This window comes from Ochlerotatus camptorhynchus, unplaced genomic scaffold (genome assembly GCF_037179485.1).
Source record: "Ochlerotatus camptorhynchus isolate MF236.1 unplaced genomic scaffold, CSIRO-AGI_Acam_v1.1 ptg000461l, whole genome shotgun sequence".
NCBI lineage: Eukaryota > Metazoa > Arthropoda > Insecta > Diptera > Culicidae > Ochlerotatus > Ochlerotatus camptorhynchus.
The window spans coordinates 237,863-373,950 of NW_027040947.1; the positions used below are offsets into that span (position 1 = coordinate 237,863).

General features: G+C 39.8%; 1 protein-coding gene across 2 annotated transcripts; it reads left to right on the forward strand.

The window, feature by feature from the left end:
* Window positions 1–26,869: 26,869 nt before the first annotated feature.
* Window positions 26,870–80,633, forward strand: LOC135712171 (probable serine/threonine-protein kinase kinX). Of its 2 annotated transcripts, XM_065235136.1 has the most exons (5): window positions 26,870–27,223; window positions 77,274–77,425; window positions 77,484–77,848; window positions 77,999–80,001; window positions 80,068–80,633. In XM_065235136.1, exons 2-5 carry the CDS (start codon window positions 77,297–77,299, stop codon window positions 80,349–80,351), a joined length of 2,781 nt encoding a protein of 926 aa, XP_065091208.1. In that variant the 5' UTR covers window positions 26,870–27,223; window positions 77,274–77,296; the 3' UTR covers window positions 80,352–80,633. The 2 variants fall into 2 exon arrangements, with proteins under 2 accessions (XP_065091208.1, XP_065091207.1); XM_065235135.1 differs by having other exon boundaries at window positions 77,999–80,633.
* Window positions 80,634–136,088: the final 55,455 nt, after the last annotated feature.

Sequence of the window (136,088 nt, forward strand, 5' to 3'; positions counted from 1 at the left end):
ATTTCAGGCTCTAAAATATTAGTGTTCAAATTGACTTTACGAGATTCAGAAGAGTAGTTAGTGACTAACACTCGGACATGTTCGTTTTCTGCCGAATACAATCCAGCATTAATCATAACATTCGTGTCAATGGTTACATCGCTCTCCAACAAAAAATCACCATTTACCTTTGTATGGAGGCTAACTGTTTTACTTTCATGTGCGTTCAAATATACTGACTTAACGTCGGGATATTTTCGTTTCATTTTAATTACTCCGTCAGGGAATTTTAACTCGTTGCTAGAAGTAATAATGTCTGCCTTGGAATTTTTTAAAGTTTCGTAGCCTATGAGGCCATCGAAAAATGGATGGAAGTCAAAGATGAGAAATATTTGTTTTTGTGTGTTGGGAATAGTGTGAAAAGGATTTAGTTCTACAAATTGGTTTATCGTATGTGAACCCTTTACATTTCGGACTGTTTTTGGTGTGGTATATCTGCAATTTTTCAAATTTACATGTTTTTCAGAGAGATAACTACGGTTGCTTCCTGAATCAACTAAGAATTTTAATTCCCCTTTGGTGGTATTTACAGTGATATAGGGAATGAAATTGTTTACGTCATCCCCGTGGCTTGTAAATGCGCCAGCTGAAAATTTAAGTCTTCTATGGTTTGCTGCTCAGTTTGGTTTGTTGCATTTTCACTGTTATCTGTCGTCAGCTCATGTGTCTCGATGGCATGAGTGTTTACGTCAGACTCTGTTGATTCAGCATATGGTGGCTGTTGTTCGTCATAGTATTGGTCATATTCTGGATAGTAATAATTATAATCATAGCCGTAAACTTCTTCTACATGAAAGTTCGGCTTATTCATATAATTGATTTTATGAGTTCGGATAGAAGGTGATGCTGTACGTGGATGTTGGTTAGTTGAGGGAATAGTTTTGTGTGTGAATGAATTTTGAGTCGTTGGGAAAGGTCCAGGTCTGAATGGAATCGGGTTTGGATTCATTCTTTGGCTGGGGAAGTATGGTGGTCTGTTTGGTTGGGAAGATGGTTGGTTTTGGGGAAATCTGAATGGTTGTTGTGGAAAGGGTGCATTTGGAGGATGATACCTAGGAAATTGTCTAGGTTGTGGATGAGGTTGTGGGAATCTGTGGGTTTGAATTTGAGTTGGATGTTGCTTGGGTGCATTTTTAGTTGTAGGAGTGTGTGTTTTAAAAGGATTTCTGACGTACGTGTAATTTGTTTCCTCTAAACAGAGTCTCAATGCTTCTTTAATACTTTTTGGATCTTGAGCCCTAATTATGGGTCCTACAGGCTCTTTCAACCCTGCCACGAAAACTTTCAAACCAATTTCTTGGTAATATTTTTGCTTAGCGGTTCTAACATCCGCATTTTCTTCATTTAAATTGAGTTGATTGACCAAAAGTGTTACTATGTGTGACACTTTGCTGTAAAATTTCTCAAAGGTACCGATCTGGTAAAGCTTGAACAGGTCTCTAGTTAAAGAGACTTCGTCTTGCTTGTCGTTATAATGAGTTATTCAGCTAGCCTTAATTTCCTTCCATGAGAGGTCAGTACCGTACAGTTCCAAGACGGTATCTGCGTCTCCGATTATTTTAGACCGGATGATTTGCATCCAGACTTTAAAAATTGGTGTATTTTTAGCGGTTTCCAGCACTGGTAATATGCTTTCCACGCTTTTTAAAAATTGATGAAGTTTGATGGGATTTCCATCAAAAGTTTGAAGATCTCTCAACACCGACGGTGTTTGGCGACTTTTTAACACAGTTTCAACCGGTGTCATTGAATTGCTTGAATTTTACATTGGGGGCGTGCCCCTGATTGAAGATCGACGCAACTGGGTTGCGTCGTCCTGAATTTCGTTGTGGAGGGCATCGATCTGCGCCTGCCACTGATAGTTCTCAGCGAAACCACTCACTTGCTCTGGATAATCATCGTTATCCCCGAGTTGTTCACTTTCACTTATTTCACGCTCTGTTTGAGCCACTCTTTCCTGCTGCAAACCAGAAAGGCGTTGTTGCCTTGTTTCTGGCATATTTTTAGAATAAAATCTGAGAATCACTAATCACTATTATTAAAACTAACTTTAAAAATTAACTCGTTTAGAGATTTCACTTTTTCAAATATTTATGAATCTTGATAAAATTGCTTGCTTAAAATTTCACTTGTTGATAATATTTTCTTCACTAAAGGATTTCACACTTAAGATTACTTAAAATTAGAAAGTTTTCCTACTCACCCTTGTGAAGTCTCCAATGATTGCTCTCAAATCGACAATATCCGTTCGTCGATGGGATGATTCCGGAACAATCGCTGGAAGCACTGTAGGTTACTGCGGAATTTCGACACTTCGGACACTAATCTCACGATGTACGTTCGCGTATGCTATCAAAGCGGTACACAAAGTTATCAAAAAATCCGCGCCGACTGCGCCACTTAAGAACTTGACCGGAATTTTCGGGTTTTAAAAAAAATAAAACTAATACGACCTACACCGTTCACGATACAAACTGTAATGAATTTATTCTCAACAATTAGTTCCTAGCTGCCCTAGCTTGGTCCCTGAAAACTGCTGGCCTTGCACCTAGTAACGATGGTCTGACTGTTGCTCTGCCCGTCGCGATATCCGATCCTCCGCATGTGTCCAACGTTGGCGACGTTGGTGCTGACTCGGCTGCTCCGGTGTTGGTGTTTCCATGCGTTGATAGGCTAAGTGCTGCTGCTGTGTTTTCAATTCCTGTTGCTGAGTTGGAACTGCGTTTAACTGATATTCCCGTAGGGACCCATGGATATTCCAACGGGAAGTAGTTCATGTTTGATAATTTCGGTGCTCTGTTCCTCAGATCGTTTACGTCGACACCTAACTCAAACATTTTTTTTTGAATCTACGTACGAGTAAATTGATTCATTTTCTGAGAGAACTGGAATGAATGGTATCCTCCAATCTTCTCTTGTCAGATTTAATAATTCCAATGTGTTCTCGTGTTTCAGTACCGCTCCTCGATAATTTTTATATTTGAATGAGATATTAATACTGTTGACGTTTGAATACTCATTCCTGGCGTTAATCTGACTTCTCCAGAACCACTTAGTGGCAAATGTGACTTGTTTTTGCCATGGAAGATTGTTACATCCATTGCTGTTGGGGTTATATATTGCAAAATATTCAGATCCTCTGTGGTAAACCAAGTGTCTTCGATTGCCTTGATTGTTTTTATTGTGAAGTTTTAAGTTGAATTCTAAAAAAACAAATTTGTTAAACAACCTCCTGTTGTTGTCAAATTCCTTTTAATAGGTCCTAAATCGCAAATTCGGTTGCTATAAAAAAATCACATTTTTGAAAAGTGTTATGGAAAATAGTGCAACCCTAATTGCTTTCGTCTTCCCTTATTAATACATCGTTTTTTAGACCAATAACAGATACCAATGAACCATTTATCTCTGGGGATGTAAAGGCTCTATATCCAAATAATCTTTTCCTGGTAACCAAAGGTACCTTAATAAAAAGATATATTTCTCCTTCTGTAGTTGCATTGTGTGAGATTTCCATAATGTGAAACAATTCTGGGTAAAATTCCCTATTTAATTTCCTAGGAAAAGATACATCCTGTGATAATAAGACCTCTTCACGTTCTAATGCTGTTAGAAGCTGACTTGGCTCTAGGATTTGTAAAATATTTGAAATATCCTGGTTTTTGTTTAATAATATGCTAGAAAAATATTTTGCTTTTGTCTTAACTCCTCAGAGACGTAAATGCTCTCTATTTCGATAAGATCAGATTCTAGAGCTAAAATTTCTCTTACCGAAATGGTTATATTTGAAACTTTATCCATTATTTCCCCCAGTAGTTTATATTTGAGAGAAAGGTTTCTCATTGTGTCGTTCATACTGAAAATCGTGTCGTTCATGAAATTATACATAGAGTCAATTAACGCCGTTTGATGAAGTATATTTTCCCTTAGCGTTTCTTCATTTTTTCTCAATGAATCGACATTTTTGTCCATTCGGATTCGATCATCCGAATCTATGGCTCTAATGCTCGTGAGGTAACCCCTAGTTTTTCTCTTCGGATAAAAGCTTGGTATAAAATCATCTCTGCTTTCCAGCTTCTTCCATGTAGCCTCCAAATTATAAACTACAATATTACACTTTGTGTTTGGCATTTTTTCTTTTAAACGCATACATGTCGTATTGTTATTCTCAATTGTTAAAGATGTACCCGTTATATTGTGATCAAATGAGCGCTTACGAGCGAAAACAATTAATGAGCATTTGTCATTGCATACTGATTTGTTACGCATCATTTGGAAAAAATTATCAAGTTCCTGATCAAGGTAATGTGCATCTTCTGTGTAGTTTATTACATAGTAAAGTTTGAAGTCATCATCATATGAAAGCAAGTTCAAGTAATAGGTTTACGTCAGTCAAGTACAGCAAGAATAAGAAAGGTCCGATATGCTACACGATAAACCTACAAAAGGGAAGTTTTGGATACAAATTAACCACTGACTAGTAATGAAGCAGCCCACGGCTAAAAATCACTTTAATAAATCTCAAAAACTAAAGGACTTGCATAGTTATTACACTGCGAAGAGTTGTTTAAAATTATATTTTATAAAAACATGCCAAAGACACCATCTTTTATAAAACTTTGAAAAAAAAAAGATAACAAAGCGCTGCCCCAATGGCAGAATTCTGAACTAAAATGATGAAGGCCTATGTACTAAAGATCAGCATTGCTGAACACACAAGCCTTCCATAATGCAACCCTGAAGAGCTATTAGTTTATGCCTCGATTTGGTACTCATCCGACCACCGATTTGTTAAAATTTTCTAATATATGATGAAATAATCGATAATCGGAAGATCACAATCGCAAGACATCGCAAATAAAATGTCATGAAATTATGACACATAAATAATCTGTTCTTCAGTAGCTCATGTAAAATAATTCAATTCGGTATCACTGAATTTTTGTATTAAAATTAAAAGTCAACTTAATCGATTGGAGCACACCTGAGTACTGAGCGGTTAATTCTGAAACCTTCTACGAGAATCAAATTTTCCTTAAACAATCACCCCTTATCGAACAAGAGAATCCCTAAATATATGTAACCCAGAGTAGCTTGTCAGTACTAGCACCAGAATCATATCCGTAACATGATTTGATACGCCACCATCCCCGTTATCCAACTTCAAGCCAATTTCCCCTTGCCTATCAATTGGGCCTCAATCCGTCCTATCTATCGTAATCGCTCGCGTGTCTTGTCGGATGCAGTGTATTTTTCGTGTCATTTTATAATTGACCTAATATTTGCAGATTACGATAATTGCATCCGACACCCGGTTACAACAGCGCACGAGCATGACATAATCGCGGCCTTATCAATCAAAACAACATCAACCCCTAGAGGAGACTTGCGCTGACAGATTAGGCGACGAACCTGTTCCGACCAACCAGACCCAGACAAGACCCTCACTGTCTTATACATATACCGAGCGAGCGTTTATCTTTGCAGGCGATGGACGATGGCCGCCGGCCGCATGGGCTCCCCTTTTACCGAATCGGCCCAAACACAGAGAGTGGCCGCCTCTGCTGCGTGTTTCGAGAGCAGAAATTACATAAAGCACTTCCTAATTCGATCGACCAAAACAACAAGGAGTAATAACATGAGAGCCATAAAAAAAAAAAACTTTGGGCCCCCCCTGGGCTAGGGGCATTTAAATGACGACGTCTGCCAGAGTCATCGCACTGAAGCCATACCTTGCCGGCTGCGATGGGTTACAGGTATTTTTTTTTATCTCCGTGCAATTTGGCCATTGTTAGTCTGATTCGGACATGGTAGGAGGTTACCTTGCGGTTCAAAGTTTGTTAGATCGTCAAAGCCTCAACGCAGATCATCAATCATTGAGTACTAAAACAATCGATGATTGCGTAAGTGCAGCTCGGTTATTTTTTTTATGTTTACTGAAGGGAGAGTAAAAGTTTTTGGGGTGTGCTCCATTTCACCTTCGTCAAGGCTCTTTGAACAGGTCGTTGTCTGTCGGTGATGGTGCTGTGAATCAATGGCTTTTTTTGTGGTTTGTAAATCAGGCACTGCAAGAAAATCGTTTATGGAGACTTAAAGAACTAGAGTACCACCTTCATATTTTGTTTTACATACATTAAACTGAACATATGAGGTCGATCCCTTCGTCGCTTCAACCGGTGGTCTTTAATTATGCAAATTTGAATTTTACTCCTTCGAGTAGGTCGTAAAAGACTCCGGTCCAAAACAATCCACTGGACATTTATTACTGTTGACGTCTTTGTTGTTTTTGTTGATATCGCCGCAGCCATAATTGCCGTCGTTTATTAGGGTGTGGGACAAAACTGTAGGTATGGAAACATATATCAACAACTCCATCGCAACAGACACAGGTGGCGATGAGGAAGTGGAAGAAAGTTTTATGTGAGCGTTTTTCGGAAAGGGAACAGAAAATACCGGTCACACTTTGCCAGCCCATATTTTTTTTTCCGTTGTAGACAACTTTGATGACGATGCAGCCGGGGTGGAGCGGTTTTACCTTTCTTATCGGACCTTACTCCGGCCGTGTTACGTATAGTTGACAACCTGATCATATTTCTGGTTTCAGAAAATTGCACAATCAGTTTGGCATTGTGTTAGTCGATCAATTGGGGCAGATCAGGATCTGCGGGGCATGGCAAGTAATGTAAGGCTTCATTTCTAAGCTGAACCGATCGAATTTCACAAAAAAAGGTTAAGGATGTGGTTGTCGATGAAAATTGTATCGAATGTCTTTTAGCATGAATCCTGGAGCCCGAATAGCTATGAACCTGAATTATTCAAAGGCTTCTTAATAATTGTTTGATTAACATTTTGTCAAGTTATATTCATGTGTAAACGATAAATCTCCAATCATAAGGCAGATTTACATACTTCAACCTTTAACTAAGCCCGAAAAATTACGGAAAAATATTGATTTACTTTAATACGTTGACTCCTTTGAGCCAATAGTCGCAGTTATGTTTGTTTCTTATAACAGAGGAACTCATTACAACCCAATCTCAAACCTTATAGGAACGAAACTTTGTAATATCACATCTGTTGGAACTGGATTCCTTTTATGAAAGGACGAGTTTTCCAATAAACTAAACATTTTTTTTCCCTCTGTTCGGGACATAACACCACCAGGGCCCAACAAAGTCACTTTCAATTTAAAATCGTCAAGCGACAACGAAGGTGTCAACAATCACTTTCAATTGAAAGTCATTCTGTCTTCTCTTCGAGCAGATTCCCTTCAACATCAACAGAACCGCTTTCGATCAGTTTTCGTGCAGTCTGTTTTGGCTGGATTCGTGTTCATTTCGTCTTTCATTGTCAAACGAACTTGCTTTCGCATTGAAGCAAAGCTACTCGATCCAAATTCGCGCAGTTTTTCTGACTTTTGTTGATTGTTCACTCGGGTCATTTAAGCGCATGCGTATTGATCTGTGCACGTAGATGTCAAATTCATCGTCATAGCGTGTTTTGTTTACCTATCAATATGGGTATTTTAAGAATCGGAGTTACGTCTAGAGGCCGGAAATCGATGACCGATGCCATTTTGAAATCCAAGATGGTGACATCAAATTTCAGAAAAAGTGGGAAATACTGACAGCGACCCATCAATATGGGTATTTTTGGAATCAGCATGACGTCTAAAGATTGAAAATCGCTATTTTAAAATACAAGATAGTGATGCCGACCCATCAATATGGGTATTTTTGGAATCGGGGTGACGTCTAGAGATTGGAAATGGATATGCGACGCCATTTTGAAGTGCAAGAAGTTCAATTTGAAACGCGATAAAAATTCCTGGCAGCGTAAACTTCGCCGACATCGAACTTCTGAAACGAAACGCAACTTTCATCGCGCTTGCAACGCCTATCGTAAGCTTAATTCAACCCTATACAAGTCATATGTCTTGCGTGTCCAGACCAATTTACGTAGAAATCCCAAGAGCTTCTGGAAGTTTGTGAACTCCAAGCGAAAATCGTCGAATATTCCTTCATCCGTATTTTTTGGCGATTTGGAGTCTACTTCTATGCTCGAATCGTGTGATCTATTTTCCCGCCACTTCAGTTCTGTTTTTTTCGGATTCAGCCGCCAACGCAGATGAAGTAGAAAGAGCGGCTTGCAATGTTCCTGAGGGTCTCATCGATTTGCGTACATTTGTGGTTAGCAATATGTATGTCGTTAAAGCTGTTAGGAAGTTGAAGAAATCTGTTTCACCGGGTCCTGATGGTGTACCTGCAATCATTTTTTGCCGCTGTGTTGCTGTTTTAGCTGATCCCCTAGCTCGCATCTTTACCGCTTCGTTGCACCAAGGAGTTTTCCCCGAAATATGGAGACATTCCTTTATGTTCCCTGTCCATAAGAAGGGCGACAAACGTGACGTGACAAATTATCGTGGCATAACAAGTCTATCTGCAGCTTCAAAATTATTCGAGATCATTGTGAACGATGCTATCTTCTTTCATGTCAAGAGCTACATTTCAGCAACGCAACACGGATTTATGCCAGGACGCTCAGTTACATCAAATTTGCTGGAGTTCACCTCAACATGTATAAATCACTTGGAAAATAGGGCTCAAGTTGATACCGTTTATACCGATCTGAAAGCGGCATTCGATTGCATCGATCATGGTATTTTTCTTCGGAAAATGTCTCGCCTGGGAATTTCGGATGGTTTGGTTGATTGGCTGAAATCATATCTTTCCAACAGAACACTTCGTGTCAAGCTGGGTTCGTGCACTTCATCACCATTTGCTGCAACCTCCGGTGTTCCCCAGGGCAGCAATTTAGGACCATTGCTGTTCACAATCTTCTTCAACGATGTGACGCTCCTCTTGCCGAGTGGTTGTGTGCTCATATACGCCGATGATCTCAAACTATACATTGTTGTCAAGAACGTCGAGGATTGCCGTCAGCTCCAAGCGATGTTAGACCAATTTGTTGATTGGTGCCGCTTAAACAAGCTTTCCGTCAGTATATCAAAATGTGTGGTCATGACATTTAATCGCACAAGAACGCCAATCGTATTCGATTACTCAATTGATGGATTTGTACTAGAAAGAGTAGAACAAGTAAGCGACCTAGGTGTAATGCTGGACCCTAAACTTACGTTTGACTTACACCGTTCAATGGTAATCACTAAGGCTAATCGTCAGCTTGGTTTTATATCAAGAATCTCAATAGATTTTCGGATCCGTACTGTTTAAAAGCACTGTACTGTTCACTCGTTCGTCCGATTATCGAGACTGCATCTGTTGTTTGGACTCCCTACCAAATTTCCTGGAACATCAGAATAGAACGTATCCAAAAAACATTCATTCGTCGAGCATTAAGACAACTTCCTTGGAGAGATCCACTAAACTTACCTCCGTATGCTGAGAGATGTCGCTTGCTAAGCATGGACACGTTACAACGACGGCGACAAATTCAACAGGCAACATTCGTCGCGAACTTATTAAGTGGTGAAATTGACTCTACCCACTTACTCTCTTGCTTGAACTTTCGTGCGCCAAGCAGATTTCTACGCTCAACGTTCCTATTGCGTCAAGACTCACACCGCTCTTCTTTTGGACAACATGAACCTGTTACGAGTATGATTCGCACGTTTTCTACAGTTGAAGAGTTGTTCGAGTTTGGGGAACCTGCTGCTCAATTCCAGAGACGTATTATTAACTCCAGATACATTTAGTATTTGTTATGGCTTCTGGTTCATTAAGACTTATTGTCAGATGGATGTATTAAATAAAAATAAAATAAAAATAAAAATTTCAAAAAAATATATGGAAAAAAAAACCTGTTCCCCTAGTTTGAAGAAGTCAGGACTAGGAATCGGTGGTAGATCTTACATCCCGTAACGTACCACGAAAAGGTGATCTACCCACGTTACGGGGTAACTAAACAATTAAATCACAAAGTAATTTAAATCCAGGCTGAGCTATCATGTGACAATTTCGAACATAAACGTTGTCAGTGTTGTGAACAACCAGTGTTGGCAAAATATAAAAAAAAAAAAATCAAATCTCACAAGATCATGCTTGATTTTCGCAGACAAAAATCAACAAGTAAACAACTACGGTTGATATTGCAAGCCCAGCAATTTATGTCCGTGTGGCAGCGGTTATCATGATATCGAGCATGTTGTTTGGTCATGCACCCTACACCGTGTTTCCATATCTGATTTATCCATATCCCCCAGGGCCCGAGGGAAACAACCCACGATACCCGTTAGATATGTCTTGGCTAGCCGAAATTTCGACTATTTGAATTTAATTTATATGTTATTAAAACAGATAGAATACTAGTGGTAATCCTCGTCCTTCCAAAATCCCACGTCAGAGCTATGGCACAAGTAAGCCTTCAACATCGAAAAGCTCTGTACAGCAAAGAATGGATGCACATAGATCCAGACACTCAGGGCAAAAAAGGACTGAGGGTAAGATCAACCCTTTCTACAAGGAAGTAGTGAGTGGTGTGAAGTTAGGTTTCCTTCCGAAAGGCTATCCTAATATTGAACTTACCACAACACAACTGATTGCTATTCAAAAAGCAACCATTACTAAAGTTGCGGGGCAAAGAAAAGAAGCACTTAAACCAAAATTTGGGCATTGTGCCTTTAAGCCCGGCTGCTTAGTCATCGTTTGAAAAAACCAGGAAACAGCTAACTGGTTAAGAAGCATAATTCCGGAGTTAAACCCATGGACTTGGGCAAAATTTACTGTGGTCGGGTTTTTTCCATGGAGTACTGAAGACAGCAATGAACAAATTCTAGCACTCTTGGATAGCTAAAATGATGGGCTAGTAGTTGACGCATGGAGAATACTCCAGTGTAAAATTATTAACCAGCAGCATGTTGAACTCGTGTTCACTGTAGATAGTCGGAGGCGAACCAGCCTAAGGCTGAAAGCCTCCTAAATAAAGCTAAATTAATTAATTAATTGTTCACTGTAGATGGGGTTTCCATGAACGCTATCAAAGATTATGAGTTTGTGCTGGATTTAAAAATTAGGAAATGCCCAAATAAGGAAGAAGTTCTAAAGAAAAAATCAAGCGGAAAAAACTGAGTCAAACTATCAAAACAAAGATCATTTTGGGCGGCCAGAAATTAGGAGCGACCATGGATCTGATAAAACCCACTAGGAAACTGGATATAATAGAATGATCGTAGATCATTCAGATTCCCAAATCCCAGGATCAAGTGGTGCCGGGAACATGGAACAGAAACTAAATTCTGGTCATACTACAAATGTAGTTAGTGAAGAAAAAAATGATGATCAAACGACAACTAAAGGATTAACTTCGGGATATAGAGACATAAATCCCCAGGCTAATAAAAATCCATCTACTGGTAACCGCAAAACCGATGTAGGGTATAAAACAAGACCCAGCAAGCGCGGCAAATCAAATCAACATTAAACACAAAACAATCAAATTCATTCAAGTGATTCTGCATCACGCAAAGGGAGCAACTGCTGTACTTTGCAAACGATTCACAGAAAGCATACTGAATATAGCTCTGATCCAGGAGCCATGGGTTAATAAAAGTAGGATACTAGGAATTCCTACAAAATCATGTAAGTTAATTTATGATCAAGGGCAGCTATCTCCTAGAGCTAAAAGTCTCCTTAATAAAGATATAAAAAAAAAAAAAATATCTCCTAGAGCTGCCATTCTGGTAAACGAAAAAGCTAAAAATTTTCCGATTACAGAATTTATTAAAAGAGACATTGCAGCTATCATGTTAGAGGTTCCAACGACCCACGGAAAAAAACAGAAGTCTACGTTGCCTCAGCGTACTTCCCTAGTGACGTGGAAGATGTACCTCCACCAGAGGTTGCAAGGTTTGTTTCGTACTGTAAGAAACATAACAAACCATTCATAATTGGATGCGACGCGAATGCCCACCATATGTTGTGCCAGAAGAAACACTTCTTCACTCGTCTAGAGTACAACTTCAATTGTATTTCTCCATCAGTTTTCATTACATTCAAACTTAACTCTACATTGAAAATCTTAACTCTACACAACATTTATTCTATGGGAGGAGCTTGGACTCACTTTTGTAAAGACGATAGCCAATCGTTATTGAATAGTCTATTTGTTCAACATGTGTTGTGGAATCGGACCACCAATACGCGCGACATGTATCTTTTCTGCATGGGTGGCATTTTGCTGGTTTTGCTTTTATTTTGAAGTGGTAAAGTCCATATTATGGTTTGGAAGAAATAACATGTTTATGCAAACATGTGAATGCGATAAATTTGGAATGAGGTCTGTTGTGAAATTTGGCTGAGCATGCACTTGCGAGTGTTGGCCACTCACAAGTGTCTTATTGTAATTTATGAATTGAGATATGAAATGATCTGTAAATGATTATTTTGAAATACTACAGTTGTGGGCCAGTAAAGACATTAACAACAGAGGTGAGTACCTTTTAGACTTTATCTCAAAGCATGAAATAGATATATGTAATAAGGGGTGGATCCAACTTTTATAAATGCAATTAGGCAAGAAGTTCTTGACATAACATTGTGCAGCCTTTCTATTTCTGATAAAATCAAGAATTGGCATGTATCGGGCGAAGAATCTTAGTCCGATCACAAGCAAATCTTATTTGGTTATGAAGTAAATCAACAGCTCATTGAAAAAATAAGAGATCCCAGGAAAACTAACTGGGAGCAGTATAAATCAAAACTTATAGTTGGAGTGAACAGCTTGAGAGGATGTTCAAAACATACATTGAACTTGAGAACAATTCTCAACAGCTCTTTGGTTTAATACAACAGGTTTATTACGATAGCTGTCCTGCAAAGGAACGTTCTACCAATAGAGATGTACCTTGGTGGAATAAAACCTTACAGAAACTTCGAAAGAAAGCCCGGAAACTATTTAGCCGGGCAAAAATAACAAAGCAATGGGATCAATATAGAGAAGCCCTAACAGCTTATAATAGAGAAATTAGAAGATCAAAAAGAAAGGATCGGAGGCATACATGTGAAAACATTGAAAATACTCCAATTGCTGCTAGATTGCAGAAAGTTCTTTCAAAAGATCATTCAAATGGCCTAGGAACTCTTAAAAAAGTGGACGGCACGTTTACTGGATCAGTGGAGGAAACGTTAGAGATAATGATGAAAACACACATTCCATGTTCAACTTCCTACATAAATGAAGACCAGAATATATGTGCAGAAAAAACAGTCTCCGAAAAAACCAGGACGTATGTTCAGGAAACAATGGACGAGTCGACTGGATCAGAGAGAGCCAGGAAAGATGCTCAAAATCTGAACAAAATAATTTTTACAGAGAAGCGAGTTGAATGGGCGTTTGATTCTTTTGAACCTTTCAAATCAACAGGTAGGGACGGAATTTTTCAAGTACTACTCCAGAAAGGGAAAGAAACATTGACACCTATTCTTACAGACATGTTTAGAGCAAGCTTAACATTAAGTTATATTCCAATAAACTGGCGTCAAGTTAACGTTATATTTATTCCGAAGGCTAGCAAAAAGGATAAAACGTCTCCTAAATCCTTCAGGCCGATTAGCCTATCTTCCATTATGCTGAAGATAATGGAGAAAATAATAGATGAGTATATAAAGTCAAAGTACTTGGTTGCAATTCCTTTCAATAAATATCAGTTTGCATATCAAACTGGTAAGTCTAGCGTAACAGCTCTTCATACGCTGGTTACAAAACTAGAAAAATCTCAAAATCTCAATCTCAAAAGAAATTTCCCTAGCAGCGTTCATTGATATTGAAGGAGCATTTGATGATGCATCTTATCACTCAATGAAAAACGCTATGATAAAACATGAGTTCGATAAAAGCATAGTTAATTGGATTAACGAAATGCTTAGCAAAAGAGAAATCTCAGCAAACCTTGGAAGCTCATCCATAACAGTAAGAGCTGTAAAAGGGTGTCCTTAAGGAGGTGTTCTTTCACCTCTACTGTGGTCTTTAATAGTTGATGATCTTCTCAAAAACTAAGAAGCACAGGGCTTCGAGATTACTGGCTTCGCAGATGATATAGTCATATTAAAGCGTGGAAAATATGACTATATCTTTTCAAGTAGAATGCAAATTGCTTTAAATTATGTTTCATCGTGGTGCACTAGCGAAGGATTGAATATTAATCCATCTAAAAAAACTATTGTACCATTTACACGAAGAAATAAAATGTCCATAAATAGTATTAGTATGAATAATTTTCGAACTTTCAAACACAGTCAAGTATCTGGGAGTTACTCTTGACAGCAAACTAAATTGGAATTCGCATCTAGAGCAACAAATGCTCTTTGGATAAGTAAAAAAACTTTTGGTAGGAAATGGGGACTAAAACCTAAAATGATCAACCGGATTTATTTGACGATTGTAAGACCCAGAATAACCTATGCATCATTGGTTTGGTGGCCTAAAACCAACGAAAAATCAGCTCAGAAAAAGCTGGGGATGCTGCAAAGACTAGCTACTCCCTCAATAACTGGTGCATTGAGTAGCACACCAAGTATGGCACTAGATGCTCTACTTTATCTGCTTCCGTTGCATCAATTTATTCAATTAGAAGCCGAAAGGAGTGCATTAAGGATCCGACGGTCACAGCACTTCCTTGAAGGTGATCTTAGAGGACATATGAGCATCCTAAAAATGTTCAATATTCATTCTATTGTCTTACAAAATAAAGATTGGATGAAGAAAAAATATCACTTCGATCATCTTTACAATGTAGCAGATGCGGATCGCGATTTGTGGGAAAATGGGGGACCAAACATTCATCCAGAATCAATTGTCTTTTATACAGACGGCTCTAGATTGGATAATCGTGTAGGAGCATTGGTAACAGGTCCAGCTATAAATATCTCAATATCTATGGGCTACTGGCCTACCGTGTTCCAAGCAGAAGTCCAAGCAATTCTTCAATGTTTGCTTGCGTAGTAATTATAGACATTCGAATATCTGCATTATGTCTGATAGCCAAGCAGCACGAAATGCTTTGAAATTAGCAACATGTAATTCTAAACTTGTATGGGAATGTGCAATGCCACTCCAAAAATTGGCCTGCCAAAACCAAGTGAACTTATTTTGGGTTCCTGGTCACTGTGGAATTCAAAGGAATGAGAAAGCCGACACACTAGTTAGGCTTGGATCATCTCAACAATTTATAGGACCAGAACCGTTCTGTGGAGTTTCTGCTTGCTCTCTAAGAATGCTGTTCAAGAAATGGGAAAATATGAAAGTGGAGACCAATTGGAACAACACTATCATTGCTAGACAGCCGAAACGGTTTATTAATCCGAGCATTTCAATGACTAGCACAATTCTTTTACTATCAAAGAAAGATCTCAGTATGTACACTAGTTTAATAACAGGGCACTGTCCATGTAAATATCACTTGAAGCTAATAGTAAAACTTCAAGATGACATGTGTCGATTATGTGGCATAGAAAATGAAAACTCTGAACACCTGCTAAGCTCTTGTACAGCAATCTTCAATAAGAGGCGTATTTTTCTGGATAAGGGGCTGACAGAACCCTTTGATATTTGGAATTCAGTTCCCAGAAAAGTAGTGCAGTTCATTTGAAATGTAATACCTAACTGGGAAAATGCTTTTGGTCAGTCAATGTCGGTCGCTTCATAAAATGGTGTTACGACATGCTGATAAAGCAATATTAAAACGGGGAATATATCACAATAGATCTAAGTACTGGTCGCAGTGATCAAAATACCCCATACGAAAAAAAAAAAAAAAAAACCGGTATGAGGATTTAGAAGTTAGTGTCATCTTGTGTTCTCCCAAGTTGTTAGCTGGCCATCGGTGTACCCCCATACCCCCATGCGAAGAAAACGAGGAACAATTTAATCATTTTTGCGCCGGTTCAACTCTCAGCTTCAACTTTACACGTCGTGAATAGCCTCGCAATATCAAAGGATCTTGTAAAATCAATATCAAACATGATATTTTGCTCCAATATCACACGTGACATTGAGAGCGTATGAGAGCGGAAAAATATCAATATGATTATGCCATCACTGTGAACAGCCTTGTTCAAAAGTAAGACACTTTCAGTTTCGTCAAGACCATTTCCCTGACATTTTCTTAGTTTCACTAATTTGATTTTGTTGGCCTTCAGATTTTGCTGAACTTTTGGTTTTTAAGCATGAATTCTCAAACATTTCGCTCCAAATGTCACTTAATTGTATTTTTCACAACAGTAACAGAGGTAACCCAAATAAACCTCAATCATTGCGATACTGCACAGCTGTTGTTGCAGTCGACAACGGAAACAAAGTGCGACGTTGAAATCATTGTGGAACCGTATCGAGTCCCTTCCGATAACGGTAACTAGATGGAGGATAGAGCTGGAATGGATGCAATACAAGTTATGGGTAGATACTACATGCAAGAAGAAGGTTTCGTGATCGCCAAACTTAACGGAATCTTCATATGAAGTTGCTACGCACCCCTCAGATGGACGATGGAGCAGTTCCACGAGATCCTGAATGGATTTACAGAAGAGCTGATCGGACGAAGACCGGTAGTCATCGGAGGTGACTGCAATGCTTGGGCAGTGGAGTGTGGAAGCAGATGTTCCAACGCAAAAGGACACATTCTGCTGGATGTTCTGGCAAAGCTGGCTGTCCCATGAAGGCACCACCAGCACTTTTCGCAGGGATGGTTGGGAATCTATTATGACTCCACTTTCTGCAGGTCGTTGCTCGTGGTTGACATAAATTGGAGAGTGTGCGAAGAATCTACCCATAGCGATCATCAGGCAATCCGATATGGCATCGGCAAGCGTGGAAGACGAGTTGACGGAAACGTTAGTGAGAGCATGTGACACGAACATGCCGAGGAAATTGAGTCAAATAACAAAAGGTAAAGAACAGAAGCAGACAGAGAGGAACGTAGAGGAATGTGCTTAGCGGCCACGGCCGCACATAATCCAGATATAAAGCACGGAAAGTCAAACTGTTTCAAGGAGCTGTGTCGAGATGCTGCTGCCAACCGCTGGGACGACGCACACCGTGTCGTGATGGCGAAGATCAGAGGTCAAACGATGCCGCTGTAGTGTGCCCAGAGAACCAGAAAGTCATCGTGATAGGACTTTTCCCGAAACACGATCCAACGACCTCACAGCAAAAACATAATTTTGATATCACATCAAAGTGGATGCACTTCAATCTGTATCCGTTCTAAAGTTTTGTTTTAATGATTTCAAAGACGCCAATTTGAAAATTATACAAGATCCAAAATGGCTGAATTTTAGCAAACCTGTGAATCATTGCCCATAACAAACAGCTATGCAAATATTCATTCAAATTGGAGATGGTTGAATTTTTGCTCTATCAGCAAAATTGCACTACAGGTATACCTCGATTTAACGTAACTGTTACTTTTGACTTCCATCGCAGATTTCTCGCAAACGATCATTCAAAAAAAGCAAAATAATAACACCATCGGACAGATCGGAATTGATAATAATTATTTGTATGATTCAATTGTTATTAGGGAGATATTGATGATGGAAGCCAAAAGTGACAGTTACGTTATATCGAGGTATACCTGTACATTAAAACATCATGAGAAATCTGCGCCCTTAAATATGAATGTGTATATTCAAACTTATCCTCACTGGCTGGCAGTGGTAAATATATTAAAGAAAGTTACGTGAAAATTAGGGAACTTTCGAGAATTTCAAAACAATTTGAGAACTTTCTGGTAGTTCTATTTACTCCAGGAAAATTATTGGAAACAATTAAGAAGTTTTGAGTGATTTATAAAAGATCCAAGAATGTCAAAGAAGATCCGAAAACTTCAGAGTAGTTTCAGGGGAGCTTCAGGGAATTAAAAGACCAAAAAGGGAAAGTTCCAATAGCTTCAGAGCAGGTCTATGGATTTCAGACAAATGTTTAGAACTTATGTGAAGACTACAGTTCCATTAAGTTTGGGGAAAATTGTAAAACTTTACAGAAGTTTCTGGGTACTTTAGTGAACTTTGAGACTAGAAGGGACTTACTCTGGCTCGACCAAGACACCCGGATAACTAACTCAGCAGCACGAGACCCCTGAACTGAGTCACAGGGCCGGCATGCTACTGGGTAATTCAGAGGGGCACGTGAAACAAGTTGTGCGGAAACTGTGGAATTGCTTCGATTCGGGATATAGAAGAATTTAGATAGTGTTTGATGAGAAAGGAAATTTATTCAAATTACTGTGTTGGTGTAAAGTGGGTTTTGTTTGGGTGATTGGTGTGATGGAATAGTCGTTTGTGTTGAACTACTGCGAGCGCTCGCGGATGGTGATCTTGACTATGGCTTGATGTATTGGTTTGAATTTTTGCAATGGCGGATTGCTGGTTGTTGTACTCGATGGTGGGGCATGTGGCATGACGTTTTCAGTGCGATTCAGCGACTTGCTTGATCATTGACTTTGGCTATCGGCGTCTTCCTTCTTTGACGCAATCGACCCGCAACCGACAATGCCCGGGGTAACCCTCTCTAAACGGTCTTTGAATGGTGACTAGAAGGTTCTTGACTATTAGACTTAAACCTGTTTTCCGATTTAGGCCGACTCGTGTGGAAGTGCACAAAGGCACAACATGTACAAAAGTACAGCAGTACATGAATCAGGAGTGTAAGTTGGACTTGTTAATGGAGCATAACTCGAGTTCCGTTTACTCGAATGAAGTGGTATAGCTGAAGTCCAAATTGGTACACTATTCTAGGCACTACAGTGATTTACTTCCAAAATTTACCACTCAATTGTGTTTCACACGAACGTAAAGTGATCATGGCGATCTCCTAATAGCCTTTAATTCCCTCCTATTCCAATACCCACTCTATTCCTAACTCAATTTTCCTCGGAGTCAACTATCACCACCGATCTGTGCTCGATCCTCCTCCTTCCATTTTCCTAACACAGTTGATTTTTTTTTACACCACCCATTCGATACCTTGCCCATTTAAATTTTACAATAATTACACCTACTTCTGACAATCTCTACTTATTAACAACAATTTTGGATTACCAAAATTTAATCCTGCTGACAATAACCTAATTAACCTAATAAACAATGCAGTTTCAAAAACATCATGCACAAATTAAAACCATGGACAACACAACTCAACGGTTACAACTTCAGTGCAGTTCCATCAATTTCAGATTTTTTTTTGGGAACTTCAGATAAGTTCCAAGAACTACAGAAATAATAAAAAGAACTTCAAGCAGATCTATTCACGGAAATTTAAAGAACTTCAATGAAACTCCTAAACAATTAAAGGAAATTCCGAGAATTTCTTTGAAGTTTCTTGAACAGACTGCGGGAACATGTGGAAAGTTCCAAGAACTTCTGGGTAAGTTTGGAGCTCTTCTAGGAAGCTCCGAGAACTTCAAGGCGGTTCCGTTAGACCCCAAATTCAAATTGCCGTATCTTAACGAAATTTCAATGGATTTCTGAAATTTCAAATGTTTTTCAAAGTAAATTTAGTAAACTTACAGTTGAAATTATCAGACTGTTTTTGGAGGGGTGGTTATCTTGGGAGAGGGGTCATTGTTAAAATATATTTTTGAAGTAGCATATTTAGATGTTAGAGATGTGTACATCACGAGATCCCAACCATATAGGATGTTGCTTCTTTCTGCAAAGATGTTCAGGAGTACAAGGTTTTCAAGTGACCAAGCTGCGCCATCTTAAATACACATTATATAACGCTATCTAAAGATCCTGCTCATATGGTTTGCTCTTGTCTTCAGTAAGATAGTTCAGATGGACAAGGTTTATCCTAAGGTAAAGCGTTTAGTTCATAATTCACTCACCAGGTGGCGCTAGTGTGACATTCATTATGAATTGTTGGTCCTAACCTAACATCTTGATCAGATAGAAGGTTCCCACCTTCAGCAAAGTTGTTCTTGCGAACAAGACCTACTTTATGGTAAAGAGTTCAGCTCAGAATTAAGTCACCAGGTGGTGCTAGTGTGACATCATTTTTTTATAGTTTGCCCTAACTTAACATTTTAATTAGATAGAAGGTTTCCGCTTCGGCAAAAATGTTCAGATAGACAAAAACTATTAAAAGGTACAGGGGTTATTGAAACCTTCTATCCAGTCAAGATGTTAAGTTAGGACAAACAAGTCAAAATGAATGTCTCACTAACGACGCCTGGTGAGTTAATTTTAAACTTAACTCTTTTCCTTTACATTGTTCGAGACGGGAACCTTCTATATAGTCCACATGTTAAGTTAGGACAAATCATGACAAATAATGCCACCCTAACGCCACCTGGTGAGTTGATTTTGAGCTGAACTTTTTAACATAAAATAGGTCTTGTCCATCTCAACAACTTTGCTTAAGACGGAAACCTTCTATCTGGTCAAGATGGAAAGTTAGGCCAGACAATTCGCGTATGTCACAATAGTACCGCCTGGTGAGTAAACTATGAACAAAACTCTTTTTTTAAATAGGTCTTGTCCATTTGAACATCTTTGCTCAAGACGGGAACCATCCATATGAGCAAGATCTGTACACCCAACCGGGGGATGTAAGATTCGCTTACAATTATGTGTGATTCATCATCAGAGGATGTTAGTGGAGACCGCATGAACCGAGGATGCGATATACCTAGCTGCGGTCCGATGTAAGAAAATTGGAGACCGAAAAATGTGGAGTGTATTAGTGAGTGAAATTAATTATGTCGAAAAAAAAATAGAAAAAATGTTGCCAGAACTCGAACCACGGACGTTTTGACTATCAGACCTGTGCTTTCTCCACTGCTCTCTCCATGCTCCTGAATATGGATAGCCTAAAAGCAAACATGAAGCGCCCCTTTTCTCGCATGCTCGACTTCGTATGCTTTTTCTGCTGGAGAGATTCGAGACAAGTGTGTGCGTCGTTCTACAATGTTCTACAATGTACGTCGTTCTACAAGCTTACTGGTATAGTCGAAAGCGTAGATGGAACACGAAATAAAAAAAAGACAAAAAACCATTACATCGCCTGCATGGTCAATTTCTAACATTCGTTGCGATGTTCATGAACAGAGGATGATAGGAAACGGAACTAACATTCATTGTAATAGATTTTTGGTTTGCGTGTAGATACCCGAGCAGGAACCGATACCTTATCGATAACAAATGAATATCTTAATGTGGTATGGTACCAGATTTTGGTATGCTTGTGGTATAAAACCTTGTTTTGATATTTTTCAGTTATCGAAATATTTTGTAAAATATCAAAGGAATACCAAAATAACAAAATGTGATCTTTCAGTTTTAAGGCAAAAACACATAAAAGAGTTATTTAATTGGTATTACAAGACCTTCAAAATAACAAACTATGGTATTCTGGCATCTAAAAAAGCGTCTGATATCCGTTTGTTATTGTAATAGCTAAATTATTTATTAGTTCGTTATTCGTAGAATAGTTCTGAGGTATTATTTTTGGTATTTTACCTCTTATGTCAGCCTCACTAGTAGCACATTTAGGTTGCCAGTTATGCTATTTTCATACCTGAATTTGGTATTCATAAGTTATTTAACCTGCTCGGGTAGCGTTACATAATGTATATTTAAGATGGCACAAGTTGATCAGTTTCATTTTTAGCGCCATCTAGTAAATTTTGTCATATACTAACCATAGTGTAAACAATTTTGTACTGCTGAACATCTTTTTCAGGAAGAAGCAACATCCTATATGGGCGGAATCTCGTGATATAAATATCTCTAACATCAAATATGCCACTTATGTCACCATAATATTTTTTACATTGACTCCTCCTCCCGAGAGATCCGCCCTTAAAAAAGTTTGTTAATTTTAGCTGAAATTGAACTAAATTTACTTTTCAAAACCTTTGAAATTTCAGCAATCCATTGAAATGTCGTTAAGATACGGCAATTTGAATTGGCCCCAAGGTACATGGAACCGATTTTTTTTTTAGTACAGACGAAGGACTAAGAAGTTCTGGAAATTTGAGGGAAGTCTAGTTTAAAAAATTGTTGGTCATTCCCATTTATTTCAAAGCGTCAGAAAATTGTGTACTTCAGGAGAATTGCAAGAACTTCAGGAAAGCTCCGAGTACAACTGAGAAGATCAGAGAACCCCAGGGCAGTTCAATTAACATCAATGGTAATGACAAGAACTTTCAAAGAAGTTCTAAGTATCTCAGGAAATTTCCAACAACTTTAGCAAAGTTCCGAGAGTTTAAGGAAAATCTTGTCAGCTTCGATTAATTTTCATGAATACCGGGAAAAAGCGGGAACATTTTAAGGGAAGTTCAAATAGATTTATGGCAGTTTCGAGAACATTAGATAAATTGCGGGTACTTTAGTGAAGACCAAAAAACTTTAAGGCAGTCCCATTAATTCCAGAAAAAAAATCAAGAAAACTCTAAGAATCTCCAAGATCGTCTCCCGTCCAAAAAAACTTAAAAGATTTTCAGTGATATTAGGGTAATCTCTTTATCTTCAAGAAAGTTCCGAGTACTTTGCACAAGATCAAGGAACTTCAGAGCATTTCCATTAATTTCAGAAAAATTACATTTAAGAAATTTCAAGGGATCATGTAAAATTCTGAAAATTTCAAGAAATTTAAAAAAATTTAAAATATTTTACAAAAATTTCAGGAAAATTTCCAGGACATTTAGGAAGATCTGAGATCTTATTGACAAGCTAGGTAGTTTTAAGAAACATCGAAAAGTTTGGCGAAGGTGTTAGAACCAAACAAACAATTCAAGCTGCAGATGTGCCTCATGCAACTAAAAACAGGCTTTTTCAGCGTTTAGCCTACTCAACTGTATGTTAGCAAGTTGAGCAAAGATTAGAGATTAAAAAATATGATCCGTGAAGATCGTGGAAGTTTCGAATTTTTTAAGAAACATTTCGAGAAATTCAGAGAAGATCAAAGAACTTCAAGGCATTTTAATTAATATCAGGAAATAGGCGGGAACTTTTAAAAAGTTCTGAGAAATTCAGGGAAGTATAGAGAACTTTAGGAAAGTTTAGGACAGCTCCAGTAGTTTCAGGGATCATCTCAAACGTCAGGAAATAAGTCTAAATATTCAGAAAAGTTTGAAGATCTTGAGGAATAAGTTCTGATAAATTAAGTGCAGTTTGACGAACTTTGAAAAAAATGAAAATCAAGACCTTCAGTTAAAGATTATCACTGCATGAACTATTTTCTTTTAACTTCAGGAAAATAATGGGAGCTTTAAAGAATTACCGAGCATCTTAAGGAAGTCAATAGTACTCTAGTGAAATTAAAGAAAACTTGTGGACCTTCAAAGTCCATAGAACTCCATTGAAGTTTCAAAGCAAAAAATAAATTTTAATATTACATCCAAGATGATGCATTTCAATCATGTCGAAAATCTCATGTAATTTTTATGGCCACAAACATAAACAAATGCAGGAAAATCGTCTTTCTGTCAGTTCATGCTCTGTATTAATAATAATTTTGTCCTTTTTGGTAAGTAAAATTACACCATATTGATGTGATATCAACATTAATTTTTTGCTGTGTTAGGGAATTCTAGGAAAACTTTGGGATCTTCAGGAAAGTTCCAAAAATATCGGAAAAATTGCAAATGCTCCAGAGAAGTTCAATGATCATCAGGGTTTCGTAGAAATATTTTAATTGAAGATCCGTAATCAGCTGGGCAGTTTCATGTATGGTGGGAACTTGAGAGAATATCATTGCAGTTCTTTTTTTATTCAGAAAGATACAAAATTAGTTTTGAAAAGATGATCCCAGTATTCAAGAAGTCCAGGATACTTCAAAGAAGCTTAGAAAACGTCAGAAAAATTTCAGAAATTTTCCAAAAAGTTCAGGAAACTCCAAATATCAATAGTAATAGTATCAAAAACTACAAGGGACCGCCCTATGGGGTTGTACGCATTGGTGACGTAGGACTACGTGGTCTTATATAGAAAATGTTATTTGTTAAGTGCAGCAGTAGCTTGTGTTATGTGTAGGAATAGAAATTTGAGCGGGGTTTTCTCTGTTTTTTACTCCTTAGTATGACGCGCTTGACATAGATGGCCCACAGCGACTCACGAAGAGCTACTGATTCCGATCAATAGCGGTGCGGCTTCTTCCTCCTTCTATGGATGCTCATGTGGGCTGCAGCTTTCTTCAATTTAACAGATGCATAGAAATATTTCTGATCCATTGGTGATAAAATTATTGAAATTGGTCCAGGGGCAGCTGAGTTATTAACGTTCAAAATCTTGCAAAATTTTGTTACATGTTCCATTTTCTGTTTTCACAAAGTGTACCCCCATATAGAAATCACAGACGTAGTCCTACGTCAAAACTTCAGGAAATTCGTCAGAACTACAGATAAATTCTGAGGAAATTCAAAGAACCTTAAAGCAATTCAGTTCAAAAGTCTTAAGATTAGCTTAGATGTTTTGATATTTTCAGGGATGTTCTGAACATTTCAAGATGTTCCGAAAATTCCACAAAACTTGCGGGAGCTCCATGACTTTTAGGAAAAATGAGGAAACATCCGGGAAGATCAAACAACATCAAGGCAGTTGCATTAACTTTTAGAACACTGTTGGAACTTTTAAGAAATACAGTTATAAATTCTTTACCCTACGCTAGAGAATTTTAAGAAAGTTTAGAGATATTTTTGAAAGTTCCGAGAACTTTAGGAAAATTAAGGGATCTTAAAAGCGGAACATCTAGAAAATTGAGAAAACTTTAGATCTGGTCTGAGAACATATGGACAGTTTCGAGAACTTCAGGACATCTACGAGAATTTTAGGAATTTCTCTTAATACTCCCCAGAATCTCTCTTATTCCTTTGTACTCAATTTGCCCACCAACCATCTTATTTCGGAATCTTCATATGATTTGTTGTGTGACGTGAGCATTTTGGAAGATTGTAGAAAGTGTGTATTTTTATCATCTACCGTCTCCCGCAAGGAGTAGCCCTTAAACCAAATGTAGATACATTGCGTTTGTATTGAAATTGTTCGCTGTCACGTACGAGCGAAATGAACAGTTGAGTTTCTTGTACATCAGAAGCGATCCTCAGAAGCAAAATAATCAAATTCATGTTGGGCAAAATGATTGTTATGAATATTGTCAACCCCAGTGCCTTAATCCTTGATATTATCATCAATTCAGCAAGAGGCAATTATTTTCCATCGATCTGCGTGTTAAACCCAAAATGACACATTCTTCAGCGCTATATTTGTGTAAAATGAAAATATGTAATCATTTTACATTTGATCCTCACAATCATCCCCACCAAGATGAAGACGAATCTTAATATTAACAACAACACAGGCGATAATGAACATCCAGCCACGAATGAAGAAAAACAAATGTTACCTTCGATATTCAGAGGTTGCCTTGATCAAGACAATCTTGATATGCAAAAATTATAAATTCATGCAGGTATTTGTCTATCTTTTAAGGTTGTCATCATTTTCAGCTAAGTTGAGTGTAGAAGAAATGATTTTTATCAGCACTGATTGTAGCCACTTCCTAGGGTGTAGGCCCCTTTGCCATTTCTTATTCAAAGACTACGAGCATGGTGGGATGGATCAATGGTAATGGTTTTGGCTTATCAAGGCAATGCGGTCTGGCCAACTCTATATTGGTGAATGTATTTTACGTCTCAGATATCGATAGCCAACAAAACAAATTGATTGCATTTTATGAATGGCAATGGAAATTTACAACACACATATCTGCTTGTTTTCTATGATTACGAAACCGACTTTCGATCCATATGGAAGAAAATACTAATATTCTCGTCCAAGTGTGCAGAGTCATGCTTTCGAATGTACCTTGTTTGATCAGGAATTAATTGTCAACTGCTCCACCATAACTAAAAATGCTCCAGCAAAACGATAATTACGTTACTCATTTAAAAAGGCATCCATCATCGTGGGACACACCCCTCTCTATTCACATTCCAGCTACCGAAAAGTCCATTTAGGGAAAATTCATGCGATTCACCTGATGAGAAAAGTATCGCCGTTTGCCCCGCAGCTGTGTGTTCATTGAGAGTGAGACCTGGTGGAAGTACTCTCACTCTCGATGAGTACTGTTCAACAACAAGTTGGTACATATCGTAATCGTAAGTGAGAAACGGAGGCGTGAAACTTGTTTGGTCACTTGACGCTGGTGCTGCTACTACACCTACCTTCGCTCGGGCCGGTCGGTCGGTCGGTCGGTGTGACAAAGTCGTTTGTCACATCGGATCGCCATCAGCTTAGGTGGAAAACTCGCGGAATGAAATTTATGAACTAAGTTGGATGCTGCGTGGCTACTTGGGTCCACGGGTAAAGAGGGGCGAAAAGTTTAATATAGAGCAGCAGATCCGGGGGTCCTAAGACCATTTGGCCGTAGTCGCTGGTACCGGATAGCCGCACTGAGTTGGCATTCCACACCGTCGTCGCGAACGTGATCATCAACTGCCGTTCACCGTCAGAAGAAAGGATCAATTTCTCTAAGGCCTCGAAAAAGTCTAGACTGGATCACGTCACGATTGATTGGCGCGCGATCTGCGCTAATGAGGCACGATCTTTGAAAATTCCACCCATATAGACGAAGGCTTGGCGCGGGTGCGCGTGTGAAAAGTGTCCGGATTTTTGGACCCCTGCCGCATTCGGCTGGTTGTGGAAGTGAGTGAAGAAAAACAAAAACAGAAAATAAAAACAGCAGCAGCAGCAGAGTGAGAGTGTCGTGCATCACAGAGGTCTGGGACGCAGCATCTGAGACAGGCCATCTCATATCGATTCGAGATCGCGGACGGTACGGAGGCGAAAACTTTTCCCTCTTCGGTGTGTGACGGATGCGAGAGTGCGCGCGCGCGCGTGTGAATTCAAACTTTGTCGGACGGATAACGGATAACGACCTGGACCTGGGGTACCTGCTGGTGGAGAAGATCGAACGGGAAAGTTCATGGCTTCACTTTGGTTGGCGTGAAAGGGAAATGTGATTTTTTTGGTTTTGAAAAGGTCATAAAGTGAGATTTCAAATCAAGTGCTTGGGAGTGCCGGTTTGAACACGTAGATTAGAAGGTGGTGAGCAAGCATTTTTTTTCCCGAAGAAAAAGATTGTGTCTTAGAGGAGGATAATAATGTGTTGAGCGGAAAACCCTACAGAGAAGACGTGAAGTGCGGATAGTTTGATGAACATCTCCAAAAGGGTAAGATGGTGTTGTTGTTGAGTGAGAGTGATTAGCCAAAAAATGCTATTGTGCAGAGATAATCGATGCTTCAAACGGGAAGCGACGTCTGAAAGGTGGACTGGTGACCGATCGAAGGGAATGTTTTGGACGTTTATTTATGAATGAATCGTTTCTACTCAGTATGTTGACGTTTAGAAATCTACAACCAATGGAAGCGTCGATAAAGGAGGGTTTTAAAAGTGTTTGGATGAGGACATTTTTGGTCGTTAGTTCAATAATAAAATTGTTTAATCGTTTCGTTACGCCTCTTGAATGTGTCTAAGTTATGCGCTATGGAGTGAGATCTGCACAAATTTTTAGTATTGAGCATGCACTGATGGAAAAATATAGATTTGAGAATCAAGACATCTATCCCTAGTGGAAGCATATTCAATTGGCCCAGTATACGTCGTCTGGCCTATAAGTCTTTACTAGCATTCGATACTCATACTGATGGATCATAGTGATGGATCGCTCTTTTTAGGCTTTGTCATTAGTTTTTATCATAGAATGCTTACGTAAAATCTAGTTGAATTTTCAGTTAACCCTTCGTAAAATAGGTAGTGTAATGCTATTAATCTCCCTATAAAGATGCAAGAATTTCGCCCTGTAGAGCCACACTCTGTGTTATCACTGAAAGTGCACTCCAGAGTGCTCTACTGTACTTTCAGTAAAAACACAAAATGTGGCTCTGTGGTGCGGAAATTTTTACTTTTAATAAGGAAATTAATAGCATTACACTACCCTTTTTTAAGATGAGCTAACTGAATTGGATTTAGCGTCCTACAAGAGCGATCCATCATACATATTGAAGATTTGAAAAATATGGGAAATGCGTGGTACATTTGGCTGACATTAGCTTCTTACATGAGAAGTAAGTAATCAGTAAGTAATGATCAAGACTGCAGTTTGAATGATCGACAAGCAATACAAACACAAATATACAGAGGCTAGAACATTTTGTTCATCTTTAAAGTGTCACAGTTCCGTGAATCAGTTGACTTTCATGTATGTGCCTGAAAGTATGCGACAAAGAAATGATTGAGTTTTAGTATATGATCAAAACTTGAAGTGGCTTCTGGACCCCGGAGATAGCCTAAATGTTTAAAGTTCGTGCTATATATTTTATTTTTATGCTGCTAATTTTATTGAAAATAAATCTGAAATGATTATAGATCTCAAAACAAGGCTCTACTGCAAGTCTACTGATAATAAATTGGTCCATTAACATTGAATTTGTTCTGGAAATGACGTCAGTATATGAAACAGCAAAAAAGGTTATCTTCCATTTAATTCCACTTAATTAATTTTGGTATCCATGACAGATACGTATTTCGACTACAATGTGCAGTCTTCATCAGTGTCATTCCCACTAAAGAACTTATCAAAATCTAACCCCCTTAAGTACTCATCCCCTAGGTAAAAAAGTCAAGATCATAGGTATAAAAATGAAACTACAATGTGTTGAATCGGAACCTACCTAACTAATAAAAACCAAAGATTTAAGTAAGCTAAAGGAGAAAAATCTATACAACTCTCTAATAAGGAAAATCCCCAAAGGCTTGGTAGCCATCATAATTTCCTTATTAGAGAGTTGTATAGATTTTTCTCCTTTAGCTTACTTAAATCTTTGGTTTTTATTAGTTAGGTAGGTTCCGATTCAACACATTGTAGTTTCATTTTTATACCTATGATCTTGACTTTTTTACCTAAGGTTTGTTCACCTAAACCAACGGTTCTCAAGGTTTCGTTGACTGCGACCCACTTTAGAACATTCAGTAAGCTCACGACCCACGAATTTTGTAGACAGATATTGATTTAAAAAACACTAAAATGGTAAAAAAACGGGTGCCAAAAAAGCGATTAAAATGCATAATGACTTGTGAAAACACATATATATATATGTTCGAATGTACCACATTAGGCATATATACGTTAGGCGTACGAACTTTAGGCATACATACGTTAGGCATATATACACGATAGGCATTAAAGCTCATGCTGTTAAGAAAGTTTTCTGGTACGTTCTGCAACTTCATATCTGGAAATTCAGATTGCAATATAATTATCAGAGCCTTCTAGAACTTATAGCTTATGATAGGGGAAATGGATCTAATGTCGGCCTAAATGCCCCTAATTTGGGCCCATACATAAATTCAGCAATCGTTTAAATTTTCAATAGCGACCAAAAATATCCATTAGTACCATCCCAATGACGCGTTCATCTAGATAAAATTGATCAGTAGCAGATTTTTAGCGATGGTCAACATTAGAGCCATTTCCCCTATGTGCTGGATTGACTGATGCACAATTCTAAATTTTCACTCCACAGTGCTCAAACGGTTCCAAATTGGGTCCTGACTAGCCTTCCAAAATTTTAACTCAGTTGGTAAGAAACTGACTTGGCACAATCCCTTTGAAGTTTGTATGAAAATTACTATGGAAAAGCAAATTTGTTGTTCATATCTATCTAAAAATGTACCATGCATTGTTTTTTCAGCTCAAAGTGCAGTGCATGAACTGACATTACGCTGCTTTTACTACATTTGTTTATTTTTATGGGCATAAAAATTACATGAGATTTTCAACATAATTGAAGTGCATCCTCTTGGATATAATATTATTTTTTTTGCTGTGTACATTTCAGAATAAAATGTAGAATTTAGAAATCCATTGTTAGCCAAATAAGGTTGTTCACATACTAAGGAGCAGCAGTGTGAAAGATTTTTTTTCAATTGCAGGAACTGTTAACAAATACCAATAATGGATAATTTATTAAGTCTGCTCTCAAAGCTCTTCAAAGCAAAGGAATACTATTTTTAAGATCTAAAGAATAAAAGATCTAACCTTGAATCCTTGAAATTAGTAACTCAGACGTAAACAAAATTTCAACATCTGGATTTAGTAAAAAACATGACTCAGGGCACTAGCTATAAAACATTGGAATTATAAAATCATTAGATGTTATTATAATAATTTGTACTTGTTAATTAAAAGAAGAAGTTGGAAAGTTTGTGTTTGACACAATAAACCTGTCAATATTGCTTTCAGAGTGTCCCAATAAGTGATTTTAAGATTGGTGTCGCAAGTCGTAAAATCATTTATTGTAACTATCTGAAAGCGAATTTGACTGGTTTTATGTGTCAAACACTTGCCTTTCAACCTTTTCTTGTATCTTGCAAGTACAAAATACCACTATAACATCTAATGATTCCAAAAATCCGAAAATCATGTTTTTATAGCAAGTGAGAGGAAGCAAATGATGGCTTACATATTCTAGAACTGGAAATTTATAGCAAGATTTCATGCTTCGACCAATCTTTCTGAACCCAATTTAAAAAAATACATCTTGAGTATGAATCATAGAAAACTAGATAAACATTATTTATCTTAAAAATAATGTGAGATCTCAGAATAAGAAAATTAGTCATACACTTGATACGAAAAAAATGTATTAAAGAACCGCATCTTTTCAAGAATTTAGGTCACACAGCTCACAAACATATTCGACAAACCGGGTTCCCCATTTTTATTATCCCTGTTTTCAAGGCATTTGAGATTTCGAGAGATTTAAGAATTCTGTTAGTATGGAAATATTCAAGATGGATATTGAAAAAAAAAATTAAAATAAATTGCTGGACCTAATGATTCTAGTACATATATTGAAGGACTATTGGCATCGTGAAATAATGTTTTATGTTCACCTGTAACCCGTATAATCTAACCACATTCGGCCTTATGATGTTAAGCATAATGTCATTCGGTTTAATAGCTCAAGACTTAACACCAGGGCCCAACAAAGTCACTTACAACTGAAAATAATCAAGCGACGACGAAGCTGTCAACCATCACTTTCAATTGAAAGTCATTCTGTCTTCTCTTTGAGCAGATCCCCTTCAACATCAACAGAACCTCTTTGGATCAGTTTTCATGCTGTTTGTTTTGGCTTGACTCGTGTTCATTTTGTCTTTCATTGTCAAATGAACTTGCTTTCTCATTGATGCGAAGCTGTTCGATAAAAATTCGCACAGTTTTTCTGACTTTTGTTGATTGTTCACTCGGTTCATTTAAGCGTATGTGCAAATATCTGTGCACGTGGATGTTAAATTTATCATTGTCGGGTGGTTTGTAAAATTTGAGAATTTTCAGAACAGAATGACACGTAGATTGCAAAAATCGTTGTCAGACGCCATCATGAAATCCAATATGGCGACTTTTGGTTTCAGAAAAAGTGGAAAATACTGTCAAATACCCATCAATGTGGGTATTTTTTAAATCCCAGTAACTTTTAGAGCTGAAACTGATGTCTGACTGCCATTTTAAAATCTAAGATGGTGGCTTTGGATCAGAAAAAGTATGAAATACTGTCAAATACCGATCAATGTGGGTATTGTGGGAATCGAGGTGACATCTAGATGCCAGAAATCGATGACCGATGTCAGCTTGAAATTAAAGATGGTGGCTTCCGATTTCAGAAGAAGTGTCAAATAGCGTACAAATGGCGTTGGATATCTATTTTCTAAATTTACGAGTCGTCCCCGTTCGGAAAATACCCATATTGTAGGGTATTTGACACATTTTCGGAAACCAGTTGGGCACCATATTGGATCCCAAAATGGTATCTGATATTGATTTACGCGTTGTCCCCGTTCCGAAAATATCCATATCTTACGGTATTTGACACTTCAGAAAAGCAATGGTCACTATCTTGGATTCCAAAATGGCGTCGAGTATCGATTTTACCCATACCTTAGGTTAATTTAACTCATACCTTAGGGTATTTAACACTTAATTTGAAACCAGAAAACTCCAGAATGGCCTCGTTAGTTTAATTTAAAATAATATTTTATTACTGCATATAATCCGGATGCCATCCCTTAAGGCACCCGATATTGTGCAGATACAATCCGGATACTTTAAAAACTAAGGAAGCAATTTTCTAGTCATTCATAGCGTCAATTGAAACAAGTCTTAGCTTCAAATGAAGTGAACTAATGCGCTTAACGAACGAAACAAGCGATAGTCAAGTCATGTTTAATAGGAGGAATGTTCATTGTGACTCGATAACAAGAAACACAATGACTTACATGAAAATGATATTGCTCGAAATGAAGCGATTCTGCGGAGAGTTCATTTTATTTTCTTTGTTTCGAAAATGCAGAACCCTGCTCAACACAAAAGCAGACTAGGCGACTCAATCACATCTCAAAATATGAGATCATTCGTATAGAAAACCATTAGTCATTAGAAGATTATTTTCAAAAAACAGCTCATCAGAAAAATAATGGTAGATTTTGAGATTCGGTCAAATTGTCCATCATAAAAAAAAAATCCATATCAAAATCCAGCTCTGATCTGAAAATAACATAAATAATAAATAATAAAATAATATTACAAGGCATTTCAAGCTTATTGCTCAACTTAGTTTTCTTTGAAGCACTTCCACATTTTAATTGAGAGCTTTCTATGCCTGTTCATATGCCCAAGGAAGTCGAGAAATTTTCCAACCCGCAAAGTTAATAGACCAGACGGAAGCCGCCTTCAGCATGAACTCGCTTCGTAGCTGCGCCTTTACCGATTGAGCTTGGGGAGTATCTCCTTGAGAAAAAAAAAAAAAAACAATGTATCATTTTCAGTTATTTATTTTCTTGGCAGTATACATTCTAAGTATTTAGTGAAGATAATTAAACACCACACACAAATTTTTTATTATTCAGTGTTTATTGGACATCTTTGCTTCCTTAATCAGTGATGATGTTAACGCTTTATTATTATATGAAGTAACTTTTAAATTAGACACTATTATACATTTATTGAACGATTATTCAACTGCAGTAAAATTAACCCAAAAATATAAAGAACGGTTGGAGACAGACAAAGTTGTCTTTCCTTTAGTGATTGTTTTAATTATTTCTGACGAAGCACGCACCACACAGATGCTAGAAAATTTATTACATACACTGAAAAAGTTTTCACTTAGTTTCTATTAAGAAAGCACATAATATTTTTTTTCCAAAAACAAAGATAATAATTTTTATCTGAATATCACATAAAATCAGAATTTATATGTGAGTAATCACTAATCATATTTATTTCATTTGACACATATCGTTCATGTCGCTCTTTCATCATCACCGTGGGTCCCTTTGCATTGCTCAATTTTGGGCAATGAGAAGGCGGATTCACTTGCGAAGGTGGGCGATATGGAAGGCGACATTTATGATCGACAAATCGCCTATAGTGAATTTTTCTCTATTTATCGTCAGCAGTCGCTCGTTAGCTGGCAACATCAATGGAGTGAAGGGAGCTTGGGACGACGGCTACATTCAATTATCTCTAAGGTGTCGAAGTTTGCATGGTTCAAAGGGTTGGACTTGGGTCGAGACTTCATATGCGTGATGTCTCGTCTCATGTCCAATCACTATTGTCTAAACGCTCACTTGTTCCGTGTAGGGTTGGGATACAGCAATCTCTGTGAATGTGGACAAGGCGACCAGGACGCTGATCACATCCTTTGGTCTTGTGCGCAGTATCGTGGAGTCAGATCACATTTTTATGATTCCCTTCGGGCTCGAGCTAGACAACCTAATGTTCCAGTTCGGGATATTTTGGCTAGACGCGATCTGGAGTTTATGAAACTCATATATGTTTACTTTAAGAATATTAACCTTAGATTGTAAGTTTGATTAGCCTTGTGTTTAGTTTGTATTTTGTACGTGTGGGTTTTTTTTTCAATGTTTGTTTTCAAGATAAATAGAAATAATTTCATGTTTTAGGATTAATTAAATATTTGTATCGTACACCACACTTCAACCCTCCTTCTTCCCTTTTCCCATCCAAAAAATTGTAAATCTCCACTAACCTTGAGACAACCGCGAGTACTCGGTCCAGTTCGTTTAACTTTAAATATAAGACAGTAATAATGTATAACGGAAAGGATAACTCGGCTCTGTAAAGTTTATTCGATTGAGCCTGTACAAATAAAGTAATTATTAAAAAAAATATTTATATATATATATCGTTCATGTGATTTACTGCTGCATGAAAGCTATGTGAAATTCACATGGATATTTTCCACTGGTTATGTGATATATTTTATGAGTTTACATATACATGGTTTCGAACCCATGTACCTTCTGATCACCAACCGTTTTTCTTGCGATCTGAGCTATCCTAGAATACATCATATGGGCTGCTCAATATTCAATAAAAGCTTGCTTGAAGCTGAATACCTATATCAGCACTCCCGATCGTCCCAAGGTCCAGCGGGAATCATTAATTCATTCATCGTTGTGATACATGATACCAATTTTACCTCTTCACCTCTCCAATTTCCAAGGAAAGGATGCTGGGTTATTTAAGGGGTTACGCCTACCTGCAAGACCGAAAAAAAGCGAAAGTTTGGATTTTTTTCTCGAAAACGACGCAACATATTGAAAATCGGTTTCCTGCCGTTTATTGAACACACATTAAATGGTACATTTATCAGTCGATGCTGTAAAAACGAGGTCCTGGTGCCCCGCACCGCTGCTCCCCGTGGACGATGTTCTAAAAAACGCTTTTTGCGGTGCCAACTGCGGTTTGTGATGTAATCATCTGAAATAAAAAAAAAAACCATGCCAAATCGTAAGGCATGTGTTAAACTAGGCCTTGATCGTTCGGTTTTTTTAAAAAAAAAATTTTGACAAAATGGCGGCCTTGCAAAGTTGAAGTGCCGATTTTTGATCCTTAAAATTTGTCTTTGATCGGCTGTAAAAAATCGAAATTAAATGATAGACGAAATCCGAACGATCGTGGACTGCACAAAATAGCACTGAATAGAAATCAAAACGAATCGGACGAATCGAATGTTTTGAGAAATTTTTGGCACCGGTTTTGAAAATATGGTTCCGAGATAATCGCGTTTAAAGTTTCAAGTTGGGTTTAGTCCACTATAAGTGAATATTTTTGTTCGTCGCATAACTTTCACAATTTTCATCGGATCAACTTGATCTTTTGAGGAAATATTCTTGGCTTTATATACTTTCGATTAGGACAATAAAAAAAATCGATTTTTTGAAAGTTTGCAGGTAGGCGTAACCCCTTAATAAACTAAATCAATGCATTTGTTGTCGTGAGTGATGTGTTCGACGATTACGATTTAGAACACAAATTTAAAAAAGGTTGAGCTTGGAATTGAACTCGCGACCTTCTAGTTGGAAAGCGTAAACCAATACTATACTGATCTCGTCTTGTTGATAGGCTGAACCAGTGTTGTGGAATAATGAATCTAATACGTCGTATATAAAGCATTTACAAAGCATGCAATTAAAACATGGACGCATAGTGGTATAAGAGCTGTTTTGCTGACTGTATTCACCTTTATACAGAAATATTCTAAAGCAAGGAAATGAATCTAAAAATGGAGCTAGAAAACATTTATAAGTCGTCTAATAAAGCATTTTTATTAAATCAATTGAACACAGTCGAATGAAAGCGTCAATTATGTGCAAATTACATTTACTCAATTTGTTATTAAATCAAACTTCTGGTTCTGAAACAGGGAGAAAATCAAAGTTTATAAAGCTTTTATTAAGTAAATTAATCATATCAGAGCAAAGAGCTTAATAAAGGCTCATCTATCGATCTCAATGTGCTTTTTTCAGCACATAATTAAACGCCCTGTTTTATTCAGCATTGTACACTGTTATACAGCATTTATTCAATATGTATGCTTATTTATGACTTTGATTTGTTTGTTGGGGTGTATGTATTGAGCTGCTAGGAATACTACGATGTCCACGCTGCAGCGAACAAGTCCAAGGTCAAACCATCCAACGCGCAACATTGAATGATTGTGCGGATCAACTTTCTGATGACTGTGTTAGGGGTAAGCACCTTACGGTGGAAGAAAATGTATGGGAAATTTGATTATTTTCACATTTCTGCATTGTTAACTATTTAAATATGTAACAATTATAATGTGTGACACACCACGCAAATCATATAACACTAGTGAATCTAACGACATATAAATCATCAAAATCCATTCATTACTTACCAAGTTATCAGCATTTAAAGTATGACAAACAAACAAATAGAGAGTAGAAAGCGAGCTAGGACAACTTTGAGGAAGGTACGAATCGGGTGGATCATCTCTCTTTACCAAACTCCCCAGTTGGAGAGGAATGGTTAGGGGTATCCCAGTGTTGGAAGGGGGTGGGAGGTACCGTATACCATATAAGATGACATCTTCAAGCCTGTTATTTGAAACTTAGCATCTTAAACCATATATGAATGATATTTATGAACTGTAATCACATTTACTCACATTCTGCATACATTTGTAAGTCAAAGAGATGTCAGCCACAATTAATGACAATAATGACTAAGAGACGTTTAAAAACCTTTTAACTGTTAACATCGCTTCTCTTGGATTGAGCAGTGAACATGTTCAAATATCTGCAACCATGAGAGAAAAAAACAGCTGATGGTCAATATAACAAGATATGATTCATTTAAATGCGAGATTTAGTTTAAAACATGCAGTGCTCTTGACTGCTCAAGTGAGAACAACACTTTATCAAACCTCCTTTAAGTGTGGAAAATAAATAATATAGATTGTAATTCATCAATTGTCATGATTAAAAAAAAAGCAAGCATGTCAGCCGTTCATTCATCGTTTTGATTTGAAGTCAATGCTCTAAAAAGCCATTCTGAAAAGCTTGCTATTGGCAGTGCTTCAATGAGTAGGTAAACAAACTTCAAAAGCCATTACCGATCGGCAAGGAATGGTGGTGAATGCAAAATTTCTTTATGAATGGATATGATGTTTTATGTGGTGCCAATCCTCCCCACGGAACGGATCCGATTATGATTATGAGGCCTGTTTCACTCGTTCCGTAAATTAAATGCCTCTTCAATCGTTTTGCCATCATTGGATCCAGGGTTGGCATGCTCAATTTTCCGCACAAATTGCTCATTTTTTTTAATAACTATTCACTTGAAGAAAAAATTGAATCAACTGATGGACAATCATCTGTGGTTCGTAAAACACAGTACATTTATATTTTGGCGAAAAGCTGTTTCTCATTTTTGCGTCACAAAAACAAAAAGAGAAACAATTGCTGCTCATTTCGGACTTTCAATGAAAAAACTCTTTGGTGTGAATTCAAATGTTGTGTTTTAACTACTATCTGAGTGTCTACTGTGAACTGTGATCCTACTATATCCATTGCTAAAAGTTTCATCAACTGAGTGAGTGAAAAATTATGAACAAAAGAGCAATTTGTGTAAAATCAGAGCATGCCATCCCTGATTGGATCCCACGTGGTGCTTTTCTTTTACATCGCTTTACTGTTTTTTTTATCATATCGGGTGATATAAACATATCCGACTGGACCGGATGGAGGGAAAAAATGCATAGCCCGTGGCCACCGAAAAGGGGCATTATTACGCAATGGTGAGGTTTACACATGCGGAAAGGGAGGGCTTGCCGTGAACGCCGTCGGACACAGTGTGATAATTGATTTTCCTTCGGTGGTGCATCGTCAAGCCATAGCACTAATATTGGTGATTTGTTTGGAAATGATGCTGCGGATGCGTTCGGCTGCTTCTCACTGTTATGCACGGTATTTAGCGGAACGGCTGGTGGTTGCGAAAAATGGTGCGTTGGATTCGGGGTGCGTTGATGGGTGTACTTTTTCGGTCGAAGTTTTTCACGCTTGTCCATGAAATGGATAATGGTATGTTGAGCTATGTAGGGGCGTGTGTGGAGAAAAAATCGAGAGTCGTCAACTGTTGCTAATAGGGTAAAAGAAATATGATTGCTTAGATGAAACTATTTAATTCAAACGATCATATTTTCATTATGGAAATTTGATGAATAAGATTGAATTAAGGTATACTCTAAGAAAGCCTTAGCGTGAAACTTCAGAAACATAAATGTCAGCATCCTTAAAACATGCAATATTGAAATTTCTACTCTATGTTTGATGAAGTGTAACAAGTACAAAAGACATAAATAATGTATTTGGTATAGGTACTTTTGCCCCGTAACGTGGGTAGATCACCTTTTCGTGGTACGTTACGGAATGTAAGATCTACCACCGATTTCTAGTCCTGACTACTTCAAACTAGGGGAACAGGATTTTTCAGTAATCTTAGTCCTTGTTACTTTTTATGCCTTGTTGATAGTGACAAGACTCGACTTTGTCCACCGAGGATGATCTTGAAACAAGGAAAAAATGAGTTAGTTAATCTTCATCTATGTGATGCCTAATCTTCTAGTCGTTGATCCCTAGTTTGAAGTGATTAAGACTAGGGTTCTGATGCATGGCCATTATCGGTGTCATTCCTTTATTTTGTTAATAAGGAATACAATTTGACTGACAAAGGGGCGCGCCTTTGGAGGGTGTTTCAATACTCCGAAGGGTATAAATAGCGGGACCTTTCAATTAGGGTCGGATCCTTGCGATAAATGCGAAAATGACAACTGTAAAAAAATCGAATACTTCATCATTTCTCAATAGTGATGGAGTAATACGACATGCAGACTGGTCGCAGTTGTGTTAGATCCCGAACAGAGGAAAAAATAGGTACTGTGATTTATATTTGGTAATTGATGGCAGAACATTATCGAAATTCTTAATGAACCTAACCGCAAATCAGTCCTAGCTGTTTATTTATCAATTTTGAATTAGCATCATTATTCAGGTTATCTTTCTATGCTCTGACGTATGCTACGTCTTACGGGAAGCTAAATTTAAAATTGTGGACGTCACAAAAACGTGTTAGTTTCTTAAGGTTTATAACTTTGTCATTGATAGATGAAAATAAAATCCAAATACACCAATCGATAGAAATAACTCTACAAATCTGCTGAAATAAATACTTTTCCAAGTTTTCATAGAAACACTTTTGAAAAATGTATTAATAAAAAAAAATGATAATTTTATTACTGTTTTCATGAAAGAAAAAAACCTTTTATTACGGATTTTTTTAAATCGGGGAATCTGAAGTCACTGGGAGAAACCTGTGAGTTTAGATGAAAAATCGGGAAAAAAAAATACTTACTCTGTATTCCAGAAAAAATTAGATTTTGAAGAATTTTGAGCAGATTTTACATTTAAGAATGAGTGGCGGAGGTAACACCAATGTATTTCAGAGAAAATTTAAGGGAGTTTTATAAAGAACTATTATGGACTATAAACTTTAACGTCAAGTCACTGGTGTGAGTTCAGGTTCAGAGTAGGATTTTTAAGTAGCTCTGTGGAAAAGTACAAGTCGATTGAGAAGAGAATCCCGTGAAAAGGAAGCAAATTTCGAAGAGCTTCATGCTATTTTGCATTGATCTGTAGAAAATTTCAAGGCTGTTATAAATACATGCTTTGGAACTCCCAGAGAGAATCTTAAACTTAGTTTAGAAAAGTTCTGAAATAATCTCTATGAAGGGAAATTATTCCAATTGAAGATCCTGTAAAGGATTTTGAGTTAATTTTCAAGGTAATTAATGTAGGGCTCTCTTCTGAACGCTAAGCGAAAGCACACACAAAAATTAGGTGCACAATTTTGCACCTATTTTATGCGAAATTTCGTAACTGATCACGAATATTTTGCAATCTGAAAATTTTAACTTGAAATCCCTTCAAACAATTCTCGGTGCATCTTTTATACTGGTTGAGTAAAAAATTATCACTAAAAACTCCTTTTTTTAGATTTCGTACGCTTTGTCAATGCAGATCCATGATTTTGCATAAGAAAACGAAGTGTTTCTGTGGTGAGAAGATCCGAGCCTTGCTAGTGCATCAGCTCTTTCATTTCCGTCAATCCCGCAATGACCAGGAACCCAATATGGGGTCGTCCATTAATTATGCCACACATTTAGGGGGAGGGGGGGTTTTGAAAACTGTGACGAGCCATACAAAAAAAAAATTAAGGTCCATACAAAAAATGTGACAAAGAGGGGAGGGGGAATTTGAAAATGGGCCGAATTTGCGTGACATAATTAATGGACCATCCCTATAAGTTGACTTTATTATTACAAGACAATTTTTGAAGTAACTGAACACACTCCCAGACAAGTTTTGATGTACATATCGCCGATATTAAAGCATTTAGAGCAGCTTGACTGTCGGACATTATGCATATATTTGAGATCTTATAGTTTCTACGCAAACATATAATAGAACACTCTAAAATTGCTTGGATTTCAGCTTGGAACACAGTTGGCCATCTGTCCATAGGAACCGATATGTCTATTCCTGGGCCAGTGACTCCTGCTCCCACTTGATTGTTCATGGTCATGGTCTTGCTTTGTAGCTGTGCCTTTACCGGCTGAGCTAAAGGAGGCCCCGTTAAACCCACCATAAGATAAATTAATTCACATTGGAATTCGGAAACAAGATGAATAAGAGTCATGAGGGGCAACAAGAACAATGTTGGCCACACCCGGACATGTTTCGGGTACGCCCAGGAAATGGCAAGGGCTTTTTAAATCAAAATCCGTCATGCGACACATCAAATCACATGAGAATTCAAGGCTATAACCATTCTCGGTCATATTGAGTGTCGTAAGAACTATATTGGCCACATTTGGACATGTTCCGGATACCCTAGGGGAAGTGGATAAAATCTGTCTGAAGACAAACCTCATGATGCAATATGTTGTCTAGTATTCTTAATTCTATAGAAGCAAGCCTAAAAACTTTGCTGGGACTGACTTGTGGCTACTTTTCACTGCGGTACAATTTGACTTGGAATTGTTTTTGTTATTGAACAAATCACCTTTATTCAATAGCACAGATAAAAAAAATTGTGGGGTTGTGTACAAGCAGTGCTGATAAAAATCATTCCTTCTACACTCAACTTATAGCTAATTTGTTTATTATCGGGGTTGGAACCAGTTCCAACCCAGTGCGAAACCGAACTTTTTGTCAGTGCGAACCTCAACCTGAGCTAGGTTATAAAAACAAACGATCAAACTGACGTTTGCAAGAAAACAAGCAGACCCGATCTTGATACCCGATCCAGGTTGGAACTGAATAATAAACAAATTCGCTATTAGCACAAACGAAGTGACAGACGACTTTCTCCGAAGAAATTAATTAAAATAATGTGGTTCTCTGTAATAGAATTTTAGTCCACCTTGCGCCCTTCACCGCCAGGTTCGCTAGTATTTTTGCTTTGAATTAATTCAAGTTGGTTTTGTGTGCAATGATCTGGCAACCCTCGTTCTCGCTCGCATAGACGTGGTGCTGTTTTCTCACTCATCGAAGGAAATTTTGATTAGAGTGAGAAAGTAAGGAACAATCCGTGCGGGAACCGTGTGCGTTACTGTAGGTGCGGCAGAAGGAATGTTGACAACTCTTTCGTTCTCACGGTGTTCTTACGTATGATCCAACGTTACGTCACACTAGATTATGCATAAGAACGTCGTGATAATGAAAGTGCTAACTTGTTTCCTTCTGCCTCACCACAGCACTTGCGATTCTCCGTCGGTTTCAGGTGCATACACCTTTTTGACGTTTCATCATCTTTCTCTATCTAGCACACATGGATGAACGGACGGTTTGTTTTCCCACTAATCTGTGTGGGTAGTGAAATCCGGAACATTTTCTCACTTTTGAGCATCAACGTCAACTCGGTTTCGAATCGCATTCCCACTTGAGGTGGCACCGTTGGCAGTAATCCACAGCGCCGTGGGAAAGACCTGACTAGTACTGGAAAATTCACCGTCTAAGGAAGGTCACCATTAAAATTAAATCAACCTAATTTTCTTCGCTGTAACGTACTCCGGATCAGACTCGCTGGTGGACCGTTTTCGTGGGAAGGTTTTCGACCCGAAAAGCTACAATTTGAACAGATTTTCAAAAGATTTCTGGCAGGCGTCTTGGGACGCACGATCTCCTGTCCCACCGAGGCATCCGTTAGCGTGTCCGTGTCGGAACGGATGAACTCTTTGATCGACTGCAATTCTACCATCGATTTTCGGCACTGCTTTTTTGGTTAAATTCACACGATAGTTGATCGAACACGGTCGACGATCCGGCGGAGGATGCTTCGTCTTCATTGTCCGAAGAAGTCAACGATTTGATACGACCGGTTTGGCTCGAAGCAATTTTTCGACGGAAGTTCCTCGTGGCAGTGGAATATAAATGCCACGCTGCTGCATCTGCTGACTAAAGTCGTCCTTGTTGTTGCACAAAGGGCACTTGAAAAAGTACCCCGCCGATTGGGCAAACTGTGCCATGCAGCTCCGATGGAACCAGACATTCTGACAGCACGAATCGATTCCAGCTTCCTGTACGGTCCCATCTCATCGTAGCAAATCCCACAGGCTTCGGTCCCAGATTATTTCACCTTACCCACCAGCGCTACGTGCTTATCGCACCACGACTGGAACGTATCCACGTAATGCGACAGGCACTCATTCTGCATCCCACAAAGCGTCTGAAATGAACGGAAGCACTTCTTCGTGCAACACAAAACGTTTGCATACCGTTCCTTGGGGCCCATGCATTAATTTTGTCACGCTAAATCGAAGAGAGAAATTTACACCCCCCCCCCTATCGTGACGTTTTTCCTATACCTAATGCATTGCTTGTCACAAAATCTTAGACCCCCCCCCCCCTAGAGCGTGTGACATAATATATGCATCAACCCTTGCAGATGTAACACTTTTGTCCTCGCATACGAGCTTCCTCATTTCTGATGTCCGATGTCCTCCTCCATGAATCCGAAGATTCCCTCCTCGTCTTCAGTATAATGACTAGTTTTGCCACGTATAGTAGACCAGTCCAGAATAGTGCATCGTACCGCAATCATGCTCAAACGCTTGACATACAGCATCTCTAGCCGTAATAAATTAAAAAAAAAATCAGTTTCATCCGATCCTCCTTCATTCTCACCTCCAGCACGTCGATCGCCTCTTTGATTCGATGGATCTCGGCATGATTTTGGAGTAAATTTTCCTCCTTTAGATCGCCCTCGTCGAGAGCTTCCGGTTCCGCTACGGAGTAACGAATGCATACCGAGGATGGACGCAAAAAAAAATATAATAAAATAACGAAATTACAATGAATTTTACGGTTGAATTTTGGGCACATTAAAAATTTATTATTAAATTATTGGAAAGGAGGAATAATAAATTTCGTTTTTAACGATACAATTATCAATGAAAATTAATTTGATGAGATCAAATTTGTTCGACAAAAATCATTTTTTTATTTTTAAGATGCTTAGCTTAACAAGCCCCCTTTTTTATTGTATATTTCTCATATACCATGATTTTCGTTGTGATATAGTGAACAAGTGGGGCATAGTGAGCATCCCATGCCTCAGCTTGGTCTTCCGGCCGTTCGGAACAAATTGGTTGGTGGTAGCCTTATACATTTTATGAATAATCAGCAATGGAAATTTGCCAAAATGTATAAGAGGATTTTTATCAGTGCTGGTATCGGTAGCATTGGTGCTCAGTACGGAAAACCAGATCGACGAAAAACAAATCAAAGGAAAAAAAAAGAAATGAGATTAACAGAACTTTATCTGTACAAGTTCAGAAAAAGTTTCATATTTTTGAATTTCCTGCAGAGTTTTAAACTTTTTTCGAACAGTCCGCAATTCAAAAACCCAGTAAAACATTACTGACTGGATTAATGTGTATATGTTATGTGCAGCTTATCTGCTGTAATATTCAACAACTTTTTTTTACTGTTTCCCTAATAAAAAACTACCATACATGAACGAAAACCCAAATAATAAAACTATTCAACAAATGGTTTGGATGATACCCCGAACACGTCGTTAAGCAAAATAACCATAACAATTTTATTAGGGTTGGTTTTCAATTTCAGATTGAATTCCAATTTCCCATTTGCATCGACGTAAAAACTTGCCACAGCTTGTTAACCGAGCTTGTGCTGCATAGGTGGAAGAGATTACTCCGTTGAAAACTTCATCTGCATGATAGCTGGAAAGTTTGATAACTGGTACTTGTCGATGACGATGATCTCGTCTAATCAACCAATTCGACAGGGACATACACTACCCGCACCCGTACCGGAAAATGTTTTGAATGATGAATAAGTAGAGGCTGAGCAGTCGAGGCAGCAAGAGACAAAAGCGTGACATCAAATCCTATGTCCCGATCGATTCGTACAGAAGTTTCAATGCGCTGCCTGTTCGGAAAGGATTCCCCGTGACATGAGCGAGCGTCACTACGCGAAGCATGCCAGCCATACCTATCGGGTTGATATCGATCCAGTGATCGATCTGTACGACGAAACTACTGCCACGGCGATTGTAATCCGCTCCATGAAAGTGCAGCAGCAAGTGACGATCTACTGCGACAAATGCAACGTGCCTAAGAAATCGGCTTTCAGATTAGTATTCCACCGGTTGGTTTGGCAAACACGACCAGTACTCGCACTGTCTGGTTCTGCAGAATAATAAGAAGAAGCTGGAGCAAACAAAACTGATATCCGGCAGCTTGGGTGGATCCTTCCAGTTCCGCTACGGAGGAGTGAATGTATACCAGCATACCGAGTATGGCCGGGTTCTGTTTGGCGTCCAACAACGATGTCTGTCTTCTCGGTCGCGAATGACTGTGACTTAGGCTTCTAGCACGGACTGAAGAAATCTGTAGCAACAATTGCAACAAGCGCGAGTCATTGACAGCTCAACATCGTTTACTTGTAAGCAAATGTTAACCCGATGTGTTCATCCCTAATCATTTTGGCCTATGGTCTTTCATTATACAAAAGAAGCGATATAATGACATGCTGTTTGACAACAGGCTCTCCCTTTCAATTTTCGTTAGAGAAAAAGAGATAACAGGCGGTACCCCCTAGTTTAATCTAGTACATATGAGTAGATAGTGTTGCCGTGAGGTACACTCGAAAATTGAAATTGTAAGTGCGTCAAATCAAATTTCGAGCCGCTCCGTCTGTCACTTCGTTTGTGCTATTAGTGAAGACAACCTTAACAGAAAGACCAACTACTTGCATGAAACTGAATTTTGACATAACAACATTCTCTTGATCAAGGCAACCTCTGAATTTCGTAGTCAACATTTTGTTTTCTTTATTCGTGGCTGGATGGTCATTAACGCTGCCGTTGGTGTCAATATTAATATTCGTGTTCATCTTGGTGAGGATGTAATACTTAGTAAAACTTGGCTAGTCAGAAAAATGTGCTCATAAAAATGCGAGTACATAGTCTATTGCATTTGGTTTCTAAATTGTAATCAGATATGAATATTAAAATACGAACATATGACGAAATATAAACAAGTTCTCCACCGTAATTTTTGGTATCTGGAGGATTTTTCATGGAAATTGTTTAATAAAAAATGTTTCTCTAAAACAAGTGAACCTCTCCGCCATGAATGTTGTGAGATAAAACAATTCCGAAAAAATATGTTACTTTTTCTAGTAGCTCCATCATTAGTTTTAAATTAGGTCTCTGAAGCAAAGAAGAGAATGAAAGTTGCATTTTATGATAACGCAACCGGCAGTTGTGTTTTCCGAATAAGTTTGTGTTTAGTATAACATCAATTGAAAATTAGGGGTATTCAGTTATTCAACTTCAAAATCAGAGCAAAAGCTCGTATACAGGATCTCACCCTGTAGCATCTTTTGATAGTAAGCATCAAACGTATGCATTTCCAAAGGCTGGTTAAAAATTAATTTGAATGTCCTACCTCGAGCTGAACAACCTTTTTTTTTTCCTTTGGTTTGTTTTTTTCCGTCGATCTTGTTTTCCGTGCTGAGCACCAATGCTATCGACGTGCCAGGAAGGCAGCTCCCATACCTGGACCATACCTATCGACCCATCAACTCATGAACCGGGGACCAACGGCTTTACTTCCCATCCGAAGGAAGGCGTGATCAGAGATGTTATGCCTCAGAACATCCCGGCGGCGCCGCCTGGGATTGAACCCAGGCCCGCTGGGGTGAGAGGTAATCACGCTTACCACAACCTTCTCCAGCGTCCCAACCATGCTTTTAGATAAACATTGTAAGTACCTCCTACAGGAATAATTCTGCTATGAAACGGATTGCTATGCCCCGCTCCCATCAGCTAAAAATCGGAATATTATAATTGAGGCACGGCATAGCAAGCCATTCCATGGCATAATTTTCCAAGTAGGAGGGACTTACACTGCCTAGAATCGCATATCAGTCCCATATGAAAAACTAACAAACCGAGAAAACAGCAATGAAAGGTGAAATCATTTTAATCATTTCACAGCCTGTTTCGCATGTTTGTTGTATTATGTTATTACGTTATACTATCAGAAGTAATGTTTCTTAATACTATTAGGTGAAATAAATTTAAAATTTAATCCATTGTAGAGAAAATATATCGATGGGACTGGCATGCGGTTATTTTGTCTATCATGTCACAAAGTAACTACATATCAGTCGCAGCATGCCTTGACGCTCTAAGTTCGCTGTCGGCGTTCGTTGTTTAATACGGTCGAAAATAAAATCTGTCGCATTCTTCTCTGTGTAAAAGAAATTATTTCTGGGTTCTTACACAATGTCTGCTTTGAAAATGATAAAAACTTACAGGTACGGTGAAAGTTCCGATGAAGAGTATCCAGGATTCGATCTTGAAGTTAGGGACAGTGAGCGGTTTTTGCGTTACGAGCATGAGACTTTGCAACGGTCTTTTTTCGAATCTTCTCCATTGTACGTTCATGTTTTGGACGACAGCTTTTTGAGATGGACGGAGATATCGAGGATGAGGAGGAGGAGCTCCGAGAAAAAGGACCAAAAAAGAAATCCGGAAGCTCGATATGGTGGAGAAACGGAGTCGTGCACATGCTGCAATTTTGGAGAATTCTGGCTGCACCAAGGAATGTGCCAAACTGGTCTTCAAAGATGACAGGATCGACACCAACAATTTTTTTTTTGACACTGAATGCCATCGGATTTAACCAAAACGACCATGCACCAAAATTACCAGGCAACTCACAAGATCGGTGTCAGCTATCAATTTTACGGGCGTATCCTGAAGCATATGAACATATCGATGGTAAAACTTGGACACGATGAATGCGAAACATGTGTTTCGGCACTTCAAAAGCAGAAAACTTCCGGACATGCGACCTAGGCTCCACCATCAAACGACTCTTGTGCTTCATGTAAGCAATACAGTGAACGTCTTCAGCTAACCAAAGCATCCCGTGCTGAGTACCATGAGGAGAGGATAGTGATGTCGTCAAATCTGGGCATGTAATACTGGTGCTTGATTTACAAAAGATATTTCTAACGAACAATTATAGGTGGTTGTGATTGTGAACTTACGCTATCCATTGTTTCCCCTTTAAATAGGTCATTCAGCCATGCTTGGCATACACAGTTGTACACACCAACTGCTCATTTGTTAATATGTTTTCACTTAGTTGGTGAAATTTGTTTTCTTTAAAGTAATTGACAGATTAGGATCAAAAGTTACTATAGATATCCAAACAGTAGATAAATCTTAACATTTGACACAATACGAATGGTTTTTTACTTTTTAAGTCCTAGATGTGCAGCGAGCATTTCTCACTTCATATTACAACGCAAAAAATAAATACAGTTTATTACTAGAATTAAAATCTATTTTTTTATGTATAACAAGCTTAAACTCTATTCTATCTACTGCTTCAAAAAGAACTATGTTTCGTCAACTGCATGCAAAGTTATTAGCAAATGAGCAGTTCGTGACCGTATGCCAAGCATGCATTCAGCTGCCTCGTTTAGATGGATTGAAGACAGTTGTGTTCCCACAAAGGCTAATAGCCTTTAATGAATCCTTCGCTCCTGTCGGGAAGTACACGCAGACAATCCCTGTTCTGGCATATGTGTGGAATGAAGCTGTGAGCGGCCGATCGTCTAACGACCTAGCTGGGTGTTTTCATAGGATTGTCACCAGATTTAGCGGTGTGGAAACGCTTGTTTTGTGGCTGGACAACTGTGCGTCCCAAAACAAAAATTGGAATCTTTTCCTTCACCTCATCCTTCACATAAATTCCAAAAATGTTGAGATGAAAGAGATAGTTCTAAATTTTTTTGAATCAGGGCACACCTTCATGTCAGCAGACAGCTTCCACGCTGCAGTTGAAGGTGCAATGAGACGAAACCCACCGGTGATATACCCAGGCTGTTACAGCTGTGGCTGAAGGCGCGAGAAAAAAAAAAGTTGAGGTACTGGACATGCTTCCACAGCATTTCTTCCCCAACTTTTTCACTGTCTCCCAGTACGTACTAAGCAAGCTGAGGCCTCGACCATACATCGAGAAAATAAGAAGAGTTATCGTCTAGAAAGGCTGCCTAAATCTATATTATAGCAGCTTTGTGAACGGTGACGATTTGAAAAGCTGTAAGATAGCCCATGGAAAACATTACGGCTATTTTCTTTCATCGCTTTAATATGTAATTATTATTTTTTACTTTATTCTTTCATTCAATATTATGTATTAAACAACACGAAAATAAGAATCCACACTAAAAATACTTGCTTAATGCCTCTGGTTGTTGTTTTTTTCTATGCATTTGTCATAATGGGACTGATATGCGATTACTTTTAAGATGGGACAAATAGACCTCATCTTTTTTTTCCTATTATTTCAGAACAAACAATTCGATTTTATACTATGTAGATGAGGAATAATAAAAACTAGGCCCATTAGTGCACGTATCTCAAAATCGTCAAAAAGTCATATGGGACTGATATGCGATTCTAGGCAGTACAATGCTTATCTAAATCTATTCATAGGGTCAGATCCCTTCTGTAGCTTATCGGCTGCATCTTTTAGAATGGAGTTAAAAGCGTGGGAATCTTCAAACGTGGAAGAATACTGGAAGAACACTTCCATTGCTAGGCAGTCGAAACGATTGATTAATCCAAACATTTCTGTGACTCACAAAATCCTGGAACTTTCTAAAAAAGATCTAAGCATATGTACATGTCTTATAACAGGTCATTGTCCGAGCCGTTATCACTTTGAGTTGATTGGAAAACTTTAAGATGATGTATGTCACTTCTGGGGCATAGAAAAGGAAGACTCGGAACATTTGCTATGCCACTGTCCGGCAATTTTCAATAAAAGGCGTAAGTTCTTTGACAAGGAGCTGATATAACCCTTTGACATTTGGAGAACAACTCCCAGTACGGCAGTGCACTATATTCAAAGTGTTATACCTTGCTGGGATAATGCTATAAGTCAATCAATGACGATCACTCCTAATAATAGTGATACGGCAAAAATGGAGAATATACCACAATAGTTCATAAAAATGGTCGCAGTGTTGAAAATACCCGACAAGAATTAAAACAAATTAAAAAATGATTGTACTTGCCACACAACTATACTAATTCAAAAATGGTATAGGCATCGGAAGCTCTGAATCAATAACTATAGATGGGCATAAGGAACACTAAGTTGACAGCACGCAATAAGCTAATATGCGATAAGCAATAAGCTTGAAATGTGAAGAAGAAGACGATGGTGAGTTTGACACGATTTTGAAAATTTCTGGCCTCAAAAACCATACACCAGTATATGTACTAGCCATAGCTCCGGAACAAGCGGAACGATTCCAAAAACATTTAAACATGTTCGATGGGACCATGGTATCATTCTAATGTTCAACAAGATACTAACTAATGTAGAATCGTCATGGCGGAGTGACTGACTTGCGGTTATTTTTCTCATTGACGTTAAATGTCAAATTTTGATCATAAAATAGAACATTCACGATCTTTATCCAATATTTTTTGCTAAACATAGGGTTTTGATCTAATTTCAGTCCTACTAAGCACAATCCACGCTTTACCTCTTTTTATTGAACGGGTTCTAACAATAAATGAAATGTTTCTATCAAAGATGACTTCTTAATTTATTCCCCTTTCCATAAGTACCGTTGAATTTGATAAAAAGCCACACATTGTTGAGATATTGTTAAAAGTCTAACACTGCTCCTTGATTCCAAATTCGTCCTGCGAGTTTCAATTCCGTCCAAACGCATTGAAACGCCATTGGATTTTTCGTCCTACTGATAAGGGTAGAAAAAGCGAGTTTACTAGGAGCGCTTCTTTTGTTTTGAGAACAATGAGTATATATATTCACACAATACACTCTAATAGGCTTCGTGTTGTAGCTTATGAACTAACGCAGCAGTGCAAACGTATTATGGATTTGTAATGTTTTCTGCTCGATAGAACGGAAATGGACGATTACGACGATGTATCGCTCTACCCTAGATGCATTCTATCACATTGCAGGTTTATTTTCAAAATGTTCCCTCCAAAATAAGTGTAAAATGAAACACCTAGTAAAGCCTTTGAACGCCGTTTTCTCATTTCCAGTTCTTTATAGGGGGAACTGACTCGCGGTTATGCATAGTGAAGGAGTCAAGAAAGATCTAACCGTGCCGTTTGAACTTCAATTTACTTTCAAAAATGCTTTTCAGATTTGTTTCTTGAGCCTGAATCCTGTCTAGATCTGTTCTATTGCATGCTAAGGTGAAATATGCAAATTACATCGAGGACCCAGTCAAGTGAGTTTTGAATCCAGCCACGAATTCAGTACACCACCCCATCATCCAATCGACTGTCCTCGTTTGCTTATCAGCCAAGGCAAACAACTCATGCAACCTTCCATTAAACCCGACGCCCACACCATTAGCCCACCCATTACCATTGGGTCAATTACGGTCAGCAAACCCAAACGTTCCATCAGTTGCCGTCCCAAATCGAAAACTGGAGCTCCACCTCTGCTGCATAATCACTTCAGTTGCACTTCGCACGCGTTTTGGAGAAACGAAAATAGATTCATTTCTCAGTACCACGATATATATATAATCAATGTTATCACTTGAAAAGCAAAGAAGCCATCTCAGTAACAGCCGATGAAGACACGCTTTCCGAACAGTTTGCGGCACTCACACTGGAGGCCACCAAACGACGGCAAAATGTTTCTATAATTATTATTATGCAGATTGCCCGAACTGAAACTTATACTCGGCGTGAGAAAGAGCACCCGGGTGGCATCTGCGGCAACCATCAACAAACCGACACCGCACACCACCCCGGAGCCTTTCCTAATTGAAAGCAAAAGAGATCAATTACAGCATTTTTTCTTCGTCTTTCCAATGGGTCACTGCGAGCCACAGGTGAAATTATCCGAAGTCTTTTAATCGGTGCTCGTTTGAGGTTCATCAAGTCGGCGAGACCTTGCACTAGCGCGGCTAGTGTGGCAGGTAGCCAATGTCAGTACGGTTGCGAAAATTACTCTGAACGTTGGGGGAAAAAACACAGAAAATGAGAAAAACCGCCAAGCACGTGAATGAGCGTAATAATATACGGCAGCAACCGCAAGGCAGCACAACGAGGACCGGTAAAGTCATTCATTAAATGTTACAGCTATAATTGATTTGAATCTTCATCTCGTTGAAAACAGATGGAGTCTCGAGCATAATCCTCTTCAATCTCCCAAAACACCCTGCTCGATTGGTCCCCGTTGATTGGGTGAGCTCAATGAGGGGGCTTAAAAATCGCAATTGCAAATTTTCATTACTTCAACCACACTCTGCTACTGCTGTCCGCCTCACCCCACTCGCGGTTGATGTTGTTTCTGGTTAGTGCAGGTCATGTTGTTTTTGTCAGCAGGATGTTTACACATTTTGCATCATATGGCGAAGGCAGTTTCGACGAAAATTGCCGTTTTGCGTGATCGTTAACGATCTGTTAAAATGGTTTTGTCTCCGCAATCAGCAGTTGGTGTTTTTCACCACCATGATGGGGGGTGGGATGGTGTGTCTTGAGTTTGTTATTTTGCAGTGGGAAGCTGGTTTATGCGACATAAAAGTGGTTTGCCCGTGTGCGGGGAAATCTTGGAAAAGTGTATTGAACTAAACTTGCCAAAGGTTGCTTATTCGAAGAGGATTTTCCCAAATTGCCCTTCTTTTTTAGCGCCCAACCAACATGTGATTTTACTAATCAGATGTTTGTTACTTCGATTTGATTGCATTGGTCAGATTTGATGTATTTTTTGGGCGGTATGGATCATTCAACTTCAGGCCAATCCCATTAATACAAGGAACATTGCAAGAGCTTTATAAAACTTCTGAAAAATTCAGGGAAGTCTAGAACAGATCAGGGAAGTTCAGTACTATGGACTGTATCGAAAATAAGTTATCAACAAACTTTTCCTTTAGCGGCGCCGGTGGTGTAGTGGTTAGCATGACCACCTCACCATCTCTCCCCAATCTCTACCGTACTCTAACGGAACTAGCAACTCTCTACTTGCATCTCCTCATCTATCGTATAAAATGACAACTTTAAGTCTGATATTTGACGTTAAGCGTCTCCAACTATTTACTTTTTTAATTTATTTTAAATTTTTGTCAAGTCGGTAGGGGAGCCATTTTAGCAAGTAATAACAGATGGATTTCTCGCGTCACTTTTCAAAATGTCCTAAGTAAAAAAAATGTAAACAAATCAAGTTAAGCGATACAAACTATTGCTCTTCTATTATTGCTCATATGTGATACAAAAACACCCATCCAAATTTGCTTTCATTTATTTAAGATGATCATAGGTCAAAAATTGTCCAATGTACAATTTGAAATTACGGGTACATGATTGTTACTTCGGTCATTTGGACTGCCTAACATGATTGGTGCTCATTTTCCTAAGGCGGCGCCAATCTATAATTAGGTACTCTACTCTGAAATCTGTGAAAGGGATCCTAGTATCATGTAGTCAAAACGTCCAATGTAACATTCATTGATTATGTTATTGAAAAAAAATCGTCCTATGTAATATGTCCGATGTACAACTTGACTAATCAAAACGTCCTATGTGGTTTTTTCTTTACTGTAGCATCAAATTCAGTGTAAAATTGTGATTTTACGGGATCTTGGATGTAAATTATACAGTCGTCATGTAATGCATTGCCTAGGGATGATTTTTTACCACAGACAAACAGACATAAATTCTCGCAAGTTGTTCATCGAACAAGCATTTAACGGACAATTTTAAAGTATCGTAGTTGGTAGTACCGCCACCTGTGGCGCGCATAATCAATTCCCTTGCGTTTGACGTTTACACACTACCGCCCCATCTGTTCAGTTTAGTGCCCACCACAGTGTACTCAGTGTAAATGGTAATGTTTTAGCGATGATGTTCTACAGTGAGAAATATTCAATGTGTTATGTCTGTTTGCCTGTGATTTTGCTGTACATAATATGTTATCAATGAACTTTATTCTTCCTATTCGTATGTTTTCAAATAGAATCAAAACGATTTTTGTTCAGATCATCAATATTTTAAAGTTCAAATTGTAATCTAATATTACCAGGTATCAATCGAGGAATATTCATACTACGTTTACATATAAGCAGTATAACACTCTTATTAAATTATTTTTTAGCATACAACCTGTCTGAATGTCCAATTAATTCAAGTATCCACATTATTACATGCATTTATATTACTACATATTTTACTAATTAAATAGTTGCTTACATATTTACAAAGAGGATCCAAAAACAGCTGAAAAAAAATACCACATTACATCATTGGAGACAGTTTTAATTACTCTTTAATATAACCATTACATTACAAATTAACTAACCATATAATTTAATTTTGCAGGGTGTTCATTATTTACAATCATTGATGATATATTATCATTGAAAAATATTGTTTAACGCCCAAATAACCTGGATTTTTCGGTTTTTCGATTCATTAATTAAAATATTCATAACATCTAATTGGACACAGTTTAATTCTAGGGTACATAAATAATGTTTTTAATTTGCCAGTAATTAAAATAATATGGGTTAAAGAAAGTTAAATAACAAAAAATAAAATAAAATCTAGGTTGTTTGTAATTTGTCATACTTATTTATTATCATATATTAGATTTCACTATATATTTCATTAACAATAAATTTTTAACTTTTATATTCAAATGTATTCTGTAATCTAATCTAGCTGGGACTGGAGGGAGCATCAGGGCGTCATTGAAGTTGAAACTGGACAATGGAGTGGAGTGCCAACCGGAGTCTTGGAGGAAATGTGTACTGTCATCCTAGATAGCTACATTTTCCTCCAACAGTTGCAATGAATTTGACGCGCTCTTTTCAAACAAACCATCCCGTGGAAAGCTCAACATGTATTGCAAATTTCGTAGTTCATTTTGTTGGATCATATTGTTGGAAGGAGATTCTCTTATTCCCGCGGGTTTCGCGTAAGTGTCTCTGCTTACGGGCCCGTCCAACCCTTTTTGGCCCTTCATACAGCAGTATGTTGAATTCATAATGATTACGAACATTGATCTTGCTGTTCAGTGGAGCCACATACAGGCTTCTTACATACATACATACATACATACATACATTTGTAAACTTTTTGTTAATACACTATCCCTATGGTTTTTCCACAGAAAATGTTTCAATATGTCTCAAACATTGTTTTCTGACTGTACATTTAGTTTGAGTGAGCTAGTAGTGACTACTACTAAGACAATTTATTCATTAAAAAAAATAATATACGATCTGCATACACTCTCCCCCAGAAGATTGCGAACTAGGTCTACACGAATTCCAAACACGTTGGTCTCGAATGATTCCGTTTACGCGAGCCAATCGCGTAAATAGAGTACACGTATCATATGGGATTTGATCTAATAGGGACCAACATGGAATACCTCGTGATCCTGGACATATAGAAGGTTACTGTCTTGGGCAAAGTAGTTCAGTAGAAGACCTAATGGTTGGTGGACAGAAGTTCGGAATTTTCTCACTACGTGGCCCTAGTGCGTTTGAATTTATGATTTCCTAGTTTGTGTTATATCTTGAAATCCTTGCCATCTAGAAAGTTGCTTCCTTTCGTGAAGTTGTTCATTGGATCAAGACCTAATGATTGGTTGACAGAAGTTTGGAATTTGCTCACTACGCGGCACTAGTGTGCTTGAATTTGTGATTTCCTTGTTTATGTGATATCTTGAAATCCTTGCCATCTAGAAAGTTGCTGTTTTGGGTGAAGTTGTTCAGTGGATGAAGAGTTAATGGTTGGTGGACAGAAGCTCAGAATTTTCTCCCTACGCGGCGCTAGTGTGCTGCTGTATATGTGAGATGTTCTTCGTGTTTTATAACAAGAACCTGTCATTCTAGGAAAATATAACCTAGGAAAATATAATATTATGAAATCTGCCCTTAAACATTGTTTGCTGCAGGAGACGACTTCGAGCAACACAAAAGTCCAACATGGAAAGTAGTCAATAAGAGTCGACTTCGTCATTCAGCAATATCACTTCTATCATTCCTTCGTAATTTTTACCCAGCTGCTATTTTTAGATTGCGTGTAGATAGCTGAAATTTAAATAACAATCATATTTGGTATGGTTGTAAAAAATAATCAATTGTAATTGTAATGATCCTATTTATGAACAACTTTGCCCAAGACAGCAACTTCCTAGATGGCAAGGATTTCAAGATATCAAATAAAAAGAAATCACAAATTCAAGCATACTTGTGCCGCGTAGTGAGAAAATTCCGAACTTCTGTCCACCAATCATTAGGTCTTGGTCCACTGAAAAACTTTACCCAAGACAGCAACTGTCTAGATGGCAAGGAATTCAAGATTTCACGTAAAACAGGAAATCATCAATACATTTACACTAGCGCCACGTTGTGAGAAAATACCGAATTTTTTCCACCAACTATTAGGTCCTGATCCACTGTACACATTTGCCAAAGGCAGCGATCGCCTAAATGGAAATTATATGAAGATATCGACAAAAACAAGAAAATCACTATAACATGCACACTAGCATCGCGTAGTGAGAAAAAAAATCCAAACTTCTGTCCACCAACTATGAGGTCTCGGTCCACTAAAAACGGAGACAACAATTTCCTAGATGGAGATCAGGATAGGACATATACAAGGAAATCACAAATTCAAGCATACTAGCACCGCGTAGTGAGGAAATTTTAAACTTCTGTCCACCAATAATAAGATCTTGATTCACTGAACAACTTTTCCCATGACTGCAACTTCCTAGATAGCTAAGATTCAAAGATTTCACATAAACAAGGAAATCACAAATAAATGTACACTAGCGCCGCGTAAAGAGAAAATTCCGAACTTTTGTCCACCAACAATAAGGTCTTGATTCACTGAACAACTTTGGCCAAAAAATCAACCTCTGGCAAGGATTTTAAGATATCACAAAATTAAGGGCATCATTAATTCAAGCACACTAGCGCCACGTAGTGAGAAAATTTCAAACTTCTGTCCACTAACCTTTAGGTCTTGATTCACTGAACAACTTTGCCCAAGACAGTAACCTTCTATATGTCCAGGAACGTGAGATATTCCATGTTGGTTCCTATTAGCACAGACAAACAAAAAATATCGTCAAGCGTATTTTGCATGCGCACTAGCACCATCTATCATCCACATTCCCAAGCATTGTTTTGCAACCGGAGCATCCCTCGTTCATGCAATTTTTTCACTAGTTGCTTTTTCCTCGTTCTGTCAACGCGTCAGCTGTGTTGAATAAAAACAAAACAGATGGAAGTCAGTGATGTCGGTTCTACGAAATTTTCCGAAGATCTATATAATTGATTGAATTCTGCAGAAATACGTATCCGTATGAAAAATTCACAGAAGCTAAGACTTTTGTTTAGGGATTTGTTTTGTTTGCTTAGTGTGATTTTTCTTTTGCTGGAAACAAGTTTTTAAACGTGGTAATGCCTCACTTATTAGTGCCCTTTCTACCATCGCTCATCACTTTAATGTGTACACAGAAGAAAAAAAAATTAACAATCAATGATAATCATGGTGAAGTATTGAACATCAATAACTGGTAAAAGTTGAAAGAATTTTACAGTCAACAACATGATTTATTCTCAAGTTCTGTGTTAATCGTACAGCGGTATATAAGGAACGGAATGACTAATGTGCAGCAGTTTTGATGTAATATTCAACAACTTTTTTTTCTGTATTCGTCAGATGTGGTAAGTGTCTCCAGTGGGATGCCTTGACCACTTATCATTTTCAAAAGCTGACATCTACTAACTAGACGTGAAAAAGAACTGGTATCACTGATAAGTTCGAAATGTGGTGGCTTGCTCAATGCTTCAGTAGCGCCTCCATGACAAATGCATGCAAATTCCCAACTAAAACATTATTTGTGATGAATGTGATTATGAGTGTTATGTCTGATTGTCTGTGCTATTATGCATATGCTACGTGTACTCCATTTACGAGAATTCGATTTACGAGGTACGTATTACTCGCGCTCTTCGGAGGGAGAGTGTACAATTTTTGTACCTATAGCTAAACAAATATAACATTGTGATTAATGCCAACATTTTTGGAAAACTCGTCCTCCATTAATAGGAACACAGTTCCAGTAGTTGTGGTATTTGCTAACTTTGGTTCCTATAATAGTGGAACGCATTGGTTTCTTATGGTTTCCACTATTATAGGAACACTACCGCAACTATAGGTGAAAAGGAGTCAAAATCTTAAGGAAAATTAATAGGTTCTGTAATTTTTGAAAAAAATTTAAGTATCAAGTATGCAAATCTACTTTACTTTAGGGAAGATACATTTGAACATAAATTTATGTGGTTTTCCACCGTTGTTCTGGCACACCAACCATACATAACCTAAATTTTCGAAAAAAAATTTCAAAAATTAGACCAAAAGTTTTTGTTGTACGTTTTTTTGAAATTTTTCAAGTGTCCATAATTTTAAACATATCAAAAGTTTGAATGTTTCATAAGCATTTCAAAAAAAATAGGTTGTCTCAGACGTCATATCGATCAGAAGCAGGGTTCTGCGTTTTCTAAACAAATAAAATAAAACGAACTCTCCGCAGAATCGCTTCATTTCGAGCAAAATCATTTTCGTGTAAGCTATTGTGTTTCTTGTTATCCACTCACGATAATCATTCCTCCTGTCAAAACATGTCTTGGCTGGCGCTTGTTTTGTCCGTCAAGATCATCAGTTCATTTTATTTGAAGCAAAGACTTGTTTCAATTGACGCAATGAATGACTCGAAAACTGCTCCTTTCGTTTTTCGACTTTCACTTCAATTCGCGTCGCGTGGTCAGGCATCAAAATCTAGTATCTGGATAGTATCCGCACAATATCGGTTGCCGATAGAGATGACATCTGAATTATGTGTAGTAATAAATTGTTATTTCATATTAAACGAAAATTAAATTAACGAGGCCATTCTGAAGGCCAAGATGGCGGCCATCGTGCTCAGGAAAAGTCTCAAATACTCTACACTATGGGTATTTTAGGAACGGGAACGACGCGTAGATGCCGAAAATCGGTAGCCGATCCCATTTTGGAAACCATGATGGAGGCCATCGGGTTTCAGAAAACGTATCAAATACCTTAAGCTTAAGGTATCTTCAGAAAAGAGACCGTATATGGTGAAAATCGATATCCAAAGCCATTTTGGAATCCAATATGGCGGCCATCAGTTCAGAAAAAGTGTCACATACCCTATGATATGGGTATTTTCGGAACGAGAACGACTTGTAGATGCCGAAAATATATTTTAAACGCTATTTTGGAATACAAGATAGCTGCCATCGGTTTCAGATAAAGTGTCAAATACTCTAAAATATGGGTATTTTCGGAACAGGGACAACGCGTAGATGCCGCAAATCGATATTCGACGCTATTTTGGAATCCAAGTTGGCCCCCATCGGTTTTCAGAAAACGTGTCAAATACAATGCTAAAAATGTCATACCAACACTTGGGCAACAATCAAATTCAATGGTTTGGTAATGTTTTTGTCGAAATTCACCGCTACCCGTTTAAAGCCCTCAATTACTGGTGTAAGGGCTGTCGAAATACGCCTAAAATGATCCCTTGTTCTTTTATCGATTACTGCTTGAATTGTTTTTTCTTGATACCCATTGAGTCTAGCGATTTCAACAATTTGAGCTATTTCCTTTGATTTGCCTGTATCGCTTAGAGGAAGAGTTTGCATCCTGAGAACCATGTGGTGAAAAGCGACATTACTCTCTTTGTATTTGTTGGTTTCCTATAGATTTCGAAATTGAACGTTTCCCTGATGATGAGAAGATCTAAGAAGGGGAGTTTGCCGTCTCTCTCTTCTTCGTGAGTAAATTTGATGTCATTGTGAACGTTGCTTATGGCCTCGAAAGTTTTTGATAAATCTTCCCTTTTGAGAATGCTAAAAATGTCATCCACGTACCTATACCAACACTTGGGCAACAAATTCCTATCATCCAGAGTATTTTCCGGGTTAGCCATGAACAATTCACATAAAAGAAAGCGGATTACCCATATGAGCACCTTTAATTTGTTTATAAATATTTACTCTGAAAATGAAATAATTTTCCTCCATACAAAGACGAGCAAGCTTGAGATATGACCGAACTTGGTTTTTTACAAGTAGAATCCTCACGTTGCTTCAGAAGCCAGTCCTCTAAAAGGATGCTGATGGCTTCCTTTACTAGTACACTCGGAAAAAGTGCTGTGACTTCATCTTCCCGAATCTCTCCTGATGCCTGAAGTTGATTTGCGAATTCTTGTGTGCTGTTAACTGAACTAGCCATTTGGCAAGCTTATGAGTGGGGGATCCTTCAGCCGAGATAATCTCCTTCATTTCGTTTCCTGGTTTGTGAATCTTTGGTAAACCTTTGATCCTAGGTAGAATAGGGTTTGAAATTTTCAATTGATTCGTAGTGTTGCCAATAAACGCCTTGCACTCTTTCAACGTTTTATCCACATGTTTAACCATAGATGGGAGGGGGTCAATCCTCAACTGTCTGTATGGGCCATTAGTATTTTTTTCCGTCATCCGATTGTCATAGTCCCTTTTGTCCAAAATCACTACTGCATTACCTTTGTCCGGTTTTGTATAGAATACCGGCTTTGTTTTTATTTCTTTGAGATTTTGAATCTCCTCTTTTTCGGTTTTACTAATTGAAGATCCCTTTCCGTTTTGCATTGTTTCTGAAATAATATTTCTGGCAGTCTCGTGTAATTGAATAGAAAGTGTGTGAATGATTGCAGTCTCCATGTCAACGATGGCCTCTTCTACGTCAGGTTTTGATGAGATCGCATATCCTAATCCCTTGTTGAGAAGTGTCAATTGTTCTTCTGTGAACTGCTGTGTAATATCATTACAAAGGGGAACAATTTGACAAAGGATAACATTAATATCCTGCGGAGTGTATCTTCGCCTTTGAAACTAGACGTAGCAGAAAGTTTAGATGGATTCAATCCCATTCGGCGCCGCCGGGATTTTCTGAGCATCCTTCAGAAGGGAAGTAAAGCTTTTGTTCCCCGGTCCATGAGTTCATGGGTCGATATGTAGGGTCCAGGTATGAGAGCTATCTCTCTGGCGTCTGTAATATTGGTTCTCAGTGCGGAAAACAAACAGGCTTACTTCCACTCACTTTGCTATAAAAAAGGTTTTTCGAAATTATGGAATGATTAGATGCTATAATGATATTTTGTACTTGTCAGATGCAAGAAGAGGAAGGAAAGTATGTATTTGACACATAAAACCTGCCAATTTTGCTTTCACTGCGTTAAAATCAGCGAATTTATGACTCGTGAGCGTTCACTCACAGTGAGCGCTCACGAATCATAAAATCGCTGATTGTGACGCACTGAAAGCAATAATGACAGGTTTTAAGTATCAAACATATAGTTTACAACCTGTTCTTGTGACTTGCAAGTACTTATTATCATTTCATAATTCCGAAAAACAATTTTTTATATAAAACAGCAAAAAAGGTTATCTTCCATTTAATTCCACTTAATTAATTTTGGTATTCATGACAGATACGTATTTCGACTACAATGTGCAGTCTTCATCAGTGTCATTCCCACTAAAGAACTTATCAAAATCTAACCCCCTTAAGTACTCATCCCCTAGGTAAAAAAAAGTCAAGATCATAGGTATAAAAATGAAACTACAATGTGTTGAATCGGAACCTACCTAACTAATAAAAACCAAAGATTTAAGTAAGCTAAAGGAGAAAAATCTATACAACTCTCTAATAAGGAAAATCCCCAAAGGCTTGGTAGCCATCATAATGAAGTAATGAAATTGGGTTGTTAGCGGAATGCTAAATAAAACAGCAAAAAAGGTTATCTTCCATTTAATTCCACTTAATTCATTTTGGTATCCATGGTATTTTTTATAGCAAGTGAGTGGAAGCCACCCTGAAAACAAATAATAAAAAAAAAAAACGATTTCCGGCCTGTAGATGTCACCCCGAATATTGATGGGTATTTCTCACTTTTTATTCAATCGGAAGCCACCATTTTGGATTTCAAAATGGCGTCGGCCATCGATTTCCAACCTCTAGACGTCATAACGGTTCCAAAAAGACCCATATTGATGGGTCGGCTCAGTATTTCCCATTTTTTTTCTGAAGTCGGAAGCTGCCATCTTGAAATTCTAAATGGCGTCGGATATCGATTTTCACCCTCTAAACTTCATCCCCATTAAAGAAAATCTTTAAATTGATGGGTACCCTGATTACAAAAATACCTATATTGTCAGTATTTCCCACTTACTGAAATCGGAGACTGCCATCTTGAATTTCAAAATAGCGTCAATAATAGATTTCAGACCTCAAGACGTCACCCCGATTCCAAAAATACCCATATTGGTGGGTAAATAAACCACCCGACAATGTTATACTTGACAGCCACGTGCACAGATCTATGTGCATGCGCCTCAATGAACCGAGTGAACAATCAACAGAATTCCGAAAAACTGCGCAAATTTGGATCAAACAGCTTTGCATCAATGCGAGAGTAAGTTCATTTGATAATGAAAGACAAAATGAACTCGAGGCGAGTAAAAACAAACAACATGAAAACTTATCGAAAGTGGTTCTGTTCATGATGTTGAAAGGGATCTGCTCGACAAGTTAGAATGGCTTTCATTTGAAAGTGATGATTGACAGCTTCATCGTTGCTTGACTATTTTCGATTATAGGATGCTGCACGCTGGCGTCACGAATGAACGCGATGAACCCGCATTCATCAGTTTGACATTCAGTGGTGGTTTGTTTACCTTTGCTAGTTAGTCGATTCAAGTGGATTTGAGGTTTTAAATAAAAATAATTAAAAGATATGGTTTCCGACTATGTTCGTTTGAAAAATATTCCTCTCCAAAAACTCTAAAAACACATTTTTTTTTCTAAGTCCATGTAAACAAACTACTGCCAGATGTAAAAAAAGTGTGGTTAACCCGACGGTGCAGCTATCTATAAGTGACTTTGATGGGCCCTGAACAGAAGTACCGTTTTCATCCTACAATGTTTCGAAAAATCTCAAAGACGCCATTTGAACATTTTACAAGATCTTTACCCATAACAAACAAGTACGCAAAGTTTCATACAAATTGAAGAAGGTTGAGGTTTTCAGATGCGTCATTTGGCGTGGAACTGCTTATTCCATATATTTTCCTTGACACACTGGGCCAGAAATGCAATCTAGAGGAGCAAAATTAATAACTCCGAAACAAAGCATTTTCGCGACTTTGTGTCTTCGGTAAAGTTTCTCATCGTAATAAGGACAATCTATTGACATTAAAAAAATAGTTCAAAACTCTTCCGCAAAGATAGCACCACAATCTAACTTCTTTCTCTGACGTTTTGGAGACTTGATGTCTTGGGCAAAGTTGTTTACCTTGACAAAATAAATAACTCTTTTCAAGACGTAAAATTTTCACAGCCTACTGGTTCCGAGTTATATGGAGTTAAAGAAAAAAATTTCGAAAATATGGTTTTTTCTTTCTGTTTCGGTTTTCTTGCTGACAACCATATAATCTTATATTTTTCTCTTATGCAAACGTATTAAATAAATAACTTTTATTAAGAAACATACTGGTTTAAGCTTCAAATTTTACGTCGTTGGTCCCCGGTTCATGAGTTGATGGGTCGACAGGTGTGGAAGCTGCCTCCCAGGCGTCAGTATTGGTGCTCAGCACGGAAAACAAGATCGACGGAAAACAAACCAAAGGAAAAAAAAAGAGTTTGCATTTAAAATCAGCTGACACTCTTTGTATACACTAGAAAGAATTCACATATGATTTTCGTTGAATCTTGTGAATAAGTAAGTCAATGTAACGTATTATTACGAATCAGACTGAACTGAATTGAGTAATTTATAAATTCCTGGTGTGTTTAAGTGATTTGAATTGCAAATTCGGTTTTATTTGTTGATGAAGAGCTCGAATTATTGAAAATTAAATGAAAATGGCAATTTTGAAACAGTTTGTATTCAAAAAGTAGCAAATTGGAGCAAACTTGTGGTTCGGATTTTGAAAGATAGTAATGAGCGCCCTATCAACAGCTGCGACGACGTGCGATGACATTGGTTGTTTTTATATGTGAAAGATATGAAAAATTCCTGTTTATTACATGTGGCTACAGACTACATTGCTATTGGATCTTTTATATCTACAATTTTAAAAGGTTAATTCATAAGCTTGAAAATAGTATAACAACATTATACAAACACAAGTTGTTATTGTTAAATAAAACCATTTTTTTCGAAGGACTTCCAAATTGAACTTCTGAAATAGTCAACTTCAAAGACCCTTTGCTATATGAAAAAAAAAAAATTAAGAAAATTTAGTCATTCCATCATGGAAATATAGCTTATCAACTATTGAAACACAATCAAAGCTTATCAAAATACGCTGTTAAATAAACGCTGTTAATATTTTGGCTTTATTGGGTGCATGGGACCTTCTTATGTGCGACGTCACTAAAAAGTAAAATTTATTATTTGTTCTGGCCTTATTGGTTTGCTTAGAAATCAACCACATTCTTTTTACTGATTCAAAGAACTCATGTATGAATGAACCAGACTGGTCAACTCACTAAATTAGCTGCTGAGGACTTTTAAGCTGCGCTTCATCAATACCTTTTCACACACACAAAAAAAAACCCTCACCTTCCATTAGAAGTGCCATTATCGGCTATTTACACAATAAATACCGACAGCAAACAAAAAATGGGAAATGCACACAATGCCGCGCAACACACGTGTTATGTTCCCTGAAAACGTGAGCAAATAGAAACATAAATATCAGACATAACACTGAACAGAAAAAAGGGTAATAGAAAGAAGCAAAATCGAACAACAACAAAAAATCGTACCGTATCTTTAGCTTGCTTACAACCGCTAATACTAGGTGCTAACACACGCAGTTGGTTCAGGAACAGAGGGGGAAACGACGAAAACAAATGCCAACCATGGAGCAGCTCCAACATAATGTGCCCCGGAGGTTTTCCTTTCCGATTTATGTTTCCTCACTGCCACTTTTCTCAGTGCGAAGGTAGTTAGTTAATGGTTGGTGTGTGGCGCTCCTCTTTGCTTACTCTACACCAGCTACGGTTAAGGGTTCGGTCAGATGCCGCGGTTAGTTTCTCAGATTTGGTAATGTTGTCATTTTTTTCCCATCTCTCTTTGCATTTCTGCCGCTCGTTTGTTGGGTTGTGATTTTGAGTGCACTGTGAAAAGTTATTGTCATTTCTGGCTCTTTCAGACAGGTGTATTTCCTGAAATTTCTATCTGTGCACCTGATGACTTTTACCGGAGGTCAATGCTGTAACCGGCAGCCAGTAGACCCTCGCTGAGATTCGGATTGGTACGTAAGACTTTTGGAAGGACCGCCCGTGGGTTTTTATAAAACATCGTAATAGCATCGACAACGACAACGGCGGTATCTGCTTTTTTTTTATTAAAAATATACTTTAGTTAGTTCCTTCCTACTACTTTGAGGCTTGAACCGCGAAATATCAAACGATGAAAGAGCACCACCTAAGGCATTCAAAAAGAAAAGAAAAATAAGTTAATAACTGGCAATGGGCAGCGGGTGTGCTACCGGTAGTAAAATCTGCGTTCGAAACAAGCGGTACAATTGTAATTCAATAAAATATCATATTTATACGTCTTGGCAAATAGAAAGTGTTGGCACCAGGCGGCGACCGCGGTTTTATTGCGGTGTTAATAAAGTCAAAGGTTTATAAAAAAAAGCTGGGCTTGGGGTGGCAAATCAACCTGGCTTAATATCTACTTTGTTCGCCAAAAGAGCATCACCGAAGGTGCAACACTAATGAAAGGTTTTCCGAAACACCAGGTTTGTGGTTTACGGTTCGTTGAAGTCTCTCTCTCCCTAATATAAGGTGAGGTGATGCGGTTTGGTGTTTGGGTGGCACTATGCACGCGGATGCGGGAAAGTATTGATCACTGATCGTGCATGGGGTCCCCACTAACGAAGTGGGACTGGCTGCGGAGTGCGACCTATTATAAATGATCCGCCGGTTGAGACTATCCGATCCATAATTGGTGGTTTGAACGTCTAATAGCCTTCAAGGGTTTCGGTTTGGAAATCACGAAGTGATTCCATGTTTGATATGTTGATTGGTGGGTGGAATTAGGGGGTTATTGAATTTAATAGCTTCAGTGGAATAAAGTGCATGAAAGTGATGCTGGAATCCGGTAGGGGAGGTGTTTTATTGTGGAAGTTTGTTTATAGGACGATACCAATTTGGGGGAGAGTGTCACAGAACGCACCGTTTAAGCAAAATAAAATTTTGAAGGCTGACTAAAAGTAAATTGGTAGGGGAGAATGGTATACAACGCACCCCCTGGGCAGAACGCACCAACTGACTTTCATTTGTGTTTTTCATGGCTTTTACGTAACTTTTTTGTTGTCTTATCAAGCAGCACTTCTAGCATAGCATCTGAACTCAAAATCCTGCATGATAAATCCTTGAATTGGATTAAAAATTCCAAGAAAAACTCAAAATAAAATGAAAAAGTGCGTCTTACCCCGGGGGTGCGTTATGTACTGTCCTCCCCTACGTCCCTCCCTCGTCGACTGCTCAAAACCTACAAGGAAACCCTGTGTGTGGAAAGAAATCAGCGGACCTACGAAAAAACTGGAACCAGGGATCGTCAGTTGCGCAGCAAGGTGTTGAGGTGCGTTAAAGCCAACCCCGGTCTTTCGAACCGAGATGCGGCCAGAAGGTAGAACGCCAACTTTCAAACGGTGCGGAACATCTTTGCCAAGGAATGAAATTCCAGAGTTATAGCCGAGAGGGATCTAGGAACTTCAGAGCAAAATCAGAAAAGGCGTTTGTTCACAATGACAAAATAAGCGTTTTGGTCAAGTTTGGCTCAAATTGGTGACATCGACCAATTTTTTTTTAAATTCTGTACCCATTTGAGCTGGAGAGACCCAGTGTTTAATCACGTGAAGGTTTACTTACCACACCGAATGGTTTGGATGGTACGCCGTTGCCCTGCTGGGACTTCTGTAGCGAGTGCCTTTTTTCTTGATTCTATCAAAAAACTGTTCAAGACGCTAAGACAGTTACTCTACTAAATTAAGAGACTGTTACAATAGCGTGGTTCAGATTTTGATAGAAAGGAAAGAAGTGCCTTAAGCATCCGGTGTTTGGCCTTTGATTGTAGACAGAGGACTGAACTTCTCACTAAATTAGAGAGTCTGGTCTTATCAGTAATCTTAGTTTAAAACCTGATGAAGGTACTGGCTGGAAGGAATTCGGATCTTAACAGATTGACAGACGTTTTAAGACTAACGAAAACATTCGATTTATTAAGTACAAAATTTGCCTTATATAGCGGTTTGAGCCTAGAAAGATTTGTCTCCTGCTAAGGTCTTCCTAACGTAATGTTGATTAGAACGAAAGAGACAGAAAATATTCCTAATCTAAACTTATCCATCGTTCTCCTTCAAGATCATGTGAGGCATTTCGGGACCAACGTAATCCGTCCAGAATAATCTCATATATATGCATACGTCTAGGATGCACTTGACTCCTACGCAGCGCTTATACCTAAGCTAAACTGGTGCAAGCGTATAGTTTCCCTATGCTGAATTTTATTGCTTTGTTTTATGCTGCGTGCACCCGTTGGGTAAATCCTATGGTGCAAACGAGAGCGTACCGCTTATGCGTTCTCTTATTACATAGCATTGACTTGGAACTTTTTGTTATTTTCGATACTCTCGTATTCATTGAACCTGGCTAAGCAGAAGGATGATAAACAGAACAGCTGTTTATATTTGACTTTGAACTTTTACTTCTTTGCATCGTCTTGGGTGATTCGAGAACGTTCTTCAATTATTGCTAATTTATCGCATTCACAACACCCAGATTCATTCTTTTTTGAGTTATTTGATCGTTTCATGGGGCACAGCTGATAATTGGAAAAGGAAAAAAAAAACTCCAAACTTTGCAAAACGGATGCCTCCAAAAAAAATTATAAATTATCATTCTTATGCCCATCAGTTCAATTATATATAAACAGATTGATTGATTGATTTCTTTATTATAGATACTTTCAGCAAATATTATTAATTTACAATGTGGTTCACTCTTCTATTATCCCCAAGACACGATTTTTCCCGACATTAGCGGCTCTAGTAACGCGAAAGGTGACTAGTACACTGTAAATTGAACGTAACAAGGCTATAGTCAAATAGTCAAAATTAAGTTTATATCTCAAGCGCCGCCGGGATTTTCTGAGGTACAAAATCTCTGATCACGAAGGGTGGGTGTGGAAGCTGCTTCTCGGGCGTCGGTAGCATTGGTATTCAGTACGGAAAACAAATCAAGAAAAAAAAGTTTATTTCAACTAGGTAGGGGAGGATGGTATACAACGCACCCCCTGGGCAGAACACACCAGCTGACTTTCATTTGTGTTTTTCATGGATTTTACGTAGCTTTTTTGTTGTCTTATCAAGTAGCACTTCTAGCAGAGCATCTGAACTCAAAATCTTGCATGATAAATCCTTGAACTGTATTCAAAATTCCAAGAAAAACTCAAAATAAAATGAAAAAGTGCGTCTTACCCCGGGGGTGCGTTATGTACTGTTCTCCCCTACTATGTGGGAAGCCAAAAGTAAGTAAAGTCCCATGTACTCAATTAATCATGTTTTGTTGTTTTTGACATCATCCAGATCCAGAGGGCCAGTCACTTTGGAATATATGGTAATGGTAGGAAACCATTTGGAAATGCATGAACATTTTCAGTTTTTATTCGTGATCGTCTTTATGAGCAGTTTGGCAGTTGTCACAAATGACATCAAGATGCCTAGCCGGAGTCAATTTTGATCTGAATAGTTTTCAATCCGACAAGTAGGCTTACTCAGATTGGGCTTTTTCGCTTTTCGCGCTGCCGTTCCGCTTCCGCTGTAATTGCGTAATAAATAATAAAGCGGAATGAAACGATGCAAAATGGAAAGCAGAATCAAAACAAAACCGCGATTAAATAAGGCCACCAGAAACTCAAATTTCTAATGGTCATAGGGTTACAAGAAGTTCAAAATAAAAATAAACCCCGTTAATATGCACCAAGTGTCATTCAGATTAGCGGGGGTCCACAGTATTGTAGGATATTTGGACAACGCAATTTGCTCTATCAGATGATATAGTTAGTTTGAGTGGGCATGTTGCAATTCGGGAACAACCGACGTTTAAATGCATTGCATACATTTTACATGCATGGAGAACGAGGTACTCAACACACTAACTTGAAAGTAACCATTTATATGTAAAAAAAGGTCAATTTGAAGAAAAGTGACTAAACTAGTATTAGTACTTTGACTATATGTTTTTAGTATTACTTCTACAATTGCTTCACAAGGGGTGGTCACTCTACACACTTGTTTTGCGCCAACTTTTTTCTCAGTGTAACTCAGTGTGCCGCAGCTGTACCGGCAGTGCCAAGAAGTCTTTGAACTGACTTTTGATTGCTTGTGAATAATGCCTTGTTTGGCAACCCGGTATTTTAACAGCTCTTGTTTTTGTTTTGTTTTTCAATGTTTTCAAAAACGAAACGGACTCCAGTTGGGACTACACACTGGATGCATCCGTCTCCAAGGATGCCTGCAACGAACGAGCTCCGTTGCTACACGATCCTTCCATCTTCGGCGGAAGGCCGACCCCGCACAACGAACGTCAATCATTAGTCAACCAAGTCTTCTGGGAGCCGGCGGAGGAAACGGATTTCTAGAAACCAACACCGGCCGGAAAACACGTCGGACTGATAAAGGACGCACCACTGACCCGAAACGGACGAGCCAATTTTCCAAGCAGAACTACTTGTCAGAGTCCACCAACCCGTACACCCTGTTGGCTAATTCGATCAGCTTCAAGGTCTACAGCGCCTCCAAAACAATCGCTTCCCAGGCCAGCAAAAATCGCATTCTCCACTTCTTCAATAACCCACCCGTATGCCGTCCGAGGACCTGCTGCTGACTGCATTCACCACCAAGGGCTGCCACCCGTCGCAAGTGCGAATGTTCCCGCTGAAATCGGGAAGTTCATCCTCCGGGGTCGAGTTCCCGAGCGTAGCCCTGGCGGTGAACGTCATCATGAAGTGCAACCACAGCGCGATGATCACAAATGCACAAAACTCCCGTTCATTATGAAGCTGTGCTTCTCCTCCTCCAAGAAGATGAACGGTGCGTGGAGCAACGAGAACACCGAAAACACGTTAGCTTTGAAAGAGCGGAAGCTTATTTTCTGAGAAAAGAAAGGATTTTCCTTTTTCTGGGTAGTTAATGTTATGATTCGTAATTATAATTTCTTATTGTGTTAGTTGGAAGTGCAAAAAGGAACGAGAGTAAAAATTTGTTGAACTATTTGAGATTTTGTCAAGACGGTCCTCCAACATTATATGTTGGACGACGGAATAGTTGATGTAGCAGCCACCGCCATGGATGTATTCGAGCAGTTCGAATGGTCGGATGGTATAGATTTTGTTTGGTTGTTTACTTTCCGATTAAAACTCAAGCACCACTTGTCGTGACCGGCCCAAGATTTCCAGCGTCGACCACGGCTACACAAATTAGCGATGCAGCTCCCACGGCTGCGGCTGATTCCACTGCTGCTGCTGCTTAAGTTGCTGCTGCTGCTGTTCCTTCTGCTGGTCCGTCTCCTCTAAAATTCGTCAAAAAAGACGGACCAGCAGCAGCATTGGAAGCAGCCGCAGCCGTGGGAGCTGCATCGCTAGTTCACCCATGGCCGGAAACCTCGGTTAGGTCAAGATACCGCTGTCAGCTGTTCTTGGTATGAGAGGAAATGTGGATGCGACTGCCGTCACGGGTGTAACGATTTTGAGAATCCATGGCGAGACTTGGTGGAGATTCACGGTTGTTTTGAAAATAATTTGACTAGGAGTGGCAACGTCAATAACAAATTTTGACACATGCACACTGCGCAGGCGCAGAAAAAGTTTAGTGTTGCCAGTAACTTTGAAGATCATAATAAATTGTAAACATGGGTGTCAAACAACGTCAATGACTGCACCCCGATGTGCCCCAGTTTGATTTTGGCACACTGTGTAGAGTGACCAACCCCTTGACGTGAAGTCAACGATTTACATAGTTTAAGATGCTAATTTCAAATAGCAGACTGTAGTGGTAATTTTTATACGATAGATGGAGTAGATGAAAGTATAGAGTTGATAGTTCCGTTAGAGTATGGCAGTGTGAAGATTGCATATAGATATTAGAATAGCGAGCTAGGACAACTTTTAAGGAAGGTACAAATCGGTTTTTTTCATCTCTCTTTACCAAACTCTCCCTTTGAAGAGGGATGGTGAGGGGTGTCCCCCCTCTTCTTGTTCCTGTTGGGTCGCTTTCTATAACCATTTTCACTGGGTCGTCGTGCGGCATTCTTACGACGTGCCCAGCCCACCGTAGTTGCCCAATTTTTGCAATGTGGACGATGGATGGTTCTCCCAGCAGCTGGTGCAATTCGTTGTTCACTCCACCGTAGATGGTACGCAACACCTTCCGTTCGAAAACACCAAGGGCGCGTTAGTCCTCCACGAGCATAGTCCAGGTCTTGTGGCCGCGAAGGACCACCGGTCTAAACAGCGTCTTGTAGACAGTCAACTTCGTGCGGCGGCGAATTTTATTCGACCGGAGCGTCCTCCGGAGTCCAAAGTAGGCACGATTCCCTGTCATAATGCGTCTTTGAATTTCTCAGCTGGTATCATTTTCGGCGGTCACCAGTGAGCCCAAATACACGAACTCATCGATCACCTCGATTTCGTCACCGTCAATCTGAACTTGGGGTGGGAGGCTAACATTGTCTTCCCTAGAACCTCTTCCTTTCATGTATTTTGTCTTTGATGCGTTGATGGCAAGTCCAATCCGTCTAGCTTCAGCCTTCAGTCTGATGTACGTTTCCGCCATCATCTCAAAGTTCCTTGCCATTATGGCAATGTCATCGGCGAAGCCAAGGAGCTGGATGGACTTCCTGAATATCGTGCCACTCGTGTCTATCCCAGCTCTTCTGATCACACTTTCTAACGCGATGTTGAACAGCAGACACGAAAGTCCATCATCCTGCCGTAACCCCCTTCGAGATTCAAAGGGACTCGAGAGTGTCCCCGATACTCGAACAAAGCACATCACTCGATCCATGGTCGCCTTGACTAATCGCGTCAGTTTATCCGGAAGTCCGTACTCGTGCATAATCTGCCATAGCTGATCTCGATCGATTGTTTCGTAAGCGGATTTGAAATCGATGAACAAATGATGTGTGGGCACGTTGTATTCGCGGCATTTCTACAGAACCTGCCGAATCACGAAAATTTGGTCCGTGGTAGCGCGGACACCCATGAATCCCGCCTGGTATTGCCCCACAAACTCTCTTGCATATGGTGACAGACGGCGGCATAGAATTTGGGAGAGTATCTTGTAGGCGGCGCTCAGCAGTGTGATCGCGCGGTAGTTGCAGCAATCCAACTTGTCGCCCTTTTTGTAGATTGGGCATACGACACCTTCCATCCACTCCTCCGGTAATATCTCCTCCTCCCAAATCGTGGCAATTACCCAGTGCAGCGCTCTAGCCAGTGCTTCACCACCGTATTTTAATAGCTCACTTGGTAGTTGATCTACACCAGTTGCATTGTTGTTCTTCAGACGACTGATCTCCTTCTCAACTTCTTGAAGATCAGAGGCCGGTAGCCTGTCGTCTTCTGCGCGTGCTCCAAGGTCTGTTGCCGAGCCACCTTCGTTTTCTGCTGCTTCACTGTTGAGGTGCTCGTCATAGTACTGCTTAAACCTCTCAATCACCTCACACTCGTTCGTGAGAAGGTTACCGTCCAAGTCCTTGCACATATCGGCTTGCGGCACGTAGCCTTTGCGCGAACTATTTAGTGGAAACTAACGATTTTCAATTGATTCACTACTTGAATAGCCTAATGGTCCCAAGCAAATCGATTAACTTACCCTATTCTAGTCGAAATTCTAGTACTACACTATGTTTGTTTTGATTCTTTATGGAAGTTTGTCAGCTAAAATGAGAAGTTCGTGGATTTTCCTATGTTTCGAGGGGTGCATCGATTAGCTTGGGACCGAAGATAGTACCAGAACTGAGCCAAAAACTTGAGCACATTTTTTCGGGACCTTCTGGTCTTAGAGTTACCTCTATGGTACTATCCTTTCACTTCACCGAAAAATCCCATAAGAAACTGTCAATCATTTCTAGAAGAGACCATTTTTCGACGGTGCCGTCAACGCCAATAATGGAGCACGAACGAAGGCGATGAAGCGCACAAAAATGACAGTATCAAAGGCAGCGCAGGTTGCTATGATTTTCATCCAAAAATAAGTTAAAATTTCACAATGGTGAAAACATGACCTTCAACTTAAAATCGAATTCATTTTTGTGTTTTTGTGTTTGAGCTTTTTCAAACTCTAGTGTTTTTGAGTGTTTTTTCTTACCGTGTTTGTTTCTTTCTTCGGAGATGAACTAGCCATAGGCTAAAAACCTCCTTAGTAAAAAACTAAAAAAAAAACCGTGTTTGTTAATCTATTACCCAAAATTGGGTTAACGATTATTAGCGTGTTGAAAGTTTTCCTCCTGTCAGTTGCCAATGTGGTATGTAAAGAGGGATGGCAGATATAATCTGCCTTTATTTTTTATTACCTCTAAGCTTATTCAAACTACCGCAGATATCACGTTATTTAGGCACTTTAGATATCATATTATATTACGTTATTACGTTATTAATATCAACTATAGTCTGAACGTAGTACAATGCCATGACGTCAGGGTAGGCGTGTAAAATGCATGAGAAAGCTATTACTGTTTGCCACACCTTTTATTTGATTAAACGTATGAATTGATTACACGCTTAAATAATAAGGCCACGAATGTTTTAGTCACCTTTCTCACTGGGAGAGGGTATTACTTATGCGTCTTTTCACTAATATATGGGAATTCTGGAAATGAACCATATTGTTAATTAATAATATTTGCTTACAGCATATATAAACAGATTTAAAGCAAGAATCACGTCAACGTATTCCTATTCATTCCCTAATTGACCTTGATTTGGACACGGCCGGTGGTGTTTTTTTTTCCTTGGTTTGTTTTCCGTCGATCTTGTTTTCCGTGCTGATCACCAATGCTACCGACACCATGGAGAAAGCTCCCATACCTGGACCCTACCTATCGACCCATTAACTCATGAACCGGGGACCAACGACTTTACTTCCTTTCCGAAGGAAAGCGTGATCAGAGATGTTATGCCTCAGAACATCCCGGCGACGCCGACTGGGATTGAAACCAGGCCTGCTGGGGTGAGAGCTAATCACGCTTACCACCACACCACCGGCGCCGCAGAGGTGGTGTTATTGTCTATCGTAAAGAATGAGGTCACCAGTGTTACACATTGCAGATGCATTTGTTGCTTCTCTGTGTAATACAGATGATTAGGTAATAACTGAGTAGCAACCCCGAGCGGTTCATCATTCTCATGCTAAATTACGTCTGTACAATCTGAAGTGAATCAGTACTTTCTGATGCTTTTCTGCAGTAATTCAGTACTTTTCAAACTGATTCCGGGATTTTCTTAAGTATTTCAGTACTTTCAGAAGAGATTTCGAATTTTGTGGAATTGTGCTCCCCAAAGTGATTTCAATTCTTCTGAAGTGATTAAATATTTTATTATGGAATTTTAAACTTTTCAGAAGTGATTCTGTTATTACAAAGTGATTCAGTTCTTGAGGAACTGATTGCAAACTTAAGAGAATTAATACAGTACTTTTCGAAGTTTTGTGAAGCGATTCAGACCTTTCCGAAATTATTCAGTTCTTACGGAAGCGAATACAAACTTTCTGGAACGATTCAGTGTTTTCCAAAGAAATTCAGAAATTTCCTTAAGTCATTTAATACTATGCGAAGAATTTTTGAGCTTTTCTAAAGTGATTCAGTACTTTCGAAGTGATTTTAAACTTTTAACAAGTGATTCAGTTCATTCCGAAGTGATTCAGTACTTTCGTAAGTGATTACAAATTATCTGGCATGATTCAGAACTTTTCAGGGTGATTCCAAACATTCCTGAGTAATTCCGATTTTTTCTGAAGTGATTCAGTACTCTCTGAAATTATTCAGTACTTTTCGAAGTGATTATGAACTTTCTGAAGCGATTCAGTACTTCCGAAGTGATTCAGTGCATTCCTATTTTCGAAGTGATTTCGTTCTTGCAGAAATGATTGCAAACTTTCTGGGATGATTCAGTACTTTCCAATGGGAATCCGAAATTATCTTAAGTGATTTAATATTATCCGTAGAGATTCCGAGCTTTTCTGAAGTAATTCAGTACTTTCTGAAGTGGTTTCGCATGGTCGACGCGTTGGGAAAATTAAATCGTAGTCGTTAGAGTGAAAGTAAGACTGAACATGAGCATGAGCATGATTGACCGCCCACGGTTGCTACTCTGTTATTGCCAGACCAGCTGTAATTACACAGAGAACCAATAGACGATGCTTGGGACTAGCAATCAACCTCAATGTGTAAAAACTGGTGATCTCGAATTAGGCAATACCAGCGCCAGCCGCGCCTGAACGCAGGTCAAGAAAGAAATGGGTAGGAATGTGTTGACGTGACACTCGCTTTGATGGAAGCCGAGGAGTCCTCTGCACTTCCACGAGGAATCACAGGGATGTTGGGTAAGAGGGTTGGGTTTGCAGCAGAGTTCGTTTTGGTAAACGATAAGCTGAATTGATGTCCTAACGATCGTATAACGCGAAGGAGCTTGGGATGAACCCACGGTCTTCTGCTCAGTAAGCAAAAACGTTTGCCACTAGGCAGACGAGCTTCTTTTTAATCATTGACGAATCTTGAATGTGGATGGGCTTGAGATGTTCTGCTTAGTAAGCAAAAACGGTTGCTCTAAGGCCACCGAGCCTCTCATATCACATTATAGCGTTACTCAAGTTTTTATAACTATTCAAACCCGGCACCGACGACAATGAAAAGTTTTACAAAATACACGATAAACAAGCGATCTCACCATGCATTTTTAATATGAAAGGATCTGGGACTGCATTTTTCTCCTCAGTAAGCAAGCCACTGCAACCGACGATCTTTGAAATCCTAAAACTAAAAGCTACGAAAGAGTACTTAGGCCTTCATTAAGATCCACTTTCACGCGACGTTCAATGTTTCGATTTTCTCTTTACGCATGGTTCAGACAATCACAACAAGCTATGACCGACGTGACGTTTGTTTAAGACCTGGTTAAACAAGCTATTCCAATGAAATTACGTTCTCGAATTTCACTTGGAATTTAACGAACAACAGAAATACGCGATAATTCATATTTTCAGCGGTTGCATTTTAACCTCCTGCTATTACACTATTTATATACTGTTCGAATATAGGATCACATCTTATTTTTAATATATTTACCAGTCAAATTCCTTTTTGACGTAATCACCTTTCGATCAAAATATTTTTCGAAGCTACTTAAGTCACCCTATTTCTATGGATATGCCGTTTGTCTTAAGTTACAGCGCAGAGAAACCCGTAAAAAGAGCACGTTCGTCGTTACACTTTCTCATTATTAAAGTGAATAAATCGAACTGTTTGTTGCTAAGATGATTTCGGTTGTCCTAAAATGATGAATGGGCTGCACGTAAGGAGACGTGATTGATAATTCTCCCGAATATCCTGGTAAATACACTCTGACTTAAGTATCCAGAGTGAAAGTAAGACTGAGAAAGCCGTTAAACCAAGCGAAAAACCATAAACTGTTGATACTATACCGTCACTGTGATTGCAATTTAATTACTTCTAATCGGCCATTGCAAGTCTTTAATCGCTTCCTGTCACTTACATGCAAATTAAAATGCTTTAAAAGAGACTTTCTTAAAAATGTTTCTTAAGTAATAGACACACATAACAAATTCCACCTTCATCAAAAACAAAGCAAAATCATGCCAATCACTATAAACACCACATTTTCATCGAGCACGGGATGTCTCTGACCATTGTGCGCCATTAGCGTTGCACAACCACCTTGAACAATAACCAAATTTTCTCAGCTCATTATACGGCGTACCCAAATTGCACCCTCTTCGTTGTCACATTTCACGCTTCACCCTTTAGCGGATCAGATAAAGACAAAACGCTGGGCACTGCGAGTGAATCAGGAAAATTAAGTTTTTATCTATGTAATTGGTGACAACGAGAAAGTTCGAGGTCTCCAAAAATGGGTATGCGATTTTGCTTCGTTCAATTTGTCTGGTCGAAAAACATGGGGAAATGTTCGTGCTTTACTATCAACGTGTGACCATCTGCCAGTCAGTGGCTCGGCCGTAGGTAGTTTATCTCGGAGGTGGGTGGCCGAGGGGGCTAGTTGGAAGTTAATTCACCTTCTGCTCGTTATGTACTGTATTGAATATTTTTCGGATTATGAAAACAGCGGTCAATAACCTGCAGTTGTATTGGAAACTTTTCGCACAGATATCAATTTCCGAACCGTATCCAAGTATAACGCGCTTAAAATTATCCACCTTCATCAGCTTCGACGTGGAGTAGAGGCAAACTCGTAATGATAGTTCATCTTGTTTCACGATCCACGAGATTATCGCAAAAAATTACCCTGCACAATAGCGTCCGACAAACCCGCCTTCATCAACCACAGTCTATAATCGTTCTCCTTTGATTTCCACAGATTTCTAGCCTTGATGATCCAGGATGCTGACGACGGTAGCGCTCATACTGGTCACGTCCATACTGCGGACGGCCGCCCAAAATCCCTTCCCAAATGACCCGGCAGCGAAGCCGGATCGAACGATTCTTCTGCCGACCGTTCCACCGGATGAGGTAGCTTTGGCGTGCTTTTGCAGTTCTGAAACCTAAATTGCTTTCGAAACAATTCCAGTTATTCACCGTGATAAATGCGCAGTCTCCACCACCTACGATGGGACCACTCTTGATGGATGGCGTTCACTATGAACATTCGATACCGCTGGGTCCTCACAGCAACTACTACGTGTACTACTCGGACAATGTTCGGAATTCACATCAGCAGCAAAAGCAGCAGCAGCAACAACAGCAGCAACAGCAGCAGCAACAGCAGCAGCAGCAACAGCAGCAGCAGCAACAGCAGCAGCAGCAGCAGCAGCAGCAGCAGCAGCAGCAGCAGCAGCAACAGCAGCAGCAGCAGCAACAGCAGCAACAGCAACAGCAGCAACAGCAGCAGCAACAACAACAACAACATCAACTTTTTTATCAGCCTCTCGTTGGGTAACTTTATTAGAATAGTATAAGATTGAACAACGTGTAAAATGATTCTAGTTATCCATGTTCAATGTTCAATTTTCAACGGTTAACGCATTGCCTTATGGTACCTAAGCTCACGCCAATTACTAATACAGGACTTTCCCGTTTCAGCAGCTACTCCAACGAACAGTCTAGTCAGATAATGTTTAACCCCAACTCCATACCGGTGCAGCTAGTGACGCTAGTGCAACCGACGATCGAAGCCCCAGTCCAACAGGAGAATGCTACTGCTGCGCGACAACCCTCGCCGTATGTGAATATAAACGAGGAGGGCATCCACAAGCTGGTGACATCCACGCAGAACCTGGTAACGAACGAAGATGTCGTGAGTATCAACAATGCCGAGGAAGAGGAGCCACCGTCGGAGAACGTTCAAGCGGATAAGGAGGAACAGAAAGCATCGGATAGCGAACCGAGTGAGAGTTCCAAGAAGGAACATAGACTCAAGGATAATTTAGCTGTCCCGTCCTTCGACAATCCGATCATCGTGGGAGATATGCCTGAGGGAGCTCAAAGAAACCATCGGTCGGGTGGTAAATCAGATAACTTCTACAAACAGATCAATGTGGAAATTCTCGGAGAAGCCGACGATCACAACAAGGGACAGTTCTTGAAGGAGACAACCTATCGAACCAATCAGGTGACTTCAGAGCCGTGTGACGATGATGTAAAGTATGGTCCGGTTGAGATCAAGCATGAAGTCACCACGATTAGACCAATTACTATATCCACCAAGGCTCGCGGATCGACCGCAACGAGGTTGAGTACACGTTTTCGAACGACTTCAGCCAGCGTCCCTTCGTCAACTGCACGCTACACCGCCAAAGAACCAATCACTGTAACTGCAAAACCTGTTCCACAAAAGTACCTGGCCCCAATTCAGGCAGGATTACGACTCTCTAACTCTGGTAAAAACATCGATGACTGCGTTGACGAGAAAGGTTCCAAGACTATCGTCGAGGTTCAAAAGAGCGTCAACATCAAGAATCTCCTGATTGGCCCAGAGCCATCTCAACCACAACGACAGCGTGAGTTTGGTGCAAGAACCACAATAGTTCAGCAACCGATCATCATCGAGAAACCCGTTGATCGGATTGTCAAACAGAACGTCTACATCGAGAAACCAGTTGATCGCTATGTTCCACAACCAGTTTACATCGAGAAACCAGTCCCGCAACCGGTTGATCGAATTGTAGAAAAGCAAGTCCCCGTACCTTATCCAGTGGAAAAGATCGTTGAGAAACATGTTCCCACACCTGTCCACGTCCCGTACCCCGTCGAGAAACAGGTTCCAGTTCATCATTACGTCGATCGTCCCGTTCCTCATCATGTACCGTTTCCCGTTACAGTGGAAAAGATAGTCGAGAAGCCTGTTACTGTTGAAAAGGTCGTTACTAAAGAAGTCCAGGTGCCCTACCCGGTAACACAGATCGTCGAAAAATTTGTTGATCGCCCTTTCCCGGTAGAAAAGGTCGTCACCAAAGAGGTTCAGGTTCCCTATCCCGTTACCCAGATTGTTAATCGGCCTTACCCGGTTGAAGTGCAGGTAGAGAAGATCGTCGAAAAGATCGTTGATCGTCCCGTGGAAACGGTTGTCGAGAAACACGTTGAAGTTCCCGTACCCGTAACTGTCGAAAAGGTCGTTGAAAAATTCATAGATCGTCCGGTTCCCTATCCAGTTCAAGTCCCTGTTGAAGTCCAGGTCCAGGTCCCCGTTCACTACCCGGTAGAAGTCCCAGTAGGTGTCCCCATTCCGTACCCCGTCGAAAAACTCATCCCTGTTACCGTCCATGAACCCAAACCAACGCACGCCATCATCAAAACCACGCACCACGAAAAACTTTTTGACTTTCACAAATTTTTCGGTGGGAAAAAGAAACATTACACAGAACACTATATCCTAAAAGCACCGCCACTACCTAAACCTCCCGTTGTTGAAGCCCCTGGGAAGCATTACTACTTCCACAGCCAATACCCCAAGAACGATCTTCACTTTGGAGCATCGATCGCTTCACCGTCCTACGTGGACGTCGGCCAGATTAACGTCCTTCCGCATCACTTCCCCGAAAAACCCAAACATATCTACGGTGTCCCACTGACCGGAGATGTCTACAACGGTAAATCATCGTACCATTTCAACCCTTATCTGCCCTACCCGCTAATCGATCAATCGCACTTTGTAGGCAAATTTACCTACCAAGCAGCTCCGCTACCGCCACAGCATCATCACTACCACCAGCCACCGCAGCCTCAGCTTCTGCCCGGAATCTACAAGGACGACTATATTGGGCCTACGCCCCTGCTGGAGGACCACTGGGCTGTCAAGAGTGACGTCAAGTTCCGCCGGAGTCCCGCGTATGGCAAGAGCCTGCGGATCGAGTACGGGGGTTTCAAGCCACCGCTAGTGCCATCGCTGGAGATCGACGAGAATGGGATTCCGCTGAACAAGGAACATAACGCGAACTGAGATCGATTCCGGGAAGGCGAATCGTGTGCGTAGACTGAAATAGTTGATTTTTGTTTTTCGTAACTGTCTAGCCTTAGGAGTAGTTCTAGTTCTGCCGATGATGCTACTGGAGACTCTTCGGTTGTAGGATTAGGTTAGAATCAGTCGGATGGATATAAACACAAACACCCAAACGCCAACAAAGTATAGATCAAAGCTCGTTCTGTAAGGTTTAGAAGAATAGCATCGAGTAGGGATAAGTAATTTATTGTTACACTTATGCACCTAAGTGATAGGGATAAGAGGACGTTGAATGAATAAATAAATAAATAAATAAATAAATAAATAAAATGTATACTTGAAGCTGGTGCCAGTTATTTGATCCGATATCCTGAATAGTTAATAAATATGAACAGTGAGGAAAATTCAATCTCTGTTTCCATATTTTCACCGAGGGGGACGACTCTATGTACGATGCAGAAAAGATTGTGTTTTGCTGTGGCTAGCTGCACGCACGCTGAGTAGATAGAAGGAAGATTTATGTCGATTTTGAAGATTTCCTGCAAAAAGATGGAGCACGATGCAAGTAGATGCGAGAAATTAAAGATGATTTTTCGAAGATTGATTCGCTAGAGTGAGATTTTTTGAGCATCTAGAATTGAGATTTAGATGTGTCGCCCCCCTCGATTTTCACACATAGATTTTCGCAAATTAGGTTTGGTATTTTTTTATTTGTTGAAAATTTGCAGAAACTTTTCTTATGACCATAAATGCCATTTTGCATGTTCAGATCGCCATTTTAAATCGAGCCTTAATTTTGAAAAGGACGTATAGAAAAAAAGTTGAGCTTATTTTCAGAAAACTGTTACTCGAAAATGTGTGTTCAATAATTTTTGTACTTTGGGTAGAGAACATCGCTTTTGATTGAATTTAAAATATAAACTTAAAAATCGTTTTTCCCAAAAACATTTTTTTTAATAAAGGGAGAGAGAAGGATTAGTAATTTCCATTTAACACCACTACCTTATTTGCTTATCCTTGGCAGATACGTATTGCGTATTTCGTCTGCTATGTGCAGACTTCTACAGTGTCTTGTACTAATACTCGACTGAAGAAAACACTGCAACTTACCGAATATATATAAACCTAGGTACATTTTCACTTAGAAGCTACGTAAACTTAAATTTAATGTCCTGTAGAAGCAAGTACTCCATTGCTAACTCGTTGATGTGACCTCTTCCGCAAATCCAATCACAATCGAATACGTTTAAATTTGGCACAGTTGCTGTGGGACCTCAAAACCCAACTAACAAATCTGCAATCATTTGGCATCCACTCTGATTTATGATGGTTTCATAAAGGCAATGAACAATCCATTTAGTTTAGATACAGCATTTCACAGCGTAAAACGTTCCTGCTTAGTAGTTCATCTTTTCGCTGTCTTAAAAATCTTTTACAGTCTGGCGAGAAGTCAAAAACTGTCTTGTTTTAAAATTAAATTTAAAATAGTGCTCAATCCCACCATAAAACTGTTCTAAAAATCAATCATAAACTTTATTGATAAGTGTTCTATCATTATTAAAGCAATCATAAAACCATTCGGTTTTAAATGAGAGTTTATTGTATATGTTACCTTTTAGGCTTTTAAAAGTGTATCATGAAATCTCCTCTGTTTACAAATTGAACTTTAAGGATGGATCCTCATAGTGAATAAAAACCAAATTTATGACAACGATATCTCGATAAACGAAGTTGGAGGAAAAGTTCAAGCGATGCTCACGACCAAAGTCCATTCCAGTAAAATTTAGTTCTTTAGAAGAACCAGCACGTCCGGTGGAACGGGTACCATCAACGACTGAGCATCTGGTGGAGAAGAGGGAAGTGTAGCTTTTATAGCTTTTATTGTAGCTTAAACATGGTTTTGAAATGGATCGCAATGCGTTTATCGTACAACCATTTTGCAGTAAATCAACCTTGAAGAGCTTCGAAAATATACCCTTCACAACATTCTCCAGAGTGGACCAACTAGACAGATTCTAGCATCAATGAGGTTTTGGTGGATGCATCAATGGCAAAGCAGTCTTCACCAGGGTTTTATGAATGTTGTTTTATAGTAGCTTCGTAGTATTTCATAAAACTTAAAATGTTACTTGGGTATGAATCGAAAGTGCTGTGGAGAGCCAGGGGTTGTGATCCACCTTATAAACATGACCCACCCTAGTGTCCATAGTATATTCATATTTGTTAGGATAGTAACAACTGTTGTTCACACAGAGAGTGGGCGGGGTCTGACTTTACCTAAATACTGTCCACGTGGCTTGTGGACCAATAAGCAACCAACCAGTAGCGATCTAACGATAACAAAAACAACTCGAATAATGCTATGAATCACTTCCGCTGAAGAGAGCTTTTTGTGCGGCTCACTTTGATCGATTACGTTGAGTAGAGCTATACGATCGATGAGATGGCCTCAAAATTGAGTCGAGTCGACTCAATTTCGTCAAAAGTGGCACTGGTGCTGTTTTAAATAAGTACGATTACATTTGTAAAAATCACATTATGAGCGCCCCTCGGTGTCACTTTGTATGGAGGCGAATTTGTTAGTTTAGTGTCAAACAGTGAAGTTATTATTTTGCTTTACATCTTTATTTAAAAATCGAGATGAAAATGTGTAAGTTCGAAAAAAAAAATATCGCACTGCTCAGGAAACGCTCTTTCAGATGATGTATAAAAACCAATACATTTTTAAAAATTAAAGAACCCAATTTTCCTTTTCGAGGCAAAACAAATCTTGAATAGAGGAAAATCGATAGAGATTTCATTCAGTCTATTACAATACACGTAGACGATTTCATTCAGTCTATTACTATACTCACTTTTGAGTAAATCAACTATTGACGAAATTGACTCGACTCGATTCCATTTTGAGTTAGTCTGAACGACCGTGTAATCGATGGGAAGCTTAAACGAAAAGATGCTACTAGTGTCCGCATGATGTCACTAGAGGAGAGCAATAAACTCGATCATAGGTTTGCATCCGTTTCCATCGTTGTATGTGTTCAAAATAGGACTATATATGTGGTGCGATTCACCCACTGCTATTTGTCGGCTGTCCTTCAACCAAATTGAGCTCATTTTCTGTAGATAACTAGTTTATGGTTGACACTAATCACATACAAAAAAGCGTAAGGGGCTGTTCATAAACTACGTTGACCGTTTAGGGTGGGGTGGGGGGGGGGGTCTTGACAATTATCCACGGCTCATACAAATTTTAAAAAATTTGTACGGACAATTATCTATGCAGGGGGGAGGGGGGTCAATAATCCCAAAAAAAAACGTCTACGTAGTTAATGAACAGCCTCTAATTGGTCGAAGGGCAGCCGAGAAACAGCGGTGGGTGTATAGTACCACTCACCCCTTATATGGAGGGGTTACTGTATTTAATCTACGTAAACGTATATAGTCAAATACATTTTGTCGCGATTAGTCAACGGATACTTTAAAAAAATAGGTTGCCCGAGCAGGAGAAAATAACTAATGCATACCTAATTCTGATCCGATAACAAAATTTGGTGTTGATCAGCATGACATAAGAGGTAAAATACCAAAGAATAATACCAAACAATGTATGCAAAATACTTTGTAAATAATAAAAATTGATATTCGGATACCAAAATAATACCTGTATGGTATTGTTTTGGCATTGCATTATAATAATTTGGTATTGGAATGGTATCGTGGGAAATTTTTTTTTTTGTATTATATTTTGGTATTTTACCTTTTATGTCAGGCTCATCCATACTAATTTAAGGTATCGAGATGTTCGTTTCTGCTCGGGTGTCTTTGCTTTATCAGCTTCTATGCCCAAATGCTTCATTTATTTGTTTTTCATTGGTCGGTAAATGGCGCTGAAGCATCAACAAATATTAATCAATTAAGTCGACAGGAATTTGACCAGGTTCAAGGTTAAAGCAAAAGCAAGCAGCCGTCCAGGATGGAAGTCTTTCATGTTGGCCCTATGCATCAATGAAGGTATCGCGAGTAGGAACGAATATCTCGATACCTTAAATTGGTATGGATGAGCCAGATATAAGAGGTAAAATACCGAGGGGGGTGACTCTATCTAAGACGCAGGAATTTTTTTGCTTTGATGTTGTGAGATGCACTCGTGCTTAATAGATCTATTAAGCGCGAGTGCATCTCACAACATCAAAGCAAAAAAATTAGCTCTCCACCTTTTTGCAGGAAATCTTCAAAATCATAATCAATCGTGTTTCTATCTATAGAAACACGATTGATTATGATTTTGAAGATTTCCTGCAAAAAGGTGGAGAGCGATGCGAGTAGATGGGTTTAGATGCAAGATATGAAAAAAGATTTTTCGTAGATTGATTCGCTAGTGTGAGATGTTTCGACCATTTAAAATCGAAATTTAGATGTGTCGCACCCCTCGTAAAATACCAAAAAATAATACCAAAAAATAATACCAAAAAATTGTTCCCACATTATCACTCCAATACCAAATTATGCTAATGCAATACCAAAGAATATCACACAGGTATTCTTTTGGTATTCAAATATCAATTTTTGCTATTTACAAAGTATTTTGCGTGCATTTTTTTGGTATAACTCTTTGGTATTCTACCACTTATATCATGCTGATCGACACAAATTTTGGTATCGGATCAGAATTAGGTCAACCGGTGAACACTCGTGTTTATTTCAGTTACCGTGCGGACGTTATTTGTGATTAGCCCCGGTCCCTTTTAAATTGTATCATTATTTCTGAACGGTCCTTATATTTGAAATGACGTTTCACATTCATCTAGTGATGGCCGATTTTCATTCGAATAATCGATTAATCGATTAACGAACCGAAAAGTAAAATATTTGTAATTGGCTATATCATGTCGATATAAGCATTAACTTTTCCACAGAATCATCACCGATCGTTTCAAACATGTGCTATACTCTCATTGGTGGAAAAATGACAGCACAGCGAACATAAAAAAAAACAATTAGTTGTTAATCGAGTAATTAAGAAAATGGGACATCTCTGATTTTGGTGTGATTGTTTTAATCAAAATGAGCGCAAAATTTCATCTCTACCGAGGGGGAAGCAAAACCACAAAATTACCTTGAATACGGGGGGTATTCATTGGATGAAAGGGACCATGAAAGAGGACACTAAAATAGAAAGTTTTTCTTCCGACAGTTTCATCTTAGTATTCATCTTTGATTAGGTGTTCATTAGTTATTTTCTCCTGCTCAGAAACCGCATCCCAACCCGAGCAGGAGAAAATAGCTAATGAATATCTAATTCCGATCTGTTACCAAAATTTGGTGTAGATCAGCCTGACATAAGAGGTAAAATACCACAGAATACTACCAAAAAAATGTCATGCAAATTACTTTGCAGATGACACAAATTTATATAGAGGAATTTACGTATTCTCGGCAACCTAAGCCGCGACCATCTTTCTATAGCCTTTTTCTCTAAGGAACGCACACATATGCAGTATTGGTTTGTTTACAATCTTTTGCTGCCAGCTGCTCTAACAATTTCAGTCGAAAGAATTGTCAAAAACTGTTTTGAAACGCTTTTACAAAGCTCCAATCTTCTCTAGTGAGAGCGAGTATTGTCGGCAACCAGTTTTTCTTCGGCAACCGTTCCATTTGAACTGCATGTAAATCTGCTGTTCTATTATCGGCAGCTCGAAATCAGCTACAAATGTAGTGCGTGTGTTTCATTTCAAGAAAACCCTGCTAGATTGCTTTTTCTCAGTGGAAAAAATATAGTCAAATTGAAGCTGAAAGCATAAAGAATCGTTTGCATGCATTCAGCGAAGTGTTTTCGTAAGAAAATCCAGTGAAAATAGTGTTTCAATTTGTGTTGCCGAAAATAGTCTGTCATGCCGAAGCCGTCATTTCCCCTATGTTTGGTTTTGTTTTATCAAGGCGGTACCGATTTTGAAATCAACTTTCGACCCAACCATTCCTATCAACCAACGGCTTGAATTTCTGGCCATCCAATCTAGGTTTGGCGATACCAACACGTGCATCGTCGTGGTATACAACCCCTCTGGTTGCAACGCACTTTTTGCCCAACAATATGAAAAGCTTCTACTCGATCTGCTGGAACACCATTTTGACAGAATCTTCCTGGTTGGTGACTACAATATCAACGTCACCGCGAGTCAACCCACTGCGAACCTACTTGCTTTGAGACGGATTCACACCACCTTCAATCTTACGGTGCTACCCACGTCAGCCACCCGGATCACTAAACACAGCTCTACTACCATTGATCTAATGGTAACCGATCACCCACTGTTCATCAAAAAATCCAAAGCTGTAAACGCGAACTCCATTTCCGATCACGAACCTGTGTATCTGATCGCTGACGTGCGCATACCTGAAGCTCCACCTCGTCGTATGAAAGTACGGAATCTCGGTAGGATAGATCCCTTCCGGCTGCAAGCTGATTTCCAGGCAAAGGACCTACAGCACATCTACCAAGAAGAAGACATCGACATCAAAACACAACTTCTCACTAGCGAACTTTATTCGCTTTTGAACCAGCATGCTCCAGAGCGGATAATTAGTGTTCGTGACAAACGCACGCCATGGATAACGAACGAAATCCAAGCTGCAATCACCTTACGGGACCTAGCCTATTATCTCTATGTGCGAAATCCGAATCGTGTCAGAGGAGATACTCAATGGTGAGACTACATCTTCAAAAAAAGTAAGGTCGGCACCCTAATTGGTGTTGCTAAGAAAAGATATGCTGATTCGCAGTGAGGAGAGAGGGCATACATAACAATGCAAGGAATTTGATGCTGACCAACTAAATAAATTCTTTGCTGAAGGCCATCACATGTTACAGCATAGGGCTGTACCTTCGCAAGCGAACGCAGAATCCGATCGACCACCCTCAAATGTGGCCGACGACCAATTCCAGTTCAGGCGCACTAACGTCAACGAAGTCACCAGGAAAATTTACGAGATTGGGACCAACGCGAAAGGGACGGATGAAATCCCCATCTCATTCATCAAGCTGCTCTGCCCGTTTATCCTCCCCCTCCTGACTCACCTGTTCAATGTGATTATCGATGCTCAAACTTTCCCCTCCGTCTGGAAAAAGGCCATCGTTACCCCGATACCGAAATCATCGAACCCTACTTCACCGAAGGTTTCAGGCCCATTAGTGTCCTACCTGCGGTGTCTAAGGTACTGGAGAAGATTCTACTGTCGCAAATAACGGATCATCTCGATGAATCTACACCCGCTTGCCAAACACCAGTCAGGATACAGGAAAAACCACAGTACAACGACTGCTCTAGTCAAGGTTGCTCACGATATCCTCAACAACTTTGACGATAACAGGTCAGGCTCGTCCAAGCAATCAACCAGGATCTCCTCGCTATCGAACGTTGGGCCACTGAGAATCGTCTGTTTCCCAACCCAAAGAAGATGCAAGCTATAGTCTTTTGTAGAGATGGGGCCATAATCCCTCAAAATGACATCCGCTTCTGTGATGAAACCATTACTTTGTCGAACAAAGTTACCAACCTTGGTCTCATTATGGACTCTAACCTAAAATGGACTGACCAGATAAACGAAGTCACCAAAAAGATCTACAATACTCTTCGTACGTTCAGGCGCTTCCGTGGAGTGCTTTCCAGACAGATTCGTATGAAGCTCGTCCAAGCTGTGGTGATGCCGTTCTTCGCATACTGCGACGTCGTGTACTACCCAGGACTGTCCACCGCGCTCAAGGCTCAGTTGCATCGATGCTTCAAGTCATCGGTGAGGTTCGTGTATGGAATCCGAGGGCGTGACACGACCAGAGAAGTGCGACACACCATACTCGGATGCGATCTGCCGGAAAACTACCACCGTCGTATCTGCTGCTTCATGTACGGGGCCTACCATGGAAGCCTCCCAGAGTACATCACGCAGTACACACCTAAAGGTCGGAACGAGCGAGCTAGATCCTTGGTCCTACCGCATCACACCACAAGTTCCCGAAAAAGTGTTCTAATATTCGGAGCGTTCACCTGGAACGCACTACCACTAGCTGCAAGGCAGCAACGGACTCTCACGTCGCTTAAAGCGGCGCTCCACAGAGCTGATTAATTCTCTAGGCTAATACCAATAGTAGTTATCGATTTGTGTTTTGACTTAGACTTTAATTTCATTCTTAACTCCCCACTAAACTGATTCAAAATGGTTGCTTCCTTGACCTGATTTATGGTTCTGTAACTGACAGGTTTTCGTTATGCTATCAATAAATTACAAATTACAAATTTTATACAATCAGTTTAACCTCATCATCCAGTAGATGTAGAGATATGAAAACTTATTTCAAGACGTTCCACATATCCAACTTCTCTTACTGAGTAGATTGTCTATTGAGTGCCCGCAAAATAAATTTGAAATCCTGATGAATTTGGGCATCTTAGTTGAATACCTGTATAATGAGAGAGAGAAGGATTAGTAATTTCCATTTGATTCCACTACTTTATTTGCTTATCCTTGACAGATACGCGTATTTCGTCTACACACTAGACTTCGTCAGTGTCTTGTACTAATACTCGCCTATTATTAGTACAAAACACTGAAGAAGTCTGCACATTGTAGATGAAATACGCGTATCTGTCAAGGATAAGCAAATAAAGTAGTGGAATTAAATGGAAATTACTAATCCTTCTCTTTCTCATTATAAATTTGAAATGTTGAATAGAAAAAAAAATCATTTATTCTTAGAATGAATCATTAAACTTGTGTTTATTCTTTAAAATCCGGAAGATGTTCACAAGACGCCCCAAAGGAAGAGAGGACGAAAAACATTTTTCAAAAATTCAAATATGTTCTTCCGTTCAGAACCGGACTGATGTTAATGTAAATATATCACTGTGTTTCACTTGGAAAGTAGAAAACAGTGAACTGATTTGTTTGAAAAGATTTTCAGTTTTGAGTCTTATTACTGAAATTTATGTTTTGAAAAATGTTCTAGCCTTTGCTCCTTAATCAATTTTTGACCAAATGCAATAAACATGCAGCCAACCACGGCACATATCGCATAATATCAAATCATGTAACTTCTCCGTAAAATGCTAGTCTTCCGCAAAATGCGATAAACAAGCTAATTTAGGTCATCAGTAGCAGGAAAACCGGTAATCACCAATCATCGGTGTGTCACTCCAAACCATAATGCTACTGCATTCCCAATTCCAATCACGCAGACGGTAGGAATTTTCCAACAAACCGATAACCAAAAGTGGTAGCATCGAGGTGGTACATTATCAACGATCACGGTATCCGATTTCCGGGCCATGTCGGAACAACAAATCGACAACCCATTTCGTTGATCACTTCAATAAAACGATAAAATCGTTGCAGCCTGACGTAGATCGCATCTGAATGGGTATAATGAAGATTGACCGATCGACGGCGAGTCGGTGCGTCGTCGTGATAATCATAGGGGGAGCAACCATTTTATGACACCCTTGTTGTCTCCACAGATCTAGCCCTGTAACAGAGACACAAAACGGATACTGTCCACCACTGACCGGGTCTGGCTCGGGAGGGCATTGCATAAGCGCAGCCTTTTAAAACTATATGGGAAGCGACGGTCCATCGTCATCGAACCGATATTGGTCATGTTTTTCTTCCTACACCGGCGTAAGAACTGGTTTTCCAGTCGATCGATCCAATGAGGAAACCAGCACACACGTCATTTAACTCGGGTGATCATCATCATCATCATCTTGGCTTGGCCAGTGAACGGAATGGACATGAACATGGAAATGCGATGCCGTTCAGGGTGGTCGCAAGGATCGGTACTTCGTTTGGAGATCGATTAAAATGTTTCTTCCCATAGCAGCAGTGATTAGCAACGAGTTGGTAGCAGGTGGTTTTGCCCCATCGACATTGTTTGTTTGCATCTTGATTCGTGTTCGTGATTAGATTGGACTTCATAAAAATCAACAAACGTGTTGACTGGATGAGCGCTCATGTCGGCACAGGTCGGCGTCGGTCGGTGAAGTGTGAAATTGAAAAATGTCTTCATCCGTATGGATGCCATGCGATGGAGGATCGGTGCCGATCTTACCAAGTATCATCAATCAATTGATAGGTCTGATGTAACGTCACTGATAGTCAGGGAGGTTGGATCAGATTTGATTGTATGAAGTGTATGGTTGACCGGTATGGTAAAAATAATGACTAATGACTTCATGGGTTTGACTTGAGATGTTGTTTTTTCTCAAGTGATTTATGACTTATTTTAGATAAAGGACAGTTACGTAAATTAAATTGCTAAAAAAAAGTTTTTATAAAAAACTCCTCAAAATTTGTGTCCAATAAATCCAAATAATCCATGTAAATTTTTTGTTTACGAAAGTACGCAACGAATAAAAATCCTGAAACCGTGAACAACGTTTCACAAAATACGCCTGCGGCAAAAAAAAGTAATAGCGAACTTTATTCTGAAAATCATGATCTAGTTCTGGTAAACGTGATTTATGTTCATGAGATGTGCATGATATCGTGAACAGGGCTCTACATTTTCGAAACTTTAAAATTAACTAAAGTTTTGTTTCTCTCATACAACGTGTTCAACGCTTCATTTCCATAACGCCTAGCTAGACTATCAGCAAGAAACGAAAATGAAAAAGAAGCACGCTTAGAAGGAAAGGCTGGCTGTGGGTCTTCTCGACGTTGCTTTACTCATTGCTTTCAATTTAAGTAACGTCAATTTTCTAGTTAAACGAAACTTCATTATGGCTTTCAATCCCTTTCCTGAACACTCTATCACCGACAAACCGACATGAATGACCATAGCAAAAACAATAAAGTTTCTGACCAAAGCTACTGACATCTGGCTCCGTGTTCGCAGGAAATATTTAGCTAAGCCATGAACCAGCATGCAAAAGTTATGAATTGGTTTGTGTCTGATCTATTCTGGACAAATTATTTTAATCTAGATCGTAAACTTCAATGGTTTTGACAGTTTGGAGCACTGCACATTTAAATCGGCCGTTTACGATTTTCGGCCGACCGAATTCAGTGTAATGTCGGTTTGTCGGTGACTCTATCACCGCTCTTTCAATTTGTTATGCCCCATTTTCGTTATTTTTGTTTAGATAAATATGTGGATGGAAGACAAATTAAACATATTTCATCGTAGTCGATACCCGGTCGCTTCGAGTATCCTTTGACCACCAAGCGGGCTTTTTACCGTTCAATATTACCGTCAGTTTCCCGTTTGGCCTTAAAGATCCATTTGCTTGGTGAACACTACATGCGGTACTCTGCTCAGTACCGCATGTAGTGTTCACCTTCAACTGTTAGGTTTGGGAAACAAGTTTGCCAGTATACGTTCTATAAGTAACATAATCAGTACTTCCTGGACACCTGCGCTTCCTACCGCTACGCTTGAACTCATGCTCCTGTAAAGCCGGTTTAACTAATTTCGGTGGGAGCGCGATTTATGCCTTTACATCTTCGAACTCACTTTCGGAACTGCTGCTGTTGTCACTGGTTGCTTCGTCATTTTCCGTCTCTGTAGGCGTCTCGTCTACGATTTATTGTTGTGCTGCCGATGCGTTGGCACTGCTACTCACTTCTATAGCCGCTTCAGAAAATTCAATCTTTAGAAATTCAACACATTCTGCTTCCCCGGATGATATTTCGTCGAACTGACCTTCGTTATTATTTTCACATCACGACTAATCAAAATATCTCCGTTCGCTAGGTTGTACACACTGTAACCTTTGGTATCCTCTGCATATCCCACAAATACGCGTTGTACAGGTTCAATCTCTTTTACTTCGGTACATGGACCATGGCCCCAGATCCAAAAGTCTTCAAATGGAAAACGTAAGGCTTCTTCCCCGTCCATGCCACTTCTGGCGTCTTACCTTGCAACGACCGTGTTGGGCAGCGGTTGATGAGATGCACTGCAGTGTTAACCGCTTCAGCCCAGAACTTCTTCGAAAATGTTGCATCGACATGGTTCTGGAGTACCGTTTTGTTCTGGCGTATACGGACAGGATTTCTAATGTCGTACTCCATCTTGCTTTTTGGTTCGGAATCGGCCGTTGATAAATTCACGCCAGTTGTCACTTCGCAAAATCTTCTTTTGTCTTCCCGTTAGTCGTTCAGCCATTGCTTTGAAATCTTCGTACGCTTCCACTGCTTGATCTTTAGTTTCTAGAGTAAAAATGAATACCTTCCGTGTAACATCGTTGATAAAAGTGATGAAGAATCGGCTACCACCGCTACCACCGAGCGATGATTCCACCATCTCCAGTCGTTCTTTGGCTCTTGATTCACTATTCGGGAACGCTTCACGAGCATGCATGCCCTGCACACATACAATATAGTCCAGCGCTTCTGAATTCTTCATCGAAATTGAATGCTATGCCACGTCTCAATCTCGCATGATATAAATACCTTCTGTTCCTGCCGATTTAGCCATCTGCTGTGCCCGACCGAAACACTTCTACGTTTTTGGTGAGCACTTTACAGCCGTTCGCTGTGAACACCATCGTGAAGCCCGTTCTTGCTGATTGATAACAAATTCTCTGCCAAATCAGGAACCTCCAGTACATCCTGCACGTCCACAGGACCTTCGATGCAATCCAGGTTGTCGCCTGTCATGCTGCTCTGGTTCGCAGTACCGACTTGATAGAAAACCTCCTGCTTTGCTTGTAGATTCCGTCCAGGCCGTGCCACCAGAGTGACACCAGAGTCAAAATATCATGCATCTTGGTCCACATTACCCACTGCTAGAACAGCACATATCACACTGTATAATTCCCTGCATAATGTCCCATATTTTGACAATTGGGTTCTTTAATTTTTTAAAATATATTGGTTTTTATCTATCATCTGAAAGAGCTTCGTTTTCTGAGCACAGCGATATTTTTTTCAAACCCACACACTTTCATCTTTTATTTTTAAATCAAGATTTAAAGCAAAATAATAACTTCACTGTTTGACACTAAACTGACAAGCTGACAGCTCGCTCCCATACAAAGTGGCACCGAGGGGCGCTAATAAGGTGATTTTTGCAAATTTAATCGTTCTTATTTAAAATAGTTCCAGTGAACCAAAATTAAAGAAATGTTGGGTTTGGGTTCCCTTTTCAATACAGATTACGAATATGCATTTAGCTCAATACGCGTAAAGAACCCAATTGTAGCACGAACTAGAGGCCTTATCACCTCACTCTCACGCTCTGCTCCACTGTAGAATGCTCCTTTGTCTCAGCTTCTCGGTGGTTCATACTTTGCCCTGATATCTTGCAGAATCTTAGCTTTCACTGCATCTGCCTTCAAAACCTACCCAGGCGCTTCCAAACCCACTACCATCGGCGCATAGTATTTCGGTAACCCCATCAGGAGTAACGACGCAAGCTATTCGTCAACAACCGGAAAGTTGATTTCTGACAATTCTCGATAGAGCTGGAATTAGGGCGTAACAGCTTTTGTAAACAATGACTTCTCTCGATGATTTCTCGGAAGTCATGGCTTACTTACCTTACCAATCAGGCTAAGGCCTTGTTGTCCTCTGCTGTCCGAAGAAGTCATCTCCATTCTACTCGATCCATGGCCACAGTTCGCCAGCCTCGTAGGCTGCGAAGAGTTCGCAGGTCACCTTCTACTTGGTCGATCCACCTTGCCCGCTGCGCGCCTCTTCTTCTTGTTTCTGTTGGGTCACTTTCTAGAACTATTTTCACTGGGTCGGCGGCGAATTTTATTCGATCGGAGCGTCCTCCGGAGTCCAAAGTAGGCACGATTCCCTGCCATAATGCGTCTTTGAATTTCTCTGCTGGTATCATTTTCGGCGGTCACCAGTGAGCCCAAATACACGAACTCATCGACCATCTCGATTTCGTCACGGTCAATCTGAACTCGGGGTGGGAGGCTAACATTGTCTTCCCTAGAACCTCTTGCTTTCATATATTTTGTCTTTGATGCGTTGATGGCAAGTCCAATCCGTCTAGCTTCAGCCTTCAGTCTGATGTACATTTCCGCCATCATGTCAAAGTTCCGTGCCATAATGTCAATGTCATCGGCAAAGCCAAGGAGCTGGATGGACTTCCTGAATATCGTGCCACTCGTGTCTATCCCAGCTCTTCTGATCACACCTTCTAACGTGATATTGAACAGCAGACACGAAAGTCCATCACCTTGCCGTAACCCCCTTCGAGATTCAAAGGGACTCGAGAGTGTCCCTATACTCGAACAACGCATATAGCTGATCTCGATCGATTGTGTCGAATGCGGATTTGAAATCGATGAACAAATGATGTGTGGGCACGTTGTATTCGCGGCATTTCTGCAGAACCTGCCGAATCGCGAAAATTTGGTCCGTGGTAGCGCGGGCACCCATGAATCCCGCCTGGTATGGCCCCACGAACTCTCTTGCAAATGGTGACAGACGGCGGCATAGAATTTGGGAGAGTACCTTGTAGGCGGCGCTCAGCAGTGTGATCGCGCGGTAGTTGCAGCAATCCAACTTGTCACCCTTTTTGTAGATTGGGCATACGACACCTTCCATCCACTCCTCCGGTAATATCTCCTCCTCCCAAATCTTGGCAATTACCTAGTGCAGCGCTCTAGCCAGTGCTTCACCACCGTATTTTAATAGCTCACTTGGTAGTTGATCTACACCAGTTGCTTTGTTGTTCTTCAGCCGACCGATCTCCTCCTCAACTTCTTGAAGATCAGGGGCCGGTAGCCTGTCGTCTTCTGCGCGTGCTCCAAGGTATGTTGCCGTGCAACCTTCGTTTTCTGCTGCATCACCGTTGAGAAAGTCATGGCTCTCCCTGGCAATTCGACATCACCATCGAGTAGAGGCAGACTTCTCCTACCCGATGGATATGTTGGTTTGTGTAGGCGTGCCTTGAATTCCGTGAAATCAACGAGAGAAGTCATTGTTTACAAAGGTTGTTACGCCCTAATTCCAGCTCTATCTAGAATTTATGAATCGTCAAACCAAAGCATCAACGTAGGCCTCCGAGCTGTCAAAATTTTCTACACGGTAAGAAAAAAATCACCCAACGGACAGTTCACTTTTACCTACTTTTGACTAGTTTGTCTCCTTTTCTCCTTCTAATGTTGTCAAAATCGGATAACCAAAACCACCCAACAGGGGTGGTAAAGTGTGGGAGCCCAACGTCGAGCCCAACGTTGAGTATAATCATATTTACCTACTTTTGGGTACAACTAACTTACTTTTGGGTAGAAAGCGAGCGGAAAATTCCATACGAATTGCACACAAGTAAATGAAAACTACTTTGACCCGCTTTACCTACTTTTGGGTTCCTGCACTATAGTGCCGAGATGAGTGAAAATAACTTAATTTTGGGTACTTTTTTCTTACCGTGTAGGTGAATCAATGTTAGCTGCTGTAGCAATCCAATGCCCCGATAGATTCAATCGTCTCGAAAAGCATTTTTCGCATCCATGACCAGGTCTTTTCAAGACTCAAGCAAATCGCAGACAATGCTCTGATCTTGATGTCCTCATCGACAATCTGTCCTTCATTCGGAATTACGGCGCTCTAGGATTCTTCCCGTATAAGGGTCATCTTCATGGCGAACGCCCACATAAATCTCCCAGCCTTTCAGTTTTTAAATAGATAGGCCTAAGCTGCTTCCGCCGGCTACACGAACCGTTCTTGAATCCAAAGCACCTCCTGTTCTTGTTCCAGACGAACCTGCACCGCTTACAGCGTCTTTCGATCCTCCGCTTCTATTACCAGAATTCATATTCTTCGATCGTCAGTTTTCTTACTACATCGATCTTCAATTATAATTAATACTTCTTCAGGACTTCTAGTTATGGCCACCGTTCTGGGCGCATAACCAATAGCAAAGTAAAAGCACAAACGAAGTGACAGACGGAGCGGCTCGAAAACTTTGGTGACGCACCTGCTATTGCAATTTTTTAGTGTACCACATGGCAACACCACTACTACTGGATTGTACCACATGGCAACACTAAATTTAGAATGTTTTGGTTCTATCTCTTTCACTCTACTCTAAACTGAAATGCATAAAAAAATGACAAAACGAGACACTCTTTGCACACTGTCAAAGATCATATTGCACACAAAATCAACTATGTTCAAATCAAAACAAAAATACTAGCCCATCTGGTGGCTGATGGCACAAGCTTCTAAGAAAATTCTATTACAGCGAACCACATTATTTTAATTGATTTATTCGTCTGTCACTTCGTTTGTGGTAAAAGTACGTATTATAGGATTGAATGATAGTGGTGGAATGCATATTTATTCTGAATAACAACCTCTAGTTGCTACGTATAATAATCATGTATTACTTGATCGCCAACAGGATACATACTCATGGTCTTTGTCAACACTCCTTATTTTGCAGAAACACAACAAATGTAAAATGACAATTTGAGAGCAATGTATGTGTCAAAAAACGGCCATTTTTGATTAGTAAAAAATAACCAGCACATTTAACCGAAATTAGATTCGGCATATCTTGGGCTCATCCATCGGCACAATCTCGTAGGCATTGGATTGTTGTAAATAAAATGGGAACACTGCTAGATAGCTGTCATTTACGTTGTTCACAGCACGTAATGTCTGTTTTACTGTATATTCAGGAAAATCCTCTAATTGAATATATTAGAGGAACTCAGACCAGCAGTTCATTTATAGATCAAAATATGAAATGTAGGTTCTAGAGTGGGCTCAAGAGAAAGAGGCAGTTAACAGACCCTATTAGCACAAACGAAGTGACAGACGACTTTCTCCGAAGAAAATAATTAAAATAATGTGGTTCGCAGTAATAGAATTTTAGTCCACCTTCCGCCCCTCACCGCCAGGTTCGTTAGTATTTTTGTTTTGAATTAATTCAATTTGGTTTTGTGTGCAATGATCTGGCAACTCGCGTTCTCGCTCGCGTTAACGGGGAGCTGTTTTCTCACTCATCGAAGGAAATTTTGATTAGAGTGAGAAAGTGAGGAACATTCAGCGCGGGAACCGTGTGCGTTACTATAGGTGCGGCAGAAGGAATGTAGTCGACACTTTCGTTCTCACTGTGTTTTTACGCATGATCCAACGTTTCGTCACACTAGATTATGCATAAGAACGTCGTGATAATGAAAGTGCTGACTTGTTTCCTTCTGCCTCACCAATCACATTGATCACAGCACTTGCGATTCTCCGTCGGTTTCAGGTGCATTCTTTGTGTCATAGAGATTGCTGACGTTTATCGTACGCACACTACGTCCCGTATACGTATACGCAAAATGTTTTCATCGGGAGAAAAAAAAACTTCATAGCGGAAAATTTTCCCGATGAAAACAAATCACTGACACAATCATACTTTAGCAATCTCTATACCACCAGTCCAAACACTAGAAGTTTTGGAAGGTTCTCCCTCAGTACCTGCAAGCAGCGTGGTGGGTAGTGAAATCCGGAACATTTTCTCACTTTTGAGCATCAACGTCAACCCGGTTTCGAATCGCATTCCCACTGAGGTGGCACCGTTGGCAGTAATCTACTGCGCCGTGGGAAAGACCTAACTAGCGCTGGAAAATTCACCGTCTAAGGAAGGTCACCATTAAAATTAAATCAACCTAATTTTCTTCGCTGTAACGTACTCCGGATCAGCGAGTCTGGACCGTTTTCGTGGGACGGTTTTCGACCCGAAAAGCTTCAATTAGCTTTTCAAAAGATTTCTGTAAGGCGTCTTGGGACGCACGATCTCCTGTCCACCGAGGCATCCGTTAGCGTGTCCGTGTCGGAACGGATGACCTCTTTGATCGACTGCAATTCTACCATGGATTTTCGGCACTGCTTTTTGTTAACTTCACACGGTTGACGATCCGGAGGAGGATGCTTCGTCTTCATTGTCCGTAGAAGTCAACGATTTGATCTTTTCCGAGCTGAGCTTCTCGAGCCTTACGACCGGTTTGGCTCTGAGCAATTTTTCGACGGAAGTTCCACGTGGCAGTGGAATCTTGAGTGGAATTTTCTTGACCAGTTCCTCCAGACTGATTTATTCGCCATTCGAAGAAACGAGCAGGGAAGAACTAGACGAAGACGTGGACAGCCGTCGCTTCGACGTTGGTTTCTTTAGTTTAGAAACCAGATCGGAATCGCTGTCGTCACTGTCTATTGTGAGATTTGCGTTTGGTCGTCTGTGCAACTGACTCTTCAGAATCTGAATCATCCGATTCAATATGACGTCTGCCACGAGATCGGCCCCTAGAACTCCCCTCTCTGCTATCGTTACCGACTTCCGCCCGTCTTGCTGCTTCCGCTCTCAGGGAAGCCTCGCTTAGCTTCAAAACCGCTTCCGGCGGCTTATCACCAACAATCGGACGACAAAAGGTACAAACATAGTTCTTCGAGGGAACCTCCATGCACTGATCGTGGCAACAAGTCGAACCGCACGTTGCACACAGGATCAGATCCCAACGCTTGCAATCGTAATCTCGCCCATACCACCATCGACACTCTTCAGCGTCACACTCCGAAGGACGTTCCAACTGATCGTAGAATGCATTCGGTTCAGGCTCCCACGAGGCGTCCATGGAACAAATAAAATAAAATATTCATTTGACTTCACTTACTTTTCCGGAATATTCTCCTCCATCAGATCGCCCTCGTCGAGAGCTTCCGGTTCCACTACGGAGGAGCAAATGCATACTGAGTATGGCCGCAAAAAAAAATAAAAAAATAACGAAATTAAAATGATTTTTACGGTTGAATTTTGGGCACATTAAAAATTTATTGTTAAATTATTGGACGGGACAAAAAATAAATTTCGTTTTTAACGATACAATTATCAATGAAAATTAATTTGATAAAATCAAATTTGTTCGAGAAAAATCAATTTTTTTAATGTTAAGATGCTTAACAACCCCCCTTTTTTACTGTACATTTCTCATATACCATGATTTTCGTTGTGATTTTATGGTAGGGGTAAGAGGGGCATAGTGAGCATCCCATGCACCAGCTTGGTCTTCCGGCCGTTCGGAACAAATTGGTTGGTGGTACACACTTAGATTTTTTTTGCCGAGATGGGCACCACCGAGCAGCTTGGCATTTTATTTTGCTGGAAATTCAGCAAAAAATATGTTTGTTAGCTGAGATCTCGGCAAAATTCCCGTTTGTTAGCTGAATCTCGGCAAGTTTATCACTGAGATCCAGCAAAATAAAATGCCGACCTGCTCGGTGGTGACCATCTCGGCGAAAAAATTTAAGTGTGTAGGATCAATATCATAATGATTTTGAATCTACTACCAGTTGATTTGTTTCATGCAGCTGGAGATTCAGAGCCAAAGTGCGGAATGCTCACTATGCCCCTCCTGCCCCTAATCAACAAAAATATCCATTCAAAATCATTGGTTTTTTTATGGGCAGGTCCTGTTTGGCGTCCAACAACGATGTCTTCTCGGTCGCGAATGACCGTGGCTTTGGTTAGGATCACCGACTGATGAAATCTTTAACAACAATTGTCGCCAACAAGCGCGAGTCATTGACAGCTCAACATCGTTTACTTGTAAGCAAATGTTAACTCGATGTGTTTACCCCTAATCATTTCGGCCTATGGTCTTCCATTATACAAAAGAAGTGCAGATAACAATGAACACAACATAGTGACATGCTGTTTGACAACAGGCTTTCCCTTTCAATTTTCGTTAGAGAAAAAGAGATAACAGGCGGTGCCCCAATAGCATCAACTACTTTAAGCTAGTACATATGAGTAGATAGTGTTGCCGTGAGGTACACTCGAAAATTTCAAATGAAAGTGCGTCAAATCAAATTTCGAGCCGCTTCGTCTGTCACTTCGTTTGTGCTATTAGTACCCTTAATTCAAATAATGCTGCAACTCACACAAAACAAACTAAAGAAATCTATTCATCATCCTCTATAGTCGGTCTTCAACAATACTCCCCACCGGTTCCAACTCTTTCCGGGCGCTGATAGACCGATGTTTTTCACATCACGAAAAGCTAGGTTTCTGGTCTGCCTTTGAGGGCATTATAAAAAAACACTAAAACACAGGACTTTTATTACCCTATGGGACACAAAAACATCAAAATTTCACACACCCGCCACTTCCCGCGTCATCCTCAATCTGATTTACCTTGCGATTTCAAACCAAAACATACAAGGTGGCAGGAATACGGGTCAGCCGGCGTCGGTGGTGTAGTGGTAGCTCTCTCACCCCAATTGGTCTGGGTTCAATCCCAGCCGAAGTCGGTGGGATTTTTCTAAGGCATAAAAATCTCTGGTCTCGTCTTAGAGTTGCTAGTCCCTACCCATGTGTGTTGAATGGGTGCGATATCCTATGCAGATGTAGAATAGAAGCTGCCTTCATGCAAATTCGATTGTCGTCAATGGATGGCAATCGATGTCCGTCTGTGATTGGCACTAGATTGTGGAACAGAGACCGACGTTAAATAAAGGAAAAGAAATACCGGGCTGCCGGGATGGGTATTTTACAAACAATCGTAGCTATGACCGGCACAATCGACACACCTGACAAAAAGATGACCCAAGATTGGTATGTGGAGTAACCTACACAGCAAAAAAATAATGTTGATATCACGTCAAAGTGGATGCACTACAATCATGTCGAAAATATGGTGTAATATTACTTGCTAAAAAGAACAAAATTATCATTAATACAATGCATGAACTGACATTACGCTGCTTTTACTGCATTTGTTTATTTATGTGGTCATAAAAATTACATGACATTTTCGACATGATTGTAGTGCATCCACTTTGATGTGATATCAAAATTATTTTTTTGCTGTGTACCCCTTATGTTTCCTTAAGAAAATTTTGTAACTTTCGAAAGCTTCCATCTAAACTCTCTTTTTGCAGAAAATTTACCGAAAACCATCAAAGATGTAAAAGTATAAAATAATGCAAACACCTTCAATTGAAAACAGTACAGCCATTTTCTTACGAAACGAACAAACGATTGTTTAATAAAGCTCTTATCAATTCCAAGCACAGCACAGCCAATCAGGAAATTCGCATACCCCACGGTGACATCTGTCTAGGCCTACTTCAAGTCGACAAGTCACACTTTCGAGTAGTATTGCGCATCTCATACAAATTCCCAAGCTGCATCGCGCAATCACATTTCGCAGAAACTTGCACTGACAGCGAAAAGAACTCAATGAAACCCCTCATTGACAGTGCCAGTCTGCATATTTTATGCATGCGAGCGGGTCGTCAATCGTAATTTATGCTAACTCCACGCCGGTTGCTCTCACTGTGACTGAATGGAATATGCACTCTGTTTGCAAGAAGATGCGCTGCTGCGGACCAAAAGAAAGCAAAAGTGCCGGAAAAAAAAAAATATGTACGATTAGAGACACCGGCTAAACGTTGTCGATCATATCGATTTCCACGGTTGGCGCGAGCGTCTTCTCTTCGCTTCAGCTCAGCAAAAACAAAGTATCCATCGGACAGTGGCGATCGCCGTTGACGGCGTCGTCGCCGTCGTGGTTCAGAGCCTGCTTGGATTACGTGAGCGATTTAAAGAGTTTTGCCGATTTTGTAACTTGAGCGAGTACATGCAAACACTCCGCTATCGTTTGACTCGCGAACTACAATACCAATTGGGTGATTGATGAGAGTGGTTGCAGATGCAAATTTGTAGGTGATTAGGTCGAATCGAGCTTTGTGATCTTTTTTTTTTCGATGTTGTGGATTTTTTTTTTTTGGTTTCCTATATATACGCACTCACTCACATGTGTAGGTAAACAGAAGTTGGTCAAGCGTTGTAAAATTCGCATTTGATGGCTGATATGTGAGCTGAAGTGAAATGAGATGCAATTGCAGCACCTCTCAAGACACTAGTCAATTTAGTGGAGTACACTTGATTGGACTGAAAAACGATTGGCGGTTGATTAGGCCTACATTTAATTTGACTAACATGAGCGCCAGGTCAATTTCTATGATCGCCGCAAATTGGAGGCTACGAGGTGTTTCCGCAATGCATGCGAAATGTGCTTATTATGCACACGCTTCCAGCAGTGACAAAACTGGATTGGTTGCCAACGGAGAAACGGCAACCGTACAACTTACGGGTGGTTAAGAGATGCCGTGATCAACCTACTTCCCATCCGTTGGCCAGGCGGTCTTCTGCGTTGCAGCAGGATCTGCATTTCTGCTAGTGCTAAACTCAACACCAACTGGAAACTGGATTTGTGGTACGGAGTTTTCCGGTTCGGTTCGATGCAGCGTGTCATTTGGTGTTGGTCTTACGTAATGTTGCCCGAGGGGAAAATGTAGCACGTGTGTCTGAATGATGCGGGGACTTTCGAATTCAATGCAAATAGAATACGAGTGAAAGATTTAAACGTTGAACAGACAAGTTTCCCACATATTTCTAATGCTTAGTAGCTTTTTCCAAACAATCCGTTGAAGAATTTACCCAAGATGTGAATAAGTCACCCTTCCCTTACTCGATATTTTTCCTTACTTGATGAGATTCATATTCGTTTCAATTTTACAATCGTTGTACTCTCCCTAACTCGATGTTTTCCCTCGATACCTCTTTTTCTCGATTTGTTTTTATACGGATTTTCATTCCAGGGAAATTATATTTTTCAGGAGTTTCGAATTTCCTGGGAAATATATATATTTATTAACATAATGCTTTCGATTCAGCTGAATTTCATTTCTTCGTTGAAACTAATCATTATTATTATTATTATTTAACTTTATTAAGGAAACTAATCATTAGTGTGAAGTCTTGCTTGTGATTGATGTTCACGATGACAGAAAAATTTGTCAAAATAACATTTCAATTGACCTTTTCAGAAGGCTGATCGATGTCCCACTTTTTTCGGTTTACTTTCAAGTCTCTTAGATCTCGACTACCAGATCGAATGTATACTAAATTCAACTTACTTGAACGTATTACGGTGTTTCTCTTTCGGGACATAAATCCATCGACCAGTAGTTTGATAATCTGAAATCTGTCAACCATGCCATTGAACTACCGTGTGTCAGGTTCGTAACTGATCATGAATAGATATTCACAAATGAGTGAAGTGTTAGACACCTTTGCAGAATAAGAGTATTAAGTTTTGTAGCACCAAATTAATGAACGAAACGAAGAACGATGGTTGAATACAAAAAAAAAAAAAACTATCTCAACAGTTCACCGAATAACGCGTTCAATGATTGTATAGGATGCTGCACGCTGACCTCACGAATGAACGCGATGAACCCGCATTCATCAGTTTGACATCCAGTGGTGGTTTGTTTACCTTTGCTTGTTAGTCGATTCAAGTGGATTAAAGGCTTTAAATAAAAAGAATTAAAAGATATGATATCCGACTATGTTCGTTTGAAAAAAAAAATTCTCTCCAAAAAAATCTAAAATAACATTTAATAAATTTTTAAATTTTTCTTTTCTAAGTCCATGTAAACAAACCACTGCCAGATGTCAAAAAAGTGAGGTTAACCCGACGGTGCAGCTCCCTATACAAGTTTGAACTGCACATAGGGTAGAGTGCTACTTCGTCGTAATCGCCCATTGCCGTTCTATCGATAAGAAAACATCAATCATATCAATGATTTCACCGTGCACAAATCAATAATAAGTTAGTTTCGATGCGTTTGCTCATTAGCTATAACATAAATCCTGTTAGAGCGCTTTGTATGAATATATACTCTCATCGTTCTCAAAACAAAAGAAGCGCTCCTAGCGAATCCCCTTTTTCTAAGTTTATCCGTAGGACGAAGAAAATCTAATGGCATTTCAATACGTTAGGACGAAATTGAAACTCTTAGAACGAATTTAGAATCAAAAAGCAGTATTAGATTTTAAACAATATCTCAACAATTTGTGACTCTTTTTCAAATCTAACGGTACGTATGGCAAGGTGAATAAATTTAGAAGTCATCTTTGACAGGCATGTTCCATTTTTTGTTTAAACTAGTTCAGAAAAGAGAGGTAAAGCGCGGTAGGACGGAAATTAGATCAAAAACCCTATCTTCTCTTCGTATCTACCGCATATCATTGCCGCACAGATAAATATAAAGTAGTGGATGATACCTGGGACCGGCTTGACAATCTATAGTCGCTATATTCATAGTCTGGCGGATAGAATCTCGGGAACCAATTGAGCTGTCAAATAGTGAAACCAATCGAGCAAATCACGACCAACAACAGAAAAGAGCGCATCAGCTATTGCGAACAAAACTTCGGAAACACTTTTCTCGTGACTCAAGGCTCGCCTACGCAAACTAACACTATCTTTGGGTTGGAGAAAGTTTCCCCTATCCGATGGTGCGGGTAATTTGCGTTCGATTGGGGAGGAAAGAATAATCAACGTTTTGTTTATAAAAGTTGATAGTACCTTTTCAATTGATGGTCTAAAATATATTGAATTGGTTCCGCTTTTTGATAGATCGAAATTCTATCCGCCAGAGATAGCGAGCCAATTTGCTGTCAAATCAGATCCAGTTTCTGATTGGTTGATTTGACAATAGTAATCGTGGAATAAAAAGGACAGAGGGATCATCGCATCAATCTGGCTGGCAGTGATGCCGGAATCAATGGTGACGTCATTGGCGTTGTTAATTGTTTATATATGCGAAAGGAAAGTTGAAAAATTGAGTGCACTGCGTTTTTAAGTGATGGATATTGTTGTTTTTTTATGGTTAAATAGAAAAAATATTTTACATTCCTGCCATCATTGGTCAACTTCGTCAAACACCACGCACAACTTTCCGAAGGGCATTCTTCAAAAACATTAAGAAGAGTGAAAAGCTCGATTGTCAAGTCCCGTCCCGGGATGATACATAATAATCGCAAACGTCATCTTTCTGCACGCTATTTCAATTCTACCCAAATTTGGCTAGAATCCATCCAGATCGGTCAAAACTAAACCTAACCAAAAATGGGTAAACTATGTTGGGAGTGACAAGTTCGCAAATGAACAAAGTCGATCGGATTCATGTCGATGCTGTCCATTTGTCCATTTGTCGACTTGTCACTCCCAAAATAGTGTACCCATTTTTGGGTAGGTTCAGTTTTGAACGATCAGGGTGGACAACTTTCCCAGAATGCCACAGTTTTGAGATATGATACATGCACAAGCTCTAACATACACTAGCGCCGTGTAGTGAGTAGGTTCCACGCTCATTGTCCATCTATTGAAATGATTTGGTTAGCTTACCAACTATGTAGAAGACTGTATTTATGATCCTGTCAGGATCTTGTGATAAAGCACATAGTACATATCACATATGCAATAAAGCCGCGTAACGGGAGGATTCGCAACTATCCTGTTCTTCATGTGAAAGGCTTTGTCCACGGAAAAAAAAAAAAAAAAACATTGTTGAGGACTATACTTTCCATGAAAGTCAGGTTCATGAGATATAAATAGCACATAGTAAATCTCATATATATACACTTACGCCACCTAGTGACTGAACTCTGAACTTAAATGTCCACCATCCGAAAGACCTTAGTCACCTGAAAATGTTTGCCGAAGACAGTAACTTCCTATATTGCCGGGATCACGAGGCATTCCATTTTGGAACCAATTAAATCAAATCCCACATGCTACGTGTATTCCATTTACGCGATTCACTCGTGTAATCGGAATAACTTTAGAACAACGCACTGTGGACACGAGACGAGGCGCCTACTATTGTGGTGACGGTGTGGCATCATACAACATGCCAAAAAATCATGAGGATGTAATGCGGCATAAGGCGAACCTCGATAAGTTTTGTTTTACCATGCTAGCAGATGCCACTCCGCCGCCATATCAGAAAATACCTTGACTAACATCATGTTGACATTCGCCACATGCAATGTTTCAGCATAATGTTTTGACATGCCACATCGCCGCCACAGTAGGGGGGCAGTGAGTCTCTGACATTAATTGAGGTGCCCACTCTCGTGCATGTTTTGTGGCGTGCGAGGAACAGCGTTGCCAGATATACCGATTTTTAAGGTTTTATACCGATTTCCGAACTAGGCACCAATATACAGGTAAGGTTCCTCAGAATACCGATTTTTGAGATTTTATGCCGATTTTTTTAAATAATCAAAATGATTATTGCCTGCCTACGCTCAGAATTTCCGAGACATTTTTTTTTAGAGGCCTTGTATCTTTTTCTTTTGAATATCTGAAATTTTTTGAGCATTTAAAATTCTAAAAAAAATCATCCTTAAAAATGTTCTATGGATACTCTTTCGATTAATGTTTCAATTTCCTCACCGTTTTTGGCTACCCATGAATCCATAAACAGTCGATGGCTCTTTCTGGCTCATAATTTGACTTCCTGGATTGTCTCCCAACTTTCCCCTGGAATTTTCTTATTTCTTATTTCAACTTCCCTTGGGAGCTTCTTCACCCTTCGCTAGAATGATTCTTCCATCTTCTCCCGCCAGTTTTTTCAACTTTCCCGGAACTTCAGGGATGCTTCCAGATTTTGATTGCAGATCCACACTAGCTGCAGGAACTTTTAAAAAGTTCTGTAAGTACAGAAAAGTACAGACTTTTGAGTAAGTTTCGATAAATTAAAGAATGTTTCAATAACTTCTATTAAAATTCTAAAACCCGGAAATTTCAGGAAAGTCCAGCGAACTCCAGTGAACTTAAGGAAACATCATAAATATTTTGGATACTTCACAAGGCCAAAGAACTTCTGGAAAATTTAATTGTTTTCAGGACAGTTCCATAAGCTTCAGGGGAATTGAGAGAACTTTAGGAAGCTCCGAGAACATCAGGACATATCAATTAATTTCAAGGATATTGCTGAAATTTTAAAGGAGTTCCGAAAAACTCAGGCTATTTCCGAAAACTTCAGCAATGTTCCGAGGGGTTCATGCAAATTTAAGAAACGTAAGGGAAGTTACATGAACATTAGCACATTGTGAGTACATTTTATGGGAGGTTCCGTGCTTCGACACTGCCATTACGATAACTTTTAAAAATTAGAAAAATTGGGAAGATCGGAGATCTTCAATGTTGATGTTACAATAAATTCAAGAAAATTTTGAGAGCGATTAAGAAATTTTGTAATCTTCAAGAAAGTCTAGAGACCTTCAAAGTTGTTTAGAGATGGATCATTAGAACATCCCTCAGGAGCTTTTTTGCGAAATAATGTCCTTGTTTCTTTGGACTGTTTCGTAAGCGCTCTGGCTTCCGACTTTCTCCAGAATTTTTTTTCCAACCTACCTTAGGAAGTTTCTGCCAGCGTCTCCAGGAAGTTTCTTCCGTCTTATCCACGAAGTTCAATTAAACTTCTCCCAGAAATTTCTTTCGACTTGTTCTGGAATTTTGTTAAGTTGATTTTTTTATGACTTCTATTGGAAGGTTTGTCAGAGCTTCTTCTGGCTTCCCCGGAAATGGCTGCTTCTGGAATTTACTTCCAATTTCCGAAACTTTTCTGCCTTCCTTTGAATGTGAAATCCATTTTTTTTGTTTTGTTTCAAGGTCATCCTTGGTGGACACAGTTGTGTCTTGTCACTATCAAAAAGGCATAACAAGTCACTATTAAAAAGGACTAAAATGTTTTCCTATGATTACAAAAACAATCCTGTTCCCCTAGTTTGAAGTAGTTCGGACTAGGCTTTGGTGGTAGATCTTAATGCCAGTAACGCACCACAAAAAGGTAATCTACCAGGCGTTACTGGGCGTTATGGTGGTTTACTTCCAGACGTATTAAAATCTAGCCCTGAAGTTATGTCAAATGGTGGCTAAAATCGGACCGATGTAATATGATGTCAGATACTGGATTTCAATCGAAAATCCTGGATTTTGGTGGTGGGTGGAGAGGGGAGGGGGGTGACATTGTGGAAACCGCGAATAAGGATACCCACAGCTTATGGGATTATCACTAATGGGGGCTGTGGTGGATTATCTCATTTATTTCAATATATAATGCTATACTGTCTTTGACAAAATTGTTGTACTGGGATTGACCAACAAGCCTGTCTCATTGGATTCAGGTTTAATTGGGAACTACGCTGCTAGAGGCACTTCAGTTCTATGTTACTTATGACGAGCGCTATAATATATGGATCTTAGGTCCAACATGGAATATTTCGTGATCCTGGCCATATAGAAAGTTACTGTCTCGAACAAAGTTGTTCAAGTGACCAAGTCCTTTCGGATGGAAAACTACTCGACTATATGATCAATTGAAAGTGTTCAGTGTTGTCTTAACAAAGTGTGCAACTGCGATGAAACAAAACTGGTTTACAAACTAAAAAGAAAAACGCCTCAAAAATCTTATATCTCAAAGCATCTGAAAACAAAAAAGGGTTCTCATTCATGTTTTGCTCTAACACGAAATGGTCTCTGATGATGGAGCCGTTGGTTATAAACAATATCGCGAATCTAAAGGTCATTCAAAATTTACAGAAAGCGAATCTCCCTGTGCATTTTCGTACTAACAAGAAAGGTTGGGTGACCCGAGAATTATTTGTGGACTGGATAAACGACTACTTCTCACCACCGTTGCAAGAGTTTTGCGCAGCCGAGACCATTAGCTTCATGACTTTGCTGCTCCTAGATAATACTCCGTCGCATCCGCCCACCATAAGCAATCCCAACATAATGCTTATATACATGCCACCAAAGATCACGTCTTTGATTCAACCCGTTGATCAAGGTATCATCACAAATTTCAAGCTGAAGTATGTCAAGAGAAGTTACAGTTTTATTCCGGGAACAGCCGAGAATGAAGGCCTTTCACTAGTGGATACACGAAGTTCAGCATCAAGAATTGTTTTGACTACTTGGATGTGGTTCTAAAGGACATTAAACAAAGTACGTTGGTTAGCCGTTTTGCGAACTCACAATGCAATGAAGACAGCAACGAGGATTTGCAGACCATGTCCAAAATTCAACAAATCCACGGAAAGTTTGGTGTGCCGGGGATAAAAACACAGTAAAATCAACGAAATTATAATAGATGAACCGGCTACAGCAGATGAAATTATTTTAGCGAACTGGATCCATCTAAAATGAATATGGATTATATTTTCACCCCACCACGGCAGAAATCGAGTTCAAAATGAATCAACTCTCTGAATTCGAAAGTTTCTTCACATTGAACAGTAATGTTGAACAGAGTGCAAAAATTCAAGATTTACTAAGGGAAGTTGAAAACCTTTTCATGAGTGGAAGAAATAGGGTGACTAGAATGCATCAAACATGACAGCACTGGTTGGTTCTTTGTAATCAAAAGAGGAAATACAATGTGGGATAAATCTACAGTTTACAAACTTAGCGTTTAATTGTTTTGAGGAATTTTCCACGATACGTTGCCATCTTGCTCAATTATACAAATTATACGCAATATGCTTGGTAAGCATTATTCAGAAAAATTAATGTTAGGCAAGATTTTGGGCTCCAAAATACCCTAAAACATTAATTAGACAAAATTCATGTTCCTAGTTGATTATCGCCAAACCTACCCCGTAAATGGTTCACGTTAACTGTGCTGAACTGATACGAGGCTGTCCATAGCCACTAAATGTCCCTTCGAAAGCCAATTTCCACCATTTTGGATCTCAATTTTGGGCCTATACACGTCGTCTCCATTAAGAGTTTACGCTAAAGTAAAGGCCGCCATCTTCAATTTCAAAATGACGTCTGGCATCGATATCTTATCTCTACACATTGTTCCCTTTCCACGAATACCAATATTGTGGAATTTGACAGTTTTTATTGAACCGATGGTCGCCATCTTGGATTTAAAAATTGCATCTGGCACCGATATCCAGCCTCTACATCCCCTTTCCGTACACTAGCGCCGCGTAGTAAGCGAGTTCTTAAATAATATGAACACCATCCGAAAGGAATTGGTCACCTGAACAACTTTGATTAAGACAGCAACTTTCTATATGGCCCTGGTTCTCCAGTGAAAGAGTTCTGAACTAATATGAACACCATACAAAAGGACATGATCACTTGAACAACTTTGCTGAAGGCAGTAACTTTCTATATGGCCAGGATTTTGAGATACAGCTTATATAGGAAGCTCGCTGCGTAGTGAGAGAGTTCTGAATTAATATGGCCACCATCAGCATGGACTTGGTCACTTGAACAACTTTGTCCAAGACAGTAACTTTCTATATGGCCAGGACCTCGAAATATTGTATGTTGGACCTAAGATTATAGCGCCTGTCATAAGTAACATAAAAGTGAAGCGTCTCTAGCGGCATAGTTCCCAATTAAACTTGAATCCAATGACACAGGCTTGTTGGTCAATCTCAGTACAACAACTTTGTTGAAGACAGTATAGCTCTATGTAATGAAACAAATGAGATAATCCACCACAGCCTCTATTAGTGAAAATCCCATAAGCTGTGGGTATCCTTATTTGCGGATAGCCCGGCAATAAGGAATCTGACAATAAGGATTCCTGAGCTTGATTAAAAAATTTAAGTAATTTGTAGTAAAGCCAATGGATATTTCATTATTGAAAATAGAAACAATTTATGATTCATCCTTTGTAGACACCAGAACAATTCAATCTCAAGAAAGTGTAGAATGAGTTAGTTTCTGCCAGTGGCGTCGCGTCCACATGTGTAACCTGTGCACGACACAGGTGTAAATAATTAAAAAAAAAATGTGTTTAGATTTTTATAGATTTTCTGGTCACTGCTGTACTTCTTTACTCCAAACCACCAGCGACCATGAATACACTATTTTTTAGTGAGGCTCAATTAAATCTTCGACCTTGGTATGCTTCAAAAAAGATTAAATTCAGTTCGGATGGTCTGCCTAATCCCTAATGCATTGATTTCTAAGCATTTCGATATCACTACCATGACAACACTCGTTAAATAGTGCACCTAAAAGCGAGTTTTTTGCGTGGCAGGTGACAAGTTTGTGAATGGTCAAATGCGTGGTGTAAGCCTAGCAGACCTTCTATCACCTCTTGAAACATACCACACATTTTCCACAATACATAGCGGTTTGCACCACTAGTTGTATTTGAAACTTTCAGCAGTCACGCGTCAAATGGGAGCAACACGGAAACAGTAGTCTGGCACGCTTTGGACGTTATCATACTTGCAGACCGGTTTGAATGTGTGAGTTTAAATAAGAAGAACATTTGTGATGTATGGGTGCCTTAAATGTGCATTGTTCACGAAAAGTTCACTATTTTGCTATACAGAAATTCAAAACAATAATTTGTATCTGCGTATTTGGACAGTTTTTGACCTGTTTCATACGACCGGAAGGTGTATGCTGGTCACAAATGCCGTGCCAAACTGATTTCCTACGCAATTAATCAATCTTTGATGTGAATATCGCTAATAAACACGAGGAGCATTTCTTATAGCAAACTTGCCATAACAAAATCGGCATGGTTCATTTAAGTAAACAAACTAACACTTCTTCCGACTGTGGCACCCCTCTTACTCGCCTGGCACTTGGATATCTGATTGCAGGCAAAGAGAGTAAAGCTGGGTATAGACAAGGCAAGTCAAATGATCAACTCAGTTGAATTCAATTGGCTTGAAAAGTAGAGCCTGGTTCAACTTTTTTCAATTCAAGTGAGTTGATCAAGTCAGTTGAATGGCATGGTTTACACGTTCAATTCACAAGAGATGAACTAGCCTCAGGCTAAAAATCTCTAAAATAAAGACAAAAAAAAAAAAAAAAAAAAAAACGTTCAATTCACGTTCAAGTCAGTTGAATTCAACTGACTTGATCAATTGACTTGCCCTGTCTAAACCCAGCTTAATGTAGGAAGAGAGCGCAAAAGCTCGCTCTCACTCTCTTGTCAGTTGTAAATCTCTCATCCGATGGTTGCGTCGGTGCTAGGAGCTTCATCAAAGGTGAGACACAAGCAAGAAGTGTTTACTAAAATGAACTATGTCCATTTTGTAATGGAAAGTTTTGCTATAAGAAATGCTGCTCGTGCATATTAGCGAAATTTACATCAAAGGTTGATTAATTGCGTAGGAAATCAGTTTGGCACGGCATTCGTGACCAGCATACTCCTTCCGGTCGTATTAAACAGGTCAAAAACTGTCCAGATCCGCCCATATTTCTGTACACCAAAATAGTGAACTTTTCGTGAAAATTAACGACAAAGAACTCACCAACAGTAGAAGTCCGTGAGCTCCTGTCTACCTGTGATAAAACCATCTTGGCGACGGTGCGCCTGTCAATACTTATGAGCTTCCCCTGGTTCATTCTGATAGTGTTGTTCTGAAGAATAACGAGTTGATTAATTCAAGTTTGCGATTCAGGGGACTTCATGAATTTTCCCTAGATTTGGCACTGTTTTGTATCAAAAAATGCTTCAGAAGTGTTTGACGGATATTCTTCATTAAACTTCAGTCGAAAGAGTTAGCCTTGTGATAAAAACGAGAATTTGTTAATTTTTGCAATTCCTCCTACTTCGGTTAGCACGAAAAGGACCATACAAGTTTTGTTGTTGCTAGGCCCTTCAAATGTTACTTTAGGTAGGGATTAATATAGTAATTGAGATTGAGAATATGTCCTTCGAATTCATGGAGCATTGAAAACAAAAACAAAAAATAATATGTGGTGGCAAGCTATAACGAACAAAGTTTGGTGCACAGGTAGACAAATGAGGCACGCGACGCCTCTGGTTTCTGCGTTTCACATTTCTTTACGTTTGGATCAGTATAACAATTGTTAAGACAGTTCCGCCTCCTCAGCTCCAAAAATTGCAAAGACCTGTTGAAGTTGCCACAATCGCCTGTTAGAGCCATCTGCAATTTTCCAGTTATCCAGGTTTCTAAATTTCAATATGAGCTTTTAGTAGAATTAAAATCAGGCAACGAACGATAAGTAAGAATTTTGAAGAAGAAAACAATGTAACCGAAAAGCAAATTACTGAATATTCACTGTTGTTCATGACACTCTTACGTCAGTTAATGCAAGAGTGTAGTCAACCAGGCAATAAATTCAGCCGCAAAGCATACTCATATCCTCAATTCAGTTCGTGATTGCAGTCAACGGTGATGCCCGAGTGCGACACATAATCGATGCAACTCGGTTGAGTACCGTTCGTCTCTGTTGGTTGACGAAACATGCCTCATTGCCCATCATCGTCGTCTGCCCCTTGATTGGTAGCTCTGTACATTACCGATCCAATGATGATGATGATGATGATGACCGAACTCTACCAGGTTTTAACAAGGAAGAAAGTCGTAAAACTAAAGCCCGTTTAATGAAAAGCGAAATACTAACATGCCACCATCACCAATGGTCAATAATAATCGATGGAATCGAAAGTCTTTTGATGATGGCAGGCTCGCGAGACGTGCATGCTCAATTTTGGTGACTAGCTTCTGGTACCAAGGAATGCGTGGGATAGTTCGTTTTTATAGATCATCTGCCACAGTTTAGCAAACGGTAGCAATGCTATAATTTTACGTGCACCGCTGAAGAAAAGTCATGGCTTAGCGTTTTTTTTTCGTTCATTTCCTACGCAATAAAATCGAAAATCTCTTACCAAAGCGCGATGCAAATCTACCAGCCGAGCGAAACAATAAAATTTACGCCTAAATATGCAAATTTTGCTCCCGTCTCGGTTGTTTACTCTTTTTGTTTTCTCCCTCCAAATGTCATAATGTATCATTTTATTATTCCAGCGCCCGATCGTATTAAAGTGGCTTTTATTGCGATTAAATAATTTCCCAGGTAATGGTCCTTCCCCGAGGCTCTCGAGCAGACCGAAAATGTAGGTGAAGTGCCTGCCGGCCGTTTGTTCCAATCCAAGTTTGCGAAAACTAAATAACATCATCTCTATCGCCTGCACGGTACCTAGTCCCTACCTGAGAAATGAAGAAATAAAACAAATGAAATGTATATCAATAAAAAGCATGTTTACGGGGTTGACCGGTACCTATTACACGGGCTATTAAAAGAGAGCTCCGCGCCCGGAGTGGCTAGGGGCTGTGTCGCTAGTGTTTAAGCTGTTGTTGGCGGTAGCATGAAATTGCACTGCGCTGCAGGCCTGGACTGGACCCACGAGACGAAGCTGCTGAGGTTTTTTTGATGCTACTTGGTTTAGATGCGCGAAAGAGGTTTAAAGTGTGTGTTTGGTTGGATGGTGGCTGCAGAAAAAAAAAAATCATCTCCAAATCGATTGAATTGAAACTGGCGGAGACGTAGCACGTGGGGTCGGCAATTTTCTTTTGATTGTTAAGTCATTAGAATTAATTGAATTTGTTTACCATGGGGTAATGGGTAAGAGGCAAACTCCATTGCAGCGATATTAGCGCGGTCATGTGAGCTGCTTGATTTTGAAGTGCGAATTTTGTTACCGCTTTGCGGCATTGCAAGTGCAAAGTGGTTTGTTTCGAAAATCAAAAGAAGAGCCATATGGTTTAAGGTAGCGAGTTATTGAAATCGCATTCACAATTAGGAGAAGGTTATGTCCAATTCAATGGCCCGACGGTACTGACCCACAGTTGCACAGTCTGCGTAATTATAAGATTTAAGTTATTTTCTCACAAATAAATTTTAAGAATAATAAGATTGTGTACTCATCGCGGTGCCAAATATTGTTGTAAATAAATGGGAGCCATTTTAACATAATTACTTACTGATCGCGCACGGGCAGAACTTCCCTACGTTGTGTATTACGGAACGTTAGAAATAATAAAACACGATCGAATTACTGACCGTCCTGCCATGGCGGAGGTAGAACTAATGAATTTATTTGCAATCTTTACAATAGAACGGTAGGCATGATAACACTACGCTTGCGGCACTTGTGTATTGATATGAGTATTTGGGTAGGGTAGTTGCACACGTTTTGTACAAACACTTACCTTTGAACTGAAATGTACAGATAATGTATCCATGGATCATATGAATACTTTCATTCCCATTACAACAATAAAAAACGAATGATCACCACCAGCTATAAACACGTCTGTTTATTGATCTCTCACACAGACCTTGAATATATGACTAGGTTTTAAGTCTGCCCATCTTGAGTGGATCAAGTGTCCTCTCTGGGTGATATTTTCCTCATCAGCTAATACTTTTATCATATTTTTTCTACTGCCTTCTAGACAATTTTTAAAATACCCCTCACCATCCCCATTGCGGAGTTTGGTAAAGGAGATGATAAACCCGATTTGTACCGTACTTACCAAAGGCCTTGTTGTCCTCTGCGAAGTCTGCGAAGGGTCCGCAGGTCGCCTTCTACTTGGTCGATCCACCTTGCCCGCTCCGCACCTCTTCTTCTTGTTCCTGATGGGTCGCTTTCTAGAACCATTTTCACTGGGTCGTCGTGCGGCATTCTTACGACGTGCCGAGCCCACCGCAGTCGCCCAATTTTTGCAATGTGGACGATGGATGGTTCTCCCATCCCATCCCATTCGCCTTCTCCATGTTCCGTTATCCATCTGCACTCCACCTTCCGTTCGAAAACACCAATTGGTTGGTTCTTCACGAGCATAGTCCAGGTCTCGTGGCCGTAGAGGATAACCGGTCTGATCAACGTCTTGTGGACAGTCAACTTCGTGCGGCGGCGAATTTTATTCGACCGGAGCGTCTTCCGGAGTCCAAAGTAAGCACGATTCCCTGCCATCATGCGTCTTTGAATTTCTCTGCTGGTATCATTTTCGGCGGTCATCAGTAAGCCCATTACACGAACTCATTGACCACCTCGATTTTGTCACCATCACCATCAATCCGTATTTCTTTCTTCAGTATTTGCAACTTTATGTTTTTTTTTTCCCAGAGTGGCTTGTTGGGCCTGCTCCAACCCCCTGTCTCACCGGGGATCGGGCACAGCTCTGTTTAGAGTCCCACGCTGGCACTAGGACGGTGATCAGCCACTCCTAACATGGATAACATACGCCGTTTTCAGCCGCACCTCCATGGTGAACAGACGCTCGGGTTTGGTGAAGCATTTCCTCTATCACCGTACTATGGTTACCGCGCCAGTGGACAGTGGTCGGAGATGCCAATTTGATGAACTTAATTGTTTTGTGGTCAAACCGTTGACTTAATCCAAAAACTTTCTTCAGTAGAATTGTTTACAAAAACATTGCGCATATTATGAAAATGTACCAATATTTGTCAAGGCATACTATGAAAAAATAAAATAAATAACTTTTTTTTTTGCAAAAGAGATAGAAGGGTACTTTTTTGAGAAAAGTTGTAGTACTCACAAAAATAGAAATTTTGCTGAAGATACCAAATTTGTATGACGAATACTTGTGAAGATATGAAGCGTGGTTGATGGAAACCCCCTTAAATTCAGTTTTTTAAGTATAACTTTTTTATAATAGTTTTTGAAGTAAGAAATGTTCTAAAAATGTAAACAACATAAAAGTGCATGTTTTTGCTCATGACAGTATGTGGCTAAAATCATCCCTTTCAAAGTTATAGTACTTTTCACATTTCACATTTTTCCTTAATTTCAGCTGCATATAGGGGAGAAGGTGGCAAACTGGGACATAGTACCAGGTACTCTTTTTAAAGCTTAGACTCTGTACTTTAAAGTATTGAAAGTTTGGCTAGCGCCAATTCATAAGTGAGTGAATAGGGTCACGTTGAATGTTCACGTGTTTGGCCTTTTTCTATATAAAAATAACCCTGTCTCCTCATTAATGAATGGTAAATTGTGGATTATAGAAGCAGATATTATCAAACTCATCTGTGAACAACAAGGAAATTTTCTGTAAGTGGATGTGAAGAAACTAATAGTCGCCGCATGAGATCACCGATTGTTGTTATTTAGCGACTCTTGTGCCTCTTCATATAATTGTCCGATAGGAACATTGAAATGGAGAATTATGTCTGATCCGTGCATTAAAATCATATGGATCGTGGCGGGCAAGTAAAACCAAGGGTATAGGGTTACTAACAACTGAGCTGTTTCTAGGCAATAGTTCTTGAACTTAGATGCATTGATTTCTCGTCCGGAAGACAATACCTGCAAAATAGTTGAGCAACGTTCAATCACCTGCAGGTCGACACCCAAAATCTCTGCAGGTACTGCTGCATTTTCAAAGAAAAGTCAACCAGGAGTCCCAATTCTTGTTTGAAGCGTTATTGGAAACACTGCTTGCGGACTTTAACTTTTTCGGCATCAGGTCCAGTACATCTCCATTTTTTGACTCTTTTTTGTAGCCCAGGTGTAGAAAATATTCGAAAAATCTGTAACAATTTGTCAAATTTTGAATGGATTGAACAACGTTATATATCATTTTTACTACCTGATTTTTGCATGGAGAACTGAAAATCCAAACTGAAATACTTCTTCATCGATTGGTCGCAAAAGAACATTTTGAATATTATTCATTTGAGTGGGTGTAGCCTTGCAGAAATTACTGAAATTTTAGCCTTACAGAAATTACGCTGTGCTGATTTGGTGGTCGTAACAGCATTAACAAATTTGCCATCAATCATAGTCATATGTAGCCTACACAGATAAACATTCTGAATTTTAATTGTGATGTAAACATTCATTCACGTAAACTTAAATTTAATTTCACGCAACCGAGCAATTTGTAAATAATGTTGTTTACAAAGATGGGCTTTTGTATACAATATTTGCTTCATTGCATGAAATGTACCAGAACTTTATATGATATATAATGTAAACTTATATGATATATGACGCTCCATTTATGTGCATCATATTGAACAGAAATTTACACTACTTTTCGAACTGTGTATAGTCGACTCGGATCCGACGACCATGGATTTTGAATTCCGTTGGCCGAAGATTTTGGATCTGATTATCCATATGCTTTTTTTCTCTGAAGGTGTAAACTTACAACTCTATGTAAATGCTCATACTGCATCCCCCCAAAGAATGCGGTTGGAACAAATTTGCACCACCGCTTTAATTTCAGTCTTTTCTAACCAAGAACTGGACAACTGTAGTATACTAAGCACACAAAGTGCTTGTCATAGAAAATGATTTGTTTAAATTAATCATTTTTTGTTAATGCATACATACAGAAAATTTTCTTGTTGTTTACGGATGAGTTTGATAATATCGCACGGTTCGAAAAAGTAGTGTAAATTTCTGTTCAGTATGATGCACATAAATGGAGCGTCACATATCATATAAGTTTACATTATATATCATGTAAAGTTCTGAGAAATTTCATGCAATGTAGCAAATATTGTATACAAAAGCCCATTGTTGTAAACAACATTGTTTTCAAGTTGCTCGGTTGCGTGAAATGAAATACAAGTTTACGTGACTGAATGTTTACGTCATTATTAAAATTCAGAATTTTTATCTGTGAGGTTTCTAAATGTAATCCGTAATTTACCGTTCATAAATGAGGAGACATGGTTATTTTTATATAGAAAAAGGCCAAACACGTGAACATTCAACGTGACCCTATTCACTCACTTATGAACTGGCGCTAACCAAATTTTCGCTACTTTATAGTACAGAGTCTAAGTTTTAAAAAGAGTACCTGGTACTTTGTACCAGTTTGCCACCTTCTCCCCTATATGCAGCTGAAATTAGGGAAAAATAATTTTAAAAAGTACTATAACATTGAAAGGGGTATGATTTTAGCCACATACTGTCTTGAGCAAAAACATATATTATGTTATTTACATTTTATTAGAACATTGTTTACTTCAAAAACTGCTATAAAAAAGTCATACTTAAAAAACTGAATTTAAGGGGGTTTCCACCAACCACGCTTCATAACTTCACAAGTATTCGTCATACAAATTTGGTGTCTTGAGCAAAGTTTCATATTTTTGTGAGTATGTACTACAACTTTGCTGAAAAAAGGACCCTTCTATCTCTTTTGCAAAAAAAAAGGTTATTTTTTTATTTTAATTTTTCATAGTATGTCATGACAAATACTGGTAATTTTCATAATATGCGCAATGTTTTTGTGAACAATTCTTCAGAAGACAGTTTTTTGATAAAGGCAACGGTTTGACCATAAAATAATTAAGTTCACCAAATTGGCATATCCGACCACTGTGCAGTGCTTGCGCAACCCCAACTCGTGCCTTCCTCAAAATTGACTTTTGTTGTTCATACTCTATACATAAAATTTTCACACCGCTGTACTCTAACGGGACTACCAACTCTATACTTTCATCTCCTCATCTATCATATAAAATGAACCCTTTCAGTCTGAAATTTGTCGTTAAGCATCTCCAACTATGTTGATTGATTTTTTAACTTTAGTTTAGTTATACACAGTTCGAAAAAGTAGTGTAAATTTCTGTTCAGTATGATGCACATAAATGGAGCGTCGCATATCATATAAGTTTACATTATATATCATGCAAAGTTCTGAGACATTTCATGCAATGTAGCAAATATTGTAAACAAAAGCCCATTGTTGTAAACAACATTGTTTACAAGTTGCTCGGTTGCGTGAAATGAAATACAAGTTTACGTGAATCAATGTTTACATCACTATTAAAATTCAGAATTTTTATCTAGATCGTCGTATAATTGTTTGCTAGTTTTGAAGACCGTATCTTTATACATGACAGCTTGTTTTATCCATTCACGGGTGCTTCTTATCAAAATTTTATTCAATGGATGCATTTTTACCAGAGCATAATATATGTTTTGTTTAATAATGCTTTCGCTTTGATGGGATATTTAGGTATACGTCAAAAGTTAGCTTTTCTGACTAAAAATCGAATGACAAAAACTACGGAATTTTACCCTAATTTTTAGTGACTTAAATTCTGTTATAGTCGTTAGTGATCGACGTGAAATGTTAATTGATTTTACTAAAACCATTTTCATTTCAATGCATAGATTGTCCTTCATCGTATGTATCGTATGTATTGAATTGAAAAAAATATTATAATAATTAAATCATAAATATTTGCCATTTAATGATAAAATAGGAGTCTTCGAGAACAAAAACCCACATAGCGGCACCGGTGATGTAGTGGTATGCGTAATTACCTCTCACCCCAGCAGGCCTGGGTTCAATCCCAGTCGGCGCCGCCGGGATGTTCTGAGGCATAACATCTCTGATCACGCCTTCCTTCGGATGGGAAGTAAAGCCGTTGGTCCCCGGTTCATGAGTTGATGGGTTTATAGGTAGGTTCCAGGTGTGGGAGCTGCCTTCCTGGCATCGGTAGCATTGGTGCTCAGCACGGAAAACAAGATCGACGGAAAACAAATAAAGGAAAAAATAAAAACAAAACCCACTTAGATCTGCCCAACTGCCCGTATACATTGTTTATTATAGCAATTCATGTCCTTGGGTACGAAAGTGACCACGTTGGCTTCATACCACTCCAGGACAACATTTGAATAGTGACACGAAGCTAGATCCAGCCAGAATATCGTACGGCCCTCGTGTTGCTTCAACAGAGGAAGCAGACGCTTCTGTAGACACTCCTTGAGGTACATCTCCCAGTTTACAGTCCCGGTATTCACGAACGGCGCACTCCGTTTGCCATATGAGCAGATTGCTTGCCAAATCATGTATTTCTTGGCAAACTTTGAAAGTTTCTGCTTCCTAACTTCCTCCAGAACATCACACTTGTGATGGGCGATGAAGAACAGTAGCCCTAGAAGCTGCCGAAAGTTCGCCTTGACGTAAGTCTCATCATCCATGATGAGAAACAATAAGGCTTTGCATCTGGGTGTATAGTTTCTGGGCCCGTGACTTTCCCACCGTATTTTGCCGTTTGTCACGATTTGAAGCTTTCCGCACTTTGTACGTATGCAGTCCGTCATGGTCCTTGGCTCTCTGAACGAAAGACTTGGACACATTCAACTTTTTGGCCACATCTCTGACCGAAGCATTGGGATTCCGCTTAAACGCTTTCACGACACGCTTGTGATCCTGATCACTAATAGAACATTCATTATGACCGCATTTCTCCTTCCTTTCGATGCCCAGAGTTTCGTCGTAACGTTTAATCACACGACTCACCGTTGACTGCACGATTCCGAGTTGTTTTCCGATGTCCCGATGAGAGAATTGAGGATTTTCCAGGTGCTTGCGCAAAATCCATTCGCAACCTTGCTTTTCGGGTGACGCCATTTTTTTCCAACTTTCGAAAAACTGACAGCGATAAAAATACAGTGTAAACAATACACTCTAAACTACTTTTACCTAAATTTTCAAGAGAAAATACCCAATGGGTACTTTTCTTCAGCGTTTTTTTCCGTCATGCAATTTGATGTGGGACACCCTTTACTTCCTCGATTTTTAGAAGTAACAGGAAGCAATTGAACGGCGCCGGTGGTGTAGCGGTAAGCGTGATTACCTCTAACCCCAGCAGGCCTGGGTTCAATCCCGTTCGGCGCCGCCGGGATGTTCTGAGGCATAACATCTCTGATCACGCCTTCCTTCGGATGGGAAGTAAAGCCGTTGGTCCCCGGTTCATGAGTTTATGGGTCGATAGGTAGGGTCCAGGTGTGGGAGCTGCCTTCCTGGCACGTCGGTAGCATTGGTGCACAGCACGGAAAACAAGATCGACGGAAAAAAACAAACCAAAGGAAAAAAAAGGAAGCTATTGCCGATCATTCTGGTGCTTTTTGATGCTGCTCGATAGTGAATTTTTTCATCGGTAAACAGCACTGACTGATAGCTGCCCTCGGACAACCGGTTCAGAAGAACCTTAACTTTTCTGAACCGATTTGTTTTCATGGTATCATTCAAGTAGTGGTTTTTGCATAGTTTATATGGTTTAAGCTTGAAGCTTTATAAGTCATCATGAACTATGGCAGCAGTGGAAGATTTCGACATTTCCAGTTATTTCGGATAGAAATTGTTGAATTTCGCTTGATTCGGCGCCAGATTTTCTAGCGCATTAGTGGAGTCCGAACGGTGCGTTTTTTCATTCTCCCGGCGTGGTCCTCTAGCGTTCCAAACTCCTGGAATTGTTTAATTGAGTCACTCACAGTAGATTTCACCATATTCAGCGTCTTTGCAATTTCTGACACAGTTTTTCCTTGACGAAATAGTTCAACAACAGCTCCGCGCAAACTATTCTGTTTCATTTTGCAAGAATTTTAAATCGCAACTTTACTAAACTGCGTATAAAGACTGGCCTATTGTCCAATTGTTAAACCATTTAGGTATGCTTATAGTTTAATCCGTTTGGTTGTATAGAGGCATGCTGTCAAAGTCTGTACATATATTTTGCAGACACCCTGTACTTTTGGATGTAAAAGATTCCAAAATTCTCTGCAGAAAAGGATCGAAGCAGGTCGCGCTGTAAAACTGACGTGTTTTGTTTTTACTGCGGCTTCCCTTTCACTAATTTTACGAATGTTGTGGTGAAAATTCAGTGTGGAAAACGCGAAATTTGTTTATTTGTTGATGAGAAATTGTGATCATTATCGAATCATGTGCAGCAAAGGTTTTGAATTCCACGTGAAGTTTACGAACAAGTTGCATCCAGCAGTCAACTAAATTGGTGAGTTCACTCATGTTTAATTGTTTTTTATTCATATACTTAGGGGCTGTTCATAAACTACGTAGACTCTTTACAGGGGGAGGGGGTGTTAACAAATGTCTACGGTCCATACAAATTTTCAAAAAAATTGTATGGTCGATTGTCTACGCCGGGAGAGGGGGAGGGTCTAAAACCTCTAAAAATCGGTCTACGTAGCTTATGAACAGCTCCTTAGCTAGAGTAGGATATTCAAACAGATGCTTGAGCCTGGGAAAAGAGGGAGGAAAAGATATTAAGATATTATATATCTATCCCAGGCCGTTATTTTAGAAAATCGTTACAGATAGAACTCTGGTTTGAAAAGCATTGTTACCTGCTTTCGGAAACGTCATTTTATTCAAATAGCTTTTTATCCGGACTTCAAATATCGTTTTTCGTAGCGTTTTTGCTTCTCTGTTCGGCACCAAACACTACTGCGACCAGTAAATTGATCTATTGTAGTCCTATTGTAGGCGTTTTTGCTTACTGAGCAGAAGATTATGGGTTAGCACTCAAGCCTATTTACATTATTGAGTTGATCAATCCTGGGTCTGTATTATAGAAAACCGTTAATGATATAATTCGGGCGAAACGATACGGTGTTTTTAAAGATCGCATTATTTTCCAAAATGAATTCAAATCTAATTCATACTTGTTACTAACAACAACGCCCTTCGCCCCGTGAAGTAATATAGTAACAGGTTTCCTAATGACTACTGACTACTGATATTAGGTAGAATATAATTTTTCAACAAACACGTGTCGGTCGAATTAGAATTTATCCCAGGCTACTATTGAAGAAAAACGTAATTGATAAATATTGGGCGGAACGCGTCAGAATGTTTAGAAAAATAGGGCGCACGCTTGATCCGGTTTAAGATACATTGTTGACTGCTTTCGGGAACGTAATTTCATTTTAATAACTTGTTTACTTGTTTAACCAGGGCTTAAGCAATCGTCACGTCGGTCATAGCTTGTTATGATAGCCTGAACAATGCGTAAAGAGCAAACCGCGAAACATTGAACATCGCGTGAAAGTGGAACTTAATGAAGGCCTAAGTGCTTTTTCGTAACTTTTAGTTTTCGGATTAGAAAAATCATCGGTTGCAGGACAGTGTTCCGATTTATATTGGATGATCCAAAGCTATGTTGATCATTATAACATTGAATTTTGAATAACAAATGATAAGACAATCTTATTCAAATGTCGTAATAATACCTCTGACCAAGGAAAAATGATTTATATGGTTTTCATAAAAGTTGACGATACAAATACTAATGAGGAAAGGAATTCCGCATTTCCTTTTCCCAAGTCCTTTTCCTCTCCTTCCCTTCCCTTCTTCTCTTTTCAGAAAGCGAGTAATGGCGCTATAACCATATGCCATATAGGGCTAGGACAAGAGTTAGTGCTCAGGTCCAAACCGCTAGAAGAAAATGGTAGCGAACAAGGGCGCTATAACCTAGGCGAATACAGCATTCCCTCCGTATAGGTTACGTCCGTACACCGTTCTCTGTTGTCCTTCGACTGAGGTCGGCTGGATCGATTGAGGGATGGCAGTGGGTTGGCGGTGCCGTCCACGCTTGTACGGAGGGAGGACTGTACGCTCGAACACAAGGGGTAAATACCTGTGTTCCATCCCAGGAGATCGGACAACCAAGGAGTGTACATTAACTTTCTTAGCTCTGTCACTCCCAACGATTTATATAGCCTATTTTCAAATCCTGCATACGGAGCGGTTGGTACGGTATGTCCCCGCTCTTTGATTACCTGTGGATTAAATGTTAACCACTGTCTATACTTATTAAGTAGACATGGTAAACATTCACTTCTACAAAAATTAACTAAACGCTACACAGTAGGCCTGGCCGCTTTATTGTTTGTTTCACATCCTTGATGTGCAGCAGGCATTAATAATGACAAGAAAAATGATAGATGTATCATTTTCCAGGATTCTTTCAAGTACTGGCTGTGTATGTGTAGACTAGACTAGACTAGACTAGACTAAAAGATTCCAAAATTCTCTGAAGTGCTTCAGAACTTCCCGAAGTGACTTTAAATTTGTGAGTAGTGATTAGTACTTTCTTAAGTTATTCCAAAATGTTCTCAAGACTTTCCACGCTGGCAACCAGACTACGATGTTAAGGAGCCAGTTTGTGCAATCATGAGTAACTTCAACACTTTATTTGTTAGGTTTTAATAAAACTTAGATCAAGGATTAGAATAATTAAAAATCGTGAATTAAGACAACAAGAATGTCGAATGAATAAATAATCAAAGTAAATAATATACTCTAGCAACCAATTTCGCAATGTAAACTCATCAGAAAATAAATCAGCATAAAATACACTACGTAATACAAACAGGTCGCCGATACTTCGTTATTATGCGTTCGCCACCAACCGATGTCCAGTTCTCCAGCAGAGGGGAAATCCAGTAACATCCAACCCAACCAACGTGTAACGTAACAGCTCACGCACTTGAAATATGTAGGCATTTCATGCCCCGTGCACTGAAGCCAACTGCATAAAAACCTATTGCTTCATTTTCCCATTTCATTTTGCAACGATTTGCAGTGATCCTGATTTGAATTCATTATCGCCAATTGATACCGAGGCTTCACGTCTTGTCTTATTATTTTTTTTTCTTCGTTGTGCAGTTGCAGCAACGTGAGAAAGTGGTTCGACTGGTACTTCCGACTGGTCCCAGAGCATTCCAGTCGAAAGCGAAAGGTTGCAACTCTTGTTTGCCGAGCTGAATGAAAAAAAAAGAAGCTGGACCTCATGATTCAAAGGAAGTTGAAGCATGTTGGCTTCGCACGTGTCCACCAGGTGTCCGAGTTCAATAAAGGTTAATGTCATTTAATGTAATTGACATCGTGCGCAAATTAACGAAGACCAAGTGTAAAGAACGAGAACGGAAAATTGCAAATTTGCAGTCGAATTTGCAATTCCCTTGCCGATGATGTTCTTTCTCCGTGGAGTTCGGGCAAACTCCATGCAGCATCGGGCAAGCAGCACAACAAATGAAGATAATGATGGGTAGTTCAAACGGAATGCACTCAAGTGAGCGCGCGGCGTACATCACTTCCAATTTGGCTCGATTCTTTGTTTCGATCGGAGCTCCGGTTCATGAAGAAGAAAGGAATCCTCAATAGCAATCATTATCATTCGGACGTAAAGAAGCCGGAATTGAGCCGGAAAAGCATGAAGTACACGTAGAACACACAATGACCAGCAAAGTGTGGTCAAGAATGTGTCAAGGACGAGTCAATGAGCGCGCTTCGATGGGTCTCGGTGGGTGATTCGATTCTAATGTAACCTACTGTTTGATGCTGCAGCACGGGCAAAATTAATCGTACGTTCGATTTTATTTCTTTCTTTCTTTCTTTCTGTGAATAATAATCACACGTAAGTGTGAAAATTCATGCCTCGTCTAAGTGGCTTGTGACCAATTAAAAAGGTGAGAGGGAAGTGTCCAGCAACGAAAATTGCTCAATTACAATTGGCTGAGCGTATGTGATTAGAACAGAGGCTTGGTCAAATGGTTCGACGGAATATGGCGGAAGAAATAAGATGAATGATTTTTGAAATGGTTGAGATTTTTCGGTCAATTATGGATGAACTGTTGGCTATGGACGAATTTCACGCTAACCCGACAAAGGAATTGGCAGCACCATGTCAAATTTCAATGAAACTTTGTGGGTGTATAGATTTTGCCTACTTAAGCAACTTTGCATACTTTGACTATATGTTTTAGTATTACTTCTGCGTGAATTCAACGATTTACATAGTTGAAGATGCTAATTTCAAATAACAGACTAAAGTGGTAATTTTTATACGATAGATGGAGGAGATGAAAGTCTAGAGTTGATTGTTCCGTTTAGAGTACGGCAGTGTGAAAATTGCATATAGATAGTAGATAGCGAGCTAGGACTTTCTTCATCTCTCTTTACCAAACTCCCCCTTTGGAGAGGGATGATGAGGGGTGTGTGTCCCCGCCACCACTGGCAAAAAGAGATGAACGCCAACCCGCTCAAGTACCAACGATGTGTTTGAAACAGTTCTACCGATTTTTACCGCACTTCAGTTGTTATTTGAAGGAAGGCATCCAGTCGTAGGTTTGGAAATTTCAGCTATTGTTTACCCCTACCACGGTATGTGCTCCTGTCATCGTCGACTTGACGATCTCGAGGGGACACGGGTGGGGTAGGTGCTGCTACTGTACCTTTCGACCAATGACAGTAATTGATGGTATGCTCCCATCCAGAGTTATGTACTTTGACTATATGTTTAGTATTACTTAGTTAGCAAATTCTTCTAGATAACTACCATCCGTCGTCTGGCTCGCCGTGGCGGTGTCAGACGTATCTCCGGTCTGATTTACGAGGTGTGCTGAAGGTGTTCCTGAAAAATGAGATCCATGATGTTGTCACCTACACTAAACACACCAAACGTAAGCGGCCATGGATGTCATCTATGTTTTGAAGTGACAGAGACGCACTCTGTTTGGTTGCGGAGGTTAAATCATCACCAACTTTGGCAACAAAACGGTCCAGCTTATTACAGTAGACTAGGAAAAGAATTCGTCTGCCTGTTTGTCCATATTCAGAACCAACGATCACATAAAATGCTCATGTAATCAAACTGGAAGGAGGGGTACAAATTACTTTGATCAACCTTGATCAACTTTGAATCGCCACGGCCGGATATTTTCGATGGAAGAAGCAACAATCTAGCATCTAATTCGACGAAGACGGCAGGAGACATTTGTGAAGCCGAGTTATTTACGAAAGAGAGTGTCGATGAAGAGAATCGATCAATGTAGATAGGACTTATTGGCAGCTCCCACACCTGGACCCTACCAATCGACCCATCAACTCAACCGGCGACCAACGGCTTTACTTCCCGAAGGAAGGCGTGATCAGAGATGTTATGCCTTAGAACATGCCGGTGGCGCTGACTTAGATTGGACCCAGGCCTGCTGGGGCGAGAGGTAATCACGCTAACCAGCGGCGCCGATATCTTTCAAGGTGATATCACGGCGAATGAGAACGACCCAAATTTGAGTTTTGTTATCTCAGAAATAATACATTAAGTGCAGGAACTCAGCGATGAGTAAATTTGCCTAATGTTTTCCTAGGTTTTTTCCAGGATTTCCAGGGAAAAATTCCCGAATTTGAGAAAAGTAAAGATTGGATTAACTCAGTCTATTGATACTACTCCGAGACTGAATAAAATTTCCGTCTAATTCCTCATTTTCTGGCAGATTTTTTAGGTTTTCCACAGGAAACCATGAGACAAATTTACTCATCGCTGAGTTCCTGCACTTTTGGCGATTATGAGTGAACTAAACTCAAATTTGGGTCGTTCTCATTCGCCGTTTACGCAAAAGGAAAAGAGCCGTGTCGCTACTTGATAGCAAACTACTCATAATGGGAGGAGTTTTTGTAGCTTTTATACCACTTGGTTGCACATCGTTCTGCTTTAACCTGTAAAGATATAAAAGAGCGCTGCTGTATGGCATTTGCTCATTCGCTGCCAGACTGTTGAGCAGTTCAGTCGATTTGAATTCTCTCTAGTTTCGTTCGTTCGTTCGCAAGTCGAATTAGCTTCGCGTTGTGTAGTGACGCTCTCGCTGACCCAGCCATGGGTAAGAAATCGCGCGGTAACGCGAGTGCCGGTTTACCGGGAAAACAGACTCTCCCAGGAGACGGCGCGACCACCGAGCCAGCCCAGAAGAAGCAGAAGAAAACCCCATTGCCCATCCCGACAGGCGTTGCGGACCCGCAGCCGGGGCCTCCCGGAACTAAACGACCCAGACCTGAAGACAGCAGCGCCACCGTATCAGCAGCAAAAAAGCTGCTGAGCAACAATCCGTTCTCCGCCCTGCAGAACGGAGCCCAGCCGCAGTCGGACCCTGAGACGGTGCCTAAAAAAGTTAAGTTGCCACCCTTCTATGTGAAGGGCTTCCCTCCCGGGCTATGGGAGCAGCTGGATTTCTACATTAAGCAGGGCCTTCGCTGCACCATTCAACGGTGCACGGAAGGCTACAAACTGATGGTCTCGGCCGAAAATCACTACAACGCAGTCCAGGCCCTCTTGGACAGGATGAAGCTGGAGTACTTCTCCCACGACGTCGAGGCCACCAAGCCGCTGAAAGTGGTGCTGCGCGGGCTCCACGACATGGACACCACCACCTTAATGGACGAGATTAAGGCGAACGGCCTCAAGCCGGTCGAAATCCACAAGATGACCCGCAGCAAGGCCATCAAGTATCGTGACCAGCTCTACTTGGTCCATCTGCAGAAGAACTCCACAACCGTGAAGGATCTCCATACGACACGCACACTGTTCCACATCGTAGTGAAGTGGGAGCGGTATAAGCCAACCCACCGTGGCGTCACTCAGTGCTCGAACTGCCTATTGTTCGGGCACGGCACCAGGAACTGCCGCATGGCCAGCCGCTGCATCAAATGCGGCAAAAACCACAAGATCGACGACTGCGACAGCATCGAGGAAGCCGCTCCCACATGCGCCAACTGCGGTGCTGCCCACAAGGCCACGAGTAAGGCCTGTCCGAAGCGGGCCGAATACGCCGAGATCCGGAAGAAGGCCTCGTCCAACAACCAGCCCGGTCGCAAGAAGGTCCCGGAAAACAACGCGCAGAACTTTCCTCCGTTATCACCGGTCCAACCACGGCCAATTCCAGTGTTGGCGCCGCTCCCGCTCAACCAACAGTTGGCTGCTGCCCAGTCGGCTGCCGCTGCAGTACCCAGTCAAGCCTCCGGCCCATCGACGGATCCCCCTGCTCCGGGATTGGCCGGTACAACCGGTGAAGCTACAGACGATTCTCCGCTGTCAACGGATGAGATCGTCACACTGTTGGCCCAGGCCATCATCATCAAGCGCACCTGCGCAACAAGAACACAACAGCTCCAAGCTATCATCTCCTTCGTCGCTAATTATGGACCGTGAACCCATAAAGATCGCCAACTGGAACGCTCGCTCCGTAGGGGCGAAAAACATTGAGCTTGCAGACTTCCTCCGCAAGCACGACATCGACGTGGGCCTTCTCACCGAGACTCACCTCAAGACCGGTGACAGCTTCTGGCTGCCCGACCACAGCATTGTCCGGCTTGATCGCACCAGCTCCAGGGGGGGCGGTGTCGCGGTCATCATCAAGAAAGGCATCAAGTACTGCACCCTACCCCACTACCGCACTTCCATCATCGAGGCCGTTGGCATAGAGGTGGAAACATCGACCGGAAACGTCCGGTTCATCGCCGCCTACTGCCCCCGGCAATGTACCGTTAGCAATGGTACAGCACAGCAGTTCAAGAACGACCTTGCCATCATAACCCACACCAATGCCCGCTTTGTAATCGGAGGGGACCTGAACGCCCGGCACGAGGCCTGGCGGAACTACCAGCAGAACCAGAACGGCCGCCTGCTATTCGACCATTCCCAGCATGGTCTCTATTCCGTCTGGTTTCTGGACGAACCAACCTTCACATCACCGACGGGCAACCCATCGACGCTGGACCTGTTCTTGGCAAACACCAGATTAGCCAAGCCGGTTGCCGTCAACGACCTGAGTTCGGACCACCAACCGGTGCTGACCGAGCTGGGCTACAACGTGGCCCCTGCACCGTGCCAGCGGAAGGACTACCATCGAGTCAACTGGGTTCAGTTTCGACGCGTGGTCGACCGCCACATCGACGACAACCCACCGCTCGACACAGTGGATGACATCGACCGGGCCCTGGAGGGTCTCCATCAAGCCATATCCGTGGCTGACGAAGAGTGCGTTCGACGAGTTCCTGTGAGGGGTAAGTTTCAAGCAATTGATTCCCACACCAAACTCTTGATTCGGCTCAGAAATGTTCGTAGACGCCAGTTTCAGCGGACTGGGGATCTGCAGCGTAAATACGAAATGGTCGATCTGAATCGGCAGATCGCTTCCAGAATGGTCTCAATCCGGAACGAGAGTTTCGGGCGGCTCGTTCAGAACCTGGACGACCGTTCCAGACCATTCTGGAAGGTTGCCAAGGTGCTGAAGTCTCACCCCAAGCCCATTCCACCACTTAGAGTCAATGACGAACGGCTTATCACCAACGAAGAGAAGGCCAATGCGATTGGGGAGCACATTGCCCAGTCGCATTTGCTTGGCTCTAAAATCCCAAGTCCACTCGAGAACCAGGTTGCGCAGTGCGTCCAGACGTTAGATGCCTCCCCTTGTGCCGTCCCTCCAGAAGAACGGATTACAGAGGAACAAATTTGCTCAGCGCTGAAATACAGTAAGAACATGAAGGCTCCCGGGTTTGACGGAATATTCAACCTAGCGTTGAAAAATCTCAGCCCGAGGGTGCACTCGCTGCTAGCTGCCACCTTCAACAGATGCTTGGAGCTGCACTACTTTCCAAGCATCTGGAAGGTGGCAAAAATCATCCCGATCCGCAAACCTGGGAAAGACCCTTCACTACCGTCAAGCTACAGACCGATTAGCCTGCTCTCAGCGCTGAGCAAGCTGTTCGAAAAATTGATCCTCAGCCGACTAAACAAGTTTGTGGAGGAACATGACATTCTTCTTCCGGAACAGTTCGGGTTCCGCAAGGGGCATTCCACCAATCATCAGCTAGTGCGGGTGATGAATAACATCCGAAGTAACAAAGCTGTATCCAAGTCCACAGCCATGGCCTTGTTAGACGTCGAAAAGGCGTTTGACAATGTCTGGCACGACGGACTTATATACAAGCTTTGTAACTCTAACTTTCCACCATACCTTGTGAAAATCACCCGTAACTATCTCCAGCAAAGGTCGTTCAGGGTGTCGTTGAATACTTCCCTTTCGGGACAATTTCCGATCCCAGCAGGTGTTCCGCAAGGGAGTCTGCTGGGACCACTGCTTTACAGCATCTACACGTCGGACATCCCTCCTCTAGGAGACGGTTGCGTGTTCTTTCTGTTTGCAGATGACACCGCGATAGCTGTCAAGGGTAGGATGCCTCGTGAAATTACGAACAAGCTCCAACGATGCCTTGACACCTTTACTGATTATGCCACCACGTGGAAAATCAAAATCAACGCCTCGAAAACCCAAGCGATCATGTTCCTTCACAGACAATCATTAAAACTTAAACCGTCTCCCTCCTGTACCGTAATAATGGATGGTACAAGGGTCGAGTGGTCCACTGATGTTACTTATCTCGGGATGTTGTTCGATGAGAAGCTCCTGTTCCGCTCGCACATAGAGAAAACCCTAGTTAAGTGCTCCGCCTTGGTTAGGTGTTTGTATCCGCTCATTTGCCGCAGATCCCGCCTCTCAAGGCAAAACAAACTGGCTATTTACAAACAAATCATAGCCCCCGCGATCTTCTATGCCGCCCCGGTGTGGGAATCGTGCGCTCAGACCCACAGGAACAAAATCCAGGTTGCACAGAATAGAGTGTTGAGGATGATCCTAGATCGTCCATTCGACACAAGAATAGCAGACCTCCATCAAGAGGCAGAAATTCCCAAAGTAGATTCCAAAATTGATGATATGACAACTAAATTTATTCAAAAATGCAATCTTTCTGAACATGCTTTAATAAGCAATTTGTACATAGTAGGTTAAGTGTATATAGTAGAGTAGGTTAGTTTTAAGCTGTAAATAGTAGTATTAAGTAGTTTCTCTTCAAATTCTAAAAACAAAACAAACCAATCCCACCAAGGTAGTCGACCGTGTACTAAGTCTAGGACTAATTCTGTAAAACAAATTTTGAATTTTGCCCATACCTAAAGATGAAGAAATCATTAAATCACTTAGTAAAAAAAAAAATTTATATGGTAATCGTCCAAGTTAAACTAAAATAAAGATCATTTAAACTAAACTAAACTGGCATTTGCTCATTTTCGCTTCGGACGGCGTAACAGCAATAGCAGCAGTAGGAAAGTGGTGGCTAGTCCACTCCTTCACACAAAACAAGCAACAATTGACTGGTCGTGGGAAAAACGGAAAAGGTCTGGTAAAGGAGGCGCCAAGCGTCATCGCAAAGTTCTTCGAGATAACCGCCATCATCGGTCGTCTGGCTCGCCGTGGTGGTTTCAAACGTATTTCCGGTCTGATCTACGAGGTGTTCCTGGAAAATGAGGTCTTTTTCTTTTTCCTTTGGTTTGTTTTTTTCCGTCGATCTTGTTTTCCTTGCTGAGCACCAATGCAACCGACGTGCCAGGAAGGCAGCTCCCACACCTGAACCCTACCTATCGACCCATCAACTCATGAACCGGGGACCAACGGCTTTACTTCCCATCCGAAGGAAGGCGTGATCAGAGATGTTATGCCTCAGAACATCCCGGCGGCGCCGACTGGGATTGGACCCAGGCCTGTTGGGGTGAGAGGTAATCACGCTTACCACTACACCACCGGCGCCGTTGAAAATGAGGTCTGTGATGCTGTAACCTACACTAAACACGCCAAGCGTAAATGGCCATGGATGTCCTCTTCAATAAAACGGCCCTTTCAGGGCCAGCAAGCTTACATCAGTAACGAGTTGGAATAGAATTTATCTGTGCTTGTTTATCCATATTCAGAACCACAAGCCCCCAACGACCACACAAAATGCTCTCCAGAGTTGTAATCTTGTAACCAAACTTGGAAGCAGGGGTGCAAGTGATTTTGATTGATTATCTTAATCAAATTTCTTTTTGAAAAAAATTACCACAAATTTGATACGCCTACAATTCAAAGACGGAAAGAGCTGAGATAATAGATAATTGATCAATTAAAAGAACTAAATGCTCTTCACATTTATTCCGTCCACTAGCGGTCCTACTTCAAGCTTCCGTTCGTGCTACTCGGTACAGCCCACTGAACTTTTTTTTTATTAATACTTTCTTCAAAAAATTATAACTCAATAATGTCAAGTCCTACAAAAATGTTGCCCGAAAATGATTTGTAGATAAATAAATGAGCTTGCAAAATAAATACCAAAAAATTCAAAACGTTATTGCTACACTGAAGAAAAAGTGTTTAAAATTTAAAATTAATATTTCTCAAAAATATTTTTTTTAATTGGTATTATTTTCTACAGATAGACAAACCATTTATCTATAACTCGTTCATATATCTCAAGATGGGCACTTTTAAAGAAAAAAAGTTATATGACAAAAACTTTTTCGTGTTCGCACTGAATAAAATCAATGATTGTTTTTAGTGTAGACATGAAAAATATTGAAATTTTAAGACTCATGTGAAACCTACCACTCAACCAGATTTCACTCAACAAGCTTTAAATAAAAGGTACACCAAAAATATATATTGAAGACGAATTCAATCCTAATGTTAATAAATTTTAATGTTCTGTTTAATTGACAGAGTATGAAAAAGTGCTGTTCTTATTTCATAAATTTTTATTTTAGCATAGTTAGAGAATAACTTCTATGTTTAATTTCTTAACATTGTCAAACAAAGTAAATCTTTTGGATGCTCCGTTGAATTAGAAAATTTTTTAGCTGCAATTTGATTATCGGCAATAGGCTGAAAACTGTGAAATTTTTGTGTACCAGATATCGTATTTCCGTGGTGAAACAAACCTTCTAGTTCTTCTGACATTTTTTCGTATTGCTCAGTAGATACATAACAGAAATTCAATTTTGTGATGCTTTTCTCTGTTTGTTTAACTGCCCAGTCGTTGAGCTCTCGTAGGGTTGTAATAGTATTTCCGTATGCTTGGGCAAGGCTTGCTCTTTTTGCCATCCGTTTTAAAGTTCCACCAATAGCATTACAGAGACCTTTGCTATGAGATGTTGCAAAGAAATGCCAATCTGCTTCCAATTTGTGCATTAATTTGAAGTTACATAGACTGGTAAAAAAATTTCTGTTCTTATAATGAACAGCTACTTCATCTAACATAAATGTAATTTTGGAGAAATCTATTGATAGTTTCAAGAATTCTATCAATTGAACTGCTACTGTATCATGGACCAATACCTCTGACTAACTAAAAACTAACGTTTTCTATTTACTGTCCTTCATATAATAAACCACAAAATTGTGAATAGTTGCCTGAGCGTAATTCCAATGGTAACCCTGAGCAGCGTTCTGAATAATAAATGAATAGTTCAGAGAAATCGCAAATTACAATTAATTCATCTTCTTTTAAAGAATCTTTTTTGTTCCTTTTAAATAAAGACTGTTTACCTTACCAATAAAGTCATGAGTGATTAACTTATCAATTTCATCTTCGAAGTACGTGGCAAACTCATCTGCAGGTTTCATAATGTTCTCCAAGTTACAACGATCCGTAGTTAGCCACTGTTGAAAAATTACATCTTCTTTACCACTTTCGTCTAATAGTGCAGCAAGTTCGTCTGTAACTTCTTCATTGGTCGCACATTTCTTGCAAGCTCTGTCATCGTAGTAGAAAAATTACAAAGCAGTTTATCCATTATTTCTTCCTGGGATACGTTTGTTTCGATTGCACTTGGGATTCGAACTACCAGCACTGCATTTAAAAACACTTAAGGCATCAATGAGAATAATTGTTATTAAACGTTACAGTAATTTACTTTCTCACTGTCACTGTTACTACACTACATTGTATAGGGTCGTATCTACATCTTCACTTAAATAGCAAATAATGTATACCTACAGACAGGCTTGGAAATAATATATATTTTCTAGGTACATTTTGTGACATTGAAACTGGTTTGCTCACTCGTTAAAAATATCTTGTTTGCGATTTATATGATTTGATATATCGGCACCCATATTTACCATAACATGTTCCGTCCATATTTCCGAAACTAGTTGACCCTTCCTTAATATTCAAAAGCTTTATAAAAGATCATTTTATTTTTCATTTGGAGTTTAACTCAATTTTATTTAGTGGTAGACGTGAAACACGTCTTTTAAAATTTTTAAATTTGTCGTTCCAACCCTGAAAAAAAATCATAGATTTTATTCAGTGCGAACACTAAAATGATTTTGTTGAATAACTTTTTTCCTTTAAAAGTGCCCATATTGAGATGTTTCAACGAGTTGTAGATAAATGGTCTGTTTATCTTGAGAAAAAGTTTCAGATTAAAAAAATGGTATTTTTGAGAAAGCTCATTTTTAAGATTTTTTTTTCAGTGTAGAAAAAATACAATAATTTTTTTAAATATTTTTTACAAAAGCTCATTTTTATTCTACAAATCATACTTTGGCAAAATTTTTGTAGGACTTGACATTATTGAGTTATATTTTTTGAAGAAAATGATGACAAAAAAGTTCTGCTCTTTCAAAATGTTGGTCTAGATTTTTTTTTAAAGAAAATAAGTATGCAATGTTGCTTAAGTATACTAA

Coding starts and splice junctions, on each gene's coding strand:
- LOC135712171 (XM_065235135.1), top strand. CDS start 77,297: ATGCTGACGACGGTAGCGCTCATACTGGTCACGTCCATACTGCGGACG. Junction 77,426..77,483: donor CGACCGTTCCACCGGATGAG/GTAGCTTTGGCG, acceptor AAACAATTCCAG/TTATTCACCGTGATAAATGC. Junction 77,849..77,998: donor TTTTATCAGCCTCTCGTTGG/GTAACTTTATTA, acceptor CCGTTTCAGCAG/CTACTCCAACGAACAGTCTA.